The sequence below is a fragment of the Rhinopithecus roxellana genome, chromosome 7, assembly GCF_007565055.1.
Source record: "Rhinopithecus roxellana isolate Shanxi Qingling chromosome 7, ASM756505v1, whole genome shotgun sequence".
Classification (NCBI taxonomy): domain Eukaryota; kingdom Metazoa; phylum Chordata; class Mammalia; order Primates; family Cercopithecidae; genus Rhinopithecus; species Rhinopithecus roxellana.
The window spans coordinates 56,833,693-56,961,822 of record NC_044555.1 but is presented as its reverse complement, the minus strand read 5'-3'; the positions used below and the strand labels follow the sequence as shown (position 1 = coordinate 56,961,822).

General features: G+C 40.9%; 3 protein-coding genes across 7 annotated transcripts; 1 reads left to right on the top strand and 2 right to left on the bottom strand.

Moving 5' to 3' along the window:
* Window positions 1-7,458: 7,458 nt before the first annotated feature.
* LOC115898712 (cancer/testis antigen family 45 member A10-like) lies at window positions 7,459-23,348 on the bottom strand. The gene is made up of 5 exons (XM_030934446.1): window positions 23,095-23,348; window positions 18,104-18,278; window positions 15,914-16,162; window positions 15,441-15,534; window positions 7,459-8,022 (listed from the first exon to the last, which is right to left on the bottom strand). The coding sequence occupies exons 2-5, from the start codon at window positions 18,270-18,272 to the stop codon at window positions 7,923-7,925; spliced, it is 612 nt and encodes a 203-aa protein (XP_030790306.1). The 5' UTR covers window positions 18,273-18,278; window positions 23,095-23,348; the 3' UTR covers window positions 7,459-7,922.
* A 15,445-nt stretch (window positions 23,349-38,793) lies between these two features.
* MMGT1 (membrane magnesium transporter 1) lies at window positions 38,794-52,664 on the bottom strand. Its single transcript, XM_010389119.2, has 4 exons — window positions 52,180-52,664; window positions 49,762-49,814; window positions 46,113-46,216; window positions 38,794-43,353 (listed from the first exon to the last, which is right to left on the bottom strand). The coding sequence occupies exons 1-4, from the start codon at window positions 52,256-52,258 to the stop codon at window positions 43,194-43,196; spliced, it is 396 nt and encodes a 131-aa protein (XP_010387421.1). The 5' UTR covers window positions 52,259-52,664; the 3' UTR covers window positions 38,794-43,193.
* Window positions 52,665-64,486: 11,822 nt separating this feature from the next.
* On the top strand, window positions 64,487-127,859 carry SLC9A6 (solute carrier family 9 member A6). Of its 5 annotated transcripts, none has more exons than XM_030934305.1 (18): window positions 64,487-64,540; window positions 64,666-64,890; window positions 73,774-73,973; window positions 76,723-76,800; window positions 77,096-77,172; window positions 77,474-77,586; window positions 81,056-81,161; window positions 89,703-89,844; window positions 92,207-92,312; window positions 92,606-92,694; window positions 95,892-96,005; window positions 99,474-99,579; window positions 102,185-102,235; window positions 103,908-104,061; window positions 109,730-109,760; window positions 113,475-113,554; window positions 120,750-120,855; window positions 125,061-127,859. In XM_030934305.1, the coding sequence occupies exons 2-18, from the start codon at window positions 64,722-64,724 to the stop codon at window positions 125,331-125,333; spliced, it is 1,995 nt and encodes a 664-aa protein (XP_030790165.1). In that variant the 5' UTR covers window positions 64,487-64,540; window positions 64,666-64,721; the 3' UTR covers window positions 125,334-127,859. The 5 variants fall into 5 exon arrangements, with proteins under 5 accessions (XP_030790165.1, XP_030790164.1, XP_010387418.1 ...); XM_030934306.1 differs by having other exon boundaries at window positions 64,501-64,535; XM_030934304.1 differs by having other exon boundaries at window positions 64,490-64,890.
* The last annotated feature ends 271 nt before the right edge of the window (window positions 127,860-128,130 follow it).

Genomic DNA, 128,130 nt, shown 5'->3' with positions numbered 1-128,130 from the left:
CCACTGCACTCCAGTCCAGATAATAGAGGAACTCCATCTCAAAAGAAAAAAAAAAAAAGAAAAAGGAAAAGCAAAGAAAAATAAAATAAACAGCAACAAGAAACCGAAATTTTCATTTGAGGGAGTTGTGTTTTAAAGTCAACTCCGACCAGGCACAGTGGCTCACACCTGTCATCTCAGCACTTCGGGAAGCCAAAGTGGCTAGAACACCTGAGGTGAGGAGCTCAAGACCAGTCTGACCAACATGGTGAATTCCGTCTCTACTAAAAATACAGAAAATTATCCATCGGCGTGGTGGTGCGCACCTGTAGTCCCACCAGCTACTTGGGAGGCTGAGGCAGGAGAATCACTTGAACTGGGGAGGCAGAGTTTGCAGTGAGCTGAGATCACACCACTGCATTCCAGCCTGGGTAAAAGAGTGAGACTCTGTCTAGAAATAAAAAAAAAAAAAAATAAATAAATAAATAAATAAAAATAAAGCCAACCTCTATCTGTTAAAGGTAACCATTATTGTTAATTGATAAGAAAAATGAGGGCCCCAGTGCGGTGGCTCACGCCTGTAATCCCAGCAATTTGGGAGGCCAAGATAGGTGGATTCCTTGAGCCCAGGAGTTCAAGAGCAGCCTGGGCAGTATGGTGAAACCCTGTCTTTACACAAAATACACAAATTAGCTGAGCGTGTACCTGTGCTCCCAGCTGCTTGGGAGGCTTGAGACCAGGAGGTTGAGGCTGCATTGACCTTTGATCGCACCACTGCACTACAGCCTGGGTGACTGAGTGAGACTGTAAAAACCAAACAAACAAGAAAAGAAGAAAGAAAGAAAACAAGAAAGGAGGGGAAACCTTAATATATTGCATCTATTAATCATTTTAATATGGAACTTTGTATATTTTTCCACCTTTTTTATTTTCTTGAGACAGAATCTGGCTCTGTTGCCCAGGCTGGAGTGCAGTGGCACGATCTCGGCTCACTGCTACCTCTGCCTCCCAGGTTCAAGCGATTCTCCTTCCTCAGCCTCCCGAGAAGCTGGGATTACAGGCATGCACCATCACGCCTGGCTAATTTTTGTATTCTTAGTAGAAACCGTATTTCACAATGTTGGCCAGGCTGGTCTCAGACTTCTGACTTTAAGTGAATCATCTGCCTTGGTCTCCCAAAGTGCTAGGATTACAGGTGTGAGCCACTGCGCCTGGACCATTTTTCCACTTTCACAACTTATTTTAAGTGCAGCAAAATTTACTTGAATAGTCCATAGTGGCAAAAAATATTACAGCAAAATTTTTAGAGTTTTAACGGAACAAGCAGTTTCACTCTTGACACAATTATTTGGAAGGGATTACTTCACTGGTTTTATAATTCAAAAGTTATGTTTGTAAAAAAATTAAATTAAAATATAAAATATAGCCAGGCATGTGGTGGGGTGCCTGTAATCCCCTGCTACTCGGGAGACAGAGGCAGGAGAATCACTTGAACCTGAGAGGTGCAAGCTTCGGTGAGCAGAGATCACGTCACTGCACTCCACAAGGAGCAGAGATCCACTGTCACTGGGGGACAAAGGGAGACTCCACCTCAAAATAAATAAATTAATTAAAATTAAAAATTATGTTTGTTAAGTACCCTGTTAGAAGAGAGTCATTTTCAGTATTACAGCTTCTTGGCCTGTTGTGTTAATATTTGCCTGTGCTCAGAACCTTCATAGAACACATTTTCTTTTGGAATATATTTGACTGATAAGGAAGCTTAAACATTGTTATCATTCGATGTAGGAAACACAGTTGTTTTGTTGTTCTTCTAGTGCTATGAAAATGAAATACTCATTTTTTGCATTAAAAAATCCCACCACAGCAGTACTCATATGCGTATTTGATGAATAACCATGAGACTGGAATCTTGGAGGGGCATAATTAGAATCCTGCCTACCACACAAGCCACAAGTGGACAGCTGCATATGACAGTCCTGACTGGGACAACCCTGAAGGGACAGTGGTGATGGGACCACCCTCCCAGAGGGAAGAACTTGGAGCAGTGCACCTTCTTGGAAGAGAACATATCCAGACGTGTAAGTATGTATCATGCATAGGCCTGTGTCCCACTTATTAGCTGAATTGTCAGGGACTTGGAGGACACATGATAAAAATTTGTGACAAGGAGGTCTGAGAAAAAAACATATGTGGACAGACCTTTGCAAATGGACATACAATGTGAAGATATGGGGTCTCATGAGAGTTCTCAGCCAAAGGGTATCCTCAGCAGAGAGAATTTTAACAATCAGATGGATAAGGTACTTATTATCTAGATATTAATCAGCCTCTTTTCCCAACACTTGTGCCACAATCTTATGGGCTCAACAAACAAAGTGGTCAAACTGGCAGGGATGGAGATTATGCGCAGTAGCATGGACTTCCACTCACCACGGCAAACCTTGCTACGGTCATTGCTGAGTGAACAAACTTCCAGGAATGGAGACCAACACTAAGCCCTCAATTGGCCCCAGACTCCAGAATGATCTGACAGTCGCTAGTTGGCATGTTGGATTACAATGGATCACTTCTATTATAAAAAGAGAAGTGCTTTCTTCTTACCCGAACAGATATTTTTCTAGATATGGATTTTCCTTCCCAATTGCAGTGCTTTTGAGAAAACCAATATTTGTATTTTGGCTTCCAAACTTCTGGAAAATGCTAGTTCCTCAACTTCCTAGGGTTATTAATTCTGGAGACTCTAGTATACACTGCAAGAAAACCTGTAGGCCATCCACTCGAGTGCCCAAATGGAGTCACTCTTAAATAACGAGCCCTGCATGTTTCCAGAAACTCTATTATCAGTGAAAAGTTTACTATGGCAGCCATTTTGCCACCCAGGACAATTGGAGAATGGCAGATATTAGGGACCATTAACTCTGTAAAAGCTGTAGAAGACTGCAGTGAAGAATCACAGTTACAGAACGAAAGTGACAGTCTTCTATTTTGGATGTTTGTACAAAGAGGATATATAATTAATAAAGTGGTTGAGGAACAGGTTTCTGCCTTAATACCAAAAACTAACATAGAAACCTGTAAAGGTGTCTGAGTATAGTAATCTTTTTTTTTTTTTTTTTTTTTTTTTTTTTTTTTTTTTTTTTTTTTTTTTTGTTTTTTTGAGGCAGAGTCTTGCTCTGTCGCCCAGGCTGGAGTGCAGTGGCCGGATCTCAGCTCACTGCAAGCTCCGCCTCCCGGGTTCCCGCCATTCTCCTGCCTCAGCCTCCCAAGTAGCTGGGACTACAGGCGCCCACCACCTCGCCCGGCTAGTTTTTTGTATTTTTTTTTTTTTTAGTAGAGACGGGGTTTCACTGTGTTCGCCAGGATGGTCTCGATCTCCTGAACTTGTGATCCGCCCGTCTCGGCCTCCCAAAGTGCTGGGATTACAGGCTTGAGCCACCGCGCCCGGCCGGCTAGTAATCTTTTTTATGTGTATCTGCTTAAGATTTAAAACTGAAGCTTTCTTTTTTAACCTTTTTAAAATTTTGATGCCAGAAGGGTACATGTACAGGTTTCTCACCTGGGTATAATTGCATAATGCCAAGGTTTGGGCTTCTACTGAACCCATCACCCAAATAGTGAAGAGAGTGTCCAATAGGTAGTTTTTCAACCCTCCGACCCGCTCCCTTCCTCCCCTCCACCTCCATTTTGGAGTCCTCAGAGTCAATGCTTTCTACCTTTATGTTCATGTGTACCCATTGTTTAGCTCCCACCTATGAATGAGAACGTGCTATATCTCATTTTCTGATTATCGGATTTTGCTTCTTGCGTTTCACTTAAAAGTGAAGTTTCACCGGTGGCTTTCATAAGTGGTTCACGCCTGTAATCCCAGGATTGGGAGGCAGAAGTTTATAGATGCCATAATTCCATATCAGTAAGGGAGATATGACAAAGTAAACAAAGTGTTTGGACTCTTTAACTGGAGAAAATATTACTTTCTGTGAATACATCTGATCTACAAAAGAAGCCACTTACGTACTTATAAATATTCTGTTGATATGTCTTGTAGAGTTTCATCTGCAATACTTGGTTTAAACAGAACAGAGTATCAATACTTTGTGACACAACAACATCACATTTGGATCTTGTAAAACTGAGTCACTAATCTCTCTTTGCACAGTCTTATCCAAATTTAGCCTTAAGATTTTTATTGAACAATACCAGTCACAGTGGCATCCTGCAAAAGAACTTTCAGTAAGCTGAAGCTGAATAAAAATCACTTGAGATCATCACTTGGTCAAGAGAAATTGTCACACATGGCAATTGTTCTCATTGAAAATGAGGTCGAACAAAGTAGTATATTTTGAAAATATCACAACTTTGTTTGCATTAGAGCCAGAAAGTAAGATGTTAATAATTATATTTGGAGCATAAATAAAATATTCCAATTTAAAATTATCTTGCTAAAAGGTCTGTTTGTCGGAGACTAGGATTGCAACCCCTGCTTTTTCTGTTTCTTTGTTTTCCATTTGCTTGGTAGATCTTCCTCCATCCCTTTATTTTGAGTCTACGTGTGTGTCTGCACATGAGATGGGTCTTCTGGATACCGCACACTGATGGGTCTTGACTCTTATCCAGTTTGCCAGTCTGTGTCTTTTAATTGGAGCATTAGCCCATTTACATTTAAGGTCAATATTTTTATGCATGAATTTGATCCTATCTTTATGATGTTAGCTGATTATTTTGCTTGTTAGTTGATGCAGTTTCTTCCTAGCATCAATGGTCTTTACAGTTTGGCATGTTTTTCCAGTGGCTGGTACCGGTTGTTCTTTTCCATGTTTACTGCTTCCTTCAGGAGCTCTTGTAGGGCAGGCCTGGTGGTGACAAAATCTCTCAGCATTTGCTTGTCTGTAGAGGATTTTATTTCTCCTTCACTTATGAAGCTTAGTTTGGCTGGATATGAAATTCTGGGTTGAAAATTATTTTCTTTAAGAATGTCAAATATTGGCCCCCAATCTCTTCTGGCTTGTAGAATTTCTGCTGAGAGATCCGCTGTTAGTCTGATGGTCTTCCCTTTGTGTGTAACCCAACCTTTCTCTCTGGCTGCCCTTAGTATTTTTTCCTTCATTTCAACTTCGGTGAATCTGACAATTATGTGTCTTGGAGTTGCCCTTCTCAAGGAGTATCTTTGCGGTGTTCTCTGTATTTCCTGAATTTGAATGTTGGCCTGTCTTGCTGGGTTGTGGAAGTTCCCCTGGATACTCTCCTGAAGAGTGTTTTCCAACTTGGTTCCATTCTCCCCATCATTTTCAGGTACACCAATCAGATGTAGATTTGGTCTTTTCACATAGTCCCCTATTTCTTCGTGGCTTTGTTCATTTATTTTTACTCTTTTTCCTCTAAACTTCTCTTCTCGCTCCATTTCATTCATTGGATCTTCTATCACTGATACCCTTTCTTCCACTTGATCGAATTGACTACTGAAGCTTGTGCATGCATCACGTAGTTCTCGTGCCATGGTTTTCAGCTCCATCAGGTCATTTAAGGTCTTCTCTACACTGTTTCTTCTAGTTAGCCATTCGTCTAATCTTTTTTCAAGGTTTTTAGCTTCTTTGCGATGGGTTTGAACTTCCTCCTTTAGCTCGGAGAAGTTTATTATTACCCATCGTCTGAAGCCCTCTTCTCTCAACTTGTCAAAGTCATTCTCCATCCAGCTTTGTTCCGTTGCTGACAAGGAGTTGCATTCCCTTGGAGAAGAAGAGGCACTCTGATTAGAATTTTCAGCTTTTCTGCTCCGCTTTCTCCCCATCTTTGTGGTTTTATCTACTTTTGGTCTTTGATGATGGTGACATACAGATGGGGTTTTGGTGTGGATGTCCTTTCTGTTTGTTAGTTTTCCTTCTAACAGTCAGGACCCTGAGCTGCAGGTCTCTTGGAGTTTGCTGGGGGTCCACTCCAGACCTTGTTTGCCTGGTTATCACCAGCAGAGGCTGCAGAACAGCAACTACTGCAGAATGGCAAATGTTGCTGCCTCATCCTTCCTCTGGAAGCTTCCTCTCAGAGGGGCACCTGGCTGTATGAGGTGTCAGTCGGCCCCTACTGGGAGGTGTCTCCCAGTTGGGCTACTCGAGGGTCAGGGACCCACTAAGGAGGCAGTCTGTCCGTTCTCAGATCTCAAACTCCATGCTGGGAGAACTACTACTCTCTTCAAAGCTGTCAGACAGGGATGTTTAAGTCTGCATAAGTTTCTGCTGCCTTTTGTTCAGCCATGCCCTGCCCCCAGAGGTGGAGTCTACAGAGGCAGGCAGGCAGGCCTCATTGAGCTGCAGCCTCCTTAAGCACCCCCCAGTTTGAACTTCCCGGCCACTTTGTTTACCTACTCAAGCCTCGGCAATGGTGGACGCCCCTCCCCCAGCCTCGCTGCCACCTTGCAGCTCGATCTCAGACTGCTGTGTTAGTGGTAAGCAAGGCTCTGTGGGCATGGGACCCTCTGAGCCAGGCATGGGATATAACCGCCTGGTGTGCTGTTTGCTAAGACTGTTGGAAAAGCGCAGTATTAGGGTGGGAGTGTCCCAATTTTCCAGGAACCATCTGTCATGGATTCCCTTGGCTAGGAAAGGGAATTCCCTGAACCCATGCAATTCCCTGGTGAGGCGATGCCCTGCCCTGCTTCAGCTCACATTCCGTGGACTGCAGTCACTGGTCCAACAAGCCCCAGTGAGATGAACCTGGTTCTTCAGTTGAAAATGCAGAAATCACCCATCTTCTGAATCGCTCACACTGGGAGCTATGGACTGGAGCTTTTCCTATTCGGCCATCTTGGAACCAGAAACAGCCCACACTGCACCAGTTTTAAACATGAAACTCACTTTACAGGAAATGAAGTATGGGAATGGGCTCATGCTAATGGATTTCACCAGTCTTGTGATGTTCCTCAACATCCTGAAGTGGCTGGCTCAATAGAACAGTGGAGTGATCTTTAAAGCCTGAGTTGTAGTTCTAGCTTTGTGGCAGTGCCTTGAGGGGCTTGGCTGACAATCTCAGAGGTGGCAATGCTGGATCCCAGCATCAAGTATATGGAACTATTTCTCCCATAGCCACATCTATGTCTTCAAGAATGAAAGAGGTAAGATGCGGGCCTCCTCTCACTATTACTCCTGGGTATCTAGTAGCAAAATTTTTCTTTTTGTGCTCAAGAAGCAAACTTTGCTTTCAAGAGGCAAACTCTTGGCTCTGCTGGGCAAGAGGTCTTAGTTACAAATTGAGAAATTTTTTCAACGGTGGAATCAAAATGATTCCATTGAAATGAAAATTGTGTCTGACAGCTGACGACTTTGAACTCTTCACTCCTCTCAATCAAGAGACAAAGTAGGGATTCTGCTACTGGCTTGGGTGATGGAAACTGAGAAAAAAAAGGAGATCAGGTTCCTACTACACCAGGGGCTAAGGAAAAGTAAGTCGGATATGTCTAGAGAGCTTCTTAGTCCTCCCGTGTTTTGTGATTAGAGTTAATGGAAAATCACAGCAACCCCATTCAGGCAGGACATCTAATGGTTCAGACTCTTCTATAATGAAGGTTTCAGCCATCCTGCCAGGCCAAGCTCCATGAACCAACTGACATGCTATCTTAGGGCAAAGGGAATGTGAAATGGGTAGTGAAAGAAGGCAGTTACAAATACCAGCTTCAACAATGTGAGCTGCTGCAGAAACCACGACTGTAATAGTATTTATCTAATGGGTTAATAATATCTACCAGCATAGGTGGGAATAAAAAACAACCAAAAAACAAGTTATTCTTTCAAATGAAATGCTTAGGGAAAAAGAACAACTTTTACTAACAGAAATTTCTTAGCCTCTGGAAGGCCATTTGAGTCAGTAACATATGCCAGGAGACTTCAGCAATATCATGCTCCATTGTAGAAAACAGCAATCTGATCCTTTTCTCTCCTCAATCATTAATGAGATTATGCATTTGGGTTGCCATAATCCTCCATGGACAAGTACTTCCAAATCATATGCTCCAGTTTCTTCTCAAGGAGCTGAACGAAGTCTCGGCTCATACATCTGAAAAGACAGAGACATGCCATTAACTAAAAGATAGCCAAAGAACCTATGCTGTGGGAAGCACTGTGAAGGATAGAAACATGAAGTTACAGTCAGCATGGAAATAGAAATTCACCTGCATGGTAAGAGGTAGTCTAGCTGGCAATAACAAATGATGGCGAGGGTGTGGAGAAAAGGGAACCTTCATATACTGTTGGTGGGAATAAAAATTACTACAATGACTACGAAGAACAGTATGGAGGTTCCTCGAAACTCTAAAAATGGAGCTATCATATGGTCCAGGAATCCCACTGCTTGGTATATGCCCAAGAGAAAGGAAGTCAGGGTACCGAAGAGATATCTGCACTCCCATGTTTGTTGCAGCACCATTCACAGTAGCCAAGATTCGGAAGCAACCTAAGTGTCCACTAACAGATGAATGGATAAAAAAATATGGTACATATACACAATAGAGTATTGTTCAGACATAAAAAAGAATGAGATTCAGTCATTTGCAACAATATGGATGGAATCAAAGGTCATTATGTTAAGTGAAATAAGCCAGGCACAGAAAGACAAACTTTGTACTTTCTCACTTATTTCTGGGAGCAAAAATGTAAAACAACTGAACTAATGGAGACAGAGAGTAGAATGATGGTTACTAGAGGCTGGGAAGGTTAGTGGGGGTGGAGCGTGTGGGAAGTGGGGATGATTAATAGGTAGAAAAGTAGAAGATACCTTGAGGGAGGCGGAGCAAGATGGCCGAATAGGAACAGCTCCAGTCTCCAACTCCCAGCGCGAGCGACACAGAAGACCAGTGATTTCTGCATTTTCAACTGAGGTACTGGGGTCATCTCACTAGGGAGTGCTGGACAATCGGTGCTGCTCAGCTGCTGCAGCCTGACCAGCGAGAGCTGAAGCAGGGCGAGGCATCGCCTCACCTGGAAGCGCAAGGGGGAAGGGAATCCGTTTTCCTAGCCAGGGGAACAGAGACACACAACACCTGGAAAATTGGGTAACTCCCACCCCAATACTGCGCTTTAAGCAAACAGGCACACCAGGAGAATATATCCCACACCTGGCCGGGAGGGTCCCACGCCCACGGAGCCTCCCTCACTGCTAACACAGCAGTCTGCGGCGATCTATCTGCAAGGCAGCAGCGAGGCTGGGGGAGGGGCGCCCGCCATTGCTGAGGCTTAAGTAGGTAAACAAAGCTGCTGGGAAGCTCGAACTGGGTGGAGCTCACAGCAGCTCAAGGAAGCCTGCCTGTCTCTGTAGACTCCACCTCTGGGGACAGCGCACAGCTGAAGACCAACAGGGGAAGCAGCAGGGGCCGGTGCAGACGCGAACGACTCTGTCTGACAGCTTTGGGGAGAGCCGTGGATCTCCCAACGCGGAGGTTGAGATCTGAGAACGGACAGACTGCCTGCTCAGGTGGGTCCCTGACCCCTGAGTAGCCTAACTGGGAGACATCCCCCACTAGGGGCAGTCTGACACCCCACACCTCACAGGGTGGAGTACACCCCTGAGAGGAAACTTCCAAAGGAAGAATCAGACAGGTACACTCGCTGCTCAGCAATATTCTATCTTCGGCAACCTCTGCTGCTGATACCCAAGCAAACAGGGTCTGGAGTGGACCTCAAGCAATCTCCAACAGACCAACAGACAGTCCTTCTGACTGTCAGAAGGAAAACTATCAAACAGGAAGGACACCTATACCAAAACCCCATCAGTACGTCACCATCATCAAAGACCAGAGACAGATAAAACCACAAAGATGGGGAAGAAGCAGGGCAGAAAAGCTGGAAATTCAAAAAATAAGAGCGCATCTCCCCCTGCAAAGGAGCGCAGCCCATCGCCAGCAACGGATCAAAGCTGGTCAGAGAATGACTTTGACAAGATGAGAGAAGAAGGCTTCAGTCCATCAAACTTCTCAGAGCTAAAGGAGGAATTACGTACCCAGCGCAAAGAAACTAAAAATCTTGAAAAAAGAGTGGAAGAATTGACAGCTAGACTAATTAATGCAGAGAAGATCATAAACGAAATGACAGAGATGAAAACCATGACACGAGAAATACGTGACAAATGCACAAGCTTCAGTAACCGACTCGATCAACTGGAAGAAAGAGTATCAGCGATTGAGGATCAAATGAATGAAATGAAGCGAGAAGAGAAACCAAAAGAAAAAAGAAGAAAAAGAAATGAACAAAGCCTGCAAGAAGTATGGGATTATGTAAAAAGACCAAATCTACGTCTGATTGGGGTGCCTGAAAGTGAGGGGGAAAATGGAACCAAGTTGGAAAACACTCTTCAGGATATCATCCAGGAGAACTTCCCCAACCTAGTAGGGCAGGCCAACATTCAAATTCAGGAAATACAGAGAACGCCACAAAGATACTCCTCGAGAAGAGCAACTCCAAGACACATAATTGCCAGATTCACCAAAGTTGAAATGAAGGAAAAAATCTTAAGGGCAGCCAGAGAGAAAGGTCGGGTTACCCACAAAGGGAAGCCCATCAGACTAACAGCAGATCTCTCGGCAGAAACTCTACAAGCCAGAAGAGAGTGGGGGCCAATATTCAACGTTCTTAAAGAAAAGAATTTTCAACCCAGAATTTCATATCCAGCCAAACTAAGTATCATCAGTGAAGGAGAAATAAAATCCTTTACAGATAAGCAAATGCTTAGAGATTTTGTCACCACCAGGCCTGCCTTACAAGAGACCCTGAAGGAAGCCCTAAACATGGAAAGGAACAACTGGTACCAGCCATTGCAAAAACATGCCAAAATGTAAAGACCATCGAGGCTAGGAAGAAACTGCATCAACTAACGAGCAAAATAACCAGTTAATATCATAATGGCAGGATCAAGTTCACACATAACAATATTAACCTTAAATGTTAATGGACTAAATGCTCCAATTAAAAGACACAGACTGGCAAACTGGATCAAGAGTCAAGACCCATCAGTCTGCTGTATTCAGGAGACCCATCTCACATGCAGAGACATACATAGGCTCAAAATAAAGGGATGGAGGAAGATCTACCAAGCAAATGGAGAACAAAAAAAAGCAGGGGTTGCAATCCTAGTCTCTGATAAAACAGACTTTAAACCGTTAAAGATCAAAAGAGACAAAGAAGGCCATTACATAATGGTAAAGGGATCAATTCAACAGGAAGAGCTAACTATCCTAAATATATATGCACCCAATACAGGAGCACCCAGATTCATAAAGCAAGTCCTTAGAGACTTACAAAGAGACTTAGACTCCCATACAATAATAATGGGAGACTTCAACACTCCACTGTCAACATTAGACAGATCAACGAGACAGAAAGTTAACAAGGATATCCAGGAATTGAACTCATCTCTGCACCAAGCGGACCTAATAGACATCTATAGAACTCTCCACCCCAAATCAACAGAATATACATTCTTCTCAGCACCACATCGTACTTATTCCAAAATTGACCACATAATTGGAAGTAAAGCACTCCTCAGCAAATGTAAAAGAACAGAAATTATAACAAACTGTCTCTCAGACCACAGTGCAATCAAACTAGAACTCAGGACTAAGAAACTCAATCAAAACCGCTCAATTACATGGAAACGGAACAACCTGCTCCTGAATGACTACTGGGCACATAACGAAATGAAAGCGGAAATAAAGATGTTCTTTGAAACCAATGAGAACAAAGATACAACATATCAGAATCTCTGGGACACATTTAAAGCAGTGTGTAGAGGGAAATTTATAGCACTAAATGCCCACAAGAGAAAGCAGGAAAGATCTAAAATTGACACTCTAACATCACAATTAAAAGAACTAGAGAGGCAAGAGCAAACACATTCAAAAGCTAGCAGAAGGCAAGAAATAACTAAGATCAGAGCAGAACTGAAGGAGATCGAGACACAAAAAACCCTCCAAAAAATCAATGAATCCAGGAGTTGGTTTTTTGAAAAGATCAACAAAATTGACAGACCGCTAGCAAGGGTAATAAAGAAGAAAAGAGAGAGGAATCAAATAGACGCAATAAAAAATGATAAAGGGGATATCACCACTGACCCCACAGAAATACAAACAACCATCAGAGAATACTATAAACGCCTCTACACAAATCAACTAGAAAATCTAGAAGAAATGGATAATTTCCTGGACACTTACACTCTCCCAAGACTAAACCAGGAAGAAGTTGAATCCCTGAATAGACCAATAGCAGGCTCTTAAATTGAGGCAATTATTAATAGCCTACCAACCAAAAAAAGTCCAGGACCAGATGGATTCACAGCTGAATTCTACCAGAGGTATAAGGAGGAGCTGGTACCATTCCTTCTGAAACTATTCCAATCAATAGAAAAAGAGGGAATCCTCCCTAACTCATTTTATGAGGCCAACATCATCCTGATACCAAAGCCTGGCAGAGACACAACAAAAAAAGAGAATTTTAGACCAATATCCCTGATGAACATCGATGCAAAAATTCTCAATAAAATACTGGCAAACCGGATTCAGCAGCACATCAAAAAGCTTATCCACCATGATCAAGTGGGCTTCATCCCTGGGATGCAAGCCTGGATCAACATTCGCAAATCAATAAACGTAATCCAGCATATAAACAGAACCAAAGACAAGAACCACATGATTATCTCAATAGATGCAGAAAAGGCTTTTGACAAAATTCAACAGCCCTTCATGCTAAAAACGCTCAATAAATTCGGTATTGATGGAACAAACCTCAAAATAATAAGAGCTATTTATGACAAACCCACAGCTAATATCATACTGAATGGGCAAAAACTGGAAAAATTCCCTTTGAAAACTGGCACAAGACAGGGATGCCCTCTCTCACCACTCCTATTCAACATAGTGTTGGAAGTTCTGGCTAGGGCAATCAGGGAAGAGAAAGAAATCAAGGGTATCCAGTTAGGAAAAGAAGAAGTCAAATTGTCCGTGTTTGCAGATGACATGATTGTATATTTAGAAAACCCCATCGTCTCAGCCCAAAATCTCCTTAAGCTGATAAGCAACTTCAGCAAAGTCTCAGGATACAAAATTAATGTGCAAAAATCACAAGCATTCTTATACACCAGTAACAGACAAGCAGAGAGCCAAATCAGGAATGAACTTCCATTCACAATTGCTTCAAAGAGAATAAAATACCTAGGAATCCAGCTTACAAGGGTTGTAAAGGACCTTTTCAAGGAGAACTACAAACCACTGCTCAGTGAAATAAAAGAGGACACAAACAAATGGAGGAACATACCATGCTCATGGATAGGAAGAATCAATATCGTGAAAATGGCCATACTGCCCAAGGTTATTTATAGATTAAATGCCATCCCCATCAAGCTACCAATGAGTTTCTTCACAGAATGGGAAGAAACTGCTTTAAAGTTCATATGGAACCAAAAAAGAGCCCGCATTGCCAAGACAATCCTAAGTCAAAAGGACAAAGCTGGAGGCGTCACGCTACCTGACTTCAAACTATACTACAAGGCTACAGTAACCAAAACAGCATGGTACTGGTACCAAAACAGAGATATAGACCAATGGAACAGAACAGAGTCCTCAGAAATAATACCGCACATCTACAGCCATCTGATCTTTGACAAACTTGAGAGAAACAAGAAATGGGGAAAGGATTCCCTATTTAATAAACGGTGCTGGGAAAATTGGCTAGCCATAAGTAGAAAGCTGAAACTGGATCCTTTCCTTACCCCTTATACGAAGATTAATTCAAGATGGATTAGAGACTTAAATGTTAGACCTAATACCATAAAAACCCTAGAAGAAAATCTAGGTAGTACCATTCAGGACATAGGCATGGGCAAGGACTTCATGTCTAAAACACCAAAAGCAACGGCAGCAAAAGCCAAAATTGACAAATGGGATCTAATTAAACTAAAGAGCTTTTGCACAGCAAAAGAAACTACCATCAGAGTGAACAGGCAACCTACAGAATGGGAGAAAATTTTTGCAACCTACTCATCTGACAAAGGGCTAATATCCAGAATCTACAAAGAACTCAACCAAATATACAAGAAAAAAACAAACAACCCCATCAAAAAGTGGGGAAAGGATATGAACAGACATTTCTCAAAAGAAGACATTCATACAGCCAACAGACACATGAAAAAATGCTCATCATCACTCGCCATCAGAGAAATGCAAATCAAAACCACAATGAGATACCATCTCACACCAGTTAGAATGGCAATCATTAAGAAGTCAGGAAACAACAGGTGTTGGAGAGGATGTGGAGAAATAGGAACACTTTTACACTGTTGGTGGGATTGTAAACTAGTTCAACCATTATGGAAAACAGTATGGCAATTCCTCGAGGATCTAGAACTAGATGTACCATATGGCCCAGCCATCCCACTACTGGGTATATACCCAAAGGATTATAAATTATTCTACTACAAAGACACATGCACACGTATGTTTATTGCGGCACTATTGACAATAGCAAAGACTTGGAATCAACCCAAATGTCCATCTGTGACAGACTGGATTAAGAAAATGTGGCACATATACACCATGGAATACTATGCAGCCATAAAAAAGGATGAGTTTGCGTCCTTTGTAGGGACATGGATGCAGCTGGAAACCATCATTCTTAGCAAACTATCACAAGAAGAGAAAACCAAACACCGCATGTTCTCACTCATAGGTGGGAACTGAACAATGAGATCACTTGGACTCGGGAAGGGAAACATCACACACTGGGGCCTATCATGGGGAGGGGGGAGGAGGGAGGGATTGCATTGGGGAGTTATACATGATATAAATGATGAATTGATGGGTGCTGACGAGTTGATGGGTGCAGCACACCAACATATCATAAGTATACATATGTAACAAACCTGCACGTTATGCACATGTACCCTAGAACTTTAAGTATAATAAAAAAAGAAAAAAGAAAAATAGAATAAATAAGATGTAGTATTTCATAGCCCAACAGGGTGACTATTGTCGGTAATAATTTAATTGTACATTTAAAAATAATGAAGAGTATAATTGGATTGTCTGTAACACAAAGGATGAAAGCTTGAGGTGACAGATACCCCATTTACCTTGATGTAATTATTACACATTGTTGTCTGTATCACAATATCTCATATACCCCAGAAATATATGCATCTGCTATGTCCGTACAAAAATTTTTTAAAAAGAAGTAGTCTAGCACATACAAAGAGTGTCAATCGAGGGACAATGTGCACCTCAGACTATGGTGAGAATGGAAGTCTCTATAGTCTTCGAAGAATGAGTTAGATTCAGATAACATTAGCCTAAGTAACTGTGGAGACAGCCGTAACTATGAGTGAGGACCAGGGTTTGAGAAACTCAAGGCAGGGGCTGTTCCCCCATGCTCACCCCCAGTACTCTATTGAGTCCAAGTGCTTAAAGAAATTGGACAGTTCCTATTTCTACTCACCTTGCTGCTTCCTTGATGATGGATTCAAAAAATACTTTCTTGACTTCTATAGGTCCTTGCACTCTTTTAAGCAATTTGAAGATCCTTTCGTATTCTGAAGATATTTTAAAAAAAACCTTCAGTATTATCAAATATAAAGAAGAATAGAAGTGAATCTATATCTCAGCAATCATGCTTCATAGGCTAAAATGTTTTAAATGCTTAAATCAAGATACCCGCACATACAAATCTAAATAATAAAAAAGACACCTGCACATACCTACGAATGGAACTCTTTTAACCATAACCAAGTAAGAAAAGAAAAGCAAAAGGTGTACTATGCTTTAGTCAAAGAAAAGAGGAACCACCATAAACTATGGGCAAACTCAACTCTGGCAAAGAATGAGCCTCAACAGGTAACATGAATATCTTCTGAATCATAGAAAGAGAGCCTTCCTATAGTTTTATGAAACAGATATTCTTATACTACTTACTTCGTCCAATGCTTTGGATTTCCTTCACTATTTGATGTTTTATATCAGCATTAATTTCTTCTTGGCTTTTGGGTAAAGGGACTATTTCTCTGCATTTTAGGTCATCTCCAGAGAAATTGCTGGTAACAATTCCTCCCACAGGTGCATTGCTACCAGGTTTCTGCATCAGCTTATCTTTGCTGAAACCAGCGAAGTCATCAATCTGAGAATCCAATTGGATGGGTGGAATACCATCTCCTGTCTTAAGCTCTAGTGAAACAGATTTTGACAAAAAGCCATCAGTTGGTGTTTGACCATTTTCTTTCCCCTCCACATAGATATCATGAATGACAGATCTGGAAACCAAACTGAGAAGCTGAGCTGTGAGAAATGTGTGTTTCATCACCCCTCTGGGTACATCTATGTGCTCCTCAGTTTCTAGGGAATTATTTCTTTCATAAATGGGAGGATATACCGGGGGAAATCTGAGACCTGATGAACTGAGGCCAGGACACATAATACAATAAAACCACCTCTTATTTTCTGGCCCTATGAATAGATATGGAAATCAAGTAAGACAGAACAACTCTAAAGCAACATTCACAGATCCCTGGTACTCATGGGATAGTTTCAGTTTGTTATGCTTTACAAGTTGAAAGCAGCAAGTCCCACTTGATATCACGATTTCCCAAATTCACTTACAAACCACCAGGCTTTACTGAGCTGGAAGCCAGACAGCTGGGATACACCTCAAGCAGCCTCCTCTCTACGTCAAATATATTCTGGGAAAATAGAGGTGGCCATTACTGCTGAAAGTTCTATACGCACTCCATCACCAAAAAATCCCTTTTAGTGTATGATTTTCCTCATCCTTCCTTTCTGTCTCAGAAAAGTGACTTTCTTTTCACTTCAGGTCTGACACCTCTCATTTATTCATCGTCTGTGGCAGGCAGCATGCCAGGAGCTGGGGATCAGCAGTAAACAGCCCAGAGAGCAACATTCCCTGCCCTTGTGGAGCTCACATCCTCATGTGGGGCAGTCAGACAGCACACGCACAATGAGCAAATGAAACAAACAGCGTTGGGCTGGTGGTAGGGAAGCAGTCCACAGGCCTGTGGGCAACAGCAGCAGAGGGAGCCCCAGGAGTTGCCGCTGGTTGGGCAGAGCCTTCTGTGGAGGTACCCTTGGGCAGGGCTTGAAGGAAGAAGCAGAGCTGCCTGCACAGAGGCAGAGGGGGAGTTCCAGGTTGCTGTGAGGCCAAGGGTATGGGCTGGAGTGGGGATGGATCAGGCACTACGGGGTGAAGGACAGAAGCAGACAGAGTCAGGAGATGGATGCGGCCTGTGTGAGGAGAGGGTGACGGAGGCCAGGCCATGCAGAACCTCGCAGACCAAAGCTGGTTCACAGTCGGTTCTGAGTGCTAAGGAGAGTGGAGGATGGGTTTTCAGGAGTGACATGGCATGATGTGATTTACACGCCAACATGATGACCTGGCTGCCGGGTTGGAGCGTATGTGTTCGATGGGGACAATAATGGGAAATGTGGAGGTATCACGGGAGCTCAGTGATTGATCATGGCAGACTGGAACAGAAGGAGAAAGAGAGATGCTGGGGTTCAGAAATTTTTTACAGTATTTAGAGAAGAGAAGAAAAAGAAAGACAGAAAAAGAAGAATGATAGGGGTCGGATGCAGTGGCTCGTGCCTGTAATCCCAGCATTTTGGGAGGCTGAGGTGGGTAGATCACCTGAGGTGAGGAGTTTGAGACCAGCCTGGCTGATATGGCAAAACTCCATCTCTACTAAAATTACAAAAATTAGCTGGGTGTGGTGGCTGGTACTTGTAATCTCAGCTACTCGGGAGGCTGCAGCAGGAGAATCACTTGAACCCAGGAGACTGAGGTTTCAGTGAGCCGAGATCATGTCACTGGACTCTAGCTTGGCCGAGAAGAACGAAACTCCATCTCAAGAAAAAAATGTTAGGGATTCACGAATACGGACAAGAAATTAAAAAAAAAAAAATGTGGAAAATGGAAATGCTAGAAGGTTTTCATGAAGACGCGAGTGAACAACTGTCAAATGGTGCTGAGAAATTAATGGCAAAGTCAGCTGAAACCGTTGACCTTGACAAGGACAGTTTCTCTGGAGGGGATGAGGCAGGAGGCCAACTGCACTGGATACAGCATGAAGAGGAGGGGAGGACAGGCTTACTTACTCTTTTCTTTGGACATGGCAGAGCCTGCAGTAAGGCTGTCTCCTGCTCCGTGTTTCCTTGCCAACAGGGCCATCCTCTGCCTTTTCTGATATGAAGGACTGTCACATTCCCTGGGACGTTTAAACACGGGTTCAGGATCTACAGCCACCTTCTCTGTTTTATCGGTCATTGTTTCCTGAAAAACATCAATGAACATATTCCATTCATGACAAAAATCTAACAATCACAAAATGGCAAACAGTTTCCATGTGTGTATACAACCAAGACTTTGAATCATTAATTTCACTTTTAATCATGAGCCAAGATTTACCAAGTCTCAACAAACACTCTGTTCTCAGGAAAAGAAACCTAATTTTAATGTACACTAAGTAAAAAAAGAAGAAAAATGGTACAACAAAATCAATCAGAATGCCTGTGGAATAAGCAGCTGTCATCAACCAAAAATAGATGAAAATATTATTACCTATTTGAAGATGTATAAACCAGTCTTTATTAACCCTTATTAGGAAAAATAGATGTATAAACCAATCTGTATTAACCCTTATTATACATTATATTTTAAATTACATATATTATACATTATATTATACATCATATATATTTAATACATAAGTATATATACTTATATATTCAAATGGATGTATAAACAAATCTGTATTAACCCTTATTAGGAAAAATGAGGACAAAGAAAAGGATTGTAGAAGATTGATACAAAACTGATAACAAAATCTGACAAGGACTTTAGAAGAAAGAAAAACTACAAGATCAGGTCAAAATACAAGCCAAGATCACTCCTGAACTTAGACACAAAAAATTCAAACTAAACGTGAGCAAGTAAAATGCAATAGTACTTAAAAAGGACATACATTGGCCATGGTGGAGTATATTGCAGAAAGGCAACCCTGATTTAACATTTGAAAATCAATAAATGTAATGCACCATATTAACAACAACAACTAAACGGAAACACCACATGATTATTTTCATACATGGGTCAATGTTTAAAGTCCATTCGTGATGAAAACTATCACTAACTTAGAAAAAAGGGCAACTTTCCTATTCTGGTTAGCATATGTTCAAAAAAATAGTAAATGCGATACTTCATAGTAACGTATCAGTATCTTCTCCCTGAGTTTGAAAACAAGACAAAGATGTCCACTATCCATTCAACAATTTACTGGAGGTTCTAAAAAGTGCTGTAGCATCAGGAAAATATAATATGTTTAAAATTCGGATAGAAGTAACCTCACAGACCAAAGCTGGTTCACAGTTGGTTCAGGAGCAACATGGCAAGTTGTGATTTACATGCCACTCACAGATGACATTGTTCTGTACATAGAAAATGCAGAAGAATAAAATCATTATGGTTAATAAGCAAATTTAGTCAACATACTAGATCTAATAAAAACCAGTGGCATTTCTGTATAATTAATAGCAACAAATAATTAGAATAGAGATTTCAAATGTCATTAAAAACAGTACCAAAACCATCAAATATTTAGGAATAAATCTAATCAAGATGCGCTAGAGTACTATACAAAAATTATAAAACATCACTCAGAGAAATTCAAGACTGCAGTAGATGGAGAAAAATATTCTTTCGATGTGTTGGAAGACATCTTTTTTTTTGGAAATGGAGCCTTGCTCTGTCACCCAGGCTGGAGTGGAGTGGCACAGTCTGCTCACTGCAACTGCCACCTCCTGGGTTCAAACGATTCTCCTGCCTCAGCCTCCCGAGTAGCTGAGATTACAGGCGCCTGCCATGATGCCTGGCTAATGTTTTGTATTTTTAGTAGTGAAGGGGTGTCACTTTGTTAGCCATACTAGTCTCGAACTCCTGACCTCAAGTGATCTGCCCACCTTGGTCTCCCAAAGTGCTGGGATTACAGGTGTGAGCCACCACACCCGGCCAGAAGACATCATTAAGAGACATTATTGTCAAGTCTCTCAGAATGATCATAGCAATCATACTTAAAATTCCACCATGTTAACAAAAGCTTTCCTGAAAATTGACAAGCAGATCATTTTTTAAGTATATGCAAATTAAAGATTTGGAAAAGCCAAGTTTTTTTAAGCCAAGGGAAAGACAAAGTTTTTTTTAAGGAAAAGAACTAAGTTAGTAGAAATGCCCTACTATTAGGAAATTTACTATAAAGGTAGAATAATTAAAACAGTGTGGTATTGGAGCAATGACAGGCAAATACACAAAGGGAAGAGGACACAGAGGCCAGAAACAATATGGAAATACAAAATACAGAAGAGCTGTAAATCATTGTGGAAAGGACAGTGCTTTTAATAAATGCACTTGATAAATGCAGGGAAAATACAAACCTTGACTCTTACCTCTTCCCACTCCATAAAACTTTACTAAACATGAATAGACAATCTAGTAAACACTTAAGATATTGTCTTCACAACTATAGAATAGACAAAGATGTTTTTAATGAGGATAAACAAGCACTAACCATAAAGAATGAATTGTTTAATTAGACATAATTAAATGGAAAACTTCCATTTCTCAAAGACACTATTAAGAGACTGAAAAACCAAAGCATGTTTGTAGATTATACATTATGTAGTATATAGTATAGGTTATATATAAAAATATATAAAAATATATAGTAGTTACACACATATATACATATATATCTGGCAACAAATGAGTGGAATCCAGAATATATCCAGAACTACAAATCAATTTCTAAAAAACAAACATCCCAATAAAATTTGGGGGAAAAGCTGAATATGCACTTCATAGGAGTCATACTCAAATGGCTAATAAGCACATTGAATATACCTGGTCTCTGACTTTACTCCATTTCATGAGAATTTATTTCAGATGATTGGAAGATCTAGAAGAAAACTTAGAATATTATCATCATGAGTGTAAATTAGTTCAACCATTGTGGAAGACTGTGGTGATTCCTCAAGGATCTAGAACCAGAAATACCATCTGACCCAGCAATCCCATCACTGGGTATATACCCAAAGGATTATAAATCATTCGACTATAAAGACACATGCACACGTATGTTTATTGCAGCACTATTCACAACAGCAAAGACTTGGAACCAACCCAAATGCCCAACAGTGATAGACTGGATAAAGAAAATGTGGCACATATACACCACGAAATACTATGCAGCCATAAAAAAGAATGAATTCATGACCTTTGAAGGGACATGTGTCAGCAAGCTAACACAGGAACAGAAAACCAAACACCACATGTTCTCACTCATAAGTGGGAGCTGAACAGTGAGAACACATGGACATAGGAAGGAGAACATCACACAGCGGGGCCTGACGGGTGGGGAGGGGTAGGGGAGAGATAGCATTAGAGAAATACCTAATGTAGCTGACAGGTTGATGGGTGCAGCAAACCACCATGGCATGTGTCTACCTATGTAACAAACCTGCACATTCTGCACATGTATCCCAGAACTTAAAGTACAATAATAATAAAAAAATATGATCATAATGGCATCCGGTGAGGCAAAGATATTTCTTAAAAAAATAAAAAGCACTAGCCATAAATAATACACTGATTAATAAAATTAAGAGAATCTGTTCATCTAAAACACATTATTGAGATCTTGTAAAAGCAAAAAAGATTTATAGAAGATACTAAAATTGTATATGCATTTTTATATATGTACATATATGTCTGTGTGCATGTGTGTATAACTGAAATGCAGAATATATGGAAACTACAAATCCATTTTTAAAATACAAACATCTCAGTAAAAGCTGGGGGAAAATGCCTGAAAAGGAACTTCATAAAAGACATAGTAAATGACCAATAAACCAATAAAATGGTGAAAACAAAACAAAACAAACAAAAATAAAAACGATAAATAGCTGGGTGTGGTGGCACTGCAAGCCAGCCTGGGCGACAGACGGAGACCCCGTTTCAAAAGACAAACAAAAATCGATAAATAAAAACAATATTTAAAAAGGTGCTCAAGCTCATTAATCAGCAGAGAAATGCGAGTGTAGACATAAGGAGAGATCACTGCACAGCCATCAGAGTGGCTGGAATGAAAGACTAACTGTACAGCGAGTGTTCGAATGTGGCACAGCTGGAACCTTCGAATATTTCTGGACCCCCAGTCCTGCACAGACACCTGAGGCTGTGACCGAAAGGTCAGATAGAATCCTGGGGAAAGAGTTCCTTCAGAATTGAGATCAACCAACCGAGGAAAAGTACCCCAACCCGGGGCGAGACAGAGTTCCCAAGGTCACGTGGCCTCCCTCATGGCTTGACACTCCCTGAGTCTCACCATAGGCTTAGAGAATCCAAGGAACAGCACCCCATTCGCCCGGGACACCGGGAGAGAGCACTCACAGATAATAATTTAAAAAACCCAGCATCAAGAGAAAGCATCCGATAAGCATCTACATGGGGATAAGCAGAACCAAAGAAAAGCCAACACATTATAGCTGAGAGCGAGCGACATCTAAGGACAAATGTGCCTCACGGCCAACATCAGCACCCAAGGAAGGTCCCTCGGGGGTCGAGATAAAGCCCCCAACAGTGACCCCACAGGGCTGCGATCATGTGTCCGAGGCACAGCCACCCCCACCATGTTTCATGAGCAGAGACAGGGTCCCCAAGGCAGAGTCCCCCTCAGGCCTGCAACTGAGCGGGAAAGAAACACCGCCGCACCCGAGGCCAACACAGGCAACCAAGGCATGCCCCCCACCCCCGGGCTCAGGTCATTTCAGTAGGAAAAGTCCCTCACATCACCGAGAGGGAGCCCTCAAGAAAAGCCCCCTGGTCCCACAACTTAGCCAAGACAGGGTGCCCATGGAAAACGCTCCCCCACGGCTAACACAGGTGCCCATGGCGGTGTCCCCAAAGCGGAGCCACTTTCCCAAGGGAGCCCTACCACACACCGGACAGAGAACACCACAGAAAAGATGCTTTCCAAGGAAAAAGGACACTTTCCGGGATGAAATTAAAAGTATCCAGGGAAAAACTGCCCACTCACAGTCCTGAAGTCCTGACCTTGCTGGAAGAGAGATGTCGGCACCTCACAAAATGGCAGTGAAGCTGTGGCGCCTCCCTACTGGTGGCACTTTACAGAAACCTGCCCTCTGGGAGTTGTGGGAAATGTGCCCCCTAGGGCACCTGGGAGTGATGTGCATGGGGAGGCGTCTCACCAGAATCATCGATTCCGTTCGGCCCAAGGGGGATAGAAGGAAGGGAAATAATCAGCTACAGCGTGCCTGCCCCGCCGAACACGGGGAACCTGTTGGGGGCGCCAGAGTCCTGAGGAGAAGCCTCATGCCCCAGCGAACCAGGAAGCGCAGCCCTCCCCTTCGCTGACTCTGGCGCCCTCTACAGGCGACCTTTGGTAACAACTGCACAGCAACATAAGCAGAGGAACACAGAACCTTCTCACACAGCGGGTTGAAATCGCTTGGGTAACATAGTGAGACCCCCACTCTGCAAAGCAACCAACCAACCTAAAAAAAAAAAAAAAAAGAAAAACACAAAAATCAGCCGGGCATGGTGGCGCACGCCTGTGGTCCCAACTACTCGGGAAGTTGAGGTGGGAGGATCGCTTGAACCCAGGAGGCGGAGGTAGCAGTGAGCCGAGATCGCGTCACTGCACTCCAGCCCGGGCGATAGAGGAGACTCCATCTCAAAAAAAAAAAAAAAAAAGAAAAAGAAAAAGAAAAAACAACAACAACAAACTGAAATTTTCATTTGAGGGAGTTGTGTTTTAAAGTCAACCCCTGCTGGGCACAGTGGCTCACGCCTGTAATCTCAGCACATTGGGAGGACGAAGCGGCTGGACCAGCTGAGATTAGGAGTTCGAGACCAGCCTGGCCAACATGGTGAATCCCGTGTCTACTAAAAATATAGAAAATTAGACGGGCATGGTGGCGCACCCGTAGTCCCACCAGCTACTTGGGAGGCTGAGGCAGGAGAAACTTTTGAACCAGGGATTCGGAGTTTGCAGTGAGCTGAGATCAGCCACTGCACTCCAGCCTGGGTAACAGAGTGAGACTCTGTCTAAAAATAAAAATAAATAAATAAATAAAAATAAATAAAGTGAACCTCTATCTGTTAAAGGTAACCATTATTGTTAATTGGTAAGAAAAATGAGGGCCCCAGTGCGGTGGCTCACGCCTGTAATCCCAGCAATTTGGGAGGCCAAGATAGGTGGATTCCTTGAGCCTAGGAGTTCAAGAGCAGCCTAGGCAGCATGGTGAAACCCTGTCTTTACACAAAATACACAAATTAGCTGAGCGTGTACCTGTGGTCTCAGCTGCTTGGGAGGCTTGAGACCAGGAGGTTGAGGCTGCATTGACCTTTGATCGCACCACTGCACTACAGCCTGGGTGACCGAGTGAGGCTGTAAAAAACAGACAAACAAAAAAAGAAGAAAGAAAGAAAAAAAGAAAGGAGGGGAAACCTTAATATATTGCATCTATTAATCATTTTAATATGGAACTTTGTATATTTTTCCACCTTTTTTTTTTTTTTTTTTTTTTTTTTTTGAGACAGAATCTGGCTCTGTCGCCCAGGCTGGAGTGCAGTGGCATGATCTTGGCTCACTGCAACCTCCGCCTCCCAGGTTCAAGCAATTCTCCTGCCTCAGCCTCCCGAGAAGCTGGGATTATAGGCGTGCACCATCATGCCTGGCTAATTTTTGTATTTTTAATAGAGATGGTGCTTCACCATGTTGGCCAGGCTGGTCTCAAACTCCTGACTTCAAGTGATTCGTCTGCCTTGGCCTCTCAAAATGCTGGGATTACAGGTGTGAGCCACCATGCCCAGCCCATTTTTCCACTTTCACAACTTATTTTAAGTGCAGCAAAATTTACCTGAAATGTTCATAGTGGTAAAAAATATTACAGCAAAATTTTTAGAGTTTTAATGGAACAAGCAGTTTCACTCTTGACACAATTATTTGGAAGGGATTATTTCACTGGTTTTGTAATTCAAAAGTTATGTTTTAAAAAAAATTACGATTAAAATTAAAAAATATAGCCAGGCATGGTGGTGGGCACCTGTAATCCCAGCTACTCAGGAGGCAGAGGCAGAAGAATCCCTTGAACCTGGGAGGTGCAAGCTTCAGTGAGCAGAGATCGCATCACTGCACTCCAGCCTGGGTGACAAAGGGAGACTCCATCTCAAAATAAATAAATTAATTAAAATTAAAATTAAAAAGTTATGTTCGTTAAGTACCCTGTCAGAAGAGAGTCATTTTCAGTATTACAGCTTCCTAGCCTATCGTGTTAATATTTGCCTGTGCTTCAGAACCTTCATAGAACACATTTTCTTTTGGAATATATTTGATTGATAAGGAAGCTTAAATATTGTTATCATTGGATGTAGGAACACAGTTGTTTTGTTTGTTTCTTCTAGTGCTACCAAAATAAAATACTCATTTTTGCGCTAAAAAATCCCACCACAGCAGTACTCATATGTGTATTTGATTGAATAACCATGAGACTGGAATCTTGGAGGGGCATAATTAGAATCCTGCCTACCACACAAGCCACAAGTGGACAGCTGCATATGACAGTCCTGACTGGGACAACCCTGAAGGACAGTGGTGATGGGACACCCTCCCAGAGGGAAGAACTTTGAGCAGTGCACCTTCTTGGAAGAGACATATCCAGACGTGTAAGTATGTATCATGCATAGGCTGTGTCCCACTTATTAGCTGATTTGTCAGGGACTTTGAGGACACATGATAAAAATTTGTGACAAGGAGGTCTGAGAAAAAAACATATGTGGACGGACCTTTGCAAATGGACATACAATGTGAAGATATTGGGGTCTCATGAGAGTTCTCGGCAAAGGGTATCCTCAGCAGAGCAGAATTTTAACAATCAGATGGATAAGGTACTTATTATCTAGATATTAATCAGCCTCTTTTCCCAACACTTGTGCCACAATCTTATGGGCTCAACAAACAAAGTGGTCAAACTGGCAGGGATGGAGATTATGCGCAGTAGCATGGACTTCCACTTACCACGGCAAACCTTGCTACGGTCATTGCTGAGTGAACAAACTTCCAGGAATGGAGACCAACACTAAGCCCTCAATTTGGCCCCAGACTCCAGAATGATCTGACAGTCGCTAGTTGGCATGTGGATTACAGTGGATCACTTCTATTATAAAAAGAGAAGTGCTTTCTTCTTACCTGAACAGACATTTAGTCTAGATATGGATTTTCCTTCCCAATTGCAGTGCTTTTGAGAAAACCAATATTTTGGATTTGAAAAATGTCTTATCCATCATGATGATATTCCACACAGCATCACTTCTAAACAAGGAACTCACCTCACAGAAAATGAGTGTGGCAATGGAGCAATACTCACAGAATTCACTGGTCTTATTATGCTTCCCCTCATCCTGAAGTGTAATGACGTTTGGAAGACTCAGCTATGTTTTTGGTTAGGTGGCAATAACTTGAGAGGCAACAGCCTTGAGAAGATGGTAATGCTCTATCCAAGCATTTATATGTATAGATATGTGGTGCTATTTCTCCCATAGCTTGCATTCACAGGTCCTGAAATCAAGGTGTGGAAATGAAAATGTCACCCCTCACTATTGAAGTTGGATCTCACACCATATACAAAAATTATACAAAAATCAACTCAAAATGGATTAAAGACCTAAATGTAAGACCTAAAACTATAAAACTCCCAGAAGAAAACATAGAGGAAAAGCTTCATGGTATTGGACTTGGCAATGATTTCTTGAATACAACACCAAAAGCAAAAATAGACAAATGGAACTACATGAACTGAAAAAGTTTTGTGCATCAAAGGACATAATCAACAGAGTGTAAAGGCAACCTATGAAATGGGGGAAAACATTGGCAAATTATATATCTGATAAGGGGTTAATATCCAGAACATGTAAAGAGCTCCTTATCCGGAAGTGGTGTTGCGAGGCTGTAGTCCTAGCTACTCAGGATGCTGAGGCAGGAGAATCGCTTGAACCCAGGAGGTGGAGGTAGCCGCAAGCCAAGATCTTGCCACTGCATCGCAACAATAACAATAAAATAAAATAACTTAAGTTAAAAATGGGGGAAAGTTTCACATGTTCTGGGGTAGCACAAACAAATGACTTGAATAAACATATCTGCATATCTCCAAAGATGATATATAAATACTTAACAAGTATATGAAAAGATGCTCAACATCACTAATCATCAAAGAAACGCAAATCAAAACCGCAATGAAAACCTCACCCCCATTAGCATGGCTATAACAAGTGCTGCTAAGGATGTGGAAAAATTAGAACAGCTCTGCACTGTGGATAGAATTGATGCAGTGGCTGTGTAAAATATTATGAAGGTTCCTCAAAAAATGAAATAAAACTACCATATGATGCAGCAATCCCACTTGAATATATATCCAAAGGAATTGAAACTGGATCTCAAAGAAATATTTGCATACCCATGTTCATAGCATCATTATTCACAGCAGCCAAGACGTGGAAGCATCCCAAATGTCCATCAGCAGATGAATGGATAAATGAAATGCTGTATACACACAGAGAATATTATTTAGCCTTAAAAAGGAAGGAAATCCTGTCACAGGCTACAACATGGATGAACACTGAGGACATTTTGCTAAGGGAAATGAGTCAGTCACAAAAAGATAAATATTATATGATTCCGCTTACATGAGGTTTATAAACTAGCTAATTTTTTTTTTTTTTTTTTTTTTTTTTGTAAGACAGAGTCTGGCTCTGTCACCCAGGCTGGAGTGCAGTGATGCAATCTCGGCTCACTGCAACTTCTGCCTCCCGGGTTCAATCGATCCTTGTGCTTCAGCCTCCTGAGTAGCTGGGATCACAGGCACCCACCACCACACTTGGCTAATTTTTTTGTATTTTTGGTAGAGACAAGGTTTCACCATGTTGGTCAAGCTGGTCTCCAACTCCTGACCTCAAGTGATCTGCCCACCTTGGCCTCCCAAAGTGCTGGGATTACAGGCGTGAGCCACTGCACCCAGCCTAAATTAGTTAAATCCATAGAGATGGAAAGTAGAACAGTGGTTGCTAGGGGATAGGGGAGGGGTAAATGTTTTGTCTTTTTTTTTTTCTAATGGGTAAAGTTTCAGATTTGCAAGATGAAAAATTTCTGGAGATCTGTTTCACAACAGTGTTAATATACTTAACACTACTGAACTGCACACTTAAAAATGGTTATGATGTTAAATTGTATGCCATGTATTTTTCCCACAATTTAAAAATTTAATGAAAAATGAATTGTCATGGAAAGATACCCGCTAGCAAATACAGAGATAATTGAGGGTGCAAGCACACATAAGACCAAAAAGTGCACACTACTACCAGCTTTCTGAATCAGCCCATATTTGCTGAGACTAGTTAATTCATTAAACAGATAATTCAATTAGTTGGGTAGAATACCATATACTGCAATGTTCATAACCTCTGGTGGAGCAGATTTTGACAAGGAATCATCAGGTGGAGTTTGACCACTTCCATCTTCTCCTCATGGACATCGCAAATGACGTAGCATCTGGAAACCAAATTAAGTGGTTTCACATAAAAAATCTCACATGAGATCATGATTTCTGAAACTTGCAAATTAAATGGTTGAGCTGCAAGACAGATGCATTTCATCACCCCCACAGGGACATCACTGTATGCTGCAGTTTCTAGGAAATTATTATTTCATAAAACAAAATGATAAACCAGACAGAAATCTCAGACCTGAAAAATTGAGCTCATAAAAGATAATACAACAAAACTACCTCTTAACTTCCTGGCACTATCAATACATACAGAAGTTGAGTAAAACTATGCAACTAATGAACATTCATAAATCCCTGGTACTCTTCTTATTTATTTATTTATTTTGAGACAAGGTCTTGCTCTGTCACCCAGGTTGGAGTGCAGTGGCATGCTCATGGTCATGGCTCACTGCAGCCTTAACCTTCTGTGCTCAAGCGATCCTCCCGCCTCAGCCTCCTTAGTAGCTGGGATTATAGGCATGTGCCACCACCCCCAGCTAATTTTTGTATTTTTGTAGAGATGGGGTTTCACCATGTTGCTCAGGCTGTTCTTGAACTCCTGGGCTCAAGTGATTCTCCCACCTCGGCCTCCCAAAGTGCAGAGATTACAGGTGTGAATCACCATGCCTGGCCAAGATACTCTTCATTTAATGTTGCCTTTTTGCCTTTTACAAGTTGATGAGCTGAAAGTCTCACACGATGTCGTGATTTCTGAAACTTGCATATAATTTTGTGTCCTCTTCTAAACTGGAAGCCAGACAACTTGGATACACCTTGACCTGCCTCCTCTCTGCATCAAACATATTCTGAGAAAATAGAGGCGACCATTACTGCTGAAAGTTCTATATGCACTCCATCACCAAGAATCCCTTTCAGTGTATGATTTTCCTCATTCTTCGTTTCCAGAAAAGTGACTTTCTTTTCACTCCAGGTCTGACACTTCTTTCATTTATTCATCATCTGTGGCAGGCAGCGTGCCGGGAGCTGGAGATCAGCAGCAAACAGCCCAGAGAGCAACGTTCCCTGCCCTTGTGGAGCTCACATCCTCATGGGGCAGTCAGACAGTACATGCGCAATGCGCAAATGAAACAAACAGCGCTGGGCTGGTGGTGGGGAAGCAGTCCACAGGCCTGTGGGAGACAGTAGCAGAGGGAGCCCTAGGGGCTGTGGCTGGTTGGACAGGGCGGGCCTTCTGAGGAGGCAGGGTTGAAGGAAGAAGCAGAGTTGCCTATGCAGAGGCAGAGGGAGAGTTCTAGGTTGTGGTGAAGCAAAGGATAGGGACTGGAGTGGGGATGGACTGAGCACTACGAGGTGAAGGACAGAGGCAGAGAGTCAGCAGGAGATGGATGGGACCCACTTTAGGAGAGGGTGATGGAGAGCAGGCCATGCAGAGCAGCCGGGAGTTCAGGATCTGTTCTGAGTACTTAGGAGAGTTGAGGACAGATTTTCAGGAGGCACATGGCATGATGTGATTTATGGGCCAATGTGATAACGTGGTTGCAAGGTTAAAGAGTATGTGTTGATGGGGGCAAGAATGGGAAACATGGAGATACCATAGTCACCCAGTGATTGATCATGGCAGAGTCGACTAGAGGGGTGGAGAGAAATGGTGACGTCTGGGGATTGTATTAGACATAAAGTTGCCTGGGGTTGCTAAGAGATTGAATATGAGAGAAGAATAAAAGAGAAATGACAGTGATTGTAAGTTTTTTTTGCCTGAACCACTGGGTAAATAGTAGGGCCAGGCGTGTTTAGGAGCCATCACACAACTTGCAAAAGCAGGTTGTGCCCAACTCTTCCTGACTCAGTGTTCAATGTCATGGCAGAGTCGACTAGAGGGGTGGAGAGAAATGGTGACGTCTGGGGATTTTATTAGACATAAAGTTGCCTGGGGTTGCTAAGAGATTGAATATGAGAGAAGAATAAAAGAGAAATGACCGTGATTGTAAGGTTTTTTGCCTGAACCACTGGGTAAATAGTAGGGCCAGGCGTGTTTAGGAGCCATCACACAACTTGCAAAAGCAGGTTGTGCCCAACTCTTCCTGACTCAGTGTTCAATGACTGCATGTTGCTAGCTCAACATTAGCCATGTCAGAATTAATTTACACAACACTACAAACAAGGGCTTCTCTACCCTACCACCCTACACACACCTGTGGATGGAGAATGGTTACAGTTTTACCAGTACATCACTGTATGGTGTAATTAACTGAGTTGGCAAGTGCTGTATGTAGAGAAGGTTTTTTGGGAGAGACAGCTCAGGAGTTCAGTTTAAACACATGGAATGGGTTGAATTTTAAATGTTTCTTGGACAAGCAAGTGGAAATGCCATATATACATTTGAATTTGGAAGAATGAAATTGGACTCTGTTCTCTCAATATATACAAAAATCAACTCAACGTGGATTAATAAGACCTGAAATTGTAAAACTCTTACAGGAAAACATAGAGGAAAAGCTTCTTAGCATCGTTCTGGGCAATACTTTTTTGGATAGGACCCCAAAAGCACAGACAACAAAAGCAAGTAAGTTCTGGAAACCTATTGTATAGTATGGTGACTATAGTTAATAACAATGGATTGCATACTTGAAAGTTGCTAAGAGAGTATACTTTAAATGCTCTCACCACAAAACAATAAGTATGTGACATGATGGGTACATTAATTTGTTTGATTTAATCATTTAATGATATATACATATATCAAAACCTCATGTTGTACACAGTAAAAATATACAAGTTTTATTTGTCAATCATACCTTAATAAAGCTGGAGAAAAACAAATCAATGTAGAAAACGCATGCAATGAAATGCAATAATTTCATAAAGGACAAAAGTAAAAGCATTAAGTGAATCTACCAAAAATCTACAGTGTGCATTATTGCTAGTGATTAAAAATTTTAAATATTCTTTATAAAATCAAGAACAAGACAAGGATGCCCATTAGTGCCACTTCTATTCAACACTGCATTATGAGAATTCCTAGCTTGCATCCTGAGACAAATTATTTGTCTAAACTAAAAGCTCAAAGTAGTCTATAGATGAAGAACTTAACAAGGTGGCTACATATAAAATCAGAATATAAAAATTAACTGTGTTTCTATATAAGAGTACCAAGAAACTTAGGAAATGTAACTTTTTAAAGTAACATTAGCAAAACTATATAAGGAATAAGCATATAAAGATACATATGTAGAAATATATATCATGTATATGGAATACACATGGACTATATATATGAAGTATGTGAATGTATGTATATAAAATTAATATAAGGAGGTATACCAACTAATATGCAGATAATTATAAAAATTTACTGGAAGATGTCAGAGAAAACTTAAAAGGGGGGCTACACTGTGGATAGGAGGACTCAATGTCCATCCTCCTCTCCAGATTAACACATAAATTCACTAAAATGACAAAGATCCCAACATGTTTTTTTCATGGAACTTGACAAGCTGATTCTAAAATGTATATGGGGTGGGTGTGGTGGCTCACACCTATAATCCCAGCACTTTGGGAGGCCAAGGCGGGCGGATCACCTGAGGAGTTTGAGATCAGTCTGGCCAACATGGTAAAACTCCGTCTTTACTAAAAGTACAAAAATTAGCAGGGCATGGTGGTGCGTGCCTGTAGTCCCAGCTACTCGGGAGGCTGAGACACGAGAATCACTTGAACCTGGGAGGCAGAGGTTGCAGTGAGCTGAGATTGTGCCACTGCTCTCCAGCCTGGGTGACAGAGCAAGACCCTGTCTAAATAAATAAATAAGGCCAGGCGCGGTGGCTCACGCCTGTAATCCCAGCACTTTGGGAAGCTGAGGTGTGTGGATCACGAAGTCAGGAGTTCAAGACCAGACTGGCCAATATGGTGAAACCCTGTCTCTACTAAAAGTACAAAAATTAGCCAGGCATGGTGGCACGCACCTGTAGTCCCAGCTATTTGGGAGGCTGAGGCAGGAGAATCGCTTGAACCCAGGCGACAGAGGTTGCAGTGAGCCAAGATCGCGCCACTGCACTCCAGACTAGGCGACAGAGTGAGACTCCATCTCAATAAATAAATAAATAAATAAATAAATAAATAAATAATGTGTATATGGAAAAGTAAATTCTCAAGACCAGTGAAGATAAACGTGAAGAAGAACAAATTAGGGAGAAACACCTTACTGTTTTCAAGACATTATTAACCTTTAATAATAATGACACTGTGATATGGATGCAGAGGCACATGAATTGAACAATGAAATAGAATAGCAGAGCCCAGAAAGAGTCCTATGAATATGTGGAAATTTGACACATTTCAGAGGTACCATTGAAGATGATTGGAGGAAAGAATAGATCATGTAGAAGTGGACAGCACTGGGACAACTGGCAATTTATGTGAAAAATAATGCCGTTGTATTTCTTTCTTATACTGTATTTTTTAAAAAGCAATTTCAAATGGATTAAGTACTTAAGTGTGAAAGAAAATATTCATAAGACTTTAGAAGAAATTATAGAAGAATTTAAGATTTCAAAATAGAGAAATATTTCTTAAAGAGGACACTAAAAGTGCTAAACAGAAAAGTTTACTGCGATGGTATTGATAATACTCTCATCTTACATTTGATGGTATGCCCCTTTTATTAAGTTTCATCTTATATATATGCTCTGTATAGATAACACCTTTGACTACAAAAAGAAAGGCGTATAAATTATGGCAGAGCAAAAGGTCAGTACCCTTTAACAATCATGAAAAAAATAAGCCTAACTTGTAGCAGATTCTCCTCCTTCTAATGAATCTGTGGTTTAAAGAAATTATCATAAAAGCAGAACTAACATTAAGGGAAATTTAAAAACCAAAATCCTAGCAAGCTATTATTTTTAATGAATACTTGCTTCATCTGATGAATGTAAAGATGGGTCAACATTTGAAAATCTATTCTTGTAATTTGCCATTTTAATATGTAAAAGAAAATATACATACAGTTATTTCAATAGATTCCAAAAATGCATTTGACAAAATTCAAGATCCATTCCTGAATTTTAAAAATAATGATAACAAGGAGTAGGATACAAGGTTAATATACAAATTGGATTACTTTCCTAAATCCCAACAATTGGAATTTGAAATTTAAAGGCAATATCATTCACAGGAGCACCAAAATAATGAAATATGAGATGGAGTTTCGCTCTCGTTGCCCAGGCTGGAGTGCAGTGGCACGATCTCAGCTCACTGCAACCTCCACCTCCCGGGTTCAAGCGATTCTCCTGCCTCAGCCTCCCAAGTAGCTGGGATTACAGGCACCTGCTGCCATACCTGGCTAATTTTTTTTTTTTTTTTTTTTTTTGTATTTTTAGTAGAGACAGGTTTTCACCATGTTGGCCAGGCTGGTCTCGAACTCCCAACCTCAGGTGATCCACCTGCCTTGGCCTCCCAAAGTGCTGGGATTACAGGCGTGAGCCACCACGCCTGGCCAAAATAATGAAATATGTATAATCCAAACAAAATATGTACAGGATCTACATGTGGAAAACTACAAGGTCTATAAAAATGGAAAAACTACAAGGTCTAAAAAAGCTATTCCATGTTCACAAATTGGAAGATGCAATATTATTGTCAGTCCTTTCCAGCGTGATCTATAGATTCAAAGCAATCAACGTCAAAATCCCAGCAAACTATCTTACAGATATTGACAAACAGATTATAAGGCTTCTAAGGAAACAGGAAAGATCCTGAATAGCCAACACAATACTGAAAAATAACAACAAAGTTGGAGTACTCATACTACCGAATTTCAAGACATAGTATAAAGGTACAATGATCAAGACACTGTGGGACTGGCAATAGACACATCGACCAATGGAACAAAGTAGACAGCCCAGAAATAGATCCACATATATGCAGTCAATTGGTTTCTGACAAAGGAACAAAAGCAAAGCAATGAAGAAAGCATAGTCTTCTCAACAAATGGTGCTGGGACAAGTGGATATCCATATGAAAAAAAAAAGGAACCCAGACATAGATCTTATTTATACCTTTTGCAAAAATTAATTTCAAATGGATTATAGATCTAAATGTAAAATGAAAACCTACAAAACCTTTGAATGGAAACATAGGAGAATATCTAGATGAGCTTAGGTTTGGAAGTGAACTTTTAAATTCAACACCAAAAGCATGATCCATGAAAGAGAAACTTGATAAGTTGAACTTTACTATAATTAAAATTTATCTGTGATAGACACTGTTATGAGAATGAAAAGAGAAGCCACTGACCAGGAGAAAATATTTGTAAAACCCACACCTGTAAAGGGCTTGTATTCAAAATATACAAAGAAGTCTTACAACTCAACAATTAAGCAAACAACCCAATTTTAAAATGGGCAAAAGACCTCATCACAGGAGAAATTCAGATGGCAGATAAGCACATAAGATACTTAACATCATTTGTTGTTGAAGAACTGCAAATTAAAACAAAGAAATAGCACTACACACCTATTAATAGCTAAAATTCAAAAACTGACAATACCGATTGCTGGCAAAGACATGGAGCAACAGGAACTCTCATACATTGCTGATAGGAATGCAAAATGGTACAGCCACTTTGGATGGCGGTTTGGCTATTTTTAAATTTTTTATTTCTTTTCTTTTCTTTTATTTTTTGAGACAGGGTCTTACTCTACCACCCAGACTGGAGTGCAGTGGTGCGAACATGGGTCACTGCGGCCTGGAACTCCCGGGCTCAAGCGGTCCTCCCACTTCAGTCTCCTGAGTAGCTGGAACTACAGACATGCATCACCTTGACTGGCTAATTTTTTTTGTATATTGTGTAGAGACGGGGTTTCACCATATTGCCCAGGCTGGTCTCGAACTTCTGGGCTCAAGTGATCATCTGTCTTGGCCTTTCAAGGTACTGGGATTATAGGCATAAGCCACCACATCCAGCTTGGCAATTTCTTATAAAGCTGAACATAATCTTATATGACCCAGCAATTCTGCTCCTCGGTATTTACACCCAACCAATTTGAAAAAATCATGTCCACACAAAAACCTGCATGTGAATGTTTACGGATTTATTCATAACCAGCAAAGACTGGCAGCAACCAAGATGTCCTTCAATAGGTGAATGGATAAACACAGTGTGGGAACATTCATACAATAAAACTATTATTCAGAGATAAGAAGAAATGAATTATCAAACCACAGAGAGAAATGGAGGAAGCCTGAATGCATATTGCTAAGTGAAAGAAGCCAGTCTAAAAAGACTGCATACTGCATGATTCCAACCACATGACATTCTGGAAAAGGCAAAACTATAGAGACACTAAAAAGATCAGTGGTTAATAGAGGCTCAGGAGAAGGGGAGGGAGGGATAAATATGTGAAGCACAGGGATTCTTATGGCTGTGAAACTGTTCTATATGATAATACAATTGTGGATACATAACATTATGAATCCATCAAAACCCACTGAACTTTCAAAAGCAAAAAGTGAACTTTAATGTACACACATTTTAAAAAACCATTTGGGAGGTCAGGGGAATACCAAAATAGAACGTAGAATGTGACAAAACAATCTAAGTTTATCACAAATTTATGAAACAATCTCACCGAAGGAGGTGAGGGAAAAGGTGCTGACCTAAGTAACTTTCAAAATGAGTAGTCTGTGAAACTAATGGCGGCAAATGAGCAACCAATAAAGCCCCATAATCATTGTGCTCTAGTTGATAAAGTTGTTTCTTGCGGGGGAAAGGGTTAACAATTCTGAAGCCTGTGTATATGTATACTGGAATTAAACAACTGAAGCAAGAAGAGAGCTGATGGTGGGAGTCGGGTTTCTCAGTTGGAGTGGAGGTTTACAGATATGCAAAGGGAAGATGTTAGAATGATCTATGTGGTAATGGATTGAACATCAGTATGAACTCATGTTTCATTTAATAGAAATATAGATGTTACATATTTACACTTAGGCATAAGTGCACAGGTTAGTATGAACACATATATTTCCTTGATCTGTCTGCTGAAAAGGCCTAGAGGCAATGAAATGTCAGTAGCAATGAGTGAACCTAGTGGCCAGACCTTGGTTTATAATACCATTCTTCAATAAAAGGAACCAGGTTCCTTGGAGAAATGGCAGATTCCAGGACTGGGGAAGGAAATATACAACACAAGCCCGGAACATCTTCATAGTGCCAGGAAGGAAGTGCTCAAAAACAAAATAAAATAAAATATAAATAAAATAAAATAAAAATAGAAAACCCACAATGACAATGATGGGAATATGTCAAAGGGACACAGGAGTTTACTGAAAAAGCTACCAATGTCTGAAACTGGAACAATTTCAACAAAATATAGTATTAAAGGATAAAGCAAGGTATGAGTTCAAACTCATAAAAATAAATGAATAAATGGGGAAGAAGAATATCTTCCATGCAGAAGAATTCCAAATAAGTTATGTAGCTATTCTGTCCTCAAGGAGGTGAAGCATAACATATCACTCCTTATGTGTGAGCTGTGCAGAGGGACTTCCTTCCAAAAAATACAGTATGGAAAGGGGAAAAAGAGTACTTTACAGTGGGGAAACCTGACAAACACTACCTCAGCCAGGTGATCAAGATTAACATCAGCAGTATAAATGTGTCCTTGATATGATAAGAATAGCATTTTACCTTAGTGGTCTTCCTCTAAAAACACACACAACTCCAGTTTAATAACCGAAAAATCATCAAACAAATTCCAGTAGAGCAAGATTCTACAAAATACCTCACCAGCACTCCTGAAAACTGTCAAGACCATCAAAAACAAGAAAAGTCTAAGAAACTGTCACAGCCAAGAGGAGCCAAGACATGATAACTAAACATAATGTGGTCCTCTTGATGGAATCCTAGAACACAAAAAGGATACTAGGTAAAACCAAAGGAAATCTGAATATAGACTTTAATTAATAATAATGTATTAGGCCAGGCACGTTGTCTCACGCCTGTAATCCCAGCACTTTGGGAGGCCCAGGCGGGTGGATCACCTGAGGTCGGGAGTTTGAGACCAACCTGACCAACATAGAGAAACACCGTCTCTATTAAAAATACAAAATTAGCCGGGCATGGTGGTGCATGCCTGTACTCCCAGCTACTCAAGAGGCTGAGGCAGAAAAATCACTTGAACCTGGGAGGCAGAGGTTGCAGTGGGCCGAGATCACACCATTGCACTCCAGTAATAATAATAGTAATGTATTGACATTGGCTCATGGTGTCAAATGCCTCATGCTAACATGTTAATAGAGGAAATTGAGTGTGGGGTATGTGGGAATTCTCTGTAGTCTCTTCCCATTTTCTCCATAAATCTAAAACAGTTCTAAAAAATAAAATTTGTCTAGAAAATACCAGTTTAAAAAAGAGGTAGACAGACTTGAAAAGAGACTATGGAGACACACTAATAATGTAATTTGTGAACTTTGGTGGGGACAGCAATAAAAGCTATTTGGGGGATACATGGGGAAATATGAATATGAAATGTTGGGTGGTTGATCCATTTTTTACTTGTGATAATAGAATTGTGGTTAAATGGGAGAATCTCCTCACTCTTGCAGGAAAGGCGTGCTGACATATTTAGTGATGTCCTGAAGTGTGATGAAGTCTGCAACTTAGCTCGAATGAATCAGGAGGGGAAGAAAAGCACATTTGGAGAGAGGAAAAGCAACAGTGGTAAAATGTTAAAAATGGTGAGCCTAAATGAAAAGTATACTGGTGTCCACCCCACTATTCTTTCACATTTTCTGTAGATTTGAAATTTTTCAAAATAAAATTTCAGGGAAAATACCAATATGATTTTAGATTTGGACAAAATGATATGAAAGCTTATCTAAAAAAAAAAAAAAATGCAAGAATAACTAGAAAAAAAGTCCTAAAGAATGAGGTATGGATTAGCAATACCCAAGACGAAAATGTGTAACAATTGAAAATAATTAAAAGACTGGTATTTTTTGCAACAGACTACAGAGCCCAGAAGCATATCTAACCAGACATATGGAAATTTGATGTATGAATGAGGATGGTTTTTCCAATCAGTGTGGAAAAAGTTAATAAATGGAGTTAGAATAGATTGCTATTTGAGAGAAAAATGTTGAATTCTCTCCTCACTCCTACTACCTAGATAAATTCCAAATTAATCAAATATTTAAAAGTTGAAAAAAAACCTTTAAAGTATTGGAAAAATACATTAAATTTATTCTTAAATGCAAAGGTGGCCTTTCTAAGCAAGGCAAAATCTCAGAAGCCGTAAAGACTTAAGTTTAACTACATAAATAAAACTTAGCAAAATATTATTAAACATGACAATGGACCAATTTTCTTAGCTTACAAAAAACTCATACAAATCAATAAAACACATATCACCTAATAGAAAACAGAACATGACTACACATTTCACAGGAAATCTCAGTAATCAATAAACAGGAAAATGTGTTCCATCTCCTTCATTAAAATATATTAGACCTTCATTAAAATGCATTAGAACTTCATTAAAATGCAAGATACCATTTATTCACTTTCACATGATCAGACTTCAAAAGTTTAGTACCCAGTATTGGCATGGTTTGGTAAATAATCATTCTCATACATTATATGTGGAAGCATACTGGGCAAAGATTTCTAGAGGACAATTTGGCAGTAACTACTGAACTGAAAATAAAAAATGCCCTCTGATCCAGCAACTCTATTGCTAGGAACCCTGTAGAATATAAATTCATTGTATGTACAAGTATATTCACCACAATGCGATTTAATAAAATATTGGAAACAACGTAAAGAGCCTATCAATGTTTAAACATTTGTAATACATTCAAACATTAGAATACCACACAGCCACTAAAAATAATAAGGTATTTCTATACATACTGATACAGAAAGATCTCATAAAACACAGGTAGCAAAAAAAAGCAAGGTACAGAAGAGTATATATAGTCTGATTCCATTAATGTGAAATTTTTTAAACTACAAATTTGCGGATAAAAAATAAAAAACTGCTTTCCTGTGAGAACATACAAGACACTTGAAACTGGTTACTTTTGGAGAGAAGTATTAGGGTAGGAGGGAAGGGGCCAAGTTTTTTATCTTTCTGTACCATCGGATCTTTTTGCCATGTGCATACATTATCTTTCTTGCCCCAACACCTGATTAGCAGGTTATTTTGAGATATTCCTAGGTAGGTTTGAACACCGGTGGTGTTATTTTTCAAAATACTGTAGATAAGTGCCAACTTTTGCAATTTAGAACTTCCCCTTGGATTTTCATTAAACTTTATATTTGCTCCCTTGATGCTTTAATCATAACGATTTCCTATTAAGTATAAAGTGACATTAATGGGAGTTTGATTTTATAACAAATTTGTGATGGAATCATTAGACATTGCTGCTCAAGAACCCATTTTTACACCCCAAAGGGCATTTGATGATTTATAAACATCATCAAGATTATACATTTTATTTTGACTATTAAAAACATAAAACTGCAGTAAGATTTTACATGTACAATTAAATTATCCATTGAATTTAGTAAAACAGCATCACAGTAGACAAGTACAGTCATAAAATTAGCTCTTACATTTTTCTGGGGACAGAAAAGCAGAAGAAACGAGATTAAAAGTCCAAAAAAAAAAAACACCCAAAAAACACTACCAAAAACAGGGTGAGACAATCATTCATTTATTGGACAGGGCAAGGTCATTTAAAGATTGGAAACATATCCCAAAAACATGTGTTTAGTTTGGTGTTACAGGCTTTGATGATCATAACAAACATTACTCAATACTTCATGTAAACAGGCCACATACAACCAGGAAGACGCTGTCAAGTCACTGAGAAGCCACAATGCTTAGAAAACAATCATTAGGGAGTTACAGAGAATAATCGTCTCCAATTCACTGATATGCATATTCTGCGGCTGCACAGTATTTGGCTGGTTCCCTGGTTATTAAGTGAGTCGTTCTGTATTTTAAAGAGCCTTGATTGGTACACACTTCTGAATATCACTGACATCAGTCAAATAAAAGCTTAACTAGCTGACATCATATTTTTGAACTACCCTAGGCAATAACTGACTGTCTCATAGTACTGTAAATAAAATTCTGTACTTAGTACATTTAGCAGTGTTACAACGCATCCAAATCACCTTTAAGTCCTATGGTACATACTTCAGAGAGACAGCAGAAACTCACTGGAGTAAATGAAAAAAGAAATCTGGGGAGCTCACCTGGCCTGAGGTATACAAGCTGCTAGCAAAGATAGACACACCTGAAAAACACTTTGTCAATTATTTGCCAAGTCATTTGGCCTGATTTTTAGCCTGATTTTTAGCAGGACTCTTCCCAACTGAGGAGGCAAAGATTTCAACATCCATTCTAGAGACTAGCCACAATATTTTAAGTAGTAATACATCATAAATGCTTGGTTATGAGGAAAAACTATTCGGCATAAGATTCACGGAGAAAAACCTGTTAGGTATCTGGCCCTCCTGCCTGAAATCTATTGATTTTACCAACCACTCCCTTTCACAGCAGTAAGAGTTCTCAAGATGAGAAGAATTTTCTCACTCCAAATAGAAAACGACATTTGGGAATCCAGTCCCAAAAGACCAAATATTGTAGAATTCCATTTATATGAAACAATCACAATAGGCAAATCTACGGAGAGAGATATAGATTAGTGGTTGCCAGGGGCTGGGGGTGGGTGGACACTGGGAGAAAATGAGAGGTGACTGCTCAAGGGTACAGGGTTTCTTTTTGGGGTAACAAAATGTTCTAAAATTGACTGTGGTCACAGTTACACCACTTTGTGAATACACTAAAAACCACTGAATTGTACCCTTAAAATGGGTGAATTGTAAGGTATGTGAATTATATCTCAATAATGTTACAAACATATTAAGAAAGGAAGACATACCTCAAAGAGAAGGAAACAAGAGGCTCTTCCAAACCAAATCATACTAGAAGAAAACAGTAGCCAAGTCTGATGGAAGGAGCTTGTTTCTTGCATGCTATTTTATCATCGTCACTTTAACCCCTGACTTCACATTTTTAATTCATTTCTAAATTATTTTAGGTTATCAGCAGATTTCTAACTTTGTTCTCATTAGAGAGCAGAGTCAGTGTTCCACAGACAGACTGGGTTGGCGTTAACAAACCAAAACTAAACAACAGCAGTAAAAACCCAATGAAAAAATAATCTCGTGCTTTGGGGCTATGTGTTACCAGTCAGAAGAGAAGAGCTGATGTTCATTTCTAATGGAAAATAAAATGCCTACAAGTACAATGGCATCTTATGACTCGTGCCTAAAGCACATTTCCTTTTCAAACCTGCATACAGTTATTCCCTTTACACCTATACAATTCAACAAAAGCAATGTTCTTATACCTGTACAACCCAGCAAAAGCAACGTTCTCTACAAAGAATGTTGAGCTTCCTACAGCTCTCTAGCTCAAAGAGCTAGCCAATTTCCTTAAAAGTAAAATTACTGTTTCTAAAAATATCAACTGTGTATCCTCATCCTCACTTTCAGCAACATACAGTGAAGATGGAAAACTTGAAGCCTCTATAAATCAGAAACTACAAAACAATTTCTTAAATGACCTGATTTTTCTAAAAACCTTAAAAACATTAGTTCCAAATATTGAGAATATATTTGGCCCTATTCCTTTGAACTCTGTCTTTAGATTAATGACGAGTTTCCTTTATTTCACTTATTCACTAGTTTAGTATGAAATAAACAAGAGTTTGAATCAGTTAAACTGGCTAATGACAATTTTCCTCAACAATTTTTCTTCTGCATAGGCAAGATAATGAAATCACAAAAGGTCTTCAACTAGTCTTCAACTATTCTTATACTATATAATCAATTAGGGAAATTTTTACAGACAAATTAAGAGAACACAAGTAGCTTTACAGCAAGTTGAGCTTGTTAAATATATTTGTTCTGACAAAGAATTTCTGACACAAAAATTGCTCACTGCACACAGAATCTCAGAGAAATGATGAAACAAGACAGCCGATGGTAGAAGGTATATGGGAGCAGGGTAGGGTGAAAGTCACAAATAAATTAAAAACTGGCAAGTACTTCTGAAGCAGAGCCACTTTTTAGGGGACACAAGAAAAACTGTTAAATCACCATTTTGGTCTCATTAGGGAAGTCCATTTGTTAAGAATTGAAGACCATTTTACCATAATTCATGCTGCAAAATGCAGCAGTCACACAGTATTTCCAAAAGGATTCCAAAAACTGTAGTGCAAAAGAAATCTAAAAAAATAAATAATCACAAAAACCACCAACATTTTTCAAGGAAATGTATTCAAAACAGTGGCTTTTACAAAAGATGTGGATTTGATTTAAATGAAAAAAAATTCCTATATTAAATACCAAAGACTTATTTCACATATAACTTACACTGCATTAATGATTGGATTAACAGTATATAAATGAGGGCCATGGTTTTTTCTAAAGTAGGTCTGAAAGATCAATATAAATACTAATGGGGGGCAGGGAGGAGTGTTTTATACCCCAAACTCCAATATTCCAGCTCTGTGTCCTGTCCTATTATTATAATTTGTAAAAATCTTAACGACGCAGCGATTCGAGTTTTCGTAACTTCAATGATGTGTTAGAGGACAATGCATCTTGGTTTGAAGAATTTGTTGTATCCGAAGGCCGGAAAAGTACTCGACCACGATGATTAAATACATAAAAGGATGGGTGATTCCTTAACGTATCAAATGTCCTTAAAAGAAAAAAAAGCATCAATTTTAGATAAACCTTTATAAAACCCTACTTGAAAATAAGTAGGCTTCTAATGAATTATCAATTTACTATGGGTTATATTTTTTAACAACTATTAACACATGAAATCAGACTGTAAATAATAATCATACTGTATCTCTTTTCCTATATAAAGAAAATAAGAAACCTGAAAAAGCAGCATAAAGCTCTCAAATTTCTTCTTTTTAAAAAAAATAGGCCGGGCGCGGTGGCTCAAGCCTGTAATCCCAGCACTTTGGGAGGCCAAGACGGGTGGATCACGAGGTCAGGAGATCGAGACCATCCTGGCTAACACGGTGAAACCCCATCTCTACTAAAAATACAAAAACTAGCCGGGCGAGGTGGCGGCGCCTGTAGTCCCAGCTACTCGGGAGGCTGAGGCAGGAGAATGGCGTGAACCCGGGAGGCGGAGCTTGCAGTGAGCTGAGATCTGGCCACTGCACTCCAGCCTGGGTGACAGAGCGAGACTCCGTCTCAAAAAAAAAAAAAAAAAAAAAATAGAGATAGGGTCTCATTCTGTTGCCCAGGCTGGAGTGCAATAGTGCAATCATAGCTCACTGCAGCCTCAAACTCCTGGACTCAAGCAACCCTCTCATCTCAGCCCCGCCAAGTGCTGGCACTACAGCTGCACACCACCACACATGGCTATTTTTTTATTATTATTTTTTGTAGAGACAGGGTCTCCCAATGTTGCCCAGGTGGTCTCAGACTCCTGGGCTCAAGCAATTCTCCTACCTCAGCCTCTTAAAGAGCTGAGATTACAGGTGTGAGCCACCATGCCTGGCTTCTAATACATTTTTTTTATTCAGCCATTCCTTCCAGAATGCCTACGAATAACAACACAAATACTAGCTCAACTATGAATCTCCCCTGTAAATCTAACAGTAACCCATGCCGAACAGTCTTTTTAAAAAAGCAGCACATAGATTACAGCTTTGATTATTCTCATTTGGCCCTCATTATTCAAGCCATATGATCGTTCCACAGATCTGTTTTCCAAGAATCTTTCAAGTACAACAAAAAATTCCTTTTGGCCCTCTGTACCTGCTATTGTCCAAACACATATTTTTCCACCACCTACTTAATGACATTGTTTTACTTCTTTCTTTCCTGGCCCCTTGCCTGTGATTCTTGGTAGACTCTTTGTAAGAGCAAGCAGTGATGACAGTCAAGTATCCTTTCTACTTTTCCAGGGAGAGACATGTAGTCTAAAAGAGTTCAAACACTTTGGTCTGTGGCCTTTATGGTTTTTGTTTTTCAACATTATTTTCCTGGAAAGGATAGGAGAACTTTTCCTTTGATAAGAACTCAAATCTCAGCCAGCCCACCTAAACATCCAAGCATACCCCCATACAAAAAAGGAGGCCTGATATGTAACTCCTTAAAACGTACATATTGGGCGGGGCACGGTGGCTCACACCTGTAATCCCAGAACTTTGGGAACCCAAGGTGAGTGGATCACTTGAGGTCAGGAGTTTGAGACCATCCTGGCCAACATGGTGAAACCTCGTCTCTACTAAAAATACAAAAATCGGGTGTGGTGGTAGGTGCTTGTAATCCCAGCTACTCAGGAGGCTGAGGCAGGAGAATCACTTGAACTTAGGAGGCAGAGGTTGCAGTGAGCCAAGATCATGCCACTGCACTCCAGCCTGGTTGATAGAGACTCTGTCTCCATACATAAATAAAAATAAATAATAAAATGTACATAATGAACTAAAAGTAAAAGGGGGATACGACTTTCCTCTAACACATAAATGTTTACTGTGACTCCTTCTAAGAAAATATTGTAAAGGGGTATCATGTACACGATCAAGAAGGTGAGTAAAGTCCAGAGATGGAATCGAACAAACCTAAAGGATGATTTTAGGAAAGTAAAAATATGAAAAATAAAAGCAAACACAGTTCATGAAAATAGCTTAGAAGTATTCCAGGAGAAAAAAGGAAAGCAGAATAACAAATATACTTTTAATCCAGTAGTAGAAAAGGGCCTGGAAGCAGAGCTTATCTCACAGACTAGGTTCAAGTGAGAGAGGAAACCGAAAACCACTTATTCTCCCAAAGACTAAGCTGAGACAAGAGGATAGAAAGAAAATGGTAGGAAGAGAGGGATGGAAGGAAATAAAGGGGGAAGGGAGGAGGGAAGGAAGGGAGGAGGGAAGGAAGGGAGGGGGGAAGGAAGGGAGGGGGGAAGGAAGGGAGGGGGGAAGGAAGGGAGGGGGGAAGGAAGGGAGGGGGGAAGGAAGGGAGGGGGGAAGGAAGGGAGGGGGGAAGGAAGGGAGGGGGGAAGGAAGGGAGGAGGGAAGGAAGGGAGGGGGGAAGGAAGGGAGGGGGGAAGGAAGGGAGGGGGGAAGGAAGGGAGGGGGGAAGGAAGGGAGGAAGGAAGGGAGGAAGGAAGGGAGGAAGGAAGGGAGGGAGGAAGGTTAAAAATTCTGAGGCATTATTTTTCTATATATCTATTTTCATCCATCTGTCCATACAACCAACCAATAATTTTAAGCAACGTATTTTTTTGATTCTGTGAATAATATGGCATTCATCTTCCATTTTTCTTAAAGTATCAAATACCGCCTCAATATTTTTACCTCATTATTCATACAAACTACATAATCAAAATGTAGAAACAAAACCAACTTTTATGTACCAGAAAACGTACTTTTTAAAATTATGTGAATACAGCAAACCTCTATGAAATGCGATGCCTATGAAAAGAGAAAGACTTACTTATTTTTCAGTTCTGAAGTGGCATCCATGTCTTTAAATTCCCCTGCAATATGAACTATACCATAACAGGTAACCGCAAAGGCCAGAAGTGTCTGAAGCACTATCTGTGAGTATAAAGATTGAGATTACTAAATAACACAAACATTATTATAAACATTTACAATTTCCTCTCCACCTCTTTATCGCCTCTAACAGGTAGTCCTCTCAGGGCCACCATCAGGGAGACAATGCTCACTTGAAATGATTGGGATTCAGATGCAATACAATCTATAAATTATGTGGCTTGGCTGCAAAAATACCTCTGATGCTTCAATAAATAAATCTAGTGACATGTTCAAATAAGCAAAATCATTAAGTACTGAATGGTACTGAGCCACTTAGAACTCAATGATCAAATATTACCTGCTTCCAAGAGCAACTAAGTATTTTTAAGGTATTATTGTTTTTGGTTTTTGGTTTTTGCTTTTTGTTTTTGAGACGGAATTTCCCTCTTGTTATCCAGGCTGGAGTGCAATGACGCTATCTCGGCTCACTGCAAACTCCACCTCCCAGGTTCAAGCAATTCTCCTGTTTCAGCCTCCTGAGTAGATTACTGGCATGCGCCACCATGCCTGGCTAACTTTGTATTTTCAGTAGAGACGGGGTTTCTCCATGTTGGTCAGGCTGGTCTTGAACTCCCGACCTCAGATGATCTGCTCACCACGGCTTCCCAAAGTGCTGGGATTACAGGCGTGAGCCACCATGCCCAGCCAGTATTATTGTTACATATCATACAGTACAGAAAGCATACGTACACAGTATAAAGCAATTAAAAGAACATGTACCCACCACCCAGCTTAAGAAATAGATCATTCCTAGTACCTTTCAAATCCCACATTCCTAGTACCTTTCAAATCCCACATGTCCCTCTCAGATTATATCCTTTACCTTCCCTCTCAAAGTTAACTATTGTCCTGGATTGTATATTACTCAGTTTCTTGCTTTTCTTGATAATTTTACCAGCTATTAAATATATATGAATCTCTAAAACATATATGCCTTACTTTTGCCCATACTGAACTTTATTTGAATGGACTCAAATGTATTCTTTTGTGTCTAGCTTTCCTCGCTCAACATTACGTCATTGTGTGTGTGTGTTTTATTTTTCTTTTTTTGAGATGGAATCTTGCTCTGTCACCCAGGCTGTAGTGCAGTGGTGCAATCTCGGCTCACTGCAACCTCGGCCTCCCAGGTTCAAGCGATTCTCATGCCTTAGCCCCCCAAGTAGCTAGGATTACAGGTGCCCGCCACTGCACCCGGCCAATTTTTGCATTTTTAGTAGAGATGGGGTTTCACCATGTTGGCCAGGCTGGTTTCAAACTCTGACCTCAGGTGATCCGCCTGTCTCAGCCTCCCAAAGTGCTGGGATTACACGCATGAGCCCCCACGCTTGGCCAGTTTTCACTGTGCTTTGTATTTCATGATATGAAAAATACCACAATTTATCCATTCTGCTGTTGCTGTTGGATATGTGGGTTGTTTCCTGTTACTTTCACAATCAACATGAATATTCATATGCATGTCTCTCAGTTCACACATGGAAACACTGAGTGTAGAGTATGCACACGTTCAATTTTATTGGGTAATACCAACTGCTTTCCAAAGAGGTTGAGCAAGCAAAACCACGGAATGTTTTAACATGGGATTATGGGCATGTTCAGATTATAGAAAAAAGTTCTTTAAAATAGACATAAATGTGTGTGTGTGTGTGTATCCACCACAAAAAAAAAAAAAAAAAAAGGCGATAGGAGTTAATAGCCTCATCAATCATATCTTTAATTACAGACAAATAAAGTCAAAATTAGCCACATCTATTTTCCTGTTTAAATTAAAATCTAACATCATATACGATACCAATTTACATTCCCACCACCAGTCTACCAAGAACATTTGGCTTTTGTTTTTGTTTTTGAGATGGAGTCTCACTCTGTTGCCCAGGTTGGAGTACAGTGGCATGATCTCGGCTCACTGCAACCTCCGCCTCCCGGGTTCAAATGATACTCCTGCCTCAGTCTCCTGAGTATCTGGGATTACAGGCACCCACCACCACACCCAGCTATTTTTTTGTGTTTTTAGTAGAGACGGGGTTTCACTGTGTTAGCCAGGATAGTCTTGATCTCCTGACCTCGTGATCTGCCTGCCTCAGCCTCCCAAAGTGCTGGAATTACAGGCGTGAGCCACCATGCCTGGCCAGAAGACTTGTTTTATACAATGCAGTCACAGGCACTTTTAACGAGAATCTATATGAGCTGTCATGAAAATAAGATTGAAGTTGTTACGTAATAAAAAAGTTAATTATAAAACTATGCATATATACACATGTGTAACTTTTTAAAGAAAAAATAATATGTGTTTGGATTAGGTAAAACTACACATACATAATGTTTGTGTATAGGAACAAGACTGAACTACTGCTATACTCCAAACTGTTGGGAGTAGAAGTGGAACTGCCAAGGAATGGGGTCAGTTTTTCAGTTGTTGGTGTTCTGATAATTGTGTAGGGTCAGTTTTAGTTTTTACTGTTTGATTCTGTTACAAAGAACTTACTACTTGTGTAATTTCAAGTCTAGTAAAGATAAAAATTGTGAGTGATGCTGGAATACTTAACATTTTAGTTAAAAAAACACTTTCCTGGCCGGGCACTGTGGCTCACACCTGTAATCCCAGCACTTTGGGAGGCTGAGGTGGGTGGATCACCTAAGGTCAGGAGTTCAAGACTAGCCTGGCCAACATGGAGAAACCCTGTCTCTACTAAAAATATAAAAAAATTAGCCAGGCATGGTGGTGGGTGCCTGTAATCCCAGCTACTTGGGAGGCTGAGGTAGGAGAATTGCTTGAACCTGGGAGGCAGAGGTTGCAATGAGCCCGGATCGCGTCACTGCACTCCGGCCTGGGAAACAAGAGCAAAACACTGTCTCAAAAAAAGAAAAAAAAAAAACCACTTTCATTTTACCACCTATGTATGTCCCTAAACAATGTATTGTTGGCTTTATTTCCTTTATATAAAAAAGAACTTTTCTAAGAAATAAAGCTAAATAATCAACTTTTTAAGTCCATCCCATACTATGGACAGAGCATCTTCTAGAAAGACTATTTCGACTACAGCTCTGGAAACCAAAGAGAGAAAGCTTTCCAAATCTTTGAGCTTTGTGAGTGATAAAAAGTGGAGATCAGAGGCCGGGCGTGGTGGTTCATGCCTGTAATCCCAGCACTTTGGGAGGCCGAGCGGGCAGATCACAAGGTCAGGAGATCGAGACTATCCTGGCTAACACGGTGAAACCCTGTCTCTACTAAAAATACAAAAAATTAGCCAGGCACGGTGGCAGGCGCCTGTAGTCCCAGCTACTCAGGAGGCTGTGGCAGGAAAATGGCGTGAACCTGGGAGGTGGAGTGTGCAGTGAGCCAAGATCACACCACTGCACTCCAGCCTGGGCAACAGAGTGAGACTCCATCTCAAAAAAAAAAAAAAAAAAAAAAAAAAAGTGGAGATCAGATGTTATTTCATGTCTGGAAAATTTTAAGAGTATAAAAACCAGTAAATAAAAAATTATTATGAGCTATGTGGCTAATTTTAAACATACATGTAATGGAATATAAATGACCAACTTACGTCTATTGGCAGTGATTCATCTTCTTTTTCTGTTAATCGCATGTAAGAACGATCTATAAACCAGAAGCATACCATTAAGGAAATTATAGCTCATTTTTCTTTCTTAAAATGAAGCAAATCAACATACCAAAGAAGTGGCTAACTTATATGCTACATAAAGTAATGCTAATCCTGGATTCCTCAAATCCTTCTATCTTTTAAGGCAGTCAGCCTATCTTAGTCAACTATTTTATTTTCATCATGACCTGCTTTGTCACCTTATAAAATGGGTAAGAGTGACAAGTGAGCAAGTATGAGGCAGAAATACCTTAGTATAATTTTTCTTTCATTATTATAGAAATACTAGAAACTTCTAAAAACTGTTACACTAACTTGTCAAAGAAATCACCATTATTTAAAAAGTAAAGTCTACAGAAAATCTCAACTCTAAAATAGCACCAACACCGCACAGTATGGACAAAATAATATTGGTATGGAAATGGTTCTCCTGAGAGGATATGCCGGGGCAGTGGTGGAACAGGAATTCCATGAAATCAATTTCTGCCTCTACTAATTAATTATAATTCTGCTGCTGCTGCCTTAACCTCAGGAGACAGCAAGGGATAAAAGAAAAGGATCAGGACTTGGAAACTGGTAAGCCTAAATCAATGCCAGCTCTTCAATTTACTATAATTTCATTTAATTAAAGAAGCCCTCAGTGATCATAATACATATCTCAAGTTCAGAGTGTTAAAATGGGGGGTGTCTTAGAATCAAAGAAATACAGTATCTATTTTTTTCATTACCTGAATTTCCACAACGGTAAAATGAGAATAATGTGAGGTGAGGATTAAACAAGATACAGTAAATGACTGGTGCCCTATTACAACAAAGTTCATTACAGCAAAGATGAGCATGCCGCAGCGCCACATTGTGCTATCTGCTGCCACAGTCTGACATGACACACTTAAGTCTTAAAGGTATATATTACTCTCTCCCTGAGCATTATATATAAAGAGGTCTCACCGCAGTGGCAAATCCACAAGGCATTCTCATCACCCAAAACATAAAATGCAAAAATCTTAATTCTAGATGAACCTAGGACAATCCCTATGTAATAACATACTTTGGACTAAATAAACTGTTTTTGAGTGCATGTGTATTGACTCTTAAAAAAGAATATGTTTAGAAACATTTCTTTAGTTTTAACCTATAGGTCTGTCATAAAGACAAATGTAAAAGAAACATCAAACCAATACCAAAAATCGATTTTCACTAAACTCCTATCTGGTTCAATTCCTAGCTAGCTTGCTAGTTTGCATGAAGCCTCGTCTGCGTCTAACACTACCTTTAACCAGGAATTTCCTCATCTGTAAAATGAAGGGGTTGGACTTCAGTAAACTCCAAGGGCACTTCTTGCCCTACAATCTTAAAATTCTATAGTTAAAGCTTACTGTAGAAAATGACACAGTACTCCAGTGTATCCTAATCTCCTCTAGGACAGTGTTTCTCAAACTAATGTGCATACAAATCACCTGGGGATCTTATTAAAACCCAGATTCTGACTGAAAAGAATTCTGATTCTGTTAAAAGCCAGATTCTGATTGAACAGCGTCTTCTAACTACCTGCCAGGTGATGCTCATGATGCTGGTCTGTTGACCACACTGTAAGCAGAAAGGATCTAGGATACTTTCCTTAACCTCCCAGTTCCCCCAAAATATGACTGTCCCTGCTTCCATGCATCCTTATATACTTTTAGCATATCACTTTACTGTAATTTCTTCTCGATCCACTTGTTTTTCTCTAGACTTTGAACTGGCTCAGGGTATCACTGTATCTCTAGCACCTAATCACAGCGCAATTTCAACCAGCGACCCAAAATTGAATTTCATAACGCAGTGTAGCACAAATCTTTTGCCCAAGGTCACACAGATGTAGCGGTAATGCAAGTTTTTAACAACCAGCCCTTTAGACTCCCAGTCCAGTGCTCTTTCTCCTGTACCACAGTGCCTCCCTGAGGCAATCGGTCACTTAACTACTCAGTCTCTGCCTGGACAGCCCAAGAGTGCCCAAGATGTTGTCCACTTGGTTGTCGTGGGATCATGAGCATCCAGAGTTCTCAATCTCACAACTGTGCCTGATCTGCCCCATGCTGGATCTGACATCACTTGTCCTGGTTTCCTGGAGACTCCTATTCTGAACCCTCTCCCAGACACCTCCTTCCAACCTTCCTCCAATTTCAGATGCCACACTCTCTTCAAATTCAAACTCCGAACCTTCCACTGGGGACTCCTGCACGGATTTTCTTAGTCACACCAAACTGTAAGGTCTCAAAGGATCATTAATCGGACACTCGGTCCGATGGTCCCTTAGAAGTGCGCCCACACACCGCCCCTAGGGTTTCACACCGAAGCGGTCCCCGTGCCCCAGGCACTTACGCTGCGCCGCGGAAAAGGCGGCGTGGGCTAGGGCAAAGAGACCGATGCCCACCAGCCCCTTCCACAGCGACGGCGCCATGATGCCGAAGGAGCAGCAGCCCAGCAAAAGAAGCGAAGGGCTGCGGAGCTGTTTCTTCTTCCACCGGCGGGTGTCCGCGCGCCGCAGAAAGATGACGTCACTGAAGTCCAGAGCGCGAAGTGTCTCAGTGGTGGAAAAGGCAGAGGGCCGTGAGAAAACGGAAACAGGAATGCCGGGAAGAAGGAGAAAGCTACACGGAAAAAGGTCCGCGAGAACTCACGAACCTGCGCTATGGAGGCCCTCTCTGGGAGGGGCGGAGCTCAACGGAGTCGTAAACGAAGAGGCAAAAGCCGGAGCAATGGGGAAGCGAAGAGGAAGGGCGCCGGCAAATAAGCGCGGGCCGCGAGAGGGGGGCGGGGCCAGTGGCGAGAATAGGGTGGGGCAGAGGGACGGCGGCCTGCGTAGAAAACTGGTGGGGGCGAGGGGCGGGGTGGGGCAGACGGGCGGGGCCTGCGGGAGGGTGGGTGTAGCCGGGGGGCAGGGCCAGTGGGTGGGTGGGGGTAGCCAAGTGGCGAGGCCTGCGTAGAGGATGGGTGGGGCCGAGGGCGGGGCCTACGGAAGGATGGGTGGGGCGGAGGGGCGGGGAGTAGGTGGGGCGGACGGGGGCAGAAGGTTGGGGTCAAAGGGGCGGGGTGGAGGTAGGGCCGAGGGGCGGGGAGGAGGTGGAGCCGAGGGGCGGGGAGGAGGTGCGGCCGAGGGGCGGGGAGGAGGTGGGGCCGAGGGGGCGGGGCTGGGGGCGTTGGGGAAAGGCGGTAGGTGCCGGATACAGACCCCGGACAGTTGTGTTTTGTGGGTTGGTTGGTTTTGGGTTTTCTTCAAACTGTGCCTTTTGTTTTCTGTAGGCCTTTCCTGTGCTTCAGCTCTCTGGGAACTGGCACTGCGGAAGGAGGCAAGGGTGTTAAAACGAGGAGGCAGTGTCAAGGACAAAATCCCAGGATTTAGAGCCCCAAACACTTGGCCCGCGGGAAGTGCTCAGTAAACCCTTTTAAGGTCCTGGAGGAAGATTCGCGCAAAAAGAGGTGTAGCTTGGGGGGAGTGTTTTGTCATGAAAAGAACCAGCTTACATTAAGGAAGAAATGAAAGAGGACATTTTAAAATGTTAATAACGCGGTCTTCTTGTCTCTATCTCTGATCCGGGTAAAATGTATACTCCTCTATCCATTTTTCTTTGTCTTCATCTCCTAAAATGTAGACATTTAAAAGTGAGCTTCTCCCCTTGACCTCATCACTCTGCTGTCCCCTGGCGAGTTCACCCATTCGTTCCCACCGCTTCAGCCAGCAAAGGTATTACAGTGATTACAAAACGACATCTCTATCACAAATATCTCTCCTTAGCTCCAGGGCTGCATTTCTGACTACCTGCTAGGCATTTATTTCCTGTGGCACTTCAAACGTAATATGGCCAAAATGGAATTCATCCTTTTTTTCCAAATTCTGCACCAGTTCCTCCAGTGACCCCTGACTGAGTGGCGAAGCTTTGTAAACTGCATATCACAAGGTAAACACAAAGTATGATCACCATTCTTTTCCTTTAACCCAATCAGAATTATACGTTTTAGTTGCATCAATTTGCTTTTGCTCAAAGATGCCTCCAATTCTGATCACCCCTTTTAAATGTGCAAAATTCCTATTCCTGATCCCCTTATTCTGTTCTACCTTTTATATCACCTTCTAACACTATACTATATAACTTACCTGTTTATTATGTTCGTTGTGTTACTGTTTACTGCCTGTCTTTCCCCACTGGAATGTAAGCTCTGAGAGGACAGAGATTTCTCTGTACCTGAAACTTTGACTGTCATATGGTAAGCATTCAATAAATGCTTGTTGAATGACAACTGAATGAATTGTGGAAAAGAAGTGGGAGAGTATCCCTATTTGAAAGGATCTCTACAGAGAGTCCTTCCAGTCTTTTGAATTGGGCTCAAAAATCCCTATGGACTTGCATGTACTCTCACATTTTGACAACCTTTTGATTGTAAACATTTTCTGATATGCTTGAGCTTCCTCAAAGCCAGAGAAAACAAATAAGACATCTCATTAGCTGGGCATAGTAGCACATGCTTGTAGCCCTAGCTACTTGGGAAGCTAAGGAAGGAGGATTGCTTGATCCCAGGAGTTCAAGGCTGCAGTAAGCCGTGATTATACCACTGCACTACAGCCTGAGTGACAGAGCGAGACGCTTTCTCTAACCAAAAAAAAAGTAGAAGAAGAAGACATCTAAGATGAATCATATTTACTCAACTTTACTTATATAATTTCTGGGCAGGATCTCATTTTCCAAACCTTTAGTCATGGTCATTATTCTTTTCTGGGCCCTCTCCAATTTCTTCACCTCTAAGACAGAATTTTACACAATACTTGATCGATGTCAAGTGGTGTATAATGCATTCCTTACAAATGTAGTTCTGTTTATAAACTTCACAATCAGGAAGAACCAGGAGATAATCTCTCTGTAGTTGACAGGAAAGTGCTTCCTTCTCTGTCCCTGGGAGGTAGTAAGAAAAGATAGTTGACCAAAAAACTCTTACAACTTTGTTTTAGCTAAGATAATGGTCAAATTGAAATTAGCCTTTTCAGATCCCCTGTAAAATTACCCCTTCTTCAAGACCAGCCTGGCCAACATGGTGAAACCCCATCTTTACTAAAAATACAAAAAAATTAGCCAGGCGTGGTGGTGGACGCCTGTAATTCCAACTACTCAGGAGGCTGAGGCAGGAGAATCACTTGAACCCACGAGGCGGAGGTTGCAGTGAGCCGAGATCGCGCCATTACACTCCAGCCTGGGCAACAAGAGCGAAACTCCACCTCAAAAAAAAAAAAAGAAAGAAAAAGGCCGGGCGCGGTGGCTCAAGCCTGTAATCCCAGCACTTTGGGAGGCCGAGACGGGCGGATCACAAGGTCAGGAGATTGAGACCATCCTGGCTAACCCGGTGAAACCCCGTCTCTACTAAAAAATATAAAAAACTAGCCGGGCGAGGTGGCGGGCGCTTGTAGTCCCAGCTACTCGGGAGGCTGAGGCAGGAGAATGGCGTAAACCCGGGAGGCGGAGCTTGCAGTGAGCTGAGATCCGGCCACTGCACTCCAGCCTGGGCGACAGAGCGAGACTCCGTCTCAAAAAAAAAAAAAAAAGAAAAAGAAAAAACCATTTTAATATCAATTTATCTGAAGCAGAAAATGATTAAGAGTTTTCTTATAAGACCTGAGCTATGGTTCTTTTCCTTTAAAAAGATGAGGTTATAGGGAAAAGGAAATTCAATAATGAATCTGGTATTTGTATAAACCACCAATGCCTTATCCTAGTCTTCAGGGAGGTCACCCATGTCCAGATATTGAGTTTTGTTTTCTCTATTGCCCTGTTAAGATGCATTTCTCACTCTCTTCTTTTTTACCTCTTTACCCATATACTGAGTGCAAGAGAAACTAGCCTCATTTCACGTTTTCTAGTAATACATGGTTAAATTATGTTCAGGGAGTGAGATTTTAATTGTCTTTTCTGTAGCTTCCAACCTGAAGGGAAGCCAAGGTATTCATAGTCACAGTTACCAAGGACTGTATCACTGAAATAAGTACCTTGGGTTCACTCATACATGGTTCTTTAAGTTGCAGTTAATCCCAAAGGTGCAAGGTACAGCTAGTGGTAGCACTATTTTCATGAGCTTTTAGAACAAAAATCAAACCTCATGAGAAAGTGCATTTAAATTCCTAAGTGACCCCAGAAGTGCTGTTTGTTTTTCCAAAGAAAGAACCATTTTCCATATGTACCTTGGATAAATGATGTGGATGTTATTAAAGATGGGAATAATGGTCTCTAAAGTGTTTCCTACTGAGATGTTATTTGTGAAGACTCATCATGTTTCCCAGGCTAGTTCACTGAATAGAGAAAGCACTGCTATCCCAGACTTGTCTTCAAGCTAATTGACTTTATTACATGCCACCCAGCTCCACGAGTATCTTCACACACTACTTATCCACGTCTCCATTTTCCATGCATATTCTCCCTCTCTCTGGCACACTCTGTCCTTTCCTACCTGGTTCAAAATTCCACTTTCCTTAGGAATATGCTCCTGACTATTATAGATATTTGTAATGTAGGCACTAAACGTTTCTTTGAGCTATTTATATTTTGTACAACCTCTCTGGGTAACACATTCTAGAAGTTTACTACCTGCTGAGTAAACTAGTACTTTCAATATTGAAATCGCATCCTGTTTACTTTTTTCAGCTTTACCAAAGTGGTATGAGCTCATTGTAAGACATTCAAGCAATAAAAAAAAGTATTTGTCTTGAAGCATTAAGTGGTACCTCGGTATTTTAAGTTTTGAATCTTAGTAAACAGTACTGTGGTTACATGATTCATATCTTTAAGTTTTGTTTATTTACTGGATAATTTATACTACAGTGGTTAAAACATATGCTCTGGAATCGTATTGGGTTTGAATCCTTGCTTTTCCTTTTCTACCTCTGAGAGATCGGAGAAGTTACTTAACTTCACCGTGCCCCAGTTTTCTCATCTGTGAAGTGAGGATAATAATAGTGTTTGCCTGCCTAGGTTGTTATCAGGATTAAGTGAGATGATACATATAAAGTGATTAGAATAGTCTTACACATAGTAAACACTAAATAAATGTTAGCCATTGTTGTTGTTGCTATTGACTCTTCTAGCTATTTTTCCAAGCTAAAGAGGTTCCTTTTTAGTCTTTCCTAAAGCGTCAGTTGCTTCTCCCCTTTGACTATTTTAATTGCTCTTCTCCGGACCATTTCCAGATCTACTAATATCTCTCTTAGGGTTTCATTACCACATCTGCACAAAGTATCCTAGGTTACTTGTATGAGGTTAATATGATTATTCATTTCAGATAGCCTTCCTAGCTGGGCGCGGTGGCTCACGCTTGTAATCCCAGCACTTTGGGAGGCTGAGGAGGTCAGGAGTTCAAGACCAGCCTAGCCAACATGGTGAAACCCCATCTCTACTAAAAATACAAAAATTAGCCAGGTGTGGTGGTATGTGCCTGTAATCCCAGCTACTTGGGAGGCTGAGGCAGGAGAATCACTTGAACCTGGGAGGCGGAGGTTGCAGTGAGCCAAGATCGCACCACCGCACTCCAGAGCAAGATTCCATCTCAAAAAAAAAAAAAAAAAAAAAAAGAAAAGAAAAGAAAAAAGAAAAAATCAAATAGCCTTGTTAATGACACTGCAAATCTTACTTGCTTTTTGAGCACATTGGGTTGGTCTATTGAGAAAATAAACTGAAACTGATCCAGTAGTCCTGTAGACTGTTCTTTGGTCTTAAAACTTGAAACTTACATTTGTTTGATCTGAGTTCCTTTCTCAGGAAAGGATCTTCAGGCCTCTCAAAAAAAAGCATCAAGTAACTGAAATTCACCAGACCACCACAGCAGATACCACCACACCAGATGCCAGACCCCTCATTCATCATGATTGCTTCCTTTCCCCTCCCCACTTCTTGTCTTCTTATACATTATTGCATTTCTTCCCTGCTTTGTAAACCCCTAGTTTTAGTCGGTCAGGGAGATGGATTTGAGACTGAGTTCCCATCTTCTCCACTGCAGCACCCAATTAAAGCTTTCTTCCTTGGCAGTACTCGCTGTCTCAGTGATTGGTTTTCTGTGCAGTGAGCAGCAGGGCCTAGATGGGACTCCTGGTATTTCAGTAACAAAACTGAAAACCTCAGCATCCTTATCCTGGGTATATTTGTGACCCATTCTTTGTTCCACACGAATATAGGCATTTTCTATACTACTACCTCAAGTCCAAGTCTCTTTACACCTTCTCTTCTTTGGCGCTGTCACAGCGTCGATATTATGCATATAGCTCAAAAATCCATCGCTGGTCCAGTCTTTACTCCTGAACTGCAGAGCCAAGTTTCTTTTTTTTTTTTTTTTTTTTTTTTTTTTTTTTTTTTTTTTTTTGAGGCGGAGTCTCGCTCTGTCGCCCGGACTGGAGTGCAGTGGCCAGATCTCAGCTCACTGCAAGCTCCGCCTCCCGGGTTCACGCCATTCTCCTGCCTCAGCCTCCCGAGTAGCTGGGACTACAGGCGCCCACCACCTCGCCCGGCTAGTTTTTGTATTTTTAGTAGAGACGGGGTTTCACCGTGTTAGCCAGGATGGTCTCGATCTCCTGACCTCGTGATCCGCCCGTCTCGGCCTCCCAAAGTGCTGGGATTACAGGCTTGAGCCACCGCGCCCGGCCAGCAGAGCCAAGTTTCTAAGTGCCTATGTTGACATCTGTTCTTGTATATCCTACCAGTTCCTTAAATCCAACCTGTCCGTAGTTGAGCTCTACTTTCTAACTCCCACATTAATGCCACTGACAGCCCTCTGTTTTTCAGTTATGCAGGTTCAAACCTTTGGAGTCATCTCTCAGTTCTTCTTCTTCAGGCACTCCCCATTCACCCACCCAATCAATTCCAAGACAGGTTAATCCTACCTCTGCATTGGCTCTTTGCATCTAACTTTCCATATGCATTCCTACTACACCTGCTAAGTTAAGGCCTCACTACTTTTCAGCAAGATGACCTTTCTAACCTCCTAACTGGCCTCCCTAGTACTTATCTTTCCACATTTCATTTTTTTTTAAATTGAAATGGAGTCTTGCTCTGTTGCCCAGGCTGGAGTGCAGTGGCATGATCTCAGCTCACTGCAACCTCCATCTCCCAGGTCCAAGCGATTCTCCCACCTCAGCCTCCCAAGTAGCTGGAATTACAGGTGCACACCACCACGCCCAGCTAATTTTTGTATTTTTAGTAGAGATGGTGTTTCACTATATTGCCCAGGCTGGTCTTGAACTCTTGACCTCAAGTGATCTGCCCACCTTAGCCACCCAAAATACTGGGATTACAGGCATGAGTCACTGCACCAGCCTCCACATTTCATTCACCCTCTTTTCTGTTGCCAAATTAATATTGGGGAGGTTTTTGACCAGGAAAATGAATGAGTTAAAATTTTCTGTGGCATAGAGAACTTCCACAATATGACATCAACCCAGTTTTTCAGCCTGTCCTCAATATGTGATTTTTTTTTTTTTTTGGACGGAGTCTCACTCTGTTGCCCAGGCTGCAGTGCAGTGGTGCAGTCTCAGCTCACTGCAACCTTGGCCTCCCCGGTTCAAGTGATTCTCCTGCCTCAGCCTCCCGCCAATACATGAATTATTCAATTCAGTGTTTATCAAGCACCTCCAATGAATCAATGACTGTGTTGACTAAACTTATCTATGCTGTTCAGTCATCTAGTATTACACTGAGTGAAGCTCTCTTTTCAGTTTATCCTTGAATTGAATCTCTCTACCTGGAAAAATGTAATGTTATCTGCAGATATGAAGATTTCTTTGGCACTTAATTAAATTTAAGAGATATTTATTTATTATTTTTAGAGTCGGGGTCTCATTCTGTTGTCTAGGCTGGAGTGCAGTGGCATGATCATAGGTCACCGTAACCTCGAACTTCTGGGCTCAAGCAATCCTCCCACCTCAGCTTCCAAAGTAATTGGGACCACAGGTGCACACCACCATACCTAGCTAACTTTTAAAATTTTTGTAGAGATGAGTTCTCACTATGTTGCCCAGGCTGGTCTCAAACTCCTGGCCTTAAACAATCCTCCTGCCTCAGCCTCCTAAAGTGCTGGGATTATAGGTGTGAGCTACCATGCTTGGCCTAAGAGACATTTATTGATGCACAGATATGTTTTATTAAGTTTCTGTTTTGGTTAGGCCTTATGCTAGATGCTGTCTGTAAGGAAATAAATGAAGCCTAGTTCCTGCCCTCAAGATGCTCATGACCTGTTGAATGATGAACTTGTCAATCAAACATGACAATACATCATGAGAGCTACTAGGATAGAGATCTTCCCGGGGGCCATGGAACCCTTTCTGAAGAGGGGCCCTGTATTAGTCTATTCTCACACTACTATAACGAACTACCTGAGGACTGGGTAATTTATGAAGAAAAGAGGTTTAATTGACTCACAGTTCTGGAGGCTGTACAGGAAGCATGACTTGGGGGGGATCTCAGAAAACTTGCGATCATGGTGGAAGGCAAAGAGGGAGCAAGGAATGTCTTCTTATGGCAACAGGAAACAAAGAGCGAGGGAGGAACCGCCACATACTTTTAAACCCTCAGATAGCCTGAGAACGCACTCACTATCACGAGAACAGCATGGGGGAAATTGTCCCCATGATCCAATCGCCTCCCACCAGGTCCCTCCCCCAACACGTGGGGATGACAATTCGACATGAGATTTGGATGGGGAGACAGAGCCTAACCATATCAGGCTCCTAACTCAGCCTGAGGGCATCCTGGAAAATTTGGTGATCTTTAATCTGACTTTTGTCAGACAAGTAGAACTTAGTTAGGTGAGGGAAAAAGTTGAGGACTATCTAAGCAGAAGGAACACATGGAAAGGCACATAGATGGCAGGAAACCACATGAAACATTCAAGGAACTAGAAGGAGTTCAGAATGGCGGAAGCAAAATATATTTGGGAAATATGGACAGGATATAAGGATGAAGAGGCAGTCTGGAGGCAGGGTGTGTGGAGCATTGGGTGCCAGGCTAAGGAGCCATAGCCAAAAGCAAGGCGGGGGGTATTAGAGGATTTGTGTTCCAGAAACACCCCTCTTATAAAAGTGTAGAGGAATGATTGGCAGAGACTAAAGAAGAAGTCAGCATATCTTTCTGGAAAAAGGCCAGATACTATATATGTAGACTTTGCAGTCCACAGTCTCTTTTGCAACCGCTCAACTCTGCCCTTGTAGTGCTAAAGCAGCCATAGACAGTAAGTAAAGGAATGGACATAGCCATGTCCGATAAACCATTATTGAGGAACACAGAAATTTGAATTTCACATCACTTTCACATGTCACAAAATATTCTTTAATTCTTTTTTTTTCAGCCCTTAAAACATGTGAAAAACATTCTTAGTTTCAAGACATACAAAAACAGGTAGGAGGCTGGATTTGGCCCTCAGACTGTAGTCTGATTTTTGATAATCCCTGGACTATCCCTGCACTCCCTCGATGGGAGTGCAGAGAACACAGACAACTCCTTTGAGAAGCTTATCTCTGAAGAGGAAAGGAGAGATAGTGCAGTAGCCAGAGGGGTGTGGATGAAAAGGTGTTTCTCAGAGGAGACCTGAAAATGTTCATGGAGAGCAGAAAGAAATGATAGAGAAGGAGCCACTGAAGATAGTGGAGGCGGGGGGGGGGTGGGGTGGGGGCGGTGATTGTTGGAGTAGATCTTGGGAGAAAAGGAAAGGAAGTGATGACATGCAGAGTACAGTTTGATCAATTCACTTTTTTTTTTTTTTTTTTTTTTTTGAGACAAGGTCTCACTCTGTCACCCAGGCTGGCCTGATCTCAGCTCACTACAACCTCTGTCTCCTGGGCTCAAGCCCTCCTCCTTCCTCAACCTCCTCAGTAGCTGGTGCTACAGGCACGCGCCACCAAGTCCAGCTAATTTCTGTGATTTTTGTAGAGACAGGGTTTCGCTATGTTGCTAAGGCTAGTCTTGAACTCCTGGGCTCAAGTGATTCACCTGCCTTGGCCTCCCAAAGTACTGAGATCATAGGCATAAGCCACCATCCCTGGCCAATTAGCTTCTTAAGGGAGAAGGAAACACCTCTTCCACTGTGGCTGAGGGCAGAAAGAAAGGATGGGCACTGCTGGGATATTTAAGTAGATAGCAGGGTAGGATTTTTCCAGAATGCCTTGACTTTCTCAGTGACAAAGGAAGCAAGGCTGGATTCGGGGTGAGTTGTCTATATGAGCAGTGAAGTCACTCAGGATGATGTCAGGCCTGGGGAGTGGGGTGGGAGGAAAGAGGAAGCCTGTGAACCAGATTCCCTAGTACTCAGCGAATGTGTAGGAGTGACCAGGAAGCCAATAAGTGACGACCATGGGGAAGGAGAAGGTGTTAGAGCTTCAGTGGAGGGTGGAGGGGTAATGAGTTTGAAATAATATGAAACAATGGGAAGTGAGCACAGTGCCAACCAACTCCTCCAGGTCACCGATGCAGGGTGTGAGTTGTGTATACGTGTGTTATGTGTGTAGGACAGTGGGGTTGTGACCAAATGAGCATGAACAACCTCCACTTGCAACAGCGTCTGAGCGTGTGATATCCTGGGAGAGACGTGGGTTCTGGTAATGAGAGGAGACGGAGGGGCCATCCATGCAGTGACTGAGAGGATTGAGTAGTATGTTTACAAGGAAGAACATTCCAGGGAGCACAATGACAAAGATGGAAAGGGAGGGCAGTAGCAAGAGGAGAAACCGGGGTGTAGGCGTCAGAAGTATAAAGCAGTGTTAGATGAAGAAAGAAGTACATTCTGGGGGGAGCGGATGCCACAGGGGGATTGGCTGCCTGGTAGAAGTTATTACCATTTCAAGATTCCTCCTGGAACTCGAATACAAAGAGGTTGCTGAGGGGCATACTAAGTTGCTGGGGCCACATAAACAGAGGTAGAGTCTGGTGCTTGAACACATTTGCTGACTCTGGTCAGGGAAGCAATCTGTGGCTCCTTTTTTTTCCTTCAAGTTCCAAACACTCAGTGAAAAGTGGGTTTGTACTGGGACAAAACAGCCTTGGAATGAGCAGTTAGGCGTGAAGAAGCAGGTAAGCTCATTTACTAGGTCTTCTGGGGAGGAGATGATGGGGAGACTGGGAAGGATCCTCACCTAGGTTTCTTGCTTCCACAAAGCCCAGCCCTGTGTGAACAGGACAATGTGGTTCGAGTGGAATCAGAGTATATGGGAACAGGCAGCCATGAGGTTTCTTGGGAAGACACAGACCCAAGTATTAACAGCAGAGAATGGGCACACAGTCACTGGCTCTGATCTGGGACAGTTCCTGACCCGATGGACAGAAAGTGGAATTGGACATCATTTGAGTGCTTTTATTGTTTAGCTCATCATCCTGAGAGCTTAGAGAGCCGGTTAGTGAGGGTGAATACACACAGGGACAGCTTGGAGTTGCCTGAGTATTACTTGTTTTAACAAGGAGGTTATATGGCCGTGAGATGGAAAGAAAGATTTGAGAATCACGAGTTCCAGGCAGAATGATAGGAATTGAACTGATAGTGGTACCACTGATGGTATGAAGAATTTGAGAAGGAATTTGCACTTGTAGGGGGAACTCATTTCAAATGAGCTCATTTCAAAATATTTTTAGTTTTGAGGGTGATAGGAGCCTCAACAGGGTATGCTCAGAATCCAACAGGTAGAGGCCTGAAGTTAGGGCACCAGGCCAGGGCTTGAGACTTGTAGCTCATTCATGTTGAAATCAAAGTCTTGAGAAAACAAAGAGCCCACACAAACTAAGGAGCCATCTGAGAAATATGGAAAAAATAGGAAGTCACTGTTCTCAAAAGACAAAGCTCCAATATGGAGGTGATAACTGTCAAAATTCTGGTGAGAGAGGTTGGACAGGCTGAGAATAGAAAAAAAAAAATACTGTCCTGAGGAATACTAAAGAGGAGAGATGAGAGATAGGGGTCAAAGATGACTTCTGAGCTGGGGACATTTACTTTAAAACAGCAGTTAAAAGGAGCAAGAGGAGAAGGAGAAATCCATCACACTACCCAAGATTTCTTCTTCGGGAGGAAGTGTTTATGAGCATTGGAAAATCTAAGCACAAACCGATCCAATCTTTGCTGTAAGGTTGATGAGTTTCTGTGTACAGATTCCTATTATGAGATACGACTTACATCAGATGTTTACATGTAAAGAAAACCGACTACACAGACACACACTTAATCCATACCTTCGAGTCGATTGTTTTATGAACTGCTACAGTGCTCTGTGTGTGTGTGTGTGTGTGTGTTTTCCAATGAGGACAATACAAGGAGAATCCGATTTAAATTTAAATTACAGAGATGGAGATTGAGGCTCCTCCCAAGGGGACGACTTATCCTGTTAAGAGACACTGGGGGACGATATTGAGATGGGTTATGAAAGATCGATTCCCCTGAGAGCTCTAAGAATAGGATCAAAGTAGACAGCGCAGTCTGCCTCTGCTTGATTACACTGAGCCGATGTTTCTTTAGCCGAAGGCAGTGGGCTAGTTTAGACGGCCTTTCATTCCCCGGCAGCGCCTATGGGTGCGTGTGACCTGGGACAGAGGGGCAAAGGAACCGGGCAGAGAGAGCTTGGGATGCCGCGGCCCCTTTAAGAGCGGCTGCAGCGGCGCGCGCTCCGACGGCTACCCCCGGGCCCCGCCCCTTTCCCGTGAGCCCTCGGGGAGTGGTCCGACCGCGGGCGGCCGCCGGTGAGGTAGGGGCGGGAGGCGGGGGGAGACATGGCTCGGCGCGGCTGGCGGCGGGCACCCCTCCGCCGTGGCGTCGGCGGCGATCCCCGAGCCCGCAGGCTCATGCGGCCCCTTTGGTTGCTCCTCGCAGTGGGCGTCTTTGACTGGGCAGGGGCTTCGGACGGCGGCGGCGGAGAGGCGAGAGCCATGGACGAGGAGATCGTGTCCGAGAAGCAAGCCGAGGAGAGCCACCGGCAGGACAGCGCCAACCTGCTCATCTTCATCCTGCTGCTCACCCTCACTATTCTCACGATCTGGCTCTTCAAGCACCGCCGGGCCCGCTTCCTGCACGAAACCGGCCTGGCTATGATTTATGGCAAGTGCCTGAACCCTTGTCAGCCCCTTGGCGCTGCCCCTTTCTCTGCCCGCCGGCTGCTTCGCCTCCTCTCTTTGCCCTGCTTGGCCTACGTTCGGCTCCCCTTCCAATTCCTTCCATTTTCTGCCTCGCCTTCCCCCTACCCCGCGTTTCTCTGCCTCACCCCCTTTCCTCTTAAGCCTCGCGCCCCATTTTCTTTGCCTCTCCACACCTTTTTCGCTTCCGACCCCACCCCCTTTTTCCTCCGCACCCCCACCCCCCACCCTTTCCCTGCCTACCAAGCTCGGGACCCGGGGCTGAGGATGGAAAAGGAGTGGGTGCGGTGTCTGGAATTGGGCTGGGGCCTGGGGGAGGGGAGACACCATTGCGATCCATTTCTCTGGGGTGTCAGTTTGTTCAAGGTTCATTGAAACTGCAGTAGTATCTCTACTGCCCAGAATCTGGCGTTCTTTTGGAGCCAGAGTCGACCTTTACTCATCACCTAGCTCCTGCTACGCCCTGTCCTTTCGAGGTTGCAAAGGAAGATCTTATTCCTGTGGAGTCCGAAAAAAAAAAAAAAACCCGAACGTGAAATAGGCTACAGAAGGCTTAGGGCATTTTTAATGACGTCCTATTTATTATACTATTCCTCTAATATATGGATACATATGGTTGACCCTTCCAATTCAGGCGAACAAAAGTGAGGACGAGGAAGAGTTAAGGTCCTTCCAGCAGTGTAGTGTACTATACGATGATCAGGACAGTTCAGACAAACAGTAATTACAAACACTACGCATATGCAGTATGGGTGACTTGCTGTTGGCATGAGGTTATTGACCGATTGTAGAATAAATGGCTTCGGTTCTTGTGTCTCAGTCTGCTTTCTGAGGTTTATTTATTTGTTTTTTGGTGACGAAGCGAGAAGGGTAAATCAAAGTGTAGGCTCAGAGGCATTTTGAGCTGTGCTGGGGCCTCAAGAGGGGAAAAGAAGATACATATTGCCGACTGTATTAATCTGACTGTGCGGGTATTGCTGAAGAGATGAGGGCGGACAAACAGTTCTTTCTGTGCAATACATGTGTGAAGATTATCTTCATTTGGAACATTTAAACCGATGAGCTTGTCGAGGTTTGTCTCTCAGACTTGCAGATAGGTAGATGAAGCTTTGGCACAAAAGACATTTCTCCATGCAAACCCCTGCCCTCCAGTAAATCCAGACTTCTGGAATGTGCATCTCTCAAGGGTAGCAAGGAAAGGTAGTTGTGTGTCTCAGGAGAATGCATGAACTCAGGCTTATTTTTCCTTTGTAAGAGAATACAGTTCTGAGCCTGCGTGTAAAATATCTCTGCTCACTAAGATTCCTAGTTTTTAGACATATTAGATGGTTTTTATATTTCATATATTTTACATTTCATTTACAGTGCGCCTTAAGCCAAATTGGCCAGATAAGCTATACATTTCTATGTAATTTTCTGCATAACAGTGTGTGATTTACTATCCTCAACAAACATTTATTGATAAACCTTCTATGTATTATGCTCAGAAAATACAAAGAGGTGTAAGATCTTTGCCTTCAAGGAACTTATAGGCAGATCATATAAAGAAAATAATGGCATCTTAAATTTGGTTAAATGCCAAATGAGTATTATCGAGTTAAAGTAATGAACTGATCACAGATACTTCTTTTATAGAGGGACATAGTATGATGTGGTAATTAAAGGTACAAGGCTTTAGACCAGAGGTCAACAATTTTTTTTTTTTTTCTGTAAAAGGCCAGGTAGTAATGATTGTTGACCTTGTGGATACGTAGATCTGTCTCTGTTGCATTTTTTTCTTTGATTTTTTTTTCTTTTTACAAAGTTTGACAAACATAAAAACTATTCTTAGCTCTCGGGCCATACAAAAACAGACCAAGGGCTGTAGTTTTCCAACCCCTGCTTTAGAATCAGACCTAGATTCCCATCCCACTCTGCCCATAGGTATGTGTGATCTTAGACAAGTCCCTTACTCTCTTTTACCATCATCTATACGTTGGGGATGATGATAGTAGGATTACTGTGAGGAAGACATGTTTTTTCAGACTAGTAACTGACCCTTAAGTAAATGCCCAAGAAATGATAGCTGTGCTATTATTATTATTATTGCTGTTAAAACTGCATTTTCTCAGATTAGGCCCAGAACAACTCTTTTAATTAGTCAGTCTCATAAGTCAAGGGACAAATAACAGTCTTTTTAATAGAATCAAATAGGGGCTTTGAATTGCCCTGAAAATATTTTCTCTTTGGTAGCTGATATCATTAACCTCATCTAACTCTAGGACTGAAGTAGAAAAGAAGGATTACTGATTGCATTTTGTGAGGTTTCTAAGTTAATAAAAAGTGATGGAGTAGCTTGGTGTTAATATTTTTTGAAGGAAAAACAAGGGTATCTCTTGTGGACTGTAGAGTGCAAGAGCGTTAGTCTGGGAATCAAATCTAGAGTTGACTTGGTGTTCTTTAGCCTGTCCTATTTTCTCATTGTGGGCAATGGGTGCTGTGGACCAAACAGCCTCCTAACTTAACTCGCAAGTCCAGTTTGAGAATAGATGGGATTGGGTCACAGTATTTCCTTCCTTCCTTCCTTCCTTCCTTCCTTCCTTCCTTCCTTCCTTCCTTCCTTCCTTCCTTCCTTCCTTCCTTCCTTCCTTCCTTCCTCCCTCCCTCCCTCCCTCCCTCCCTCCCTCCCTTCCTTCCTTTTTTTTATGGGGGATCAAAGTATTTTCAATACCATGAAAATTGAAATTTTCTTTTTCTTTTTTTTTTTCTACTTTTGATAGAGTGTTGCTCTGTTGCCTAGGCTGGAGTGCAGTGGTGGGGTCATAGCTCACTGCAGCCTCAACGTCCTGGGCTTAAGCGATCCTCCCACCTCACCCTTCTGAGTAACTGTAACTACAGGTGTGCACTACCACACCTGGCTAATTTTTTATTTTTATATTTGTGGAGACGCGAGTGTGGGGGGGTCTTCACGTGTTGCCCAGGCTGGTCTCAAGCTCTTGGGCTCAAGCTCTCCTCCCACCTTGGCCTCCCAAAGTGCTGGGATTGTAAGTGTGAGCCATCTCGCCTGGCCAGAAATGGAAATTTTCTAGTCCTATTTAATGTCTGTCATTTTTCTTACAGCTCTCACAACATCATGGCTATCTTATTATTAATAATATATTATTTTAAGACCTTTATTTTTCAGCATGACTCTGGGGTCAAAATGGAATGCCTAGACCTCTAAGATTCAGCCCACCAGTGATCTTATTCCTGTGATATTGGGTTAGCTATGTAAATCCTGGAAAATGCTATTAAAAATAGCTTTTCCTTTATCTGAGAAGCATGAGTAAAAACAGTTTAAATTGCCAAAGTAGTCAGTTTCTAGATTGTAATATAGACCAATTGCTCCAGTTACAAACACACAATCACAAAGCACCCACATTTTGCTCATTGGGCTAGCTTTCTTAAGAAGCTTAAAAGTGAGTCACTGTTAGTAAAAGTTGCCGAGGTAGTTAAAATTTAAGTCTGAAAATTGATCACTCACTACGGTGTGCTTATAGATGGTGTAAAAAGCAAAATATGGCACAAATATTTGTTTTGCCTTAAGCTTAAGGCATCTGGAGTCTGAGGCTTAATCAATGTGATCCATAAGTAAATATTGATTAGATGTCTGTGATGTGTGGGATATGATGAGAAATACATGTCTGAGCCACAGTATCTGCCCACAAAGCACTTATCGTCTAATGAGTATGGCTCATACCTTATTTCTCATCATATCTTTCACAAAACTAATCTGTAGAAATTGTGTCAGTTTTGGTCACACTTAATGCCCTAGTGATGTTCTTCCGATATTTTTTGACTATCAGAGGCTTCAGGTGTGATTGGCTGGAAGAATGGGCTGAAATCCGTGAGGAAACCAGTCGCTGCCAACTGGGAGAATCACACATTAGTGGGGCCTTGGGTGCTGCTGAATTTTGTTGTCACTGGGAGAGTTTTCAGCACAGGAGGGTCAGGAATGTGTAGGAGGGGCAGGGCCTCTCTGTTTTGTGAAAGATAGCTCTTTGTGGTTGTGTTTTTCTGTTTCTGTTTTTGTTTTTGTTTTGAGATGGAGTCTCGCTGTGTCGCCCATGCTGGAGTGCAGTGGCGCTATCTGGCTCACTACAAGCTCCGCCTCCTGGGTTCACACCATTCTCCTGCCTCAGCCTCCAGAGTAGCTGGGACTACAGGCGCCCGCCACCACGTCCAGCTAAATGTTTTGTAATTTTAGTAGAGACGGGGTTTCACTGTGTTAGCCAGGATGGTCTCGATCTTCTGACCTCGTGATCCACCCGCCTCGGCCTCCCAAAGTGCTAGGATTACAGGCGTGAGCCACGGCGTCCAGCTGTGGTTGTGTTCTTTGTTGCCTGTTAGTGGTCATTTAAAATTTCATAATATAAATACTTTCTGTGCCTCCCTCTATGTAGGAGGCTAGAAGTTTCTGCTTTAGCCTCTTAACAAAGCACTGTTTTTGTATCCCTTCACTGAGAATTGCTTTGACTCTCTGACTAGGATTTGGCCTTTTACAGAACCCTTGTTAACTTGATCTGTGAATTTTTTTCAGATAAATCCCAATTTTTCATATGGCTGGTGCCATAATAAAGGGATCTTGATTTTGTTTCCAACCTAAATAATTATTCTCCATGCTGTTGTTTTATTGACCAAAGTATGTGTTTCAAATTTGCCCAAATACTGAGCTCTCCTCGGGGTACCCAGTGATGCTTCAGCATAGGGTTGGGCAGACAGTAGAACCAGTGGGCACTCGGGAGGCGGAGGTTGCAGTGAGCCGAGATCACGCCACTGCACTCCAGCCTCGGCAACAGAGTAGGACTCCGTCTCCAAAAAAAAAAAAAAAAAAAAAAAACCATGGTTGGGCTTGGGGACATGGAAAGAATTTATGCTGCCATTATTAGTATTTGTAGTAGCTTGTCTGTGATTTTTGCATGTAAATATAAGAGGACAGCTTTTACTGAGCCTCTTAATTAGCTCTTGTGGAATAGTAGAGAAAAGAGCTGTTTCTATCTCATACAGGCAGAACGACTGGATCTACAGGCTTTTCTAGGTTGTGTCTGTCAAGCACAGTTGCTATCTAACAGTTTTTAATTTTGTTTTTGGAGGTGAGATATTTTTAAAGGGTGTCTTTCGTTTATTTTAAATTTGAACCTTTGTTTAAACGTTTTTAAAGTTGGTGTCATTCTATTACTGTTCAGGAATTAATCATTACTACTCTAAAAAATATATGTGACTCTAAATTGACTGGAAGGATCACTCCTCTCTACTCCTTCCCTACTTCCTGGGCAACTACTGCCTTTTTTTTTTTTTTTTTTTTGACGGAGTTTTTGCTCCATTGTCCAGGCTGGAGTGCGGTGGCATGGTCTCGGCTCACTGCAACCTCCACCTCCTGGGTTCAAGCAATTCTCCTGCCTCAGCCTCCCAAGTAGCTGGGATTACAGGCGCCCTCCACCACGCCCAGCTAATTTTTGTATTTTTAGTAGAAACGAGGTTTCACCTTGTTGGCCAGGCTGGTCTCGAACTCTTGACCTCAAGTGATCCACCCGCCTCGGCCTCCCATAGTGCTAGGATTACAGGTGTGAGCCACTGTGCCCGGCTGGCAACTACTGCTCTTATACTTCTTCGTTTCTGCTTCATCACTTCTCACTTGGGTCTGGTTTCCACCCCCACTACTCCACTGAAACTGCTCTTATCGAGGTCACCTATGGTCTCTTTGTTGCTAAACCCAATGGATACTTCTAATGCCTGCCTTACTTGACTTTACTGTAGCATTTGATAGTTTTTATCACTTCCTTCTCAAAAATGAATTTTTTCCCTTTCTTCCTGACTTTGCCACCACTGGTTCCTTTTTTTTTCTACTCCTGTGGGTTTTCCTTCTCAGACTGCTTCATCAGCTCCTTCTCCTCTAGCAGCCCCTTAATGTTGGCTATTAATAGATCAAACCCCAGATCTATATCATAGTCTTCTTCCCATTTTATTTGCTCCCCGGCGATCTCATCTACATCTGACTTCAGCCATCTTATGACTGCACAGTGTATATCTCCAGTTGAGACCCCCGGCTTTAGCTCTAGATACCATATACTCAACTATGCATGTGTCAAAAGTACATCCAACTCAACCTGTCCAAAACCGAACGTAGCCTTTTCCCCTGTAAATCTGTTCATTTGTATATGTTCCTTACCTCATTGAATGGCCTTGCTATCCCCCTCGGTGCTCAGGCCAACTTACCTACCTGGTACCTAGTCAATTAAGCTTCCTCTTAGTCTTTCATCTCCCTTCCTCACAGTCTATTCTACTCAGTCAATAAATCTTACTAAAATACAATACCTTCTTAAAATCCTTCTCCCCTCCTGTCGGTACTCTCTTAGGTTAGGACCTAAACTCCTATTGCCTGAATGCCTGCAGTAGCCCTGTATCTAGCCTTTTAGACCCTCTCTAGTCTAGGCCAGTCTTTCTAAAGTAGAAATCTGATATCAAGCCTCTGCTTTCTATGACTTCATTTTACTTTTGGGATAAACTTCAAATTCCCTTCCCCAACGGATAAGATCTTTTATGATTCAACTCCTGCCAATCTTTCAAACCTCAACTCTTGTCACTTTATAAGCTGGCCATACTGAACTCCTTGATTCACTAGACGGGCTGTGTTCTCTCCATCCTTGACTGGATATGTACTACTGTTCCCCTACTTGGAATATACCCATTTCTTCTAGTTTGTTACCTGCCCAGGTGACATCTCCGGAAAGACTTCCCTAATGTCTTACTCCCCCAGGCTTGGGTAGTTGTCTCTTTTCTGTTTTTATAATACCTTGTGTGTGTGTGTGTGTGTGTGTGTGTGTGTGTGTACGTGTGTGTGTGTATGTATATATATATATAGCATTATGATTGTCCGAGTTTTCCTTGAAGGACGGACCTTGTTTTCATCTTTGAACCCTGGAGGCCTACCTAGCATAATACACTCATTCATATATTAAAAGAATGGCTGGCTAGTCAGAATGAAAGGCAATAGGAAGGTAAAATGCAGCTAGTAGTGGTATACTATGCATCTTGGAGTTAAGGAAAGTTCCAGAAGTTTAGGTTTTATTTATAGTTGAGGTATGTCCATACAATGAAATATCATTTGGCCATAAAAGTAAATGAGGTTCTGATCCATGCTACAACATAGATAAACCTTGAAAATATTATGCTGAGTGAGAGAAGTCAGACACAAAAGGCCATATATTGTAGGAGTTCATTTATATGAAATGTCTAGAAAAGGCAGGTCCATAAAGAAAGAAAGTAGATGACTGGTTGCAGGGACCTTGGATTCGGGCATGGGGGGAATGGAGAGTGACTGCTAGTAGGTGTGAGGTTCTTTTTGGAGGGATGAAAATGTTCTAGAATTAGATAGTGGTGATTGATATCCAATTTCGTGAATATACTAAAGACCACTGAATTGTACAGTTTAAAAGGATAAACTTTTGGTGTTTGAATTAGATATCAGTAAAGCCATTATTAAACAATTACAGTCGATCAATGTGGTTTTATAGGGCTGGGCATGGTGGCTCACGCCTGTAATCCCAGCAGTTTGGGAGGCCGAGGTGGATGGATTACAAGGTCAGGAGTTTGAGACCAGCCTGGCCAACATGGTGAAACCCCATCTCTACTAAAAATACAAAAATTAGCCAGGTGTGGTGGTGTGCGCCTATAATCCCAGCTACTCAGGAGGCTGAGGCAGGAGAATTGATTGGACCCAGGAGGCGGAGGTTGCAGTGAACTGAGATCATGCCACTGTACTCCAGCCTGGGCAACAGAGCAAGATTCCATCTCAGAAAAAAAAAAAAATTAGTTTTATAGTACCTAGAACATTGTGCATATTTGAATGTCAATAGGATGATCCAGGTATAATCTTAGCAATCTGTTGATGTCATAGTGCCAGATTCAGGACTTCTATTCCATGTTTTGATTTTGAAGCAGATAATTTAAAATTAAAATCTGATCTTTTAGAAGTAGAAGAACTCAATCAACCTACAAATATTATTGAGTTTTCAATTTGTTAAATGTGCATTATTTGGCCAACCATGTGCTTTGGGAATAAATTTACGAAATGCATTGTTTAAGTCTTATAAATTGATGGATGGAGGTGAAAAACACATTTCTTTTTCTTTTTCTGTTTTATTTATTTTTTATTTTTTATTTTTTTGAGACAGAGTGTTGCTTTGTTGCCCAGGCTATAATGAAGTGGCATGATCTCGGCTCACTACAACTTCTGCCTCCTGGGTGCAAGCAGTTCTCACACCTCAGCCTCCTGAGTAGCTGGGATTACAGGTACCTGCCACCACGCCCGGCTGATTTTTTGTGTTTTAGTAGAGATGGGGTTTCACCATGTTTCCCAGGCTGGTCTCGAACCCCTGAGCTCTCAGGCAATCCGCCCATCTCGGCCTCCCAAAGTGCTAAGATTACAGGCATGAGCCACCGCGCCTGGCCAGAAAACACATTTCTAACATGATTGCACTGTCGAGTTGGGACACATTGGAGTATATTCTGTCTACAGATGATGTGAAGATATTTTCTCCTTTTGTTACCTTCCTCATTACTTGTTTAGATATTGATCTAGAAATACAGCGATCTGTGCTGCTGTCCTAGGGAATGTTTTTCTCTCCTGTTTCACTGGATTATATGAAGACTGGGCTGTTTGTTGTATGAATTTAGTAATACTTTAAAACGTAACTGCTTTCCATCTAAAAATCAGTTCTCACCTACAGGGAACTACCATAAGAGATTTTCTCTTATTCATAGTTATGCGTGGGGTACAAAAGAAGTGGTCTGTGTTGGCAAGAAGAGCTTATGTTGTTGTTTTTTCCAGGTCTTTTGGTGGGCCTTGTGCTTCGGTATGGCATTCACGTTCCGAGTGATGTAAATAATGTGACCCTGAGCTGTGAAGTGCAGTCAAGTCCAACTACCTTACTGGTAAATGTGAGTGGAAAATTTTATGAGTATACGCTGAAAGGAGAGATTAGTTCACATGAACTCAATAATGTTCAAGATAATGAAATGCTTAGAAAGGTAAGTCCTTAAAGGAAATGTTTGAATCTTTTTTGTGTCTAACTAGCAGCAAAATGATTCAGGAGAAAATAAGTAATGGATTTTTAATGATATTTAAAATAATGAGTCTTTTTAAATGGAGTAAAACCTGAATTAACAAATGTAATAATGTAAGGAAATGGATATGCCTGTACAACTCATTTTCTGATTGAGGCTAAGTAGTATAACTCTTTTTGTTTCACTCTGGGTTGTTTACAGCTTGTTGTGATAAACGGAGACTGGGATTGAGTTAAGCAGAATTTATAAGCGTTTCTTTCCATTTGCAGATGGTCCTTATAGTTTTCTTTTTCTTTTTATTTATTTGTTTTATTTTTTCTGAGATGGAGTCTCACTCTGTCGCCCAGGCTAGAGTGCAGTGGTGTGGCTCACTGCAGCGTCCGCCTCCTGGGTTCAAGCACTTCTCCTGCCTCAGCCTCCCAAGTAGCTGGGATGACAGGCGCCTACCACCACGCCCGTCTAATTTTTGTATTTTTTAGTAGAGACGGGGTTCTACCATGTTGGCCAGGCTGGTCTCCAACTCCTGACCTCAAGTGATTCCCCCACCTCGGCCTCCCAAAGTGCTGGGATTACAGGCGTGAGCCACTGTGCCCAGCCGATCCTTATAGTTTTATAGTACTTCAGCACATTGGCTTTATTTGATAATACCTAAAATATTCTGTTAATATTTCTTTCAGTTCTTTCTTGCCTTGCTTTTATTCTATACTGATCACAATTTAATCTTTCTTTGATTCACAATCTGACACAACTTCAGGGGCCCTAAGTGTGAGTCTGAGTTATTGTACCATGCTGTGCATAAAGCTTTATGTTAGAGTTTGGGTTGCAGTTGTACTGGTTCCCAGCCTTCCCTGGAGCTGCTTTCTCCTGTCTCCCTCATAGGTTTATCATGATATTTCTCAGTGCCACTTTGCTGATATCTCTTTGTTTTCTCCTGCCCTTTGCTGTTTGCCTTCACTTCTGTCTGCTACACTGGCAGGATGACTTTTTTTTTTTTTTTTTTTTTTTTTGACACAGGGTTTTACTCTGTCACCCAGGCTGGAGTGTAGTGGCACGATCTCAGCTCTCTGCAACCCCTGCCTCCCAGGCTCAGGCGACTCTCCAACCTCAGCCTCCTTAGTAACTCAGACTACAAACGCGTGCCACCATACCCAACTGATTTTTGTATTTTTAGTAGAGTTGGGGTTTCACCATGTTGTCTAGGCTCATCTCAAACTCCTGGGCTCGGGCGAACCACCCACCTCAGCCTCCCAAAGTGCTAGGAGTACAGGCTGGACTTGACTTTTATAGCTACTTGGTTGTGTTTCTGACCATATTTAATGCTTTTAAAATTTCATATGAACTTGAGGTTTACCTTGCAGCAAGAGTTCTTTCCACCTGTGGAAAATTCCAATTCCTTAAAAGTTTTAGTAAATGAAGTTTTAGCATGGGTTTGTGTGTAGCTGCTTTGTGTTCATGTCACATTCTGCTGCAGCCTTATGAACAGAGGGGGGCATTTACATTTTTATGGTGACTAGGTCTTACAATGAGTGGACTATCGGAAGTAGAAATCTGAGCCGTACAGAAACTTTTTACTACAATATTATACACCTTTAGAGATGTTATCTATGTAAGAAATCTGTTTCTTTTTGCCAACAATAATACTGTACTCTTAAGTTTTATATTACCAGTTTGGGGTTTCATTCATTCATTCATTTATTTTTGGGACGGAGTTTCGCTCTTGTTGCCCGAGCTGGAGTGCAGTGGCACGATTGCGACTCCTCTGCCTCCCAGGTTCAAGCATTTCTCCTGTCTCAGCCTCCCGAGTAGCGGGGATTACAGGCATGCACCACCATACCTGGCTAATTTTATATTTTTAATAGAGATGGGGTTTTGCCGTGTCGGTCAGGTAGGTCTCGAACTCCTGACCTCAAGTGATCCACCTGCCTCGGCCTCCCAAAGTGCTGGGATTACAGGCGTGGGCCACTGCACCCAGCCAGGTTTCTTTTATTTAAAGCAAAAATAATGTTCATGCTTTCTCTTATTTATTTATTTATTTATTTTTGAGACAAAGTCTCACTCTTTTGCTCAGGCTGGAGTGCACTGGCACGATCTTGGCTCACTGCAATCTCTGCCTCCCGAGTTCAAGTGATTCTCCTGCCTCAGCCTCCTGAGTAGCTGGGATTACAGGCACATGCCACTACACCCAGCTAATTTTTGTATTTTTAGTAGAGATGGGGTTTCACCATGTTGGCTAGGCTGGTCTTGAACTCCTGACTTCAGGTAATCCACCCACCTCGGCCTCCCAAAGTGCTGGGATTACAGGTGTGAGCCACTGCACCTGGCCCTATTTTTAACTTTTTGTTTGTTTTTTAGCTGGAGTCTTGCTCTGTCACCCAGTCTGGAGTGCGGTGGTGCAATCTCAGCTCACTATAGCCTCTGCCTCCCAGGTTCAAGCAATTCTCCTGCCTCAGCCTCCTGAAACATTTTTAAATCACATAGTATTTTAATACATCTTCCACAGATAGGCCTTAACTGATTGTTCCAATGCTATCTCCTGGTCGTTTGGTTGAGAAGTAGAACAGAAGCTATCCTATATGAAATCTTTTAAAGTTAACACAGTAATGTTCTTGCCTTTGACTAGTTTAACATTTAGTATTTTTTCTTTTTGATTATTTGATAATGGAATATGAGGTCTTCTAGGGAATTGATCTAAAAGAACTCTTTATTTTAACAGGTTACTTTTGATCCAGAAGTATTTTTCAACATATTACTTCCTCCTATCATATTTTATGCAGGTTATAGCCTGAAAAGGGTAAGTCCTTTTGTCTTTCATATACTTTGAATAATCTGAAACTCCGTGGGCTTTGTAATATTTGACACTTCAGAAATGGGCTGTTCTTTCCAGATTCCCTCCTTTCTCCTCTCCATACCCTTTTTAGATGTTAAAATTTATACCTGTACAAGAATGCTTTCTCTTATTTATCCTAGTGAATAATGCATTTAATCCTAGTGAATAATGCATTTACTATTAGCGTAGCATAGAAAACCTTTTCTTTTTCAAATAACTGGTAAGTATTCTAACAGTGTAACTTTTTTTTTTTTGTCAGAGACATTTTTTTCGAAATCTCGGGTCTATCCTAGCATACGCTTTTCTTGGAACAGCAATTTCTTGTTTCGTTATTGGGTAAGTATTTGAAGCTTAAAATACTTTGTAGCCTTCAAATTATAATTTTAAAATCATATATTTTTGATTTATGCAGTGTTATATTCCTGACTGAGTCTAAAGACTTTTGCAGTATTCCCATAGGTAATAAGTTGTTTGAATTTTCCTTAAGACCAAAGTATTACCATATTTCAATGACATGAATTAAATTTGGGATTAGTCACAAATTACTACAGTAAACCCATCTTCTTATTCTTACTTTATCCTAATTTTTTTAACAGTTGATATTTTTTTCTAAAGTAGGACTGTGTTTATTGAACAGGTCAATAATGTATGGCTGTGTAACGCTGATGAAGGTAACGGGACAACTTGCAGGAGATTTTTACTTTACAGATTGCCTACTGTTTGGTGCCATTGTATCAGCAACTGATCCAGGTATGTTTTGTATGAGTGGAGTTTACATACTTGAGGTACTTTGTTTTGCAGTCAAATACATGTGGGTTTTTCTTTCTTTGAGGTGTAGAATTCATGATTAGGTACTTCCTTAGTACTATACTTTCTAATTGTGGAGGAAAAAACAAAATTCACGATTCCTTTTGGCTTCAGCACAAATTTGTTTTCCTTTTCCTTTTTTTGTTTTTATTACATTTACCTATTACTGGTCCACAAGTTGATGCTGTTTCAACAAGGACTGTAAGGTACTTTCTTCAGAAATTCATGTTGGTCTTTATCCCTAGTGATTGGGTATAGAAGAAGATGAACTAGATTATAGATTAGTTTAAATGGGTAGTAATTATATCTTTCCTTTCAAGCTTTTAGAAAACCAGTTCCCTAAAAATCTTTCTGTTTCTATTCAGCTGTATGCATTTAACAGTAAGAAAAAATATTTAAAAATGATTGTTAGAAGGCAGTTGTGCTAATACAGGTTTGATTTGGAGTCATTGGAGGACTTTAATATACATTAAAGAATTGTTTTTATAAAATTGGCTTTATGATTATACAGTTGTTTGTTTAATATTAACACAACTTGTTCCCCTGTACTTTTAGTGTCAGATCTTCTAAAAGTTGTGTTCCAGAATGATTTTAATTGTACTGAGTTAGGTTTTAGTTTTCCTGATAGAGTATTGGTAAACTTAACAGCTACATTCAAATTAGGAATTTGGAGAAGATACAAAATGGAAAGGTTGGGGTAGGAACATAGACTGATGTTTTTGAACTAAGGATGGAAGTTTTCTTTTAGCATGCATTAACTCGTTGAAGTTCATTTTGTGTTGCTTTTTAACCTTGTAAGTTAATCATCTTTAATTGTCATCCAGCACAATTAAAGGTAGAATCCTAAGGTTATCTCTGAATTCCTGTGTTGACTCTGATAACACAGGGCTTTGTGGGGAGAAAAATGTGTTCCATACTCTATGAGAGATATTTTGGCTGGGCACAGTGGCTCGTGCGTATACATGCCAGTGCTTTGGGAGGCCAAGGCGGTAGGATCACTTGAGACTATGAGTTCGAGACCAGCCTAGGCAACACAGTGACACCCTGTCTCTACAAAAAAAAAGAAAAAAAAAATAGCTGAGCATGGGAGTGCATGCCTGTAGTCCTAGCTAGTTGGGAGGCTGAGGTGGGAGGACCACTTGAGCCTAGGATTTTGAGGCTGCAGTGAGCTGCAATGAGGCTGCAGTCTCACTCTGCCTGGGCGACAAGAGCAAGAACCTGTCTCCAAAAAAAAAAAGATTAGTTAGAGGGCCATTTTAGAGAATTTGTGTAGTTTAGCATTTTTATTTTATTTTATTTATTTTTTATTTTTTTATTTTATTTTTTTTTTTGAGACGGAGTCTTGCTCTGTCGCCCGGGCTGGAGTGCAGTGGCCGGATCTCAGCTCACTGCAAGTTCCGCCTCCCGGGTTTATGCCATTCTCCTGCCTCAGCCTCCGGAGTAGCTGGGACTACAGGTGCCCGCCACTTCGCCCGGCTAGTTTTTTTTGTATTTTTAGTAGAGACGGGATTTCACCATGTTAGCCAGGATGGTCTCGATCTCCTGACCTCGTGATCCGCCCGTCTCGGCCTCCCAAAGTGCTGGGATTACAGGCTTGAGCCACCGCGCCCGGCCGTGTTTAGCATTTTTAAAACTGGAAATTAAATTGCTTCCTTAAAGACCACCAAGGCTGTCCTCTCGTTGTTTGTAGCTACTGCCATTATCAACATGAAGGTAGGATGGTTTTTGCAAGGAGCCAGTGGTCTCTGGTTTCTGTGTCCTTTCATTATAAGCAAGCTTCTCAACTTTTCAAATCCTATGAGAAATCTGAGTCCATTGGCTTGGCTACATTATTTCAACTTTCTGGTTTTGTTTGGTAGGACTATTGCCTGAATAGCCCAAGCAAATATCTTTTGCTTACATAAAGTTGAACTGTTATTTTTTTCTGAATTATATAGGCACTTGCCCCATTTCTATTATTTTGCCATAGTTAACTTGCTCTTAGGTGGGTGAGGTATGGGTTTCTTTAAGAAATTCTGCACTATTGCTCTACTCTCCTTCTCCCTTCTCTTAGTGAGCTTTGATATCAGTATATTCCAGCTGCAATGCTTTGTAGTAGAAACTAGAACTTTTAAAATGTACTGGACATGGTGGCTCATGTCTTTTAATCCCAGTGACTCAGGAGGCTGAGTCAGGAGGATCACTTGAACCTAGGGGTTTGAGGCAACAGTGAACTGTGATTGTGCCACCGCACTCCAGCCTGAGTGACAAAGCAAGACCCTGTCTCTTAAAAAAAATTAAATAAATAAAATGCAGGTTTCTTTTTTTTATGATTGGCATTTGAAAAAGCTCTTTCGGCCGGGCGCGGTGGCTCACGCCTATAATCCCAGCACTTTGGGAGGCTGAGACAGGTGGATCACGAGGTCAGGAGATCGAGACCATCCTGACTAACACGGTGAAACCCTGTCTCTACTAAAAATACAAAAAATTAGCCGGGCGTTGTGGCGGGCACCTGTAGTCCCAGCTACTTGGGAGGCTGAGGCAGGAGAATGGCGTGAACCTGGGAGGCGGAGGTTGCAGTGAGCCGAGATTGTGCCACTGCACTCCAGGCTGGGCAACAGAGCAAGACTCCGTCTCAAAAAAAAAAAAAAAAAAAAAAAAAAAGGCAAAGAAAGGCTCGGTCACCTCTGGTTATATTAATCTTTCATGTCCGCTTGGGTTTCTTTAGTAACTGAGCTATGTGACTTAGTAATTAAAGTTATAACTTCAATCTCATCTGATTTTCTGAGATTTCTCACATAATTGCTTTCCTAAAAGGAGGATTTATTGTTTTTCTTCTTAAGCTGGAGTATCCTCATAGTTGGCTTCTTATTAAGACAAATACAGCAGCTGTAATTCTGGTCATAAATTTTACCCCAACCAAAAACTAAACCTATGTTTTCATTTCCTACTGTCTTTGCTAAACCTTTGTGCTTGCAATTTGTAAGTCAAGTACAAATGAGTTGTAAGGCCCAAAGAAACACAGGTTGCAACATTAGATTCTTTTCATAATCTTCTTCTTCATTAAAGATTAATGACTACATGGTCTATAAGAAATTCTGAATATATTCTTTGTAAGATCGAGGAAGGTGGGAAAGAAATGTGCAAGACATGATTATTAACATCTGCATGAAGAATGTAGGTCAACTCAGTTCTTCAAGTTTACTTTCAGCCATTTTTAAGAGAGAGAGGAGAAGTTTGTGCAGGTACACAATTAGAAAGAAAAGTATTTACATAAAATTACAGGGTCTTTAATATGGTAAGAGAATGTTTATTACGATTGAATTCTAGGAGGAAGAAACGAATTTCTAAATAACTCTTATAGTCATCTACTGAGGAGAATATGTTATACTTGTAATGTCTAAGTATTCCTCTGACTCTTTTTACTTGCTAGTGACTGTTCTTGCTATATTCCACGAGCTTCAAGTTGATGTTGAACTCTATGCACTTCTTTTTGGTGAAAGTGTCCTCAATGATGCTGTTGCCATAGTGCTGTCCTCGTAAGTGTTTGTTTTCTTATTATATTCTGAATATTAAGTGTGAGGGTACTAGGAACTGAAAGTCACGTATTGAATAAAGTACATTATGAATGGAAACATTTGGAAGAATGAGGCATCTTTTTCCCTCTTGAAGAAATCCATATTTTATAGATAAATTGGAAAATACAGGGAAGAAAAAAATATGTACTGCCACCACCTAAAGACAATTACTGTAAACATTCTAGAACATTTCCCTTTTCTATGTATGATATTGTTACATAGTTGTGATTGTAGTGTCTATATAATTTTGTATTCGGTTTTAACATTACAACATGAGCATTTTATTTTTTAAATTAGATTTAATATTTTCTTTTCTTTTTCTTTTTTTTTGGAAATAAGCGTCTCACTCTGTCACACAGGCTGGAGTGCAGTGGCGTGATCTGGGCTCAGTGCAACCTCTGCCTCCCAGGTTCAAGTGATTCTCCTGCCTCAGCCTCCTGAGTAGCTGGGATTACAGGCGCCCGCCACCATGCCCGGCTAATTTTTGTATTTTAGTAGAGACGGGGTTTCACCATGTTGCTCAGGCTGGTCTTCTCCTGACCTCAGGTGATCCACCTACCTCGATCTCCCAAAGTGCTGGGATTACAGGCGTGAGCCACTGTGTGCCCGGCCTTAATTTTTTCTGAATACATAATATATTCACGTGGCTCATAAATCAAAACCATGTAAAAAGTTACACACAGAAAATTTATACTCTTACATCTGTCCTCATCCACCTGTCCCCCTACTTTTTTTTTTTGAGGTGAAGTCTTGCTCTTGTTCCCCAGGCTGGAGTGCAGTGGCACGGTCTCGGCTCGCTGCAACCTCTGCCTCTGGGGTTCAAGTGATTCTTCTGCCTCAGCCTCCTGAGTAGCTGGGATTACAGGCTCCTGCCACCACGCCCAGCTAATTTTTGTATTTTTAGTAGAGACGGGTTTCACCACGTTGGCCAGTCTGGTCTTGAACTCCCGACCTCAGATGATCTGCCCGCCTCAGCCTCCCAAAGTGCTGAGATTACAGGTGTGAGCCACCACGCCCGGCCTAGATAACCATTTTTAATTAGTGTCTTACCTATCTTAGTATTTCTTTATTCAAATGCAGGCACAACTGTGAATAAATAGTCTCGTTTACCTCTCATTTCTTATTTTTAAAGTCACATACTGTCTATCTTCTGGAGAACTTTGCATATCAGAAGAGTGAGTATTCTCATTCTTTGCAGCTATATAGTATTCTGTGTGTGAACTGCATTATTGTTTATTTGCTCAGTTTCCTATTGCAGCACATTTGAAGGGTTTTTAATCCTTTGCTGTCCCAAACGGTGCTGCAGTGATTAACCTTGAACTTACCTTGTTTTATACATGCATAGGTATATTGGTAGGCTGAATGCCCCAAAGTGAGATTGATAGGTAGGATAAAGGGTAAAAGCCATTTGTAATTTTGTTCGACATTATTATTATTATTATTTTTTTTTTTTTGAGGCGGAGTCTCGCTCTGTCGCCCGGACTGGAGTGCAGTGGCCAGATCTCAGCTCACTGCAAGCTCCGCCTCCCGGGTTTACGCCATTCTCCTGCCTCAGCCTCCCAAGTAGCTGGGACTACAGGCGCCCGCCACCTCGCCCGGCTAGTTTTTGTATTTTTAGTAGAGACGGGGTTTCACCGTGTTAGCCAGGATGGTCTCGATCTCCTGACCTCATGATCCGCCCGTCTCGGCCTCCCAAAGTGCTGGGATTACAGGCTTGAGCCACCGCGCCCGGCCTTGTTCGACATTATTAAGTTGCTCATCAAAGGAATTGTAGCACTTTGCACTTTCACCATTAAATTACTGGTCTGTTTCCTCACAGTTTTGCCAGCAGAATATTTGTCAAACTTTTATATTTTTGCTAACTTGATAATTGAGAAGCACCTCATTGTAGCTTAATTTGTGTTTCTCTTATTTGACATAATCACTTCAAAGCATTTTAATCTCTAGAAATGTTAATATATATTATAGATATGTAATTATATAATATATTACTTATAACAATGTAATTGCAGACAATTTTGACTGAGCAATATTTTTTATCTAATTATAGAAAATATTATATATGTTACTATAAGGTGTTTGCAGGTTGAAGAATGAGTCTGAACCTCTGAGGAATTCAGTCCTGCCTCCCTACCCTTTTTTTTTTTTTTTTGAGACGGAGCTTTGCTCTGTCACCCAGTCTGGAGTGCAGTGGCACAATATTGGCTCACTGCAACCTCCACCTCCCAGGTTCAAGCAATTCTCCTGCCTCAGCCTCCTGAGTAGCTGGGACTACAGGCATGCACCACCATACCTGGCTAATTTTTGTATATTTAGTAGAGACAGGGTTTCACCATGTTGACCAGGCTGGTTTCGAACTCCTGACCTCAGGTGATCCACCTGCCTCAGCCTCCCCAAGTGCTGGGATTACAGGCGTGAGCCACCATGCCTGGCCCCTGCCTACCTACTCTTACTAGGCAAATATCTAACTCTATAGGCAGTTGCCTTTACTTCATACCAGAACTTTCTGTGAGAGAGAAGTAAGAGCCCTTCACATTTTCTCTTTATTTTTATTTCTCTCCTTAATTTCCACTTGGTTAGTTATGAAAGAGTAAAACATCACTGGCTCTGTTTTACATAGCCTGATTGTCTTCTGCAAAGTTGGAAATTATATTTCTGAGATGTAACATTAATCCCTTAAATGCTGTGTATGAAAATATACAAAAGGCCATATCCTTTTTTGTGAATGCAGTATATGTAAATATTACCCCCTCCCCCCCATATTTATTGCCAGATTTTTTTGCAGCTGTCTGCAACTAATGTAAATTTAACTTGAGAAATAAAACCTAAAGGCTGTAACTCATATTGATACTGAACTTTAAAACCTTCAGTGATGACAGGTGCAGAATAAGAGTTTTATATTATTTGAAGTAAGGGAGAAATGGATAGTGTGGTTATAAGAAAATGTTATAAAAAATGGAGCAACAAAGATTGTTGAAGCTTCCAGTACGTAGGTACATGAGCGATTACCAGCAGTAAAAAGTGAAGAGAGTAGGTACAGGCAGTCACTTTTAGCATCGATTCCCTATCCTAGACAACTATTCCACTGTTCAGTCATTTTACTAGTAACTGTTGTCTTGTCATTGCCCTAATGGCCTAATGGATTAAGAGTTAGAAAATCTCTGTTCTGGTCTTATCTTTAAATGATGTGCCCTGTGCCTTAGTTTTTTCCTGTTAATAAAATAACCTATTTCCTGCATTTTTAGGAACAGTTGATTAGTGTTAGCGGAAAAGATAAAAACCCTCATTGAAAGATTTTGAGTTTGGGGTTATAAATAACCTATTTCCTGCAACATCAGGAATAGCTGATTAGTGTGAAAGGGGGCAAAACATCATTGAAAGATTTTAAGCTTGGGGGTGTACATACCAATGTTGGTGAAGAATAAACGCTAAAAAGAGAGAGCCAGCTGGGTACAGTGGCTCACACCTGTAATCCCAGCACTTTGGGAGACCGAGGTGGGAGAGATCACCTGAGGTCAGGAGTTCGAGACCAGCCTGGCCAACATGGCAAAACCCTGTCTCTACTAAAAGTACAAAAATTAGTCAGGCATGGTGGCACATGCCTATAATCCCAGCTACCTGGGAGGCTGAGGCAGGAGAATTTCTTGAACCCAGGAGACGGAGGTTGCAGTGAGCTGAAATCGCGGCACTGCCCTCCAGCCTGAGCAACGGAGCAAGACTGTCTCAAAAAAAAAAAAAGAGAGAGAGAACGAGCCCTTTCCATAGCATTTCTCACAAAGGGCCATACTTCTCCTTCTCTTGCAGCCTTTCTCAAACAGGGTTTTCTGTGAGAGAATGAAGCCTTACGGGAAACGATTTGAGTGAGTCTTTTCTCATTTCACCTAAGGATGATAGTGAGCTAGTGCCATTTTAGATTTGTAAGAGATAATACGTTAACTCATTACAACCTCAGTGGGACTCTGGTGGAGAAAGACTGTATCTAGAGAGGAGCATAACAGATAAATTGTTAGCTCTGTCTTAATAGAGTTGAAAAAATGAGTTACAGCCCAAAAGCTGAAGGGAAAGCAGTTGTGTGCTTGCTGTGGTAGTTTACTAGCTGGAATGATCAGTGGTATGATGCTCATCATTCTTCATTTACCTTTTATGTGTTTTGAAGTGGGTTAGATGCAGATAATCTACTTTGTGTTGAATTTTCTTAGTTTGAGGATTGTCTGTATTCTGTGTAAGCAGCTTTGCATCAAGGGGAGGGAACCCAAAAGGAGTTCTGTTTGGCAGTTAACAGGTTAAGGCAACTCATCTTGAAATTTATGTTGGAGGTTGTTTTTGTTTCTGTCTGATTTTTTTTTCCAACTTTTAAGTTCAAGGGTACATGTGCAGGATGTGCAGGTTTGTTACATAGGTAAATATGTGCCATGGTGGTTTACTGCACACGTCAACCCATCACCGAGGTATTAAGCATAGCATCCATTAGCTATTCTTCCTGAAGCACTGTTTTTTGTTTTGTTTTTAACCTATTGGAGTAGCAGTTCTTTTATTTTTATTTATTTATTTTTAGTAATACTTTTAATCCAGTGAGGGTGAAGTGAAATTGACTCCTTCATACATGGCTGCATGAGGTAGATCTATATGTATATTGTTATATTATGTAAATAAAGTATATGTAGTTAGAGATAAATTATAAGTTGCATAGTATTCCACTGAATAGATAACTGTGATTAGCCTGGAAACCTAAATTCACATTAGTTTAAAATATGTTGTTTACAGTCATTTATGTTTTTATAAAAGAGGATGTACAGAGAGATAACAAATGTGATAAACTGTTTAACTTCACTAATTATCAAAGATACATGCTAGGATCAGTAGCTGTTTCTACCTATGCAATTAACAGGACATAACTTTTTTTTTTTTTTTTTTTTTTTTTTTTTTTGGAGACAGAGTTTTGTTCTTGTCACCCAGGCTGGAGTAAAATGGCATGGTCTTGGCTCACTGCTACCTCCGCCTCCCAGGTTCAAGCGATTCTCCTGCCTTAGCCTCCCAAGTAGCTGCGATTACAGGTGCACACCACCATGCCTGGCTAATTTTTGTATTTTTAGTAGAGATGGGGTTTCACCGTGTTGGCCAGGATGGTCTCGAACTCCTGACCTCAGGTGATCCACCCACCTCGGCCTCCCAAAGTGCTGGGATGACAGGCAGGAGCCACTGTGCTCGGCCAGAATTGTTAATGGTAATAGTTACTACTGGTAATGACATAGTACAGTCATTCTTAACCAGGGGCTATTTGCCACCCTCCACCCCACCACCACACACACACACGGGATGTTTGACAGTGTCTGGGGGCATTCTGGCTGTCATCAATGGGAGGGGTTTCCAATTGACATGGCCTAGTGGGTAGAAGCTTTCAATGCACAGGACAGCATTCCCCTCACCCCACCTCCATCACAGCCAACAAATAAATATCTGGCCACAAATATCAATAATGCTGTGGTTGAGAAACCCTGGTGTCGTAAAACTAGACCACTCATATGTTGTTGTTAGCATTGAAATTGGTATTACCTTTTATCACCATTTGTGATAATGTTAAAATATATTTGTGGCAAAAATTCAAAGCGTTTGACTCAGAAAGTAGAAAATTCTTGAAATTTCAGCTCAGAAATAACCACTATTAGGATTTTAATCCAGACTTTTTCCATTAAGATAGTAATATGCATATAAATGTGTTAATAATTTTTATAAACAGAAAAAGGCATAGTAGTGTATATACTTTTCTGTAACTAGCTTTTTTACTTGGATATTATACTATATTAATACCTCTATTATCACATTGGATGGATGCATTACAAATTTACCTCTCCAATCCCCTACTGATTGATTAATATTTCGTGTTTTCTAATACTGTATTATTATGACTAGCATGGCAGTGAGCATATTTATGTGTAAATCTTTGTGAATCCCTGTGAATATTTCTGTAGGGAATTTTTTAGGAGTAGAATTGCTAGGTCAATGGGTATGATCATTTAAAAAATTGGGAGATATTATCGTATTTCCCTCCCAAAATGTATTGATATTTTGGAAGGCAGTGGAGCAACATGTAAAATGAGCCATAGGTATGGTAATAGTCTATTCTTAGAAATATAGTGCAAGGAATAGTCTAAAATATGTAAAAAGCAAGAAGATGTTCTTTCAGTTATTTATAGTAGCAAAAATAGTAGAAGCAACTTTTAAATGTCTAACAATGAGGAAATGGTTGAATAAATTGTACTATATCCATTTGGACCATTGTGAAGTCTTAACTGTAGTTATAAAGACTATGAACTTTTTTTTTTTTTGAGATGGAATTTTGTTCTTACTGCCCAGGCTGGAGTGCAGTGGCGTGATCTCAGCTCACTGCAACCTCCACCTCCTGGGTTCAAGCGATTCTCCTGCCTTAGCCTCCCAAGTAGCTGGGATTACAGGCATGCACCACCACGCCCGGCTAATTTTGTATTTTTATTTTTAGTAGAGACGGGGGTTCTCCCTGTTGGTCAGGCTGGTCTTGAACCCCCACCTCAGGTGATCTGCCCACCTTGGCCTCCCAAAGTGCTGAGATTACAGGCATGAGCCACTGCGTCCGGCCAAGACTATGAATGTTTTTATGTCATTGTCAGTTAAAAAAGCAGAATTCAAAATCACACATTCACTGTGATTACAGCTAAATAAGAATTAGCATGCATGTAACACAGAGGGGAAAGGAGTACAGAAGGAAAATAAAATTGATCTATCAGGGTAGTGGAATGATGGGAAGATTTTTCCACCTCAACTGTACATTATATTACTTTCACGATTTAAAAAAAACTATTCATAAAAAATGTTACTGCCTCAAGATAAAATATCAATTGATATGGAAAAGATGAGTTAAAATTTCAATCCAGAGGCCAGTGTCTGCCTAAGAAAGAACAAGCCTGTCATCTGCTCTCAGCCCATCATGTTTCCCATGTGCTCTTACACATTTTAATGATTAAAGAATGAAATAATGATTAGTGTGAATCTTGAATTTACATGAACTAATCCAGGGAAAGCAACCTCAGGAGGCGTGGCATAGATACTTTGTTCCAGACAGCATTTTGAAAAATACCACCAAAGGAAAAGAAGGTTGTATAGCAATTTTTTTCTTTTCTCCAGCCAGCTACTGTATTTTCGTGTTATAATGGAATCAGGTCTTGTTCATGGTAGTAGGACCCTTTATATGTAGGTAAGGTAGCATGATGTTAAAGGCCATTTCATATTTATCAAAATGGTATCAAATCTTTTCCAAAATGATGTGGTTACTTTGTACATTTAAACGTAAATGTTTAACATTTTCAATTTAGAGTGAGTCTCAGAAATTTCTGGATCCCATGATCAGAAATTATTAGTGCTATATTTCAGTAAAATAAGTACAAATTAGGAGATTTTAGTTTGATCTTAGATTTTTTTTTTAACCTGGGAGATATGAAAAGAACTTGTACATGGTATAGCAAACACATTTTTCAGCCTTGAATCAGAAAAAAACATTGCAACAACCACAGGGAGAATTCATTATATTTTTAGGAATGTGTTTTTCCTTCTTTTCTTTGACGTGATTTGTATGATGTTGTTGAGTCTGGACTTTTTATAATGCTGGTCTCAATTAACTGAGATGAGAACTGATTTAGTAACGGTAAGCACCGTTGCCAGAGACCTGCTGGCAACAGCAATTTTCTCAGGCATTTCTATTTCCTGGGGTGGTAACTGTTATAAAAGAAGCTTTTTCAGACCAGGTTTGGACTGTGAGTTCAAGATGGAGAGCATCTCCTATAATTGCCTGTCTTGGCCTGGTATAGAGTGACTTTCTTTCAGAAGCTTGAGGTGGAAGATCCAGCTGGTTATGCTGAAAGTACTGTTGAGTGGATTCTAATTCCTTGGGAGGTCTTTCGAGTGCTTTTTCCTATAATAGTCCATTTCAGTGAATGAATAGATATTAGGCATTTGGCCCATTCTGGTATTCTGAAAGTTGGAAGGGTCTGTCAGTTACCTTTTTTTCTCATAGGAAAAACAAAATGTGACTGGGTTGAGTATTGAATAATGTTCTTTATGTTCTTATGCCTCTACTGGAAACAAGTGGGATTTTTCATTAGTTTGTTCACATTAGTATGTTAGGCTTTTGGACACTCAGTACTAGTAATTCTGAAACAGAATCACAAAAGAATAATACTGCACAGTATCTTGGGGAAGGGGGAAAAAGCTTGGTGCAATTTTCATATAGAGGATTTTACAATGTTCTACCCTCCTGAAATTAACATTTAAGGAAAAGCCAAGTTTTCTTGCTAGCCAGATGCATTGCAGGATTTTTGGGTAATTTTGTCCTTATTTTGGCAATTCCAATCAAAACATTTTTTTTCTTCTCCCTCTAATTTCATCTTTCAAGCTCTATACTACATAATGTGTTTTTTTTTTTTTTTTAAGTAAAAGTTGCTTCCAGAAGTAAAAGCAGTCTCTCTTCTGTAGCTCAATCGTGGCATACCAGCCAGCTGGAGACAACAGTCACACCTTTGATGTCACAGCGATGTTCAAGTCTATTGGGATCTTCCTTGGAATCTTCAGTGGATCTTTTGCGATGGGTGCTGCTACTGGAGTGGTGACAGCTTTAATATCCTTTTGTTATATTTATCTTTTCTTGTTAACATAATGCAGTAGTTGAATGCTGTATTCCATTGTTTTTCTTAGTTCTATGATTAGAACTGTGTTAGAATTATTAATCTTATAACTAAGTACTTGGTTTGAAAACATTAAGCAACAGTCTTTGCCAATAAATAAATAAAAGAACTGTGTTGTTCTGCGTAGGGTTTGGTGCCCTAAAACTTTCACTGCAAGTGTATAATTAGAGATGGTATCTCTTTGAGGGTGAATTTTATAGTTGTAGATTAAATAACTATAAAGGTAGACATATTCCAAAGAGCCTCTGGGTGTTCTGTGTTGCTGGTCAGCCTGGCAGTCTTTTGCTCTTTTTTAATAGGACAAATAGGAAATGTACAACGGCGATGCCAAATGAACAAAATGTGGTTCCCTGGTTAGGATATGTAAGAGTTCATCTCAGTTCTCCCGATTTTAACCTTTGTGCTCTAGAGCCCTGGACGGGCAGCTCAAAGGACCTGAGTTGTAGTCCTGGTACTACCACTAGTCAAGTTATTCCTGTGTTCATGCAAAAGCCGTTTTATCCTGGACTTCACCACCATGCAATACATCCATGTCATAAAACTGTACTTGTGCATCCTGAATCTATAAAAACAAATTTTATTTTTATTTATTTATTTATTTATTTTTTTGAGATAGAGTCTTGCTCTTCCCCCCAGGCTGGAGTGCAATGGCAAGATCTCGGCTCACTGCAACCTCCACCTCCCAGGTTCAAGCAGTTCCCCCGCCTCAGCCTCCCAAGTAGCTGGGATTACAGGTGTACAACAGCACACCCAGCAAGTTTTTTTGTATTTTTAGTGGAGATGGGGTTTCACCATGTTGGCCAGGCTGGTCTCAAATTCCTGACGTCAGGTGATCCACCCACCTCGGCCTCCTAAAGTACTGGGGTTACAGTCATGAGCCACCGTGCCTGGCCTAAAAACATGTTTTAAACTCCCAACCCAAAACAAAAAGCCAGAAGGCATGTCTTGATCACCAGCTACATGTACTGTGCTCTGTGAATCAAAGCTAAAGAAGACAACATGACCCCTGCCTCCCTGTTGCTTTCAGTATAGTGGCAGACACAAACATGCTAGAAGCTTTGACACTTTACCTCTTTGGATCTCAGTGTAGGAAAGTGGAGGGTGGGGATGGTAGGAAAGAGGAGTGGGACTAGATGATGTCTAAAGAGTTTCCAGCTCTAGACCGAGCACCGTGGCTCACGCCTGTAATCCCAGCACTTTGGGAGGCCGAGGCAGGCGGATCACAAGGTCAGGAGATTGAGACCATCCTGGCTAACACGGTGAAACCCTGTCTCTACTAAAAATACAAAAAATTAGCTGGGCGTGGTGGTGGGCACCTGTAGTCCCAGCTACTTGGGAGGCTGAGGCAGGAGAATGGCGTGAATCCAGGAGGTGGAGCTTGCAGCGTGCCGAGACCGTGCCACTGCACTCCAGCCTGGGCAACAGTGCGAGACTCCAAATCAAAAAAAAAAAAAAAAAGAGTTTCCAGCTCTAAAACTTCTGTGATACCTGTATAAAACAGATATCTTATTCTTTGTCAAGGACCTCTTAGTTGATATACTTCAGCCTTGTGCTGGAAGAGGCTTCTTTTATGGCTTTTTATAGGTGAACTGAGGCATAAAGCAGCAGTAAAAAGTGTTCTGAAGGTGATGCCAAGACAGGTGGTATCTCTTTCACATTACAAGTTCCTTGAGGGGAGAGAATATATCTTGTTAATCATTTTGTTGTAGTGCCTAGTTGTAGAAGTGACTCTAGATTCTAGCCTGAGATTGGTTGTAACTTGGCACAGGCCCTTCCACCGTCAGCTAACAAATAGTTGTTCAACTAGTATAAGGGAGTGAAGTGCCTCAATTTCTTCATCATGGAATGAATGCTCTATATCACAGAGGTGGTAGAGGATCAAATTAGTGTAAACTCTCTTGGAAATTATGTATTTTTATAAATGTAAATTGCTATAATTATGGAAGCTGTCTAGCTTTAGGTCTCAGATTAATAGAGGTGGCATGTTATGGATCTGATCTGTTATTCCCATCTCTGTCTATCCTTTACTGCATGGTTTCTGGCAAGGTATGTGATACCCGTGAAACAACTGGAGTGGCTAAGCCGTAAGGCTTCCTCACTGAGGGGAAGGCAGCTGACTCCTCAGTGAGATACTCATTTAAAAAGTTTCCCCACTCTGGTGGTACCTCTTATTCTGGGATTTTTGTGTTAGAGAAGCTAGAGAACCTTCTTTCATGGTTGCCTTGCTTAAACTGTCATTTTTTCTAGTCACACTTTTGTGTTACAAGATCTCATTACCAGCCTTAACAGTCTTACGTGACAAAGTTCACCAAATTACGGGAGTTCCAGTTGTTGGAGACAGGCCTGTTCTTCTTGATGTCCTGGAGTACCTTCCTCTTGGCTGAAGCATGGGGCTTCACAGGTAGGTGACTTGCTCCCTTTGATTGTCAACCCTCAAAAGGAGTGACTTTGCCAGTCAATTTTGCTCCAAGTGGATCAGCTCCATTAGTATTTGAACATACTTATTGTGGTTGGGATTTAGGTTGTCGCTTTAGAACATCAAAAAAATTTTCAGTGGAAGTGGTTCCTCTTAACAAAGTAAGTCACAAATGAGAATTTCCAGACAAAGCCTATAATCTACTGTGAAAAAAGCATCTCAGTATAAAAGGTGGGAACCATCCTTTTATGTGAACTTGAAATTTGTTGTCTTTATAGGTGTGGTTGCAGTATTGTTTTGTGGCATCACACAAGCACATTATACATATAATAATTTGTCCACGGAGTCTCAGCATAGAACTAAACAGGTAAGAGGAACTTTATAGTTTGTGAATAGACTTTTCCTTCTTTCAGCAAAACAGAAGTCTTTTTTACTAAAAAAAAAAAAAAAAAAAAAAAAAGTCTTTGATCTGTTCAAGATGATATCTACTCATTTCAGCTCCTCTTTCTTTGACTCTAAAAGTAGGTGGGATTGGCAAACTGAAGAGTGACAGCATTTACAGTGGAAATAGATCAGCAGAATAGCCAGAGACTATTATTATCGTGGCTTCAATAACCAGTGAAGTAGCTTCCCTTTCTCTCAGTGTTTTCCCAATTTAATGGCTTTATAGGGGAATGTTTTGGAAGCTCACTCTGGTTTTACTCGAACTACTGTTGTGTGACGTAGACAAGATTAACTTCTGATCTGACCAGACCTACTAAGAGATGACGTAAAGAAGATTAACTTCTGATCTGATTAGCCCTACTAAAAGAAGATCAACTTCCTTCAGTCTTTGCTCAGGTGCTGCAAAGCTACTATGTTTCCAGGAATGTCGGGACCTGTCAGTGGTCTGGTTTTATTTGGTACCGAATGATCAGTTGTGCAGAGTATCTGAAGGGAATGATAAAGGAGAGAGAATAGAATTTTCTAGTCTTAGGAGGTATAGAGGACAAATACATGAACAAAATGTAATATCTGGAATAGAAACAGGTACATACTTGACTATGGCTATAGTGAGAAACAGGTTTAAATTTTGCCAAATGACAAGAAGGTTATGGGATTCGCCTGAAAAGGAGTGGTGCTAAAAGCAGGAGCAACAGTATTTCTTCTTCCTGCTGGAGCCACAAATCAAGTTTATAAACTATGCTTTTCCCCAGCTCCTCAAAAGAGATTAGGCTTTTTTCCCCCAAGCATATACATTAGGGCTACAAATCTTTTTTACAAATTAATTCAGTGCAATAAGTAAAGAGAAGAAAATCAGCTGGCTGGGGCCAGGGTGGGAGGGGAGTCAGCATTTTTCCAGGTCGTGGGTGGGGAATAAAAAACAAGAACAGGCCGGACGCTGTGGCTCACACCTGTAATCCCAACATTTTGGGAGGCCGAAGCGGGCGGATCACCCGAGGTCAGGAGTTTGAGACCAGCCTGGCCAACACGGTGAAACCCTGTCTCTATTAAAAATACAGAAGTTAGCTGGATGTAATAGCATGCGCCTATATTCCCAGCTACTCAGGAGGCTGAGGCAGGAGAATCGCTTGAACCCGGGAGGCAGAGGTTGCAGTGAGCTGAGATTCTGCCACTGTACTCCAGCCTGGATGACAGAGCAAGACTCCGTCTCAATAACAAACAAACAAAAAACAACAACAGTAAACAGGAACAGAGTAAGAGCTTCCGATGTTGTTGGTGATATGAAGCTTATGTACATTTAAAAAATATGAGGAATAGGAATCCTAGATTATGTACTTCAGATTATATGTCATAGAAGACATCAGAGAAGTAGGCGAAATGGTTTGAGGCTTGAGGATCTGGAAAGCTATCCTAGAAGAAACAGTACCCTTAGAAGGATGGGGAAGATTTAGGAAGGCCTAGGGGAGGCAGTACAGATAAAGGCAGGAATAAAAAGCAGGCAGTAAAGTGTAGAGCAGAGGGTGGCGGACTCCAGCCCTTAGGCCACATCCGGCCCTTGCCGGTCAGTGAGCTAAGAATGTTTTTCTTTCTATCCATTTTTAATTGGTTGGCAAAAGATCAAAAGAAGAATATGTTGTGACCCGTGACAGTTATATGAAATTCACATTTCTGTGTCCACCAATAAGATTTTCTTGGCACACAGCCACACCCATTTTTTAAAATATGTAGTCTGTGGCTACTTTTGTGCTCCACTGGCAGAGTGAAGTTGTGACAGAGACCTCTTGGCCTGCAAATCCTCTCATGTTTACTCTCTGGCCATTCATGGGCAAGTTTGCTGATCCCTGTGTTGCAAAGTAAAACCGGGACTCTGGAGTCTCTGTATTGTTTTAAATCCTGGTTCTACCACTTGCTGGCTGTGTGACCAGGAGCAAGTTCCATAACTTCTCTGTGCTTCAGTTTTGCCATCTTTGAAAATGGAGATAATAATAATACCTACCTCACTGAGTTTTTGCGGTATTAAAACGAGATAATGCATATGAAGTCCTTAGTATGGTGTCGGACACACAGTAAAAACTGAAAAAGGTATAGCTGTTATCATTAAGTATAAATAAGTAGTAATAATAGCATATTAAATAATTTAAAGAAAATTAAATATGCGTTTACTTATTTTAATTTTTATTCTCATTTTTGGGTAATAAGGCAACCCTAGTTTAAAGAGATTAACTAACTTGCCCAAAGCCACACAGCCAGTAAAGGGGAAGACAGGGCTAAACCCTAGGCATTTTGATTCCTAAGCCCATGTTCTTAACCACTATTCTGTTATGTGTCAGAGGGCTCATAGTACCAAGCCATTGTAGGTAACACTGGTGGCCAGAGGGACACCAGATTATGAAGGGCCTTAACTTCATTCAGCAAGTATCATATACCCTTGCCAAGGCTATGATGTGAATGGGATGGGGCGGGTGGGCAGCAGGGTTTAGTTCTCCCCACAGATAGTTCTGCTATCCAACACATCGATCTCTTCCACAATGTGGAAGCCCTATCTGTAGGATGCTTACTCCCTACACAAGGGTAAGACCCACGCAAAAAGTGAAGTCACAGGGCAAGCCGGGAATACGAGAGTTCTCACGAAGCACTCTATGCCAGGATCAAAATGTTGTAAAGAATCTTATAGCTTGCAAGAGGAAAGTATCTTGAAACTATCAGTTTTAGAGATTCACTGGTTTGGGGGAGCTGGAGGATGAGGGATGGTTAGAGGTCCTTTTTCATCATTATGGGTAGGAAGTAATGAAAGTTTGACTAGGGCAGTAGCAGGAACACAACGAACATTCAAAAAAAAAAAAACTGACAGAGTTTGGAGGAGGAGGAGAGGAATAATTGGAGATGGGGCTTTGAAGAAGGAAAGCTGATTAGGGGAAATGAGGGGGGAACGTTTCTGGCTTTTTCTGCAGTACTAGAAATGTCATCTCCACATTTACTCCCTTCTGAACCACATATTTTGTGTGTATGCATGAACTTTATCTATTTGAGTGTCTGTTTTATTATCTTAGTAATACTCATGCTTTCAAATTATGTAACTTAATTTGTTTACTGGACTAATCTTTTACAATTTCGTTTCAGTTGTTTGAGCTTCTCAATTTCTTGGCAGAGAATTTCATCTTCTCCTACATGGGACTGACACTGTTCACCTTCCAGAACCATGTCTTTAACCCAACATTTGTAGTAGGAGCATTTGTATCCTTTATTATGTGTTTTATTATGAAAACTATTTTTAATTGAGATTTTCATGTGGGTTTTGAGTATGTGGTTCATAAGAATACATTTAAATATATACAGTTTTCCTCTGATTAAAACAAATAAGGATTCCAGTTCTTTTTTCTGGTGTACTTATTTTATTATATTCTATTTCAATGTGTGGTTATTGCACAAATAATGTTGACAGATTAAAATGACAGAGAAGTGTCCCACTGTTCTGCCAACCCCAAAAGATAAGTGTTTTCCATTTATTACTACAGGGAAGAAGAGGTTGGATACTGGGGAACAGTTAGCAGTCTATGCCACAGGGCAGAAGGTGAAAGATAAGGAAGCGTTGAATGAGGCCACTTTCTTTCTCTTTCTCTCCCTCCCCAATCCCTTTCTCTTCCTCTCTCTTTCTATCGCATATATACAAAGAGTCTTAAAAAAAAACCAGCCTGGGCAATGTAGCAAGACCCCATCTTTACAAACAAAATTTTAAAAACTAGCCAGTTATGGTGGTGCATGCCTGTAGTCCCAGCTACTTGGGAGGGTAAGGTAGAAGGATCCCTTGAGCCCAGGAGTTTGAGGCTGCAGTGAGCCGTGATTGGGTCACTGCACTCCAGCCTGGGTGACAAAGGGAGACCCTGTCTCAAAAAAAAAAAACAAAAAAACAAACAACAATTGGAAGGAAGAAACTGAGTATATGAAAGAGAGGAGGCAATAGTAAAAGCCTCTTGAGAAGGCAGGAATGAAATCCAAAGCATGTAGAGAGAAATTTTGCCTTCACTAGGAGGAGAGACAACTAACTCTACCATGACTACAGGAGAGGATAGGGTATGTAGAAATGAAGGCATATTTGTAAGATGGAGCTCCTCTCTGATGGCTTCTATGTTTATCTGTTAAGTAGGAGGTGAGATCATCTGCTGAGAGTAAGATGGGGAGTTGTCTATTGTGTAACAAATTACCTTAAATTTAGCAGCTTAAAACAACAGACAGTTATTATCTCACACAGTTTCTGAGGGTCGGGAATCCTGGAGCAGCTCACCTGAGTGGTTCTGGCTCCAGGATCTCTAAGACGTTGCAGTTGTGCTCTTGGCTGGGACTGCACCTTCTCAAGACTTGACTAGGGCCAGGGAATCCACTGTAGGCTCACTCAACTCACATCACTGACAGCAAGAGGCTTCTATTCTTCTCCACGTGGATATCTCCATAGGGCAGCTTACACCATGGCTTCTTCCCCCAAACTGAGTGAGCTGAGAGAGCCCTAAAATGAAAGCTGAAATGCCTTTTGTAACCTAATCTTTGAAGAGACATACCAGCATCACTTCCATAATATTCTATTGGTTATACAAACCAACCTGGTACAGTGTGGGTGGGGACTACGCAAGGGTGTGAATACTAAGAGGCAGGGATGGTTAGGGACTATCTTGGAGGATGGCTTACACAGATCATAGGGATTTTGAGGAAGGTGGAGGTTTGTGAAATAGTTGTAGAGAGTGGAAGAATAAGTTAACCAAAGAAACTCAACAGGACTGCTAAAAACTACTAGGGATCCATTGTGTTTGAGGAATAGGAATTAACAGTAGAACCAGTCTTCCCCATTAAATGACTTTGTCCAACAGTACTTACTGTAAGCATGGAGTAAAGAGATAGTTGGCTGCTTCCAGGTTTGGAGTTTTTTCAAGTGGGTGCAAGGAAAACAGAAGGACAAGAGATCATAGTGTTATTACATGACTGATGCAATCTAAACACTTCATTTAATGTTTAACATTAAAAGGTGTTATTAACATGATGGTAAGAAGGGAAGTGAGGAAAGAAGACATTGTTTCAGGAAAGAATATAGGGATCTTTGGACTGAAGGTCCCAGTGCTATGGAGGAATGATCAGAGTGGGATAGTTGAACACAAAATATGGAAGGAGCAATTGTGGTTAGTGGGAATGTTTGAATAAGGAATTTTTAAAAGAAATATTTTAAAACCTCACCTCAGAATGAAGATTCTGCCAAAGAGATTAGCAGAAGGTTTTTTTTTTTTTTTTAATTAAAACTCTAGATAGGATCTCTGTTAGAAAGTGAAGTATTACTGAAATACCATTCTGCAGAGCCTTAGTCTGCGAATGAACTTTAGGCAAAAAAGATAAAGTACAGTTAATAGGAGAAGATCTTAGCTGAAGGACAACCACAAGATCAGTAACTTAATGTCCTGCTAGTCTTGGAGAAAATTTTGAACAGTCACATGGCTCAATCCACTATACTTAATCTGGAAACAAAGCTAAATATTCTCTATAGGTTTCTGAGTCTGTTAGGAATTAAAATTCCTCAATACAAAGTCCTACCATGAAAATGGCCTCTTAACAGGAGAGAGTTGCTCTATTTCTGGCTATATTAGTTAGGACATAGGTTTGGTTTCATGAGAAAAGACTCAAACTAATCCAGGTTTAAACAGCATAGAAATTTCTTCCTTATCTAAAAATCTGAACTGGTATGGCAGTTCTGCTCCATATGGTTGTTGCTAACATCCTTAGGGACTTGCTCTTGTTCTTGTGATCCAACGTGGCTCACCCCTGTCTGCCGGTTGCCTTGAAGGGCTTGACCCAGAATGTGCACATGTCCCTTCCACTTAACATCATTGATTACACCTACTCACAAGGAAGGCTAGGAGTTATATACTTTTTCTGGGTGGCTGCATAAAGATGAAAGGGAGGAGTGCCAACTACCAAGGAAGAAAGCAAGAACAGATGTTGGGGAGAACTAGCAGTCACTGCCGCATTGGCCCACGTGTTTAGTGGTTATGTTTTCTTTTCTTTTTGGGGAATCACTTTTTTTTGTTGTTGTTTGTTGTTTTTTTTTTGTAAGATGGAGTGTCACTCTGTCACCCAGGCTGGAGTGCCGTGGCGCGATCTTGCTCACTGCAAGCTCCGCCTCCCGGGTTCATGCCATTCTTCTGCCTCAGCCTCCCGAGTAGTAGCTGGGACTACAGGTGCCCGCCACCGCACCTGGCTGTTTTGGTATTTTTAGTAGAGACGGGGTTTCACCATGGTCTCGATCTTCTGACCTCGTGATCCACCTGCCTTGGCCTCCCAAAGTGCCGGGATTATAGGCGTGAGCCACCGCGCCCGGCCGGAATCACTTTTTAAAATTTTTGATTTTAGAATAGTTTTAGGTTTACAGAAAAATTGTGAAGATAATACAGGAAGTTCTCATATGCCCCACACTCAGTTTCCCCTATTATTAACATATTAGCATGGTACATTTGTCACAATGAATGAACTAATATTGATATTACTAACTAAAGTTCAAACTTTATTCTGATTCCCGTAGTTTTTCCCTAATATCCTTTCTCTATTCCCGGGTCCCATCCAGGATACCACATTACATTTAGTTGTCATGTCCCCTTAGGCTCTGCCTGCCTGTGACAGTTTCTCATATGTGTTCTTTGTTTTTGGTGACCCTTGACAGTATTGAAGGGTACTAGCCATGTCTTTTGTAGAATGTCCTGCAGATGGAACTTGTCTGATATTTTCCCCATGATTAGACTGGAGTTACATGTGCTTTGGGAGGAAGACCACAGAGGTAAAATGCCATTCTCATCACATTATATCAAGGGTATATACTTAATAATGTTGATGATAGTCTTAATCACTTGGTTAAGATAGTATTTGTCAGATTTATCCATTATAAAGTTACACATTTCCCCCCTCCCCTCCCCATGTTGTACTGCTTGGAAGGAAGTTGCTATGAGCAAGGATTGAGGAATGGGGAGTTAGGTTCCACCTCCTTGAGGACAGAGTATCAGCAAAATTATTTGGAATTTTTCACACAGGACATTTATGTATTCTTCCTCATTTGTTTTATTCAGTCATTTATTATTATTATTATTATTATTTTTTTTTTGAGACAGTTTCACTCTTGTTGCCCAGGCTGGAGTGCAATGGCGCGATCTCAGCTCACTGCAACCTCTGCCTCCCGGGTTCAAGTGATTCTCCTGTCTCATCCTCCTGAGTAGCTGAGATTACAGGCAGGAGCTGAGATTATAGGCATGCGCCACCACACCTGGCTAATTTTTATATTTTCAGTAGAGGTGGAGTTTCGCCATGTTGGCCATGCAGGTCTCGAACTCCTGACCTCAAGTGATCCCCACATCTCAGCCTCCCAAAGTGTTGGGATTACAGACATGAGCCACCGCACCCAGCCCAGTCATTTATTTATATCAATATGGATTCATTGATATTTATTTTATACTCTGAGTTATAATACAACTTTTTTTATTTTGTTGCTCAAACTGTTCCAGCTTGGCCATTGAGAGCTCTTTTGGCAGGCTCTTCTGTGTGCCTTGGATATATCCTCGTCGTTTTTAATTTTTATCCTCATCATTGTTTTTAATTTTCTTTCTTTTTTTTTTTTTTTTTTTTTTTTGAGTATTTCCTTACTCCCTGGAACTACAGGATGCTTCAGGCTCATCTTGTATCTGTTGTGGCTCAGCCCAAGAATTGGCCATTTCTCCAAGAACTCCTGGTTCCTTTTGTTGGAGAATAGTATTAGAAATAAAAATCTGAGCACTAGGTATGCTCAGTGTTACTTGGTGTCTTTGCTTCTAGGTTCTCTCAGCTGACAGAGCAAGGAATTATATATGTATATATCTATATATCCATATACATAGATATAATATACACTAACTCATATATACATATATATCTATACATAGTTCTGCATATAACCATGTGTATCTCTATTAAGCTCAATATGGGTTCATACTGATGTCTCCAACTTTAATCCATTACCACATGGATTATTCTGGCCTCCTCCCCTTTCTGAACTGTGAACTCCCATTCTAACAGTAAGAAACTTTGCTGTCACCACTTGCCATTCGTTTACCTAATTGTTCAGTTTCAAGTATACATGTATAATAGTATCAGAATTGTTAACCAGTGTTCCCATGGGAAACAGCTTTGTCATGAGCATAGAATGCTTTTGTGCAGTTCTTCTACCTTTAGTCTTACAGATTCTACTCTTTTCCAAAGTTACTTAGACCAACACCATTCCCCCCACCTTGTTTTTTTATTTGTTTGTTATTGAGACAGGGTCTCACTCTGTCACCCAGGCTGGAGTGCAATGGCCCGATCTCAGCTCACTACAGCCTCCGTGTCCTGGGTTCAAGCAATTCTCGTGCCTCAGCCACTGGAATAGCTGGGATTACAGGTGTACACCACCATGCCCAGCTCATTTTTGTATTTTTAATAGAGATAGGTTTTTGCCACAATGGCCAGGCTGGTCTTGAACTCCTGGCCTCAAGCTGTCCTTCCACCCCGGCCTCCCAAAGTGCTGGGATGACAAGTGTGAGCCACTGCACATGGCCTTATTTTGTTTTAAATCTTAAATTTTCCCTTATATTTTTCTCAGGAAATGAGGTGGAGACTGTATCATGACTCCTGAAATAAAAATTGCCATCATAAAGCAGGAGTCCTATAGACAGCAAACTGGAGAAAAAGATACTAAAATTGGTTTCTAGTTAAAACCAATCTGAATTCACATTAAATTTTCCCTTTGAAGCAAGTTGGAAGTATAAACTCAGTGGAGTACAGTGGGTCTGGAAGCCATTTTAGTGCTATGAGGTGGTGATTCAGCTGCACTTTTCTTTGTTCTGAGGAAGGAAGGGGAAGTTTTCTCAGCATTGCTCTTTTTCCTACCAAAACTAACAGTGAAAGTGAATTAACCTATTCTATTAATAATCTTAGAAGTATAGTAAAGAAACTCCGCTTTTAAACACGTTTCTCTTAATCTAGTAAATTTCCTGCATGTTACACCTGTTCTGTCCAATTTGATAGCAGTTAGCCAAATGTGATTATTTTAATTTGAAGTAATTAAAACGAAATAAATTTTCAGTTCCTTGGTCACTCTAGCCACATTTCAGGTGCTCACCAAATTGGATAGTGCAGATATAGAAAATTTCCATTGTTGCAGAAAGTTCTGTTGGACAGTGCTATGTTAGACAATGGAACCAAAAGACTGTGTGTTAGAAACTGAGTTCCCTAAAATAGTCTTTCACCATCTTGAATGTATAGTCTAAATAATATTAATAGTAAAATGAAATGATCCTTAACCTATTAATAATTTTAGGTTGCTATTTTCTTGGGAAGAGCTGCCAATATTTACCCCTTGTCCCTCTTACTTAATTTAGGTAGAAGAAGTAAGATTGGATCAAATTTTCAACATATGATGATGTTTGCTGGTAAGTTATAACTTTCTTCTCTTGCCCACCTCAAGCAACCATTCACAATGCGTATGCCAACTTGATGTAACACTGAGATGTTATGCTGGTCATATAATACTCCTTTATTTTTATATCATTTATTTATTTAGAGACACTGTTTCACTCTGTCACCCAGGCTATAGTGCAGTGGCACGATCTTGGCTCACTGCAACCTCTGTCTCCCAGGTTCAAGCAATTCTCGTGCCTTAGCCTCCCAAGTAGCTGGGATTACAGGCACGCACCAATATGCCTGGCTAATTTTTGTATTTTTAGTAGAGATGGGGTTTCACCATGTTGGCCAGGCTGGTCACGAACTCCTGACCTCAAGTAATCCACCCACCTTGGCCTTTCAGAGTGCTAGGATTATAGGCATGAGCCATCGCGCCTGACCTATAATACTCCTTTAAACATTGAAGTTGCATCCTTGAATAGAAAATATATATATGTATATATTTTATATATATGTATATACATATATTTTATGGGACAATATAATATGTATATACATATACATACATATATATATATATATATATATTTTTTTTTTGTCCCATTCCCTTCTGTGGGAATTTTTCATATTCTGGTTCCAAATCCTTGGTTTAGAATTATGTCATAGAAAGTGAGAAAGATAAAGATGAAGTCATTTTCAAACAAAAACCTGGAGGTGAATGTTTATAGCAGTTCTTTTCATAATTGCCAAAACCTGGAAACAACCCACTTGTCTGTCTCTCAATGCGCAAATAGCTAATCAAACTGTGATACATCCATGCTATGGAATACTACTGTGCACTAAAAAGAACAAACAATTTACCCATACAGCGTGGATGAGTCTCAGAGGCATTATGCTAAGTGCAAGAAGCCAGTCTTGAAAGGTTACCTGCTGTGTGATTCCCTTTATATGACATTCGCAAAAAGACAAAGTCATAGCGATGGGGAGTGCATCAGTGGTTGCCAGGGGTTTGATGGAGTGACAAGAGGTTAGACTAAAAAAGGGTAACACAAAGAAATTTCACAGGGGCAGGGATGTTAAAACCATTTTGTGTCTTGATTATAGTAGTAGTCATACACACCTCTATTAATTTGCCAAAACTCATGTGGCTATAGACCAAAAAGAGTGAATTTTACTGTTTGTAAATAAAAAATGAATTTTAAAAAATTATTAAAACATCAGTACATGTCAATAACATATACAAATTCTATTTCTATTTGTACTTTTTTTTTTTTTTTTTTCCGAGATGGAGTCTTGCTCTGTCACTCAGGTGGAGTGCAGTGGTACGATCTTGGCTCACTGTAACCTCTGCCTCCCTGGTTCAAGCAATTCTGCCTCAGCCTCCCGAGTAGCTGGGATTACAGGCGTGTGCCACCACGCCTGGCTGATTTTTATATTTTTGGTAGAGACGGGGTTTCAGCATGTTGACCAGGCTGGTCTCGAACTCCTGACCTCAGGTCATCTGCCCACCTCGGCCTCCCAAAGTGCTGATTACAGGTGTGAGCCACCATGCACAGCCTATACATATTTAAGTATGTTAATATTTACTGCATATTTGTTCACATGCTTCTAAGTTTTTAGAATGTGCTTTATTGCTCTGAATTTATGAAGCTTGCATTGGTAATGAGTTATTGAAGAAATACCTTTTCTGTTCCCCTGTAGGCCTTCGTGGTGCAATGGCATTTGCCTTGGCCATTCGAGATACTGCCACTTACGCACGGCAAATGATGTTCAGCACCACGCTTCTGATTGTGTTTTTTACCGTGTGGGTATTTGGCGGTGGCACCACTGCAATGCTGTCATGCTTGCATATCAGGTAAGTACTAACTGGAGATCTCATTTTAAGATTAAATTTTAATTTAGTTTATTTTTCTGCCCGTTTTCAATTTTTTAGCTTTGGTGAATCTGTAATGTTTAATTTTTTCCTTTTAAAAAATATGTAGTATGTAGTACAGAAAAAGGAAAATATATATGCAAAAGAAAAATTCATTGTTAACACTTTGAGGGATATCTTTCCAGACCTTTTGCTATATATGATACGTATTTTTGACAAAAAGGGATAACACTAAAGGTACTCTTGTAGCCTGATTTTTAAATGTAATATAGCATGGATATTTACATTGTAAATATATTTACATCATTGTTTTAATGGCTGCATATATCCTGATTTATTTACTCAAATCCCTGTTGTTGGGCTTTTGTATTGTTTCTAGGATTTTGCTATTACCATTACAATTTGAGGATTTTGCTATTACTATTACCATTAACAGTGTGAACATTCTTAAATGTATACACCACTGTGTACTTGTTTGATTATTTCTTTGAATGCATGTCTAGAAATGAAATTGCTTGCTCAAAAGGATATGTATATATTTAAGGCTTTTGATCAGTATCACCAGGTCAGATAAAAAATTTGCTTTCTACCTGCAATGTATGAGACAGTGCAGTTTACCCCATCCCTAATCACTACTAGATATTATCATTTTTCTCATCAGCACTGTTTTTAACCTAACAATCCAAAGCCAGGATCGTGAGGTCTTAGTCTTGAATGTGTACCAGTTAATGTATTCAATTTGAAAGCTCCCTTGTATCTCAAGAGTTCTGCATTTGTTTCCATGGATACAGCAGCCTATGCTGCTAAAGCCTTTGTAGATTTTAGTTCTGTGTTTGGCCGAAACTTCATAGACATTAAGAGCGACCAAGCTTCCAGAATGCATAGGGCTCATTAGAGAAAACAGTATTTCACACTTTATAGATCCTGTCCTCCATGTTTTAAATTCTATTATGCCTTTTTTAAAACATTCTAAAAACCAGCCAGCCCTAAATCACACTTTGAATGTTGTTGTGATTGTCTTAATTTCTCTTTACTATTCAAATCCCTTATAATTTCTGTGCTTTTATTGTGCATAGTACAAAATACACAAAAATAATATTCTTACAACCTTAATTATTACTTTAGGGAAGACCTGGCATTTATTGAACACTTACTATATGCTGGGCATTGTGTGAAGTACATTTTACGTATTTATCCAAACGTGATAACTCCATTTCACAAGTGATGAAATAGAGGCTTAGAAAGGTTCTGAGTTGTTCAGGGTCATCTGGATAATTAAATGGCAGGCAGAGGAGCCTCCAGTCTTTCTTAATTTCTTTGAGAAATTAATTTCATCAAACAATGGGCATGGTACATTTTGAAAGGACACAGTTCCTTTCTTTTCTCAAGAGCTTGTAGATGAAGACTTTCCCTCATTTTCCTAAGGATAACAAAATTAAATGTAAGAACAAACCAAACAAAATATCTATGCTTACCATCTTCCCAAAAAGAAAAGACAAAAAAAAAAATACCTACTCACACAAAATTTAATCTACATCACTAGCTGTCAAAGCTCTTTGGCCACATAGTGCCTGTCCTGTAACAGTTTGTCACTTAATTATAATATTGCCTTATAGTCTTAGGTTACTTCTTATTGTTTTCTTGTTTTATTGGTATTATTCTTGGCCTGTTCGTGAACAGGGGCTGTATTTTAAGCTTCTCTTTCCTCCCCCCAAATTTGTCTAGTACAGTTTTAAGGGCACTGCTAAGTCCTAAAAGTTTAAGATTCATGCAGACTTAGACTTGGCTTTGACTTCTTGCCCCTTCATTGACGAATTCTGTGATCTTAGGCAAGTTCTTTAACCTTTTAAAGCCTCAGTTTCCTCATCTGTAACATGTATGTTATAGTACCTACCTTCTTGGGTTGTTGTAAGGATTCAGTGAGCTAGTATCTGTAAAGTTCTTAGCACAGCATTTCAAATATACCTTTTATTCATTCATTTGATAAACATTTACAGAACACCAGCCATGTGCCGGGCACTGTAGGTCATAACTCAGTGGTTCTTTTTTTTTTTTTTTTGGAGACAGAGTCTTGCTCTGTCGTTCAGGCCAGCGTGCAGTGGTGCAATCTTGGCTCATTGCAACCTCCACTTCCCAGGTTCAAGCAGTTCTCCTCCCTCAGTCTCCTAAGTAGCTGGGACTACACGCATGCACCACCACGCCTGGTTAATTTTTGTATTTTTAGTAGAGATGGGATTTCACCATGTTGGCCAGGCTGGTCTCAAACTCCTGGCCTCAAGTGATTTGCCTGCCTCAGTGTTGGGATTATAGGTATGAGTCACCTCGCCCAGCCTCAGTGCTTCTTAACTGGGGATAATTTTGCCCCCCTCTCCGCAAGGGACATTTGGCACTTTATGGAGACATTTTTGGTTGTCACAACTGGAAGAGGGAGCTGCTGCTGGCATCTAGTGAGTAGAGGCCAAGGATGCTGCTAAACATGCTACAATGCATAGGACAGGCACCTCACCAACCCTCACCACCTGCCAACAGAGAATTATCTAGGCCAGAATATCAGTAATGCTAGGGTTAAGAAATCCTGCTGTAGAGAAGCACAGTGATCATAATAAGATAGAAAAGGTTCCTAGACTCATAATATCTAAACTTTAGTGAGAGAAGACAGACAATAAACTAGTAACACATAAATGAACCTGACAACTGTAGATGATATTAAATGCTATGATGGGAATCGGGCAAGGTACTGTGATAGTGACTGGGGATGGGTATGTATTTTATACAGGGAGGCCAGGGATGGTTTCTCTAAGAGGTTACGTTTGAGTTCAGTCTTACCTGCGTGACTAGATGTTGCCAGTTAAACAGTTATCAGGAAGAAGAGCAGTCTAGGCAGAGGGAAGAGCAAGTTACAGAAGTCGTGAGGCAGGGGCAAACTTGGTCTGTTGAATGAACAGGAAAAAAGCTCTCATGGCTGGAGTATAGTGACTGAAGGGGAGGTAGGAAGTGAGGTTGGCAAGATCCTATGGAAGCAGAGGTCTGCCAGCTTTTACTGTCAAGGGCCAGAGAGTAAATATGTCAGGCTTTGGAGGCCGTACAGTCTGTCTCAGCTACTCAACTCTAGTGTGAAAGCAGCCCTAAACAATACGTAAATCAATTGGCATGGTTGTATCCCAGTAAAACTTTATTATTTACAAAACAGAAGAAGTACTGATGTGGCCCGTAGGCTGTAGTTTGTGGACCCCTAATACAAAGTTTTCTGGAACATGGTAAGGGATTTGAATTTTAAAATACAATTGGAAATCCTGGAGAATTTTAAAGCAAGGGAGTGACATGAAGTCATTTACAGTGTAAAAGGTTCACTTTAGCTGTCATGTGGACGGTGGATCCTCAGTAAATTTGAAACAGCCAGCTATTCTCATGTCCTTTCACATAGTTTGTGACGTCACATTTGGCTCTCTATCATTTACTACACATCCTTTGCACTTCTGTGTCTCTGAGCCTTTGCTCATACTGTTCCCTCTGCCTGGAATGCTCTTTCGCTGTTAGTAAATGACACAGCTTAAGTGCCACCTCCTTTTCCCCCTGTTCTTTTCCCTCAGAACCACTCTTCTGTTGGTGCAACATTGGGCCTCTCCATTGTAGAACTTATTTTATTCAGTCTTGTAATAATATTGTTATAAGAGCTACCACTTAGTGTTAATGTTTCAGATACTCTTTTAAAACCTTTTCATATATTTTTTCATTAAATCCTTGCAGCAACTCTGTGTGGTGGATATTAGCCCAATTTTCCAGGTGATAAAGTGATAATTTATAGGACTGTATCACTTGACTGAGTTCACACAGTTAGAAAGCAGCCAAGTCCAGATTTGAAGCCAGAGCTCCCTGATAGAAGCCCTTAGGGATTATGCCCTAGTTGTGTCGGTTTCCCCCACTAGTCTGTGAGTTCCTTGACGGCAGGGGCCATGTTTAATTCATTTCTATGCCCTGTGCCTAGTACAGTGCCTGGCAAATAATAAGTGCTCTATAAATGTTTATTACATTGACTTAGCTTCTGATAATGTACCCTCTGAGTATTGCAAGTGTGCTATCTTCAAGACCACTAGATGTCACTCGAGATGCATAAATGTGTTTAGAGTCTAGTGTGACTGAGAAGATGTTAAACAGCTCCTGGCCATTTTAACAAAGGAAAAATGAGCCATTCTTTGAATTATGAATCTGGTCATAGCAATCTGTTTTCAAGTCCTTGACCATGATTCCCTTGCTTTCCAGATGCAGCCTTGCATCATTTTCTCCCTTCAGTGTTATTTGTGTTCTGGGATGCTACTGCTACAGCTTCTAGTACTGCTGTTTTTTTCTGTGTTGTCTGTAGTAGTTAATTTAATCAATAAACATTTGAGCACCTATTGTGTGTCAGGTACTGTGCTAGACTCTGGGCATACAGAGATGAATTGAGACATGGCCTTTACCCTCAAGGAGCTCACAGTCTTTTTGGGGAGACTGACAGGTAAATAACTATACTCTACTGTGCTAAGTATCATAATAAAGGACTGTAGAAAGTGCTGCAGATGCACAGAGGAAAAAATGATTCTGCTTGAAGGGGTCATAGAAAGGTTACTTTGGAACTTGAAAAACACATTAGAAATGAGGGAAAGCACATTGCAGCTGGAGAGAACAGCATGAGCAACGGCATGGGAGGCTCAGGAGAGGACGGATTTGGGGAGAGGAGCAGGCACGTATGGCTAGAATGGGGCATGTAGAAGAGAATGATGCGAAATGAGGATGGAAAAGTAGATTGGAGTGAGGTGAGGATGCTAGTTTGTAGGGAGTCTTGAATGCCCCACAAAGGACTTCAGACTTGACCCTCTGGGTTGTAAGCCATTCTCAGAGTCCTTTGCCAAGGGAGTAACACAGCGAGCTCTATGCTGGCGACAGCTGACTCTCAGGGAGAGCCTGGCAGCTGAAAAAGCTTCCATGACAGAGCCCATGAGCCTCAGGATGAGGGCTGCCCTTAAGCAGTTGGGATGGACAGGAGAGAAGACTTGAGAGACTGTTTAGAGAAGGAGTGAACAGAGTTGGTGAGTGTCTGTGTTTAGGGAATAGAGAGAAGCCAGAGAACTTTGTAATGAAGCTTTTCCCTGGGATACAGAAAGCAGGAATTTTAACCAGATAAAAAAAGAATTGTGAAGGAGCAAGGCTAATGTCTGTCCATTAGCCTATGAAAAACCTGCAATTGGACCCTCTCTTCAGTCATCGAAACAGAATGTTGCCATGAGAGCTGCGAGGTGAATTACACTGTGCCAGCCTTGTTTTTGGCGCTACCCAGTAATTCTTATTTAGCAACTGGGGCAGTGCTGCTCTCTCTGATTCTGCTTCGAATGGACCTATATTCAGAGAAGAAAATGCTATTTTTTTCTGAAACTGGTAAGTAAGATTGCAGGAAGAGAATCATGGGTACACCCTTCTTGCCTTAGAATCCAAGCTGTTGCTAAGGAAAGTGGCAGGAGGCAAAAATCTGCATCAACAGCCATAGAGAAGCAAGAAAACATTAACCATTCCATAGCTTCTGTGTTGAGAAAAGTGGTTGCCTGACAATGTACATGTGTGAGTAGACCATTTTTTGGCTTCCAAATCTCATTTGCTCTTTGTGTTTCTCCTTTAGGGTTGGTGTTGATTCAGACCAAGAACACTTGGTAAATATGCGTTTTTGTTGTTCCTGGCATTTCTATCAAATGTGCAGTCATTTGGAAAGAAAACAACCTACTGTAAACTTCATCCTTCTATTTAGATCCTGTCCTCTTTGCCTCAGCTTTTAACTGACATCATTCCTGGCTTTTCTCACTGCTCCACAGAGACAAAACCAAGTTTGCCACAGTGCCATAGTGTGTGGTTATCAAAGGCGACAGCTTTCATGTCTCTGGGCCATCCTGCCTGGGCTTTTGCCCCAGAGGAGAGCAGTCTCTTAAGGACTTCTGGGTTTTCGAGTGACTCCTCTGGCACGGGGAGGCTTTTTCCACTTTTGTTTGCGCATGAAGCCTTGTCTCTGATGTAAGCCCCACTCCAGCTGCTCTTCCTGTGTAACTTTCAAATTGGATGACCAGCAGCTGCCCTAGAGAACTGCCTAGAAGCTTTTGAGTCTTCAACCAGTCTTCCCTGCCTGCTCAGGGGAACGCACTTTCTTACCTTGCCCCTCAGCCTTGGCCACGTTTCCTTGCTTCCTTCCTTCCGTTGTGTCAGTTTCTCAGTTGTTGCTATGAACTTGAGCCCGTTGGACTGAATGCATTGTAACTCGCTGCCCTCTCTAGACTGACCACCCTTGTCTGGTATTTTCCATCTGTTTTTCAGTTGCTTCTGAGCACCATTGAATACATGCCTCCATATCAGACGTTAGATGAGATCACAGAAATTAGATTTTTGAACATGGAAAGCATCTCTTTCAAAACAGTTTTTTTCTTGTCTGAAACAAACCCCAGTCAGTATATTTGTCTTCAGGGTGAGGTTAAAAAAAACATTTCTCAGATTCATTTCCTAAATGCTAATTTTGTTAGCTGTTGAGTGATGAGTGTGAATGTATGTATGAGATATAGTAAGTACTTGCCTCTTGTGGTCAGAGCCTTAAAGTAGAATTCCATGGGTTGACATACTTGTAAAAACCAAGCTGGATAAATTCCCATGATGCCAGGCTCCTGCGGTAGTGCCCAAGGAGTAATAACTCCTCAGTGCCTTCTCCCTGTGTCAAAACAAGAATAAAGTTAATCATGCTGTTCAAAAGACAAATGCTCGATCGCTCTCTGTATAAGTCTCCACCAGCTGTGTCTCCTCTGTAACCACAGAGGAGAAATGGAAAAGGAGTGACAGGGAGAGAGCCAGGTAGGTAAGTGCCAGTCATGACATACAGAACAAAGAACTGTTTTTTTCCCCTTACCTTCAAAACTCTATGGCTGGGCCTGGCATGGTGGCTCATGCCTGTAATCCCAGTACATTGGGAGGCCAAGGTGGGTGAATCACCTGAGGTCAGGGGTTCGAGACCAGCCTGGCCAACGTGGCGAGTCAGGAGTTCGAGACCAGCCTGGCCAACATGGCGAAACCCTGTTTCTGCTAAAAATACAGAAATTAGCTGGGCGTGGTGGTGGGCGCTACTCAGGAAACTGAGGCAGGAGAATCACTTCAACCCAGGAGGTGGAGGTTACAGTGAGCTGAGATCGTGCCTCTGTACTCCAGCCTGGGCAACAGTGCGAGAGACTGTCTCAAAAAACAAAAACAAAATGAAAAGAAAACAAAAACCCTATGGCTGTCTTGGTTATATTGTTTCTTTAATATTTTGAATGTCCACCAGAAAGTGCAGAGGAACATTATACTAAGTGTGGAGTGTGTGGGGGTGGGATGTTCATGTGGTGAGGGGTGGTGAAATGTTGCTTTTCAAGAGGTGGAGGCACACAAAGATACTTCTAATGATGTGAAAGGAATTGCAGGTGTTCTTCAGCTTTTGTAAGCCCATACAGTGTTTCCAAACATTTTTGTGTTGTGTATAAGTTGATACATGACACATGGCACATTGAGGGAGAGAGAAATTTATTTTGAGCATTAGGAAGGACAGGAAGAAACCAAAACCCAGAATCTAAACTCTACGCTTGCATGCTTGCTTGCTTGCATGCTTGCTTGCTTGCATGCTTGCTTGCTTGCATGCTTGCTTGCTTGCATGCTTGCTTGCTTGCATGCTTGCTTGCTTGCATGCTTGCTTGCTTGCTTGCTTGCTTGCTTGCTTGCTTGCTTGCTTATTTGTTTATTTACTTACTGAGATGAAGTTTCACTCTGTGGGCCATGCTGGAGTGCAGTAGGAAGGACAGGAAGAAACCAAAACCCAGAATCTAAACTCTACGCTTGCTTGCTTGCTTGCTTGCTTGCTTGCTTGCTTGCTTGGTTTATTTACTTACTGAGATGAAGTTTCACTCTGTCGGCCATGCTGGAGTGCAGTGGCACGATCTCAGCTTACTGCAACCTCCACCTCCCGGATTCAGGCAATTCTCTTGCCTCACCCTTCCAGGTAGCTGAGACTATAGGTGCCTGCCACCATGCCTGGCTCATTTTTTTCGTGTGTTTTTCGTAGAGATGGGGTTTTGCCATGTTGGTCAGGCTGGACTCGAACTCCTGACCTCAAGTAATAACACCCGCCTCGGCTTCCCGAAGTGTTGGGATTACAAGCATGAGCCACTGTGTCTGGCCTAAATTATGTGCTTTTAGAAAAGATTATGGAACCATAGAACATGAGCACTGGAAAGGACCTTCGGGATTCTCTAAACCTCATCATATTTTTATACATAAAGAAATTCGGGCCCAGAGAGAGAAAGGGACTTGCTTAAACTACTTAATGTCAATAAGCTGGGACTGGAAGCAGATTGCCTAACTGCCCAACTGCTGACTGCACCATATTACAAATAAAGACACAGTTTATATTTTTGGAAACTTTTAGGAGACGCCTACTTGCTATGTTAGTTTCTCCTCCTGGCTGGTCAGGCTTACCATGGAATTTCTGTACTTGTTTTTATTTTGCTAATGTTTCAAGAACATAGTTGCAACTTTGAAGTTGCTAGTTATTTTAGAGATCCATGACAACTCCCAAATATAGGGATGTTGATGTGATGTTTTCTAAGGTGCTATTACATTGAGAGTTAAGTCTTTCAGGTTCAGTACATGAATTATTCCACATTGATTTTTTTTTCTTTTTTTCTTTTTTTTTTTTGAGATGGAGTCTTGTTCTGTCACCCAGACTGGAGTGCAGTGGCACGATCTCAGCTCACTGCAACCTCCACCTCCTGGGTTCAAGTGAACCTCCTGCCTCAGCCTCCTGAGTAGCTGGGATTACAGGTGTGCCCCACCACACCCAGCTAGTTTTTGTATTTTTAGTAGAGATGGGATTTCACCATATTGGTCAGGCTGGTCTTGAACTCCTGATTTAATGATCTGCCCGCCTCGGCCTCCCAAAGTGCTGGGATTACAGGCGCACCCCACCACATCCGGCCAATTTTTGTATTTTTAGTAGAGATGGGGTTTCACCATGTTGGTCAGGCTGGTCTCAAACTCCAGATCTCATGATCTGCCCGCCTCAGCCTCCCAAAGTGCTGGGATTACAGGCATGAGCCACTGCGCCCGGCCCCCACATTGATTTTTTTTAAGTGAGAGTAGATTCGTAAATTAGCAAGCAGCCTGAGTAATGGAGGTGTTCAGAAAAACATTTCAATTTCTTATTCCAAAGCTTCAATATTCAAGCTATTACATTTCTAATATTACTCTTGTTGCAGAGTGTCTTATAGCATAGTAGGCTCTATTTCTGATTCTCCAAAGGAATGGCTCTAAATAAATGTTCATATGTTTGTATAGATATTGATTTATGTATTATCTATCTGCAGGGTATTCCTGAAAATGAAAGGAGAACTACCAAAGCAGAGAGTGCTTGGCTTTTCCGGATGTGGTACAACTTTGATCATAAGTATCCTTAATTGAGAAAAAAAAAAGGATAATGTGGACATAGATAATTACAGTTTAATGGAACAAGTGTTTTGACTGTTCTCTTCCTGGAGCAGAATATAAAACCTACCTTTCATCTTTCCTTTCCCCATCAGTGCTGTGGAAAAGGAAACCCACACAGATAGATTACTCTGCAAACCCATGAAACCATACGGACTGGTTATTTCAGAAGCTGGCTGTGTAAAGGGAACCAAAGCCCAAATGACATACTTTCTTTGATATATAGGCTTATTTATTGAGCAAACTTTAATATTTATTGTCCTTTAGCTAATTTAGTGAATCCCACGGAAGGTATTTCTTGGTTCTTGTCAGCATACTTGGCAGGGTAAGAGAGGAAAGGCTTAGGGAAAAGCATGAGAATGAAATCAAAATGCGATAATGTTCGATACTGCGCTGTTCAGCAATACACTTTTTTTCCCCTGACCTTTCCAAAGACTAGGAGATTATCTCTATTCAGCATGCCACAGATAGCTAATGTTTTTGTTTGCCAGATTTCCTTCTTGCCCTGTTGTAAGTCTGTTTCATAGCTGGACTTTGAGTAGTGTTGATATTCTATAACCTTTAAATCAGGGGTCCCCAACTCCCAGGCCACGGAGCAGTACTGGTCCGCACAGCAGGAGGTGAGCAATGGGCCAGTAAACATTACAACCTGAGCTCCGCCTCCTGTCAGATTGGCAGCATTAGATTCTCACAGGACCCCAAACCCTATTGTGAACTGCACATGCGAGGGATCTAGGTTACATACTCCTTATGAGAATCTAATGTCTGATGATGTGAGGTGGAACAGTTTTATCCCAAAATTGTTTGGTCCCCAGCCCCATCCGTGGAAAAATTGTCTTCCGCAAAACCGGTCCCTGGTGCCAAAAGGATTGGGGACCACTGCTTTAAATCATGCTTTTTAAACATTTTATCATTATTAAAATTAATTTCTTTTTTTTTTTTTTTTTTTTTTGAGACGGAGTCTCGCTCTGTCGCCCAGGCTGGAGTGCAGTGGCCGGATCTCAGCTCACTGCAAGCTCCGCCTCCCGGGTTCACGCCATTCTCCTGCCTCAGCCTCCCGAGTAGCTGGGACTGCAGGCGCCCGCCAGGTCGCCCGGCTAGTTTTTTGTATTTTTAGTAGAGACGGGGTTTCACCATGTTAGCCAGGATGGTCTTGATCTCCTGACCTCGTGATCCGCCCGTCTCGGCCTCCCAAAGTGCTGGGATTACAGGCTTGAGCCACCGCGCCCGGCCTAAAATTAATTTCTTATTTGAAAATTCACCTAGCAAAAAGAGCCATGGAGTTCTTTCAGGCTCTGATTTATCAGTAAACGATTCAAAACTTGGTTTATGTTCTACTGGAGCAAATTGGAGACAACCATGTAAGAAATATGTCCTTGCTTTCAACTTTCTGATGAAAGCCTTGTATATTTAAGAAAAATCACTTGACGCTTAATGATTAGAAGCTACTACTTACCATGTTCTTTTTGGTAATTTTTGCATTCACTGTTTGCAAGTACTTCAAAATTAAATTATTGTATGGAAACAAGAATGCAAGCATATCTGGGGTATTAAGACTCCCATTAGAGAAAGAGAGCCTGGCTCTTAAAATTTTTTAAAGATTATGTCATTACTTTTGGCTCCATTGTCAGGGTTTTGGATATAAGCCACTCCCATATCTCTTGGGACTTTTTCATCCCTGTAATTTAGCAATAATTTTTTAGTGAGTTTTCTGCATAAAATGTTTTGTACATTTTCTGCATAATATATAAAACAATTAAATGATCCTAATGTTGAGAAAGAGTAGAATAATAGCTTATTCTTCTGTATATTTTGTAGAAGTAAACACCAAGGCTTGTTTGACTCAGTACTGCCCTATTAAATCCTACTCAATGAAGACCTGATCATTTTAATACCTAGCACCCTGATATAATTAAATATTCATTATTTTAGATTTCAGTTCATTTGTGTAGGCAAATGATTTGTTATAATTGAGATATAACTTGAATACAAGAAAGTACATGAATCTTAAGTGTACAGCTTAATGAATTTCAACCTGTGTCAACAACTGTGTGCCTTCATCCATATAAAGATATAAATGAACATTCTCTATCCTCCTCCACAAAGGAGTGACCATGATTCTGACTTTCATCAACACGGGTTAGTTTTACCTGATTTTGATCTTTATATATATGGATTCGTATATTAGGTATTCGTTTCTGTCTTGCTGCTTTCACTCGACATCTGTGTAATTTATCCATATTGTTTCATGTAACAGTAATTCATTCTTTTTTTATTGCTGTAGTAGGGTAGAGCTCTAGTAGGAATATACTACAGGATTTTTGTTTTTAACCAGTCTACTGTTAATAAATATTTGAGTTGTTTCTAGCTTTTGGCTATTACGAAAACCTGCATGAATATATATCTTTTGGTGGACATAAGCACTCATTTCTCTTGGGTATATACCAAGGAGTGCAAGGAGTGGAATTTAGGACAAGTGTATGTTTAAAGTTTTTTTTTGTTTATTTATTTTGTTTTGGAAGTAGTGTCTGGCTCTGTCACCCAGGCTGGAATGCAGTGGCACAATCTTGGCTCACTGCAACCTCTGCCTCCCAGGCTCAAGTGATCCTCTAAACTCAGCCTCCTAGGTAGCTGGGACTCCTGGTGCATGTCATCACACCCAGCTATTTTTTTTTTCTATGTAGAGACAGGATTTCACCATGTTGCCCAGGCTGGCCTTGAACTCCGGGACTCAAGCGATCCACCCACCTTGGCCTCCCACAGTGCTGAAATTATAGGAGTGAACCACTTGCCTGGCCTGTTTAGCTTTAAAACAGACATTGCCGGCCGGGCGCGGTGGCTCAAGCCTGTAATCCCAGCACTTTGGGAGGCCGAGACGGGCGGATCACGAGGTCAGGAGATCAAGACCATCCTGGCTAACCCGGTGAAACCCCGTCTCTACTAAAAAATACAAAAAACTAGCCGGGCGAGGTGGCGGGCGCCTGTAGTCCCAGCTACTCGGGAGGCTGAGGCAGGAGAATGGCGTAAACCCGGGAGGCGGAGCTTGCAGTGAGCTGAGATCCGGCCACTGCACTCAGCCCGGGAGACAGAGCGAGACTCCGTCTCAAAAAAAAAAAAAAAAAAAAAAAAAAAAAACAGACATTGCCAACCAGTTTTCCAGAGTGGTCGCAACCAGTTTAATTGGTTTTAACCAACTTGGTGAATTTATGATTATTTCCATCAGCAAAGTAAGGGAGTTTTATTTTTCAGTCTTTTAAATTTTAGCCATTTTGATGAGTGTGTAGTGATACCTCATATGGTTTAATTTGCATTTCTCTGATGACCAGTGAGGCTGAGCACCTTTTCTTGTGTTTTGACCATTTAGATATCCTCTTTCATGAAGTCTAAGTCTTTCGTCCATTGTTTAACTGGGTTGTTTTTTTCTCTCACTGATTTATAGTTTCTCTATATTCCTGAATTGGGTTTTTTGTTGTTGTTGTTGATTATTGTATTTTCTCTCAGTAGCTTGCCTTTTCATTTTCTTAATCCTGCATTTAAGGAGTAGAAATGAAGTCTATTATATTTTGTTTATTTTTAGGATCAGTTCCCACTCTCACCCAGGCTGGAGTGGAGTGGTGCAATCATAGTTCACTGTAGCCCCAACCTCCTGGGCTCAGGTGGTCCTCCTGCCTCAGCCTCCTGGGTAGCTAGGACTACAGGTGCATGCTACCACACCCAGCTAGTTTTAAAAAAATTTTTATAGAGACAGGGTGTCACTTTGTTGCCCAGGCTAGAAGTCCATTTTATTCACCTTTCATGGTTAGTGTTTTCTGTGTCTTAAGAAATCTTCCATATCCCAAGGTCATGAAGATCTTTTCCTGTTTTCTTCTAGAAGTATGATCGCTTTAACTATCACATGTAAGTCTTTGATCCATCACAAATTCATTTTTGTGCATGATGAGAGATAGTGGGTCAAGACCTACTTTTTCCCATATGCGTATCCAGTTGATGCAGCACCGTTTATTGAAAAATACCATCCTTACCCCCACTGAATTGCAATACAACAAAGATGTGTTGTGTAAGTGGGGATAAGTTTCTGGACTCTCTTTTTTATCCTGTTTCTCTATTTTTATATCGATACCACATCCTTTTAATTAATGTACTTTATAATAAGTCTTGCTATCCAGTAGAGTAATTAAAAACTGGCTTTTTTCTTCTCCAGTATTGCCTTGGCTATTTTGGGTGCTTTGTGTTTTCCTTTAAGTTTTAGAAACAGCTTGTCAAGTTACGCACGTGCACGCACGTACACACACACACACACACACAAAACTGCTGGCAAGTTTATTGGGTTTGTATTGAATCCATAAATGAATTTGGAGAGAAATGATATCATAACAACATTCAGACTCCATATCATAAACACAGCATATTGCTCCATTCATTTAGGTCTTTTAAAATTTCTCTCATTAATGATTTGTACTTTTCAGTGCACAGCTTTTGTGCATCTTTCATTAGATTTGTCCCTAAGTATTTGAAGTATTTGATCCTATTGCAAATGGTATTTATTCTATTTTATACTTGTTTGATGTAAGCATATAGATTTAAATATATATGTATATTTTGTTTGTTTGTTTTGTTTTGAGACAGAGTCTCGCTCTGTCACCCAGATTGGAGTGCAGTGGCGTGATCTCGGCTCACTGCAACCTCTACCTCCCAGGTTCAAGCGATTCTCCTGCCTCAGCCTCCCAAGTAGCTGGGACTACAGGCGCCCACCACCATGCCCAGCTAATTTTTTGTATTTTTAATAGAGATGGGGTTTCACCATATTAGCCAGGATGGTCTCAATCTCCTGACCTCGTGATCTGCCCGCCTTGGCCTCCCAAAGTGCTGGGATTACAGGCGTGAGCCACCGCGCCCAGCCTAAAATTTGATTTTATATATGGACCTTGGGTCCAGCAATCTTGCTAAGTTCACTTATGATTTCTGATATTTTCTTTTTGGTCTTCTATATTCATAATTAAATGATCTATGAGTAATGATGTGTTTTTTTTTTTTCTTTTCCAATCCCTGTATTTCTTTTTTGTGTCTTTTTACATTGGCTTTTATAGGGGACTTCTCCAGTGCAATGCTGAATATAAGTGATGATACTGGACGTTCTTATCTTATTCCTGACCTCAGAGGGAAATTTTTCAATATTTCACCATTAAGTATGATGTTAGCTATACATTTTTGGATATATCCTTTAGCAGATTAAGAGCATTCTTTTTTATTTCTAGTCTGCTGAGAGTTTTTATCATGAGTTTTTGTCTTCTGAAAATTTTTAGTATCAGATGCTTTTTCTGCATCGAGATGATGATGTGTTTATATTTTTCTTCTTTAATCTGTTATTTTTATTTTAATTGATTGGTTGTTTTAATGTTAAACCAGCCTTGCATTGCTGGAACAAATTCCACTTGGTCATGATGTGTTATCCTTTGTGTATATCACTGAATTTAATTTGCTAATATTTTGCATCTGGTTTCTGTGTCTATTTTTATGAACAATAATGGCTTGTGATTTTTTCTTATAGTGTCCTTGTTAGGTTTCTATAACAAGATTAAACCGGCCTCATAAAATGAATTGGAAAGTATTCCTTCATTTTCTGTTCTCTGAAGGAGTGTTAAGATTAGTGGGTTTTTTTGTTTGTTTTTTGTTTTTTGTTTTTTAATGTTAGGAAAGTTTTACCAGTGAAGCCATTTGAGCCTGGAGCTTTTTGTAGGAAAAAGTTTTTAATTTCATTAATAAATACAGGACTATGTAGGTTTTCTTTTTTCTTCTTCTTATTCGTTTTTTTTTTTTTTTAAACCAAATGGTTTAAAAAAACCCAAATGGGTCAACATCTGGCGAGTTTTGTTTTCTAAGGAATTTTTTCTTGTAGAGACAAACATCAAGACCTGTTAGCCTGAATACTACCCATTCAGTACCAGAAGATGAAGACCTGGTCATTTCTTTACCCAAAACACTAGTAGAATTCATCATTCCAGTTTTTTAGTGGCTTTGTGTTTGGCCAGATGTTTTATAAAGCATGTTTATATAGAGTGCTTTAATCTTTACTTATAATTTATTAACATGAGGATTCATGAAATTTTCTCTGACTTTCTCATTTTTAATTGAGAACCACCTTAGGTTCTCATTTTAGAAAATGAGAAGGGAGGGCGTGGAGGCTCACGCCTGTAAACTCAACACTTTCGGAGGCTGAGGTGGGAGGATTGCTTGAGGCAGGCTCAGTTCAAGACCAGCCCTAGCAACACAGTGAGGCCTTGTCTTTGCAAAAATCAAATTAAAAAAAAAAAGTAGTTGGGCATTGTGGCATGTACCTGCTATCATCACCCACTGCACTCTAGCCTGGGTGACAGAGCGACACTCTGTCTCAAAAAAATAAGTAAATGAATAAATAAATAAAGTGAGGAATTTATGTGTCTGTATCATTTTCTCCTTTTTCTTGTGGTTCCCTCTTTTTTCTTCTGTCATGTTTCTCATGTCTGTTTTTATTTTTTGGCAAATAAATGAATACTGAAATGAGGGCCTATGATAAAGGGCCTCATGATACATAGTTTTTTAAAATGTCTTGAGATTTGACTTGCCTTTCCCTCTTATAGCTTCCTAAGGAAGTCAGTCTGATACTGAAGTTTCAACTTACAGCATGCAAGAGGCCAGCTGAATTCACAATAAATGATGAAAAACATTTTGTTACTATGTTCTACTGGAATATTTAATTTCCTCTCTGGCCATTAACGTTGTTTACTTTCTCCCTTGTCTCCTTTAGTGCTCAATTTACAGTGATGTTCCTTTTGGTTTCAGTAAAATCAGAAAAGCAATGTGATGTGGTGGAAAGGGCACGAGATTTGAAATTCAGACCAATTTGGGCTAGCAGATTGGTCCCCATTTACCTCATTGTGTGGCTTTAGGTAGATCATTGACCTCTCTGAGCCTCAGTTTCCATATCTGTGAAGTGGAGATGATAAAATACCCCTTTGCTGTTTCACTGCCATAATGTGAGGAGGAAATGAGACCATAGACGTGAAAGCCCTTTGCTGTCCTCCGAAGTGGTTGCTACACCGTGATGGTGATTATTATCAAACCGGTTGCTCTTTTAAATTTGTAAAGAAAGGACCACAGCTCTTCCTTAACCACCGCAGCTATCTGAAGCCTCTGCTGACTCACAGCGGGCCTCCGCTGACAACAACACTCCCTGCCTGCTGTGGACCCATCGCCAGGTGCCTCACCAGCCCCCAGGCTTACGAAGTAAGTTGGGTTTATCCAAAACTAAATTCTTCAGTAAGTTAAATTTATCTGCTCTGTGGATGAGTCACTGGTTTTATTTTATTTTGGTTTGGTTTTCTGCCTTTGAGGTATAAATTCCATGAGGGAATTTAAGCATATTTTGCTCAACCAGAAAATACACTGAAACCTATAAATATAATTCACAGCCTTTGAAAGAGCATTTGAAAACAGATATAGAATCGTGCCTCGTCTTACTGTGGGTGATTTTAGTAAATAGTTCTATTTCCATGCTGGCTTTCATTTCTTTGCAGTATGTGTCCTGAGCTCAGTACTAAATGTGTATGCTTTCATCCACAAATGAGGGTTGTCTCAGTTACATTGAGAGGATTTTAAAACAATTTTGACATCCCTAAAGTGCAACAGATGGTCTATTATTTCACACCTCCCAACCTTTGTATGTTTGGGAAAGCTTATCTGCCTCTGTTCCACATTGTTGGGACGCATGAACATATCTAGATAGAATCTGGATTCCGTATTTCTTTTCCTTAGCTACCAAAATGTGATTGGTAATTTGATAAATATTGCTACTAAGAAAAAAAAAAATAACAGAAATGCTAGCCAGCCTTTGTTTTTAAATGTGAGCATTTTTATTTTTCAAGTTCTTTTTTAAAAACCTTCCATTCTGGCCAGGCGTGGTGGCTCATGCCTGTAATCCCAGCACTTTGGGAGGCCGAGGTGGCGGATCACCTGAGGTCAGGAGTTCAAGACCAGACTGGTCAACCTGGCGAAACCCCGTCTCTACCAAAATTACAAAAATTAGCTGGGCACAGTGGCACGTGCCTGTAATCCCACCTACTTGGGAAGCTGAGGCAGGACAATTGCTTGAATTGGGGAGGTGGAGGTTGTGGTGAGCAGAGATCATGCCACTGCACTCCAGCCTAGGCGACAGAGTGAGACTCTATCCAAAAAAAAAAAAAAAAAAAGAGAAGAAGAAGAGGAAAAAGCCTTCCATTCTAAACCAACCTTTCTGAAATAATCTATGACATCATATAGGCTCCCTTGTTAACAAAGCCCACCAGTTTTGACTACTCAGATGCAACATGCAGAACCTTGAGAGGGGAAGCTGTATAAGAAATGGACAGGAAAGAGTAGGCAGAGTAGGGGTGGCATCTGGGCCAGGGAGGAGCATCTTACGGCTTTGTGTTATGTCAAGTCAATGCATGTTTCTGATAGACTGTGCCCGTAAGATGGGGAGCACACCCCATGTTGCCCCTCCTCTCCCTTCCACATTGCCCAGGCTCCCCTCTCAAACATTGTCTCCATTTCCACTATGCCCTGTTAACCCACATGACTGTGCAGAGAAGTCAGCCAGCTCTATTGGTTCAGGCAGTGAAGCTTGGCTCTTGGATTCCAGAGACCCACTCGCCGTCACCAAAAGCCAGAAGAGGTCCACAACAACCCTGTGTCCTTGGAATGTAGCAAAACACAACAGGCTCCCTTAGAGCAGCTGTAACAAAGTACCACAAACCGAATGGCTTAAACAGTAGAAACTTATCATCTCTTAATTCTGGAGGCTGAAATCCAAGGTCAAGTTGTTGGCAGGGTCAGTTCCTTCTAGGCTGTGAGGTAGAATCTGCTCCAGGCCTCTCTTCCAACTCCTGGTGGCTTCCTGGCGATCTTTGACCTTCCTTGACTTATAGATGCATCACTGTGTATCTCTACTTTCATCTTCACATGGGATTCTACCTGTGTGCGTGCCTACCTCTGTGTCCAAATTTCTCCTATTCATAAGGACAGCAGTCATATTGAATCAGGGCCTACCTTATTTCCAAACAAGACCCTATTTCCAAACAAGGTCATATTCACAGGTGCTGGGGGTTAGGACTTCAACATCTTTTGGTGGGGAGGGCGGGGGAGGATACAGTTTAACCCATAACAACCATCACACTTAATTTTTTTTTAGACAGCGTCTTGCTCTGTCACCCAGACTTGAGTGCAGTAGCACGATCTTGGCTCACTGCAACCTCCACCTCTTGGGTTCAAGTGATTCTTATGCCTTAGCCTCCCAAGTAGCTGGGATTACAGGTGTGCACCACCACACCCAGCTCATTTTTCTGTATTTTTTAGTAGAGATGGGTTTCGCCATGTCAGCCAGGCTGGTCTTGAACTCCTGGCCTCAAGTGATCCACTCACCTTGACCTCCCAAAGTGCTAGGATTACAGTCATGAGCCACTGCACCTGGCCCAGACGTAATTTATATTATTTTTGTTAACTGCTTTTTTTAGTTATAAAACTAGCAAGCTCATGACCAAATATCCATGGAGTATGGAATGTACAAGGTGAAAAATCAAAGTTGCCTTCCTCCTACCTGCAGTCCTCGAGGCAGTCTTTATTATAGGCTCACTGTGGATACTTCCTGATATATTTTCTTGCAAATGAATATGTGTATATATGGCTTTGTTATTATTTTACACAAATGGGATTATAATAGGCATATTGTCCCATTACTTGCTTTTTTTTCAATTACTGATACATCATGGATACCTTTACATGTGAGTACAGTAAATGTCTTACCTTCTCTTTTCATGGCTACAAATTTCCATTTCATAGCTATAGCAAAATTCATATATTCATTCAGTCTCTTATGGATAGACATTCCAGTCATTTCCTTTTTTGCTATTATAAACAATACTTATAGTGAATATCCTTTTACATATAAACTTACCCAACTATGTAAAAGTATATAGAATAGATTTTAAAGGTAAAATCACTGGGTCAAAAGGCATGTGCATTTTACAATTCGATAGATATTGCCCCAAACCTCAAACTTAATAAAGATATTAGAAGGTGCTGAAGAGCCCCTGAGGACCTGTGAAGGAGCCACAGAGCTAGTGAGTATTGCTGAATTAAGTGATAGATACTGGTTAGATAGACTTACTGTCCTAACTAGATTAGACAGGAAGGGATTTAGGCTCGTTGGTGGCTGTGAGTTTGTTTGTTTGTTTTTGAGATGGGTTCTGGCTGTGTTGCTCAGGTTAGCCTCAAACTTCTGGGCTCAAGCAGTCCTCCCGCCTTAGCCTCCCCAGTAGCTAGGACAATAGGCATGTGCCACCCGTACCCAGCCATTTGTTTTTCAGTTCACACTTGTTTTGGCCTTTGAGTATTTAGGGAAATTTCTAGCAACAGCAGATTAAATTCCTTTTTAGATTTTGTCTAATAGTCTTCTCAGTCTATTTGACGGACTTAGACAAATTCAAAATTTTCAAACAGACATGGGATTTAGGAATCTGGAGAATATACTTCCCTCAAGGAGCATTAATGACAGACTGTTTCATGCTAGATCAATGTGCATATTTAGAATGATCCTTTCTCTTTAAAGTCATTTAGAAAAAATGACTTCTTCTGTTTTTTAAAAGTAATATGTACTCATTATAATAAAATTTCAGATAATACAGAAACATAAAGAAGAAAAGACTTTTCTATGCACTCTTACTTACATTTTTTATTTGCCAAAATGGGACTATGTATTCCTGATACTTTTCCCTTTTGTAGAACCTTATTTTTAAGTATACTATTTCGGCTGTAATATTTCCATGAGAACCCAAGCTGCTGTGGAGCTGCGGTGAGGGCTTGATAAATTTCTCTGTGCCCCAAACTGTATTAGGTGGTTGGACTACGTAGCATTTACCCTGTGTCTTTACCACATGTGTATCGGTCTGCTCCCCTCACACACTAGACTGTAATCCTCTTGAGGGCTCGATACACACACAGTTATAGCTCAAGGGTAAGTGCCACTACAGGGAGAGGGCCAAGTACAGGATGCCATGAAAGCACACAGGAAGGACACCTAACCTAGTCCTAGAAGCTCAAGGAAGACTTCAGAGCTAAAGTGATAAAAGGGTGTTAGTCATGTGAAGGGAAAGAGGGGTCATGTAGAAGGACCTGGAGGTAAGAGAAACCACGAGGAGTCTGGGCAGCTGTCAGCACTTCAGTCTGGTTGGCAGACAATGGGGCTGTTGGTGTGGGAGGGGCAGATTGTGGCAGGAGAGGAACTAACGAGGCCAAGTCACGCTGTATTTTAAGCCAAGGTGTGGACTTTATACTTTATCCTGAGGGCAGTGGGCTACCACTTAAGGTTTTAAATGGGGAATCCTCTAAAATACTCCTGTTGGAAATGTCTCTTGAACTCCTCAACAATTCTTAAATCTTACTTTGTTTGCATTTAGAACCAGGAACAGTTGAAAGATGATGATTCTGATCTTATTCTCAATGATGGCGATATCAGTTTGACATATGGAGATTCTACTGTGAACACTGAATCGGCCACATCCAGCGCTCCAAGGAGATTTATGGGAAACAGTTCTGAAGATGCCTTGGATCGGGAGCTTGCATTTGGGGACCATGAACTGGTCATTCGAGGAACACGCCTGGTTCTTCCAATGGATGATTCTGAACCCCCGCTAAATTTGTTAGATAATACGAGACACGGTCCAGCCTAAGCTTACTAATACTCACTTAGTGATTTGTAAAATTTGCACATGTGATTGTGAAGAAATTTGTACTACCTAAAAGTCCCAGTGCATGTCTCTGAATGTGTAAGCTATATAAATGCTATTTATATGGCATAGAAAGAATATAAATATCCTGTACACGGCAGATTGTGAACAAACTATATTCCTTTAAGTTTTCCTGGTTGCACTCTGTAGACTGGATCTGTTTTAGAAAGTTACTTTCACAGTGATGTTATGTGTTCTGTTAGTTTTATGTCTCAGTTAAAGTATAAAAAGTGACGGATTTTCTCTTTCTTAAACTTACCTGACACTTAACCAGAGTACCAAGTTCTCGTGATGTGAATTAATTTTTGTGTGTGTTAGGGGAGGGAGAGTGAGGAGGGCATGTTAGTTCCTTGGGAACCCAGGGAAGAGAGGTTCCTTCATTGGGAAACTTGTTGATAGCTGCTGCCTTTGTCCTGACCGTTTTCTTTCCCTTTTCTCTGGTGGCCTGTTGTGGTGCAAGGAGCTGATGGCATTTGATCTTGCCCCATTCAGGTTGGGGAGTGAAGTGTGGGGACCCTTTTCCCCCGCTTGCTGTGAAAGCACAGATTCATCGACTAGAGTACACTGTTGTTCAGAAAAGAAGGCTGCAAATGATTTCTGAGACCTTATGTCTTTTCTTCCAGACCAAGACCATAGAAGGAGTCGCATCTAGCTAGCTTAGCCAAAGTACAGGTGTATATAGTTCAGGGCACTTGATTTAGATTTGGAGGGGCTGGGGTGGGCAGAGAGCAAGAGGCAAGTAAAGAGAATGATGGTTTCAGAGATCTCTCTTCCCAAATGTGTAAATATTCTATACAAGATAAGTTTAAATAAGAAATTTAATTGCTGCTTAATTTTTGATTATGTACTTTATCTGTATAGCAAGCTTTGTCGTCAGAAGTTTTTATATCAATTTAAATTGCTGCTCTTTAGCAGCCAAACAGGAGCAAAATGTAAAATTTTTGAACTTAGTGTGTCTAATCATCATTTGTTAGTCTGTAGTTAATGTCAACAGTTAATTTATGAACCCACGATCGTTCCACACTACACCAAAGTCAGTCATAAGAGAAATCGAATATTCTGGGCATTGATTGCAGCAAGGTGACTGCTTTGTGTGCGGGAGGTGTAGTAGTCTTCATTTTCATGGTACTTTTTAATATTAATTATCTAAGCTGCCGTGCATTTTTTTTACAGTTTTCAAGGAAGAGCACAGAACAATTTCTCATTTCATATTTGGAGTATGAAAGTAGATTCTATTTTGTAATGCTGATAATACCTAAAGGTGCATGGAATGCTTGGAAGAATACTTTTTGATGTTGATTTTGACCTGTTCATGATTCAGAAGAAAAACAAACTGTTTTGGATTTTTTTCCCTCAGGTCTGAGTAGCATTGCCTTAAAATCTTACCCAGTTAGAACATTGGTTTATTTACATGATGTTCAGATTTTCCAGTGAAAAATACCCTTCCGAACAAAACCTGTACTTACTCTCCAAAAGGTATCTGTGCTATTACAAACACTCCTTGAGATTTTAAGGGAATTCTAATGTACCCTTTCGTGGCAGCTTTGACTGTTGGCATAGCCATTTGTTATGTAGTGGTAGCGACTTTCCTGCTATGCAGGAATCCCTCCCATGAAGTGTATGTTTTACATGATGTGTGCCTCTTCACGCAGTAAATAGTTTCTTGTTAATGTATGTTTGAGGGGTTTGAACGTCAGTGTCATTTACCCACAAAGTTATTCAAGTTGTAAAAGGTTATACAATAATTTAACAACTACCTTTTTTTATTCTGTCGGGTTACTGACCTCACTTTATGTAAATACTTCGCATGACAAATTCAGTAACTCTTCTATTTCAGCATGCATAAGACTTTTCACTAGGGAAACTGATAAAGCTTGAGTCAAATAAATCTGCCTTCATACTTTATCAAGGGGAACCAAGCCTGCTGTGTTTAACATCAGCATCTGGAAGATTTTCCTCTCCTCTAATCTGTGTACACATCTCCAAGAAAGGAAGAAAAAACAAACTCTGCTCAGACACCTATGAAACATCTGAATGAACTTTGATGAAGTCCAGTCTGAGTTACCATCATGCACAAGTAGAACTGCTCTTGGACTTGTTTTCCTGTTGTTTGTGGAGCCTACGCGTTTGAATGACTTGAACGTTGCATCTTTTAAAGTTATTTTTTAAGATTTCTTGGCATTTATCCTAGTTGTCCGTGTTTGGCAATGTGCTGTTAAAGTAATAGACTTTTAATCTTTATGTATGTTTTGTTTTCTCTGGAGTACTTGGACAGATGTTATAGTGGTTTCTTTTAGGAAAATCTGTCATTAAAAAAGTTATAGCCTTGCAAATAACCACTCACAGTATTTGAGTCACAGTTTATTCTAGTGAGACGTAAAGAGTGCTGACTTCATTTATTTTTCTACCTATATACCTACTGGAAAAGGGGAAGACTAATGTTTTCAAATAAACAAACAGAAACCTAACGGAACTTAACTTATGGGGTGGCAGATTTTTGGTGCTTACGTGTAAGGGTGGATTTATTTGCTTATGGTCACAATTGGACTCTTTAGGAAATGTGACTCAAAGCAGTCAAATTCCGTTACATTGATTTGTAGCCTGTTAGCTTAGTAATGGATAATGTTATGAAAATGCTGGTATGAGGAGAGAGAATTCTATATCCAGTTAAGTAGGAAGGCAGTTCCAAGTATACCCAGTTAGGTAGGAAGGCAGTTCCAAGTATATCCAGTTAGGTAGG

Excerpts from the sequence above, each read along its gene's own strand:
- SLC9A6 (XM_030934304.1), top strand. The coding sequence starts at position 64,566 with ATGGCTCGGCGCGGCTGGCGGCGGGCACCCCTCCGCCGTGGCGTCGGC. Across the intron at positions 76,801-77,095 it reads CAGGTTATAGCCTGAAAAGG|AGACATTTTTTTCGAAATCT; the intron begins GTAAGTCCTTTT and ends TTTTTTTGTCAG. Across the intron at positions 113,555-120,749 it reads TGGTACAACTTTGATCATAA|CTATCTGAAGCCTCTGCTGA; the intron begins GTATCCTTAATT and ends TAACCACCGCAG.
- LOC115898712 (XM_030934446.1), bottom strand. The coding sequence starts at position 18,272 with ATGACCGATAAAACAGAGAAGGTGGCTGTAGATCCTGAACCCGTGTTT. Across the intron at positions 16,163-18,103 it reads TGCCATGTCCAAAGAAAAGA|AGCTTAAGACAGGAGATGGT; the intron begins GTAAGTAAGCCT and ends CTGTTTCACTAG. Across the intron at positions 8,023-15,440 it reads ATCATCAAGGAAGCAGCAAG|ATGTATGAGCCGAGACTTCG; the intron begins GTGAGTAGAAAT and ends CTGTCTTTTCAG.
- MMGT1 (XM_010389119.2), bottom strand. The coding sequence starts at position 52,258 with ATGGCGCCGTCGCTGTGGAAGGGGCTGGTGGGCATCGGTCTCTTTGCC. Across the intron at positions 46,217-49,761 it reads ATGAATCACTGCCAATAGAC|ATAGTGCTTCAGACACTTCT; the intron begins GTAAGTTGGTCA and ends TTATACTCACAG. Across the intron at positions 43,354-46,112 it reads ACTTCAGAACTGAAAAATAA|GACATTTGATACGTTAAGGA; the intron begins GTAAGTCTTTCT and ends TTTTCTTTTAAG.